The 144,179-nt window shown below is 38.5% G+C and overlaps 1 protein-coding gene across 1 annotated transcript; it reads right to left on the bottom strand.

Moving 5' to 3' along the window:
- Nucleotides 1–44,246: 44,246 nt before the first annotated feature.
- On the bottom strand, nt 44,247–120,239 carry LOC122555119 (uncharacterized). The gene is made up of 4 exons (XM_087992563.1): nt 120,149–120,239; nt 96,365–96,449; nt 95,365–95,444; nt 44,247–44,491 (listed from the first exon to the last, which is right to left on the bottom strand). The coding sequence occupies exons 1-4, from the start codon at nt 120,237–120,239 to the stop codon at nt 44,277–44,279; spliced, it is 471 nt and encodes a 156-aa protein (XP_087848689.1). The 3' UTR covers nt 44,247–44,276.
- Between the last annotated feature and the right edge of the window lie 23,940 nt (nt 120,240–144,179).

The raw sequence follows: 144,179 nt of genomic DNA, 5'->3' as shown, positions 1-144,179 counted from the left end.
TGATATAGGTGTAAATGTTATAGGTGTAAGTGTTATTGGTGTTAATGTTATAGGTGCAAGTGTTATTGGTGTAAATGTTATAAGTGTAAATATTATAGGTGTAAATGTTTTTGGAGTAAATATTATAAGTGTAAAGGTTATAGGAGTAAATGTTATTGGTGTAACTGTTATCGGCGTAAATGTTATAGGTGTAAGTGTTATAGGTGTAAATTTAATGGTGCAAATGTTATTGGTCTAAACATTATACGTGTAAATGTTATTTGTGAAAATGTTATAGGTGTAAATGTTAATGGCGTAAGTGTTATTGGTGTAAACATTATAGGTGTAAATGTTATAGGTGTAAATATTATAGGCGTAAACCTTATGGGTGAAATTGTTATTGGTGTAAATATTCTAGGTGTAAATGTCCGAGGTGTAAATGTTATTGGTGTAAATGTTATTGGTGTAAATGTTACAGGTATAAATATTATAGGGGTAAATTTTATACCTGTAAATATTATAGCTGTAAATGTTTTAGGTGTAAGTGTTATAGGTGGAAGTGTTTTAGGTGCAAATGTTATAGGTGTAAATGTTTTGGAGTAAATGTTATAGATGTAAATATTATAGGTGTTAATGTTATAGGTGTAAGTGTTATTGGTGTAAATATTATAGGTGTAAATGTTATAGGCGCAAGTGTTATTGGTGTAAGTGTTATAGGGGAATTTTTTTTCATGTAAATGTTTTCGGAGTAAACGTTATAGGTGTAAACGTTATAGGTGTAAATATTATAGTTGTAAATATTATAGGTTTAAATGTTATTGGTGTAAATGTTATCGGTGTAAATGTTATCGGTGTAAGTGTTATAGGTGTAAATTTTATGGTGTAAATGTTATTGGTCTAAACATTATAGGGGTAAATGTTATAAGTATAAATTTTATACGTGTAAATGTTATTGGTGTAAATGATATTGTTGTAAATATTCTAGATGTAAATGTTTTGATGTAAATGTTATGGGTGGAAATGTTATTGTGTCTATGTTATTGGCTTAAATATTATAGGTGTAAATATTACAGGTGTAAATGTTATGGTTGTAAATATTATTGGTGTAAATATTATCAGTGTAAGTGTTATAGGTGTAAATGTTACTGCTGTAAATGTTATTGGTGTAAATATTATAGGTGTAAATGTTTTTGTTGTAAATGTTATTGGTGTAAATGTTATAGCTGTAAATGTTATTGGTGTAAATGTTATTGGTGTCAATGTTACAGGTGTATGTGCTATTGGTGTAAATGTTATAGGTGTAAGTGTTATAGGTGTAAATATTATACGTGTAAGTGTTAGAGGTGAAATTGTGATAGGTGTAAATGTTATACGTGTAAATATTATTGGTGTAAATGCTATTGGTTTAAGTGTTGTAGGTGTAAATGTTAAAGGTGTCAGTGTTATAGGTGTAAATGTTACAGGTGTAAATGTTAATGGTTCAAGTGTTATAGGTGTAAATATTATACGTGTAAATATAATAGGTGTAAATGTTATTGGTGTAAATGTTCTAGGTGTAAGTATTATAGGTGGAAATATTATTGGTGTAAATGTTATAGGTGTAAGTGTTATAGGGGTAAATGTTATAGATGTAAATGTTATAGGTGTCAGTGTTACAGGTGTAAATGTGATAGGTGTAAATGTTATTGGTGTAAATGTTATTGGTGTAAATGTTATAAGTGTAAGTGTTATAGGTATAAATGGAATAGGTGTTAATGTTGTTGGTGTAAAGGTTATTGCTGTAAATGTTATAGGTGTAAGTGTTATAGGTGTAAATGTAACAAGTGTTAATGTTATTGCTGTAAAGGTTATTGGTGTAAATATTAGATGTGTAAGTCTTATAGGTGTAAATGTTATGGGTGTAAATGTTATTGGTGAAAATATTATAGTTGTAAGTGTTATAGATGTAAATATTATGGGTGTAAATGTTATAGGTGTAAGTGTTATAGGTGTAAATGTAACAGGTGTTAATGTTATTGCTGTAAAGGTTATTGGTGTAAAGCTAATATGTGTAATTGTTATGGATGTAAATGTTATAGGTGTAAGAGTTATAATTGTAAATGTATTAGGTGTAAATATTATTGGTGTAAATATTATACGTATAAGTGTTATAGGTGAAAATGTTATAGGTGTAAATGTTATTGGTGTAAATGTTATAGGTAAAGGGTAATAGGTGTAAATGTAATAGGTGTTGATGTTATTGGTGTAAAGGTTATTGTTGTAAATGTTATAAGTTGTAAGTGTTATAGGTGTAAGTGTTATAGGTGTAAATGTAATAGGTGTTAGTGTTATTGGTGTAAATGTTATAGGTGGAAGTGTTATAGGTGTAAATATTATATGTGTAAGTCTTATAGGTGTAAATGTTATGGGTGCAAATGTTATAGGTTTAAGAGTTATACATGTAAATGTTATAGGTGTAAATATTATACATGTAAGTTTTATAGGTTAAAATGTTACAGGTGTACATTTTATAGGTGTAAATGTTATTGGTGTAAATGTTATAGGTGTAAGAGTAATACATGTAAATGTTATAGCTGTAAATATTATAGATGTAAGTATTATAGGTTAAAATGTTATAGGTGTAAATTTTATAGGTGTAAATGTTATTGGTGTAAATGTTATTGTTTTAAATATTCTAGGTGTAAATGTTATAGGTGTAAATGTTATAGGTGTAAATGTTAATGGTTCAAGTGTTATAGGTGTAAATATTATACGTGTAAATATAATAGGTGTAAATGTTATTGGTGTAAATGTTCTAGGTGTAAGTATTATAGGTGGAAATATTATTGGTGTAAATGTTATAGGTGTAAGTGTTATAGGGGTAAATGTTATAGATGTAAATGTTATAGGTGTCAGTGTTACAGGTGTAAATGTGATAGGTGTAAATGTTATTGGTGTAAATGTTATTGGTGTAAATGTTATTGGTGTAAATGTTATAAGTGTAAGTGTTATAGGTATAAATGGAATAGGTGTTAATGTTATTGGTGTAAAGGTTATTGCTGTAAATGTTATAGGTGTAAGTGTTATAGGTGTAAATGTAACAAGTGTTAATGTTATTGCTGTAAAGGTTATTGGTGTAAATATTAGATGTGTAAGTCTTATAGGTGTAAATGTTATGGGTGTAAATGTTATTGGTGAAAATATTATAGTTGTAAGTGTTATAGATGTAAATATTATGGGTGTAAATGTTATAGGTGTAAATGTTATACGTGTAAATGTTATAGGTGTAAGTGTTATAGGTGTAAATGTAACAGGTGTTAATGTTATTGCTGTAAAGGTTATTGGTGTAAAGCTAATATGTGTAATTGTTATGGGTGTAAATGTTATAGGTGTAAGAGTTATAATTGTAAATGTATTAGGTGTAAATATTATTGGTGTAAATATTATACGTATAAGTGTTATAGGTGAAAATGTTATAGGTGTAAATGTTATTGGTGTAAATGTTATAGGTAAAGGGTAATAGGTGTAAATGTAATAGGTGTTGATGTTATTGGTGTAAAGGTTATTGTTGTAAATGTTATAAGTTGTAAGTGTTATAGGTGTAAGTGTTATAGGTGTAAATGTAATAGATGTTAGTGTTATTGGTGTAAATGTTATAGGTGGAAGTGTTATAGGTGTAAATATTATATGTGTAAGTCTTATAGGTGTAAATGTTATGGGTGCAAATGTTATAGGTTTAAGAGTTATACATGTAAATGTTATAGGTGTAAATATTATACATGTAAGTATTATAGGTTAAAATGTTACAGGTGTACATTTTATAGGTGTAAATGTTATTGGTGTAAATGTTATAGGTGTAAGAGTTATACATGTAAATGTTATAGCTGTAAATATTATAGATGTAAGTATTATAGGTTAAAATGTTATAGGTGTAAATTTTATAGGTGTAAATGTTATTGGTGTAAATGTTATTGTTTTAAATATTCTAGGTGTAAATGTTATAGGTGTAAATGTTATAGGTGTAAATACTATTGGTGAAAATGTTATTGGTGTAAATATTATAGGTGTAAATGTTATTAGTGTAAATTTTATTCGTGTAAATGTTATAGGTGTAAAAGTTATAGCTGTAAATGTTATTGGTGTAAATGTTATTGGTGTCAATGTTATAGGTATAAATGTTATTGGTGTAAATGTTGTAGGTGTAAGTGTTATATGTGTAAATGTTATTGGTGTAAATGTTCTAGGTGTAAGTATTATAGGTGGAAATATTATTTGTGTAAATGATATAGATGTAAATGTTATAGGTGTAAGTGTTACAGGTGTAAATGTGATAGGTGTAAATGTTATTGGTGTAAATGTTATAAGTGTAAGTGTTATAGGTATAAATGGAATAGGTGTTAATGTTATTGGTGTAAAGGTTATTGGTGTAAATGTTACAGGTATTAGTGTTATAGGTGTAAATGTTATAGGTGTAAATATTATATGTGTAAGTCTCATAGGTGTAAATGTTATGGGTGTAAATGTTATTGGTGTAAATGTTATAGTTGTAAGTGTTATAGATGTAAATATTATGGGTGTAAATGTTATAGGTGTAAATGTTATACGTGTAAATGTTATAGGTGTAAGTGTTACATTTACACCAGGTGTTAATGTTATTGCTGTAAAGGTTACTGGTGTAAAGCTTATAGGTGTAATTGTTATCGGTGTAAATGTTATAGGTGTAAATGTTATAGGTGTAAGAGTTATAATTGTAAATGTATTAGGTGTAAATATTATTGGTGTAAATATTATACGTGTAAGTGTTACAGGTGAAAATGTTATAGGTGTAAATGTTATTGGTGTAAATGTTATAGGAGAAGGGTAATAGGTGTAAATGTAATAGGTGTTGATGTTATTGGTGTAAAGGTTATTGGTGTAAATGTTATAGGTTGTAAGTGTTATAGGTGTAAATGTAATAGGTGTTAGTGTTATTGGCGTAAATGTTATAGGTGGAAGTGTTATAGGTGTAAATATTATATGTGTAAGTCTTATAGGTGTAAATGTTATGGGTGCAAATGTTATAGGTGTAAGAGTTATACATGTAAATGTTATAGGTGTAAATATTATAGATGTAAGTATTATTGGTTAAAATGTTACAGGTGTACATTTTATAGGTGTAAATGTTATTGGTGTAAATGTTATAGGTGTAAGAGTTACACATGTAAATGTTATAGCTGTAAATATTATAGATGTAAGTATTATAGGTTAAAATGTTATAGGTGTAAATTTTATAGGTGTAAATGTTATTGTTTTAAATATTCTAGGTGTAAATGTTATGGGTGTAAATGTTATCGGTGTAAATGTTATAGGTGTAAATATTATTGGTGAAAATGTTATTGGTGTAAATATTATAGGTGTAAATATTATTAGTGTAAATTTTATTCGTGTAAATGTTATAGGTGTAAAAGTTATAGCTGTAAATGTTATTGGTGTAAATGTTATTGGTGTCAATGTTGTAGGCATAAATGTTATTGATGTAAATGTTATCGGTGTAAGTGTTATATGTGTAAATGTTATTGGTGTAAATATTATTGGTGAAAATGTTATTGATGTAAATGATAAAGGTGTAATTGTTATTGGTGGAATTTTATTGGTGTAAATGTTATAGGTGTAAGTGTTAGAGATGTAAATGTTATTGCTGTAAATGTTATTGGTGAAAATATTATAGATCTAAATGTTATAGTTATAAATGTTATTGGTGGAAATGTTATAGGTGTAAATGTTATAGGTGTAAGTGTTATAGGTGTAAGTGTTAAAAGTGTAAATATTATAGATGTAAATGTTATTGGTGTAAATGTTTTCGGAGTAAATGTTATAGGTGTATCTGTTATAGGAGTAAATGTTATTGGTGTAAATGTTATAGGTGTTAATGTTATTGGCGTAAATATTATAGGTGTAAATGTTTTTGTTGTAAATGATATAGGAGTAAATGTTATAGGTTTAAAAGTTATAGCTGTAAATGTTATTGGTGTAAATTTTATTGTTGTTAATGTTATGGGTGTAAGTGTAATTGAAGTAAATGTTATAGGTGTAAATGTTATAGGTGTAAATTTTATTGGTGCAAATGTTATTGGTGTAAATGGTATAGGTGTAAATGTTGTAGGTGTAAGTGTTAAAGGTGTAAGTGTATTGGTGTAAATGGTATAGGTGTAAATGTTATAGGTGTAAGTGTTATAGGTGTAAGTGTATTGGTGCAAATATTATTGGTGTAAATGTTATAGGTGTAAATTTTATTAGTGAAAATGTTCTAGGTGTAAGTCTTATAGGTGTAAATGTTATTGGTGTAAATGTTATTGGTGTAAATATTGTAGGTGAAAATGTTATTGGTGTAAATGTTATTGGTGTCAACGTTATAGGTGTAAGTGTTATTGGTGAAAATGTTATAGGTGTAAATGTTATTGGTGTCAATGTTATAGGTGTAAGTGTTATTGATGTAAATGTTATTGGTGTAAATGTTATAGGGGTAAGTGGTATTGGTGTAAATGTTATAGGTGTTAATGTTATAGGCGTAAATATTATAGGTGTAAATGTTTTTGTTGTAAATGATATAGGAGTAAATGTTATAGGTTTAAAAGTTATAGCTGTAAATGTTATTGGTGTAAATTTTATTGTTGTTAATGTTATGGGTGTAAGTGTAATTGAAGTAAATGTTATAGGTGTAAATGTTATAGGTGTAAATTTTATTGGTGCAAATGTTATTGGTGTAAATGGTATAGGTGTAAATGTTGTAGGTGTAAGTGTTAAAGGTGTAAGTGTATTGGTGTAAATGGTATAGGTGTAAATGTTATAGGTGTAAGTGTTATAGGTGTAAGTGTATTGTTGCAAATATTATTGGTGTAAATGTTATAGGTGTAAATATTATAGGTGAAAATGTTATTGGTGTAAATGTTATTGGTGTCAACGTTATAGGTGTAAGTGTTATTGGTGAAAATGTTATTGGTGTAAATGTTATTGGTGTCAATGTTATAGGTGTAAGTGTTATTGATGTAAATGTTATTGGTGTAAATGTTATAGGTGTAAATGTTATTGGTGTAAGTGTCATAGGTGTAAATGTTAACGGTGAAAGTGTAATAGTTGTAAGTGTTATATGTGCAAATGATATTGGTGTAAATGTTATCGGGATAAGAGTTATAGGTGTAAATATTATGGGTGTAAATGTTATTGGTGGAAATGTTATAGTTGTAAGTGTTATAGATGTAAATATTATAGGTGTAAATGTTATACGTGTAAATGTTATAGGTGTAAGTGTTATAGGTGTAAATGTAACAGGTGTTAATGTTATTGCTGTAAAGGTTACTGGTGTAAAGCTTATAGGTGTAATTGTTATCGGTGTAAATGTTATAGGTGTAAATGTTATAGGTGTAAGAGTTATAATTGTAAATGTATTAGGTGTAAATATTATTGGTGTAAATATTATACGTGTAAATTTTATTAGTGAAAATGTTATTGGTGTAAATGTTATTGGTGTAAATATTGTAGGTGAAAATGTTATTGGTGTAAATGTTATTGGTGTCAACGTTATAGGTGTAAGTGTTATTGGTGAAAATGTTATAGGTGTAAATGTTATTGGTGTCAATGTTATAGGTGTAAGTGTTATTGATGTAAATGTTATTGGTGTAAATGTTATAGGGGTAAGTGGTATTGGTGTAAATGTTATAGGTGTTAATGTTATAGGCGTAAATATTATAGGTGTAAATGTTTTTGTTGTAAATGATATAGGAGTAAATGTTATAGGTTTAAAAGTTATAGCTGTAAATGTTATTGGTGTAAATTTTATTGTTGTTAATGTTATGGGTGTAAGTGTAATTGAAGTAAATGTTATAGGTGTAAATGTTATAGGTGTAAATTTTATTGGTGCAAATGTTATTGGTGTAAATGGTATAGGTGTAAATGTTGTAGGTGTAAGTGTTAAAGGTGTAAGTGTATTGGTGTAAATGGTATAGGTGTAAATGTTATAGGTGTAAGTGTTATAGGTGTAAGTGTATTGTTGCAAATATTATTGGTGTAAATGTTATAGGTGTAAATATTATAGGTGAAAATGTTATTGGTGTAAATGTTATTGGTGTCAACGTTATAGGTGTAAGTGTTATTGGTGAAAATGTTATTGGTGTAAAAGTTATTGGTGTCAATGTTATAGGTGTAAGTGTTATTGATGTAAATGTTATTGGTGTAAATGTTATAGGTGTAAATGTTATTGGTGTAAGTGTCATAGGTGTAAATGTTAACGGTGAAAGTGTAATAGTTGTAAGTGTTATATGTGCAAATGATATTGGTGTAAATGTTATCGGGATAAGAGTTATAGGTGTAAATATTATGGGTGTAAATGTTATTGGTGGAAATGTTATAGTTGTAAGTGTTATAGATGTAAATATTATAGGTGTAAATGTTATACGTGTAAATGTTATAGGTGTAAGTGTTATAGGTGTAAATGTAACAGGTGTTAATGTTATTGCTGTAAAGGTTACTGGTGTAAAGCTTATAGGTGTAATTGTTATCGGTGTAAATGTTATAGGTGTAAACGTTATAGGTGTAAGAGTTATAATTGTAAATGTATTAGGTGTAAATATTATTGGTGTAAATATTATACGTGTAAGTGTTACAGGTGAAAATGTTATAGGTGTAAATGTTATTGGTGTAAATGTTATAGGTGAAGGGTAATAGGTGTAAATGTAATAGGTGTTGATGTTATTGGTGTAAAGGTTATTGGTGTAAATGTTATAGGTTGTAAGTGTTATAGGTGTAAATGTAATAGGTGTTAGTGTTATTGGTGTAAATATTATAGGTGGAAGTGTTATTGGTGTAAATATTATATGTGTAAGTCTTATAGGTGTAAATGTTATGGGTGCAAATGTTATAGGTGTAAGAGTTATACATGTAAATGTTAAAGGTGTAAATATTATAGATATAAATATTACAGGTTAAAATGTTATAGGTGTAAATTTTATAGGTGTAAATGTTATTGGTGCAAATGTTATAGGTATAAGAGTTATACATGTAAATGTTATAGGTGTAAATATTATAGATATAAGTATTATACGTTAAAATGTTATAGGTTTAAATTTTATAGGTGTAAATGTTATGGGTGTAAATGTTATAGGTGTAAGTGTTATTGGTGTAAATGTTATGGGTGTAAATGTTCTAGGTGGTAAGTATTATAGGTGGAAATATTATTTGTGTAAATGTTATAGATGCAAATGTTATAGGTGTAAGTGTTACAGGTGTAAATGTGATAGGTGTAAATGTTATTGGTGTAAATGTTATTGGTGTAAATGTTATAAGTGTAAGTGTTGTAGGTGTAAAAGTTATAGCTGTAAATGTTATTGGTGTAAATGTTATAGGCATAAATGTTATTGGTGTAAATGTTATAGGTGTAAGTGTTATAGGTGTAAATGTTATCGGTGTAAATGTTATTGGTGTAAATGTTATAGGTGGAAGTCTTATTGGTGTAAATGTTATTGGTGTAAATATTATTGGTGAAAATATTATTGATGTAAATGATATAGGGGTAATTGTTTTTGGTGGAAATATTATTGGTGTAAATGTTATAGGTGTAAGTGTTAGAGGTGTAAATGTTATTGCTGTAAATGTTATTGGTGAATATATTATAGATCTAAATGTTATAGTTATAAATGTTATTGGTGGAAATGTTATAGGTGTAAGTGTTATAGGTGTAAGTGTTATAGGTGTAAATGTTATAGGTGTAAATATTATAGATGTAAATGTTATTGGTGTAAATGTTATAGGGGTAAATGTTATTGGTGTAAATGTTATAGGGGTAAGTGGTATTGGTGTAAATGTTATTGGTGTTAATGTTATTGGTGTAAATATTCTAGGTGTAAATGTTTTTGTTGTAAATGATATAGGAGTAAATGTTATAGGTTTAAAAGTTATAGCTGTAAATGTTATAGGTGCAAATTTTATTGCTGCAAATATTATTGGTGTAAATGTTATAGGTGTAAATTTTATTAGTGAAAATGTTATAGGTGTAAGTCTTATAGGTGTAAATGTTATTGGTGTAAATATTATAGGTGCAAATGTTATTGGTGTAAATGTTATTGGTGTCAATGTTATAGGCGTAAGTGTTATTGGTGTAAATGTTATTGGTGTAAATGATATAGGTGTAAATGTTATAGGGATAAGAGTTATAGGTGTACATGTTATAGGTGTAAATATTATAGATGTAACTGTTAAAAGTGTAAATATTATAGGTGTAAATGTTATTGGCGTAAATGTTATAGGTGTAAATGTGAAAGGTGTAAGTGATATAGGTATAAATGTTATTGGTGTAAATGTTATTGGTGTACATGTTTTAGGTGTAAGTGTGATAGGTGTAAATGTTATAGGTGTAAATATTATACGTGTAAGTCTTATAGGTGTAAATGTTTTAGGTGTAAATGCTATAGGTGTAAATATTATAGATGTAAGTGTTATACGTGTAAATGTTATAGGTTTAAATGTAATTGGCGTAAATGTTATAGGTGAAAATGTGAAAGGTGTAAGTGTTATAAGCATAAATGTTATTGGTGCAAATGTTATAGGTGTAAATATTATTGGTGTACATGTTATAGGTGTAAATGTTATAGGTGTAAATATTATACGTGTAAGTCTTATAGGTGTAAATGTTTTAGGTGAAATTGTTATTGGAGTAAATGTTAGAGGTGTAAGTGTTACAGGTGTAAATGTGATACGTGCAAATGTTATAGTTGTAAATGTTGTAGGTGTCAGTGTTATAGGTGTAAGTGTTATTGGTGTAAGTGTTATTGGTGTAATTGTTATAGGTGTAAATGTTATTGGGGCAAATAATATTGGTGTAAGTGTTATAGGTGTAAATGTTACTCGTTTAAATTTTATTGGTGTAAATATTATTGGTATAAATGATATAGGTGTAATTGTTATAGGTGTAAATGTTATAGGTGAAAATATTATAGGTGTAAATTTTATTGGTGTAAATGTTATTGGTGTAAATGTTATAGGTGCAAATGTTATAGGTGTAAGCGTATTGGTGTAAATGTTATTAGTGTAAATGTAGCTGGTGTCAATGTTATAGGTGTAAGTGTTATTGGTGTAAATGTTATTGGTGTAAATGTTATTGGTGAAAATATTATAGGTGCAAATGATATAGGTGTAACTGTTATAGGTGTAAGTGTTATAGGTGTAAATGTTATAGGTGTAAATGTTATAGGTGTAAATATTATACGTGTAAGTCTTATAGGTGAAAATGTTATTGGTGTAAATGTTATAGGTGTAGTGTTACAGGTTTAAATATTATACGTGTCAATGTTATAGGTGTAAATGTTATGGGATAAGTGTTATAGGTGGAAGTGTTATTGGTGTAAATGTTGTTGGTATAATTGTTATACATGTAAATGTTATAGGGGAAAATAGTATAGGTGTAAATGTTATTGGTGTGAAGGTTATAGGTGTAAATGTTATAGGTGTAAGTGTTATAGATGTAAATGTTATTGGTTTAAATGTTATAGGTGTAAATATTATACGTGTAAATGTTATTGGTGCAAATATTATTGGTGTATGTGTTGTAGGTGTAAATGTTATAGGTGTAAATATTATACATGTATGTCTTATAGGTGTAAATGTTATAGGTGTAAGTGTTATTGGTGTAAGTGTTATTGGTGTAATTGTTATAGGTGTAAATGTTATTGGTGCAAATATTATTGGTGTACGTGTTATAGGTGTAAATGTTACTCGTTTAAATTTTAATGGTGTAAATATTATTGGTGTAAATGATATAGGTGTAATTGTTATAGGTGTAAATATTATTGGTGTAAAGGTTATAGGTGAAAATATTATAGTTGTAAATTTTATTGTTGTAAATGTTATAAGTGTAAGTGTTATAGGTGTAAATGTAATAGGTGTTAATGTTATTGGTGTAAAGGTTATTGGTGTAAATGTTATAGGTGTAAGTAATAAAGGTGTAAATGTTATTGGTGTAAATATTATATGTGTAAGTCTTATAGGTGTAAATGTTATGGGTGTAAATGTTATTGGTGTAAATGTTATAGTTGTAAGTGTTATAGATGTAAATATTATACGTGTAAACGTTATAGGTGTAAGTGTTATAGGTGTAAATGTAACAGGTGTTAATGTTATTGGTGTAAAGGTTATTGGTGTAAAGGTTAGACCATAAGACCATAAGACCATAAGACATAGTAGTGGAAGTAAGGCCATTCGGCCCATCGAGTCCTCTCCGCCATTCAATCATGGCTGATGCGCATTTCAGCTCCACTTACCAGCGTTCTCCCCGTAGCCCTTAATTCCTCTAGACAACAAGAATCTATCAATCTCGGCCTTGAAGACATTTAGCGTCCCGGCTTCCACTGCACTCCGTGGCAATGGATTCCACAGGCCCACCACTCTCTGGCTGAAGAAATGTCTCCGCATTTCTGTTCTGAAATGACCCCCTCTAATTCTAAGGCTGTGTCCACGGGTCCTAGTCTCCTCGTCTAACTGAAACAATTTCCTAGCATCCACCTTTTCCAAGCCATGTATTATTTTGTACGTCTCTATTAAGTCTCCTCTTAATCTTCTAAACTCCAACGAATACAATCCCAGTATCCTCAGCCTTTCCTCATATGTTAGACCTCATAGGTTATAGGTGTAATTGTTATCGGTGTAAATGTTATAGGTGCAAATGTTATAGGTGTATGAGTTATAATTGTAAATGTTATAGATGTAAATATTATTGGTGTAAATATTATACGTGTAAGTGTTATAGGTGAAAATGTTATAGGTGTAAATGTTATAGGTGAAGGGTAATAGGGGTAAATGTAATAGGTGTTGATGTTATTGGTGTAAAGGTTATTGGTGTAAATGTTAAAGGTTGTAAATGTTATAGGTGTAAATTTTATTAGTGAAAATGTTATAGGTGTAAGTCTTATAGGTGTAAATGTTATTGGTGTAAATACTAGAGGTGCAAATGTTATTGGTGTAAATGTTATTGGTGTAAATATTATAGATGTAAGTGTTAAAAGTGTAAATGTTATAGGTTTAAATGTTATTGGCGTAAATGTTATACGTGTAAATGTGAAAGGTGTAAGTGATATAGGTATAAATGTTATTGGTGTAAATGTTATTGGTGTACATGTTTTAGGTGTAAGTGTGACAGGTGTAAATGTTATAGGTGTAAATATTATACGTGTATGTCTTATAGGTGTTAATGTTATAGGTGTAAGTGTTATTGGTGTAAGTGTTATTAGTGTAATTGTTATAGGTGTAAATGTTATTAACTTAAATTTTAATGGTGTAAATATTATTGGTGTAAATTATATAGGTGTAATTGTTATAGGTGTAAATATTATTGGTGTAAAGGTTATAGATGAAAATATTATAGTTGTAAATTTTATTGGTGTAAATGTTATTGGTGTAAATGTTATAGGTGTAAATGTTATAGGTGTAAGCGTATTGGTGTAAATGTTATTGGTGTAAATGTTATAGGCGGAAATATTATTGGTGCAAATGTTATTGGTGTAAGTGTTATTGGTGTAAATGTTATTGGTGTAAATGTTATTAGTGTAAATGTTACTGGTGCCAATGTTATAGGTGTAAGTGTTATTGGTGTAAATGCTATTGGTGTAAATGATATAGGTATAAGTGTTATAGGTGTAAATATTATAGGTGTAAATGTTATAGGTGTAAATGTTATTGGTGAAAATATTATTGGTGTAAGTGTTATATGTGTAAATGTTATTGGTGTAAATGTAATTGGTGAAAATATTATTGGTGTAAATGATATAGGTGTAAATATAATAGGTGTAAATGTTATAGGTGTAAATGTTATAGGTGTAAGAGTTATAGGTGTAAGTGTTTTTGGTGTAAATGTTATAGGTTTTAATGTTATTGGTGCAAATATTATTGGAGTAAAGTGTAAGTGTTATAGGTGCAAATGTTATATCTGTAAATATTATATGTGTATGTCTTATAGGTGTAAATGTTTTAGGTGGAAATGTTATAGGTGTAAGTGTTATAGGTGCAAATGTTATACGTGTAAATGTTATAAGTGTAAAAGTTATCGGTGTAAGTGTTATAGGTGTAAGTGTTATTGGTGTAAATGTAATTGGTGTAATTGTTATCGGTGTAAATGTTATAGGTGAAAATATTATAGGTGTAATTTTTATTGATGTAAATGTTATTGGTGTAAATGTTATAGGTGTAAATATTATTGCTGTAAATCTGATAGGTGTAAGTGTTATAGGTGTAAATATTGTTGGTATCAATGTTATTGGTGTAAATATTACAGGTGTAAATGTTATTAGTGTAAATGTTATTGGTGTCAATGTTATAGGTGCAAGTATTATTGGTGTAAATGTTATAGGCGTAAATATTATTGGTGCAAATGTTATTGGTGTAAGTGTTATAGGTGTAAATGTTATTGGTGTAAATGTTATTAGTGTAAATGTTACTGGTGCCAATGTTATAGGTGTAAGTGTTATTGGTGTAAATGCTATTAGTGTAAATAATATAGGTATAAGTGTTATAGGTGTAAGTGTTATAGGTGTAAATGTTTTCGGTGTAAACATTATACGTGTAAGTCTTATTGGTGTAAATGTTTTAGGTGTAAATGTTATTGGTGTAAATGTTATAAGTTTAAGTGTTATAAGTGTAAATGTTATAGGTGCAAATGTTATAGTTGCAAATGTTATACGTGTAAGTGTTACAGGTGTAAGTGTTATTGATGTAAGTGATATTGGTGAAATTGTTATCGGTGTAAATGTTATAGGTGAAAATATTATATGCGTAAATTTTATTGGTGTAAATGTTATTGGTGTAAATGTTATAGTTGCAAATGTTATAGGTGAAAATGTTATAGGTGTAAGTGTTACAGGTATGAGTGTTATTGGCGTAAGTGATATTGGTGAAATTGTTATCGGTGTAAATGTTATAGGTGAAAATATTATATGCGTAAATTTTATTGGTGTAAATGTTATTGGTGTAAATGTTATCGTTGCAAATGTTATAGGTGAAAATGTTATAGGTGTAAGTGTTATAGGTGTAAGTGTATTAGTGTTAATGTTATTGGTGTAAATGTTATTGGTGTAAATATTATAGGTGTAAGTGTTATAGGTGTAAATGTTATTGGTGTAAATGTTATCAGTGTAAATGTTATTGGTTTTATGATAATAGGTGTAAATTCTTTTGTTGTAAATTTTATAGTTGTAAATCTTATAGGTGTAAAAGTTATAGGTGTAAATGTTATTGGTGTAAATGTTATAGGTGTAAAAGTTAAAGCTGTAAATGTTATTTACAGCTTTAACAATTTCACCAATATCACTTACACCAATAACACTCATACCTGTAACACTTACACCTATAACATTTTCACATATAACATTTGCAACTATAACATTGACACCAATAACATTTAAAGCTTTAACTTTTACACCTATAAGATTTACAACTATAAAATTTACAACAAAAGAATTTACACCTATTATCATAAAACCAATAACATTTACACTGATAACATTTACACCAATTGCATTTACACCTATAACATTTACACCAACACCACTTACACCTATAACTTTTACACCTATAACATTTACACCTATAAAATTTACAACAAAAGAATTTACACCTATTATCATAAAACCAATAACATTTACACTGATAACATTTACACCAATAACATTTACACCTATAACACTTACACCTATAAGATTTACACCAATAATATTTACACCAATAACATTAACACTAATACACTTACACCTATAATATTTTCACCTATAACATTTACACCGATAACAATTTCACCAATATCACTTACACCAATAACACTCATACCTGTAACACTTACACCTATAACATTTTCACCTATAACATTTGCAACTATAACATTTACACCAATAACATTTACACCAATAAAATTTACGCATATAATATAATGTTATTGGTGTAAATGTTATTGGTGTAAATATTTTAGGTGTAATTGTTATAGGTGTAAATATTATTGGTGTAATGTTATAGGTGTAAATGATATAGGTGTAAGTGTTATTGGTGTTAATGTTACAGGTAAAAATGTTATTGGTGTAAATGTTATAGATGTAAGTGTTATAGCTGTAACTGTTATAGGTGTAAATGTTACAGGTGCAAATTTTATTGGTGTAAATATTATTGGTGTAAGTGTTATAGGTGTAAATGTTACTGGTCAAAATATTATTGGAGAAAATGATATAGGTGTAAGTGTTGTTGGTGTCAATGTTATAGGTGCAAATGTTATTGGCGTAAATGTTATAGGTGTAAGTGTTATAGGTGTAAATGTTATAGGTGTAAATATTATACATGTAAGTCTTATTGGTGTAAATGTTTTAGGTGTAAATGTTATTGGTGTAAATGTTATAAGTTTAAGTGTTATAAGTGTAAATGTTATAGGTGCAAATGTTATAGGTGCAAATGTTACAGGTGTAAGTGTTACAGGTGTAAGTGTTATTGATGTAAGTGATATTGGTGAAATTGTTATCGGTGTAAATGTTATAGCTGAAAATATTATATGCGTAAATTTTATTGGTGTAAATGTTATTGGTGTAAATGTTATCGTTGCAAATGTTATAGGTGAAAATGTTATAGGTGTAAGTGTTATAGGTGTAAGTGTATTGGTGTTAATGTTATTGGTGTAAATGTTATTGGTGTAAATGTTATAGGTGTAAGTGTTATAGGTGCAAATGTTATAGGTGTAAACATTATACGTGTAAGTCTTATTGGTGTAAATGTTTTAGGTGTAAATGTTATTGGTGTAAATGTTATAAGTTTAAGTGTTATAAGTGTAAAGGTTATAGGTGTAAATGTTATAGGTGTAAGTGTTACAGGTGTAAGTGTTATTGATGAAAGTGATATTGGTGAAATTGTTATCGGTGTAAATGTTATAGGTCAAAATATTATATGCGTAAATTTTATTGGTGTAAATGTTATTGGTGTAAATGTTATCGTTGCAAATGTTATAGGTGAAAATGTTATTGGTGTAAATATTATAGATGTAAGTGTTAAAAGTGTAAATGTTATAGGTTTAAATGTTATTGGCGTAAATGTTATACGTGTAAATGTGAAAGGTGTAAGTGATATAGGTATAAATGTTATTGGTGTAAATGTTATTGGTGTACATGTTTTAGGTGTAAGTGTGACAGGTGTAAATGTTATAGGTGTAAATATTATACGTGTATGTCTTATAGGTGTTAATGTTATAGGTGTAAGTGTTATTGGTGTAAGTGTTATTAGTGTAATTGTTATAGGTGTAAATGTTATTGGTGTGAAGGTTATAGGTGTAAATGTTATAGGTGTAAGTGTTATAGATGTAAATGTTATTGGTTTAAATGTTATAGGTGTAAATATTATACGTGTAAATGTTATTGGTGCAAATATTATTGGTGTATGTGTTGTAGGTGTAAATGTTATAGGTGTAAATATTATACATGTATGTCTTATAGGTGTAAATGTTATAGGTGTAAGTGTTATTGGTGTAAGTGTTATTGGTGTAATTGTTATAGGTGTAAATGTTATTGGTGCAAATATTATTGGTGTACGTGTTATAGGTGTAAATGTTACTCGTTTAAATTTTAATGGTGTAAATATTATTGGTGTAAATGATATAGGTGTAATTGTTATAGGTGTAAATATTATTGGTGTAAAGGTTATAGGTGAAAATATTATAGTTGTAAATTTTATTGTTGTAAATGTTATAAGTGTAAGTGTTATAGGTGTAAATGTAATAGGTGTTAATGTTATTGGTGTAAAGGTTATTGGTGTAAATGTTATAGGTGTAAGTAATAAAGGTGTAAATGTTATTGGTGTAAATATTATATGTGTAAGTCTTATAGGTGTAAATGTTATGGGTGTAAATGTTATTGGTGTAAATGTTATAGTTGTAAGTGTTATAGATGTAAATATTATACGTGTAAACGTTATAGGTGTAAGTGTTATAGGTGTAAATGTAACAGGTGTTAATGTTATTGGTGTAAAGGTTATTGGTGTAAAGGTTAGACCATAAGACCATAAGACCATAAGACATAGTAGTGGAAGTAAGGCCATTCGGCCCATCGAGTCCTCTCCGCCATTCAATCATGGCTGATGCGCATTTCAGCTCCACTTACCAGCGTTCTCCCCGTAGCCCTTAATTCCTCTAGACAACAAGAATCTATCAATCTCGGCCTTGAAGACATTTAGCGTCCCGGCTTCCACTGCACTCCGTGGCAATGGATTCCACAGGCCCACCACTCTCTGGCTGAAGAAATGTCTCCGCATTTCTGTTCTGAAATGACCCCCTCTAATTCTAAGGCTGTGTCCACGGGTCCTAGTCTCCTCGTCTAACTGAAACAATTTCCTAGCATCCACCTTTTCCAAGCCATGTATTATTTTGTACGTCTCTATTAAGTCTCCTCTTAATCTTCTAAACTCCAACGAATACAATCCCAGTATCCTCAGCCTTTCCTCATATGTTAGACCTCATAGGTTATAGGTGTAATTGTTATCGGTGTAAATGTTATAGGTGCAAATGTTATAGGTGTATGAGTTATAATTGTAAATGTTATAGATGTAAATATTATTGGTGTAAATATTATACGTGTAAGTGTTATAGGTGAAAATGTTATAGGTGTAAATGTTATAGGTGAAGGGTAATAGGGGTAAATGTAATAGGTGTTGATGTTATTGGTGTAAAGGTTATTGGTGTAAATGTTAAAGGTTGTAAATGTTATAGGTGTAAATTTTATTAGTGAAAATGTTATAGGTGTAAGTCTTATAGGTGTAAATGTTATTGGTGTAAATACTAGAGGTGCAAATGTTATTGGTGTAAATGTTATTGGTGTAAATATTATAGATGTAAGTGTTAAAAGTGTAAATGTTATAGGTTTAAATGTTATTGGCGTAAATGTTATACGTGTAAATGTGAAAGGTGTAAGTGATATAGGTATAAATGTTATTGGTGTAAATGTTATTGGTGTACATGTTTTAGGTGTAAGTGTGACAGGTGTAAATGTTATAGGTGTAAATATTATACGTGTATGTCTTATAGGTGTTAATGTTATAGGTGTAAGTGTTATTGGTGTAAGTGTTATTAGTGTAATTGTTATAGGTGTAAATGTTATTAACTTAAATTTTAATGGTGTAAATATTATTGGTGTAAATTATATAGGTGTAATTGTTATAGGTGTAAATATTATTGGTGTAAAGGTTATAGATGAAAATATTATAGTTGTAAATTTTATTGGTGTAAATGTTATTGGTGTAAATGTTATAGGTGTAAATGTTATAGGTGTAAGCGTATTGGTGTAAATGTTATTGGTGTAAATGTTATAGGCGGAAATATTATTGGTGCAAATGTTATTGGTGTAAGTGTTATTGGTGTAAATGTTATTGGTGTAAATGTTATTAGTGTAAATGTTACTGGTGCCAATGTTATAGGTGTAAGTGTTATTGGTGTAAATGCTATTGGTGTAAATGATATAGGTATAAGTGTTATAGGTGTAAATATTATAGGTGTAAATGTTATAGGTGTAAATGTTATTGGTGAAAATATTATTGGTGTAAGTGTTATATGTGTAAATGTTATTGGTGTAAATGTAATTGGTGAAAATATTATTGGTGTAAATGATATAGGTGTAAATATAATAGGTGTAAATGTTATAGGTGTAAATGTTATAGGTGTAAGAGTTATAGGTGTAAGTGTTTTTGGTGTAAATGTTATAGGTTTTAATGTTATTGGTGCAAATATTATTGGAGTAAAGTGTAAGTGTTATAGGTGCAAATGTTATATCTGTAAATATTATATGTGTATGTCTTATAGGTGTAAATGTTTTAGGTGGAAATGTTATAGGTGTAAGTGTTATAGGTGCAAATGTTATACGTGTAAATGTTATAAGTGTAAAAGTTATCGGTGTAAGTGTTATAGGTGTAAGTGTTATTGGTGTAAATGTAATTGGTGTAATTGTTATCGGTGTAAATGTTATAGGTGAAAATATTATAGGTGTAATTTTTATTGATGTAAATGTTATTGGTGTAAATGTTATAGGTGTAAATATTATTGCTGTAAATCTGATAGGTGTAAGTGTTATAGGTGTAAATATTGTTGGTATCAATGTTATTGGTGTAAATATTACAGGTGTAAATGTTATTAGTGTAAATGTTATTGGTGTCAATGTTATAGGTGCAAGTATTATTGGTGTAAATGTTATAGGCGTAAATATTATTGGTGCAAATGTTATTGGTGTAAGTGTTATAGGTGTAAATGTTATTGGTGTAAATGTTATTAGTGTAAATGTTACTGGTGCCAATGTTATAGGTGTAAGTGTTATTGGTGTAAATGCTATTAGTGTAAATAATATAGGTATAAGTGTTATAGGTGTAAGTGTTATAGGTGTAAATGTTTTCGGTGTAAACATTATACGTGTAAGTCTTATTGGTGTAAATGTTTTAGGTGTAAATGTTATTGGTGTAAATGTTATAAGTTTAAGTGTTATAAGTGTAAATGTTATAGGTGCAAATGTTATAGTTGCAAATGTTATACGTGTAAGTGTTACAGGTGTAAGTGTTATTGATGTAAGTGATATTGGTGAAATTGTTATCGGTGTAAATGTTATAGGTGAAAATATTATATGCGTAAATTTTATTGGTGTAAATGTTATTGGTGTAAATGTTATAGTTGCAAATGTTATAGGTGAAAATGTTATAGGTGTAAGTGTTACAGGTATGAGTGTTATTGGCGTAAGTGATATTGGTGAAATTGTTATCGGTGTAAATGTTATAGGTGAAAATATTATATGCGTAAATTTTATTGGTGTAAATGTTATTGGTGTAAATGTTATCGTTGCAAATGTTATAGGTGAAAATGTTATAGGTGTAAGTGTTATAGGTGTAAGTGTATTAGTGTTAATGTTATTGGTGTAAATGTTATTGGTGTAAATATTATAGGTGTAAGTGTTATAGGTGTAAATGTTATTGGTGTAAATGTTATCAGTGTAAATGTTATTGGTTTTATGATAATAGGTGTAAATTCTTTTGTTGTAAATTTTATAGTTGTAAATCTTATAGGTGTAAAAGTTATAGGTGTAAATGTTATTGGTGTAAATGTTATAGGTGTAAAAGTTAAAGCTGTAAATGTTATTTACAGCTTTAACAATTTCACCAATATCACTTACACCAATAACACTCATACCTGTAACACTTACACCTATAACATTTTCACATATAACATTTGCAACTATAACATTGACACCAATAACATTTAAAGCTTTAACTTTTACACCTATAAGATTTACAACTATAAAATTTACAACAAAAGAATTTACACCTATTATCATAAAACCAATAACATTTACACTGATAACATTTACACCAATTGCATTTACACCTATAACATTTACACCAACACCACTTACACCTATAACTTTTACACCTATAACATTTACACCTATAAAATTTACAACAAAAGAATTTACACCTATTATCATAAAACCAATAACATTTACACTGATAACATTTACACCAATAACATTTACACCTATAACACTTACACCTATAAGATTTACACCAATAATATTTACACCAATAACATTAACACTAATACACTTACACCTATAATATTTTCACCTATAACATTTACACCGATAACAATTTCACCAATATCACTTACACCAATAACACTCATACCTGTAACACTTACACCTATAACATTTTCACCTATAACATTTGCAACTATAACATTTACACCAATAACATTTACACCAATAAAATTTACGCATATAATATAATGTTATTGGTGTAAATGTTATTGGTGTAAATATTTTAGGTGTAATTGTTATAGGTGTAAATATTATTGGTGTAATGTTATAGGTGTAAATGATATAGGTGTAAGTGTTATTGGTGTTAATGTTACAGGTAAAAATGTTATTGGTGTAAATGTTATAGATGTAAGTGTTATAGCTGTAACTGTTATAGGTGTAAATGTTACAGGTGCAAATTTTATTGGTGTAAATATTATTGGTGTAAGTGTTATAGGTGTAAATGTTACTGGTCAAAATATTATTGGAGAAAATGATATAGGTGTAAGTGTTGTTGGTGTCAATGTTATAGGTGCAAATGTTATTGGCGTAAATGTTATAGGTGTAAGTGTTATAGGTGTAAATGTTATAGGTGTAAATATTATACATGTAAGTCTTATTGGTGTAAATGTTTTAGGTGTAAATGTTATTGGTGTAAATGTTATAAGTTTAAGTGTTATAAGTGTAAATGTTATAGGTGCAAATGTTATAGGTGCAAATGTTACAGGTGTAAGTGTTACAGGTGTAAGTGTTATTGATGTAAGTGATATTGGTGAAATTGTTATCGGTGTAAATGTTATAGCTGAAAATATTATATGCGTAAATTTTATTGGTGTAAATGTTATTGGTGTAAATGTTATCGTTGCAAATGTTATAGGTGAAAATGTTATAGGTGTAAGTGTTATAGGTGTAAGTGTATTGGTGTTAATGTTATTGGTGTAAATGTTATTGGTGTAAATGTTATAGGTGTAAGTGTTATAGGTGCAAATGTTATAGGTGTAAACATTATACGTGTAAGTCTTATTGGTGTAAATGTTTTAGGTGTAAATGTTATTGGTGTAAATGTTATAAGTTTAAGTGTTATAAGTGTAAAGGTTATAGGTGTAAATGTTATAGGTGTAAGTGTTACAGGTGTAAGTGTTATTGATGAAAGTGATATTGGTGAAATTGTTATCGGTGTAAATGTTATAGGTCAAAATATTATATGCGTAAATTTTATTGGTGTAAATGTTATTGGTGTAAATGTTATCGTTGCAAATGTTATAGGTGAAAATGTTATAGGTGTAAGTGTTATAGGTGTAAGTGTATTGGTGTTAATGTTATTGGTGTAAATGTTAATGGTGTAAATGTTATAGGTGTCAGTGTTATAGGTGTAAATGTTATAGGTGTAAACATTATACGTGTAAGTCTTATTGGTGTAAATGTTTTAGGTGTAAATGTTATTGGTGTAAATGTTAAAAGTTTAAGTGTTATAAGTGTAAATGTTATAGGTGCAAATGTTATAGGTGCAAATGTTATAGGTGTGTGTTACAGGTGTAAGTGTTATTGATGTAAGTGATATTGGTGAAATTGTTATCGGTGTAAATGTTATAGGTGAAAATATTATATGCGTAAATTTTATTGGTGTAAATGTTATTGGTGTAAATGTTATTGGTGTAAATGTTATAGTTGTAAATGTTATAGGTGAAAATGTTATAGGTGTAAGTGTTACAGGTATGAGTGTTATTGGTGTAAGTGATATTGGTGAAATTGTTATCGGTGTAAATGTTATAGGTGAAAATATTATATGCGTAAATTTTATTGGTGTAAATGTTATTGGTGTAAATGTTATCATTGCAAATGTTATAGATGAAAATGTTATAGGTGTAAGTGTTATAGGAGTAAGTGTATTAGTGTTAATGTTATTGGTGTAAATGTTATTGGTGTAAATGTTATTGGTGTAAATATTATAGGTGTAAGTGTTATAGGTGTAAATGTTATTGATGTAAATGTTATCAGTGTAAATGTTATTGGTTTTATGATAATAGGTGTAAATCCTTTTGTTGTAAATTTTATAGTTGTAAATCTTATAGGTGTAAAAGTTAAAGTTGTAATTTTTATTGGTGTAAATGTTATTGGTGTAAATGTTATAGTTGCAAATGTTATAGGTGAAAATGTTATAGGTGTAAGTGTTATAGGTGTAAGTGTATTGGTGTTAATGTTATAGGTGTAAGTGTTATAGGTGTAAATGTTAAAGGTGTAAACATTATACGTGTAAGTCTTATTGGTGTAAATGTTTTAGGTGTAAATGTTATTGGTGTAAATGTTATAAGTTTAAGTGTTATAAGTGTAAATGTTATAGGTGCAAATGTTATAGGTGCAAATGTTATAGGTGTAAGTGTTACAGGTGTAAGTGTTATTGATGTAAGAGATATTGGTGAAATTGTTATCGGTGTAAATGTTATAGGTGAAAATATTATATGCGTAAATTTTATTGGTGTAAATGTTATTGGTGTAAATGTTATAGTTGCAAATGTTATAGGTGAAAATGTTATAGGTGTAAGTGTTATAGGTGTAAGTGTATTGGTGTTAATGTTATTGGTGTAAATGTTATTGGTGTAAATGTTATAGGTGTAAGTGTTATAGGTGTAAGTGTTATAGGTGTAAATGTTATTGGTGTAAATGTTATCATTGCAAATGTTATAGGTGAAAATGTTATAGGTGTAAGTGTTATAGGTGTAAGTGTATTAGTGTTAATGTTATTGGTGTAAATGTTATTGGTGTAAATATTATAGGTGTAAGTGTTATAGGTGTAAATGTTATTGGTGTAAATTTTATCAGTGTAAATGTTATTGGTTTTATGATAATAGGTGTAAATTCTTTTGTTGTAAATTTTATAGGTGTAAATGTTATAGGTGTAAATGTTATAGGTGTAAGTGTTATAGGTGTAAGTGTATTGGTGTTAATGTTATTGGTGTAAATGTTAATGGTGTAAATGTTATAGGTGTAAGTGTTATAGGTGTAAATGTTATAGGTGTAAACATTATATGTGTAAGTCTTATAGGTGTAAATGTTTTAGGTGTAAATGTTATTGGTGTAAATGTTATAAGTTTAAGTGTTATAAGTGTAAATGTTATAGGTGCAAATGTTATAGGTGCAAATGTTATAGGTGTAAGTGTTACAGGTGTAAGTGTTATTGATGTAAGTGATATTGGTGAAATTGTTATCAGTGTAAATGTTATAGGTGAAAATATTATATGTGTAAATTTATTGGTGTAATTGTTATTGGTGTAAATGTTATCGTTGCAAATGTTATAGGTGAAAATGTTATAGGTGTAAGTGTTATAGGTGTAAGTGTATTAGTGTTAATGTTATTGGTGTAAATGTTATTGGTGTAAATATTATAGGTGTAAGTGTTATAGGTGTAAATGTTATTGGTGTAAATGTTATCAGTGTAAATGTTATTGGTTTTATGATAATAGGTGTAAATTCTTTTGTTGTAAATTTTATAGGTGTAAATGTTATAGGTGTAAAAGTTATAGGTGTAAGTGGTGTTGGTGTAAATGTTATAGGTGTAAATGCAATTGGTGTAAATGTTATCAGTGTAAATGTTATTGGTTTTATGATAATAGGTGTAAATTCTTTTGTTGTAAATTTTATAGTTGTAAATCTTATAGGTGTAAAAGTTAAAGCTTTAAATGTTATTGGTGCAAATGTTATTGGTGTCAATGTTATAGTTGCAAATGTTATAGGTGAAAATGTTATAGGTGTAAGTGTTATAGGTGTAAGTGTATTGGTGTTAATGTTATTGGTGTAAATGTTATAGGTGTAAGTGTTATAGGTGTAAATGTTATAGGTGAAAATATTATATGTGTAAATTTTATTGGTGTAAATGTTATAGGTGTAAAAGTTATAGCTGTAAATGTTATTGGTGTCAATGTTATAGATGTAAGTGTAATTGGTGTAAATGTTATAGGTGTAAGTGTTATAGGTGTAAATATTATATGTGTAAGGGTTATAGGTGAAATTGTAATTATTATAGTTGAAAGTGTTATAGGTGTAAATATTATAGGTGTAAATGTTATAGGTGTAAGTGTTATTGATGGAAGTGTTATTGGTGTAAATGTTATAGTTGCAAATGTTATAGGTGAAAATGTTATAGGTATAAGTGTATTGGTGTTAATGTTATTGGTGTAAATGTTATTGGTTTAAAGATTATAGGTGTAAATGTTTTTTTGTAAATTTTATAGGTGTAAATGTTATAGGGGTAAAAGTTATAGCTGTAAATGTTATTGGTCTAAATGTTATTGGTGTCAATGTTATAGATGTAAGTGTAATTGGTGTAAATGTTATAGGTCTATGTGTGATAAATGTAAATGTTATAGGTGTAAACGTTATAGGTGTAAATGTTATTGGTGTAAATGTTATAGGTGTAAGTGTTGTTGGTGTAAATGTTATAGGTGTAAATGCTATTGGCGTAAATGTGATAGGTATAAATGTTATAGGTGCAAATGTTACAGGTGTAAATGTTATAGGCTCAAGTGTTATAGGTGTAAGTGTTATTAGTGCAAATGCTATAGGTGTAGATTTTATAGGTGTAAGTGTTATTGGCGTAAAACTTATAGGTGTAAGTGTTATTGGTGTAAATGTTATTGTTTTAACTATTATAGGTGTAAATGTTATAGGTGTAAATATTATCGGACTAAGTGTTATAGGTGTAAATATTGTGGTGTAAATGCTATAGGTGTAAGTGTTATAGGTGAAAATGCTATAGGTGTTAATGTTATTGGTGTAAATGTTATCGGTGTCAGTGTTATTAGTGTAAATATTGTTGGTGTAAATGCTATAGGTGTAAGTGTTATAGGTGTAAATGTTATTGGTGTAAATGTTACAGGTGTAATGGTTATAGGTGTAAGTGTTATAGGTGTAAATGTTATAGGTGCAAACCTTATTGGTGTAAATGTTATTGGTGTAAATCTTATTGGTATAAATGTTAGAGGTGTAAGTGTTATAGGTGTAAATGCTGAAGGTGTTAATGTTATCGGTGCAAATCCTAATGGTGTAAATGTTATAGGTGCAAGAGTTATAGGTGCAAATGTTGTCGGTGTAAATATTATACGTGTAAATATTGTAGGTGTAAGTGTTATAGGTGTAAATGTTATTGGTGTAAATGTTATTGGTGTAAATGTTATCGTTGTAAACGACATAGGTGTAAACGTTATAGGTTTAAGTGTTATAGGTGTAAATGTTATTGGTGTAATGGTATAGGTGTAAATGTTATTGGTGTAAATGTTATAGGTGGAAATGTTATAGGTGTAATTGTTATGGGTGTAAATGTTGTGGGTGTAAATGTTATTGGTGTCAATGTTATAGGTGTAAATGTTATAGGTGTAAGTGTTATAGGTGTAAATATTATAGGTGTAAATATTTTAGGTGTAAGTGTTATAGGTGTAAATGTTATAGGTGAAAATATTATAGGTGTTAATGTTATAGGTGTAAGTGGTGTTGTTGTAAATGTTATAGGTGTAAATGCAATTGGTGTTAATTTTATCGGTGTAAGTGTTATTGGTGTAAATGTTATAGGTGTAAATGTTACAGGCGTAAGTGTTATAGGTGTAAATGTTATCGGTGTAAGTCTGATAGGTGTAAATGTTGTTAGTGTAAATGTTATAGGCGTAAGTGTTATTTGTGTAAATGTTATAGGTGTAAATGTTACAGGTGTAAGTGTTATTGGTGTAAATGTTATAGGTGTAATGTTATTTGTGTAAATGTTATTGTTGTAAATATTATATGTGTAAATGTTATAGGTGTAAATATTATCGGTGTAAGTGATATAGGTGTAAATATTGTCGGTGTAAATACTAAAGGTGTTAGTGTTATAGGTTTCAATGTTATTGGTGTAAATGTTATTGGTGTAAATGTTGTTGGTGTAAATGTTATAACTGTAAATGTTATTGGTGAAAATGTTATTGGTGTAAATGTTATAGGTGTAAGTGTTATCGGTGTAAATGTTTTGGTGTAAATATTATAGGTGTAAATGTTATTGGTGTAAGTGTTATAGGTGTTAATGTTATTGGTGTAATGTTACAGGTGTAAATGTTATTGGTGCAAATATTATAGGTGCAAGTGTTATAGGTGTAAATGTGTTAAATGTAAATATTAAAGGTGTAAATGATATAGCTGTAAGTGTTATAGGTGTAAATATTATTGGTGTAAATATTATAGGTTTTAATATTATAGGTGTAAATGTTAGAGGTGTAAATATTATAGGTGTAAACGGTATTAGTGTAAATGTTATAGGTGAAAATGTTATAGGTGTAATTGTTATGGGTGTAAATGTTGTGGGTGTAAATGTTAATGGTGTCAATGTTATAGGTGTAAATGTTATTGGTGTAAATGGTATTGGTGTAAATCTTGTTGGTGTAAATGTTAGAGGTGTAAGTGTTATAGGTGAAAATGCTGTAAGTGTTAATGTTATTGGTGTAAATGTTAGAGGTGTAAATGTTATAGGTGCAAGTGTTACATGTGTAAATGTTATAGGTGTAAATATTGTAGGTGTAAGTGTTATAGATGTAAATGTTATTGGTGTAAATGTTATTGGTGTAAATATTATAGGTGAAAATGTCATTGGTTTAAATGATATTGGTGTAATATTATTGGTGTAAATGTGATAGGTGTAAATGTTATTTGTGTAAATGTTATTGGTGTAAATGTTATACGTGTAAGTGTTATAGGTGTAAATGCTATAGGTGTTAATGTTATTGGTGTAAATGTTATTGGTGTAAATGTTATAGGTGCAAGTGTTATAGGTGTAAATGTTATAGTTGTAAATATTATAGGTGTAAATGTTATCGGTTTAAGTGTTATAGGTGTAAATATTATTGGTGTAAATGTTATTGGTGTAAATATTACAGGTGTAAATGTTAAAAGTGTAAATGTTATCGGTATAAGTGGTATAGGTGTAAATATTGTTGGTGTAAATGTTATAGGTGCAAATGTTATTGGTGTAAATGTTATAGGTGCAAGTGGTGTTGGTGTAAATGTTATAGGTGTAAATGCAATTGGGGTAAATGTTATCGGCGTAAGTGTTATTGGTGCAAATGTTACAGGCGTAAGTGTTACAGGCGTAAGTGTTATAGGTGTAAATGTTATCGTTGTAAGTCTTATAGGTGTAAATGTTGTTAGTGCAAATGTTATTGGCGTAAGTGTTATTTGTGTAAATGTTATAGGTGTAAATGTTGTTGATGTAAATGTTATAGGTGTAAATGTTATAGGTGTAAAAGTTATAGGTGTAAGTGTTTTCGGAGTAAATGTTATAGGTGTAAGTGTTATCGGTGTAAGTGTTTTGGTGTAAATGTTATTGGTGTAATGTTACAGGTGTAAATGTTATTGGTGTAAATGTTATTGGTGCAAATATTATAAGTGTAAGTGTTATAGGTCTAAATGTGTTAGATGTAAATATTAAAGGAGTAAATGTTATAGCTGTAAGTGTTATAGGTGTAAATATTATTGGTGTAAATATTATAGGTGTAAATATTATAGGTGTAAATATTAATATTGTAGGTGTAAATGTTACAGGTGTAAATGATATTGGCGTAAATCTTATTGGTGTAAATATTATTGTTGTAAATGTTATAGGTGTAAATGTTATTGGTATAAATATTATAGGTGTAAATATTATAGTTGTAAATGTTATTGGCGGAAATGTTATAGGTGTAAATGTTATAGGTGTAAGTGTTATAGGTGTAAGTGTTATAGAATTAAATGTTATTGGTGTAAATATTAAAGGTACAAATGTTACAAGTGGAAATATTAAGGGTCTATATGTTATAGGTGTAAGTGTTATAGATGTAAATGTTTTTGTTGTAAATGCTATTGGTGTAAATGTTATAGGTGTAAACGTTATAGGTGTAAATGTTATTGGTGCAAATGGTATAGGTTTAAGTGTTATACATGTGAATGTTATAAGTGTAAGTGTTATAGGTGTAAATAGTATAGGTGTAAATGTTATAGGTGTAAATGTTATTGGTGTAAGTGTTATTGTTGTAAATGTTATAGGTGTAAATGTTATAGGTGTAAGTGTTATAGCTGTAAGTATTTTGGTGTAAATGTTATTGGTGTAAATGCTATAGGTTTAAGTGTTATACGTATTAAGGGTGTATATGTTATAGGTGTCAGTGTTATAGGCGTAAATGATATTGATGTAAATGTTATTGGTGTAAATGTTATAAGTGAAAATATTATATGTGTAAGTGTTATAGGTGTAAATGTTATAGGTATAAATGTTATTGGTGTAAATGTTATTGGTGTAAATGTTATAGGTGTAAGTGTTATAGGTGTAAATATTATAGGTGTAAATGTTATAGATGTAAGTGTTATAGGTGTAAATGTTATTGGTGTAAATGTTACATGTGTAAATATTATAGGTGTAAATTTTATAGGTATAAATGTTATATGTGTAAGTGTTATAGGTGTAAACGTTATTGATTTAAATGTTATTGGTGTAAATGTTATTGGTGTAAATATTATAGGTGTACATGTTATAGGTGTAAATGTTATTCATGTAAATATTATAGGTGTAAATGTTATAGTTGTAAATAATATTGGTGTAAATGTTATTGGTGTAAATATTAAAGGTGTAAATGTTATAGGTGTAAATGTTATAAGTGTATATGTTATTGGTGTAACTGTCATAGGTGTAAGTGTTGTACGTGTAAATGTTATTGTTGTAAATTTTCTTGATGTAAATGTTACAGGTGTAAGTGTTCCCGGTGTAAGTGTTATAGGTGTAAATGTTATAGGTGTTAATGTTTTTGGTGTAAATGTCATTGGTGTAAATGTTATAGGTCTATGTGTTATAGGTATAAATGTTATGGGTGTAAATGTTATTGGTGAAAATATTATAGTTGTAAGTGTTATAGGTGTAAATGTTAAAGGTGTAAATGTTATTGGTGTAAATGTTAGTGGTGTAATTATTATAGGTGTAAGTTTTACAGATGTAAATATTATAGGTGTAAATGTTAGTGGTGTAAATATTTTAGGTGTAAATGTTATAGGTGTAAATGTTAATGGTGTAAAACTTATTGGTGTAAATGTTGTAGGTGTAAATATTACAGGTGTAAATCTTATTGTTGTAAATATTATAGGTGTAAGTGTTATAGGAGTAAATATTAAGGGTGTAAAAGTTATAGGTTTAAATGTTATTTGTGTAAATGTTATTGGTGTAAATGTTATAGGTGTAAATGTTATAGGCATAACTGTTATTGGTGTAAATGTTATTGGTGTAAATGTTATAGGTCTATGTGTTATAGGTATAAATGTTATGGGTGTAAATGTTATTGGTGAAAATATTATAGTTGTAAGTGTTATAGGTGTAAATGTTAAAGGTGTAAATGTTATTGGTGTAAATGTTAGTGGTGTAATTATTATAGGTGTAAGTTTTACAGATGTAAATATTATAGGTGTAAATGTTAGTGGTGTAAATATTTTAGGTGTAAATGTTATAGGTGTAAATGTTAATGGTGTAAAACTTATTGGTGTAAATGTTGTAGGTGTAAATATTACAGGTGTAAATCTTATTGTTGTAAATATTATAGGTGTAAGTGTTATAGGAGTAAATATTAAGGGTGTAAAAGTTATAGGTTTAAATGTTATTTGTGTAAATGTTATTGGTGTAAATGTTATAGGTGTAAATGTTATAGGCATAACTGTTATTGGTGTAAATGTTATTGGTGTAAATATTAAAGGTCTAAGTGTTATAGGAGTAAGTGTTATAGGTGTAAATATTATAGGTGTAAATAGTATAGGTGTAAATGTTATTGGTGTAAGTGTTATTGTTGTATATGTTATAGGTGTAAATGTTATTGGTGTAAATGTTATAGGTGTAAGTGTTATAGCTGTAAGTATTATAGGTGTAAATGTTATTGGTGTAAATGCTATAGGTTTAAGTGTTACACGTGTAAATGTTATAAGTGTAAGTGTTATAGGTGTAAATAATATAGGAGTAAATGTTATTGGTGTAAATATTGTAGGTGTAAATGTTACTGGTGTATATTTTATAGGTGTAAGTGTTATAGGTGTAAATGATATTGGTGTAAATGTTTTTGTGTAAATATTATTGTTGTAAATGTTATAGTAGTAATTTGTTATTGGTGTCAATGTTATAGGTATAAGTGTTATAGTTGTAAATGTTATTGGTGGAAATGTTATAGGTGTAAGTGTTATAGGTGTAAGTGTTAAAGGTGTAAATGTAATAGGTGTAAATATTATACGTGTAACTGTTATTGGTGTAAATGTTATAGTTGTAAGTGTTATAGGTATAAGTGTTAGAGTTGTAAATGTTATTGGTGTAAATGTTATAGGTGTTAATGTTATTGGTGTAAATGTTATTGGTGTAAATGTTATAAGTGAAAATATTATATGTGTAAGTGTTATAGGTGTAAATGTTATAGGTGTAAATGTTATCGGTGTAAGTGTTATAGGTGTAAATGTTATGGGTGTAAATGTTATTGGCGTAAGTGTTATAGGTGTAAATGTTATAGGCGTAAATGTTATTGGTGTAAATGTTATTGGTGTAATTGTTATAGGTGTAAATATTATTGTTGTAAATGTTATAGGTGTAAATGTTATAGGTGTAAAAGTTATAGGTGTAAATGTTATTGGTGTCAATGTTATAGGTGTTAATGTTATTGGTATAAATGTTATTGGTGTAAATGTTATAAGTGAAAATATTATATGTGTAAGTGTTATAGATGTGAATGTTATGGGTGTAAATGTTATTGGTGTAAATGTTATAGGTGTAAATGTTATGGGTGTAATTGTTACAGGTGTAAAAGTTATAGGTGTAAATGTTATATGTGGAAATATTAAGGGTGTATATGTTATAGGTGTAAGTGTTATAGGTGTAAAAGTTATAGATGTAAAAGTTGTAGGTGTAAATGTTATTGGTGTTAATGATATTGGTGTAAATGTTATTGGTGTAAATGTTATAAGTGAAAATATTATATGTGTAAGTGTTATAGGTATAAATGTTATAGGTATAAATGTTATTGGTGTAAATGTTATTGGTGTAAATGTTATAGGTGTAAGTGTTTTAGGTGTAAATGTTTTGGTGTAAATGTTATTGGTGTAATGTTATAGGTGTAAGTGTTATAGGTGGAAATGTTTTAGGTGTAAATGTTATAGGTGTAAGCATTATAGGTTTAAGTGTTATAGGTGTTAATGTTTTGGTGTAAATGTTATAGGCCTATGTGTTATAGGTATAAATGTTATGGGTGTAAATATTATAGATGTAAGTGTTATAGGTGTAAATATTATAGGTGTAAGTGTTATCAGTGTAAATGTTATTGGTGTAAACGTTATAGTGGTAAATATTATAGGTGTAAGTGTTATAGGTGTAAATATTATAGGTGTGAATGTTACAGGTGTAAATGTTATTGGTGTAAATGTTATTGGTGTAAATGTTATAGGTATAAATGTTATGGGTGTAAATGTTATTGGTGAAAATATTATAGTTGTAAGTGTTATAGGTGTAAATGTTAAAGGTGTAAATGTTATTGGTGTAAATGTTAGTGGTGTAATTATTATAGGTGTAAGTTTTACAGATGTAAATATTATAGGTGTAAATGTTAGTGGTGTAAATATTTTAGGTGTAAATGTTATAGGTGTAAATGTTAATGGTGTAAAACTTATTGGTGTAAATGTTGTAGGTGTAAATATTACAGGTGTAAATCTTATTGTTGTAAATATTATAGGTGTAAGTGTTATAGGAGTAAATATTAGAGGTGTAAAAGTTATAGGTTTAAATGTTATTTGTGTAAATGTTATTGGTGTAAATGTTATAGGTGTAAATGTTATAGGCATAACTGTTATTGGTGTAAATGTTATTGGTGTAAATATTAAAGGTCTAAGTGTTATAGGTGTAAATATTATAGGTGTAAATAGTATAGGTGTAAATGTTATTGGTGTAAGTGTTATTGTTGTATATGTTATAGGTGTAAATGTTATTGGTGTAAATGTTATAGGTGTAAGTGTTATAGCTGTAAGTATTATAGGTGTAAATGTTATTGGTGTAAATGCTATAGGTTTAAGTGTTATAGGTGTAAATAATATAGGAGTAAATGTTATTGGTGTAAATATTGTAGGTGTAAATGTTACTGGTGTATATTTTATAGGTGTAAGTGTTATAGGTGTAAATGATATTGGTGTAAATGTTTTTGTGTAAATATTATTGTTGTAAATGTTATAGTAGTAATTTGTTATTGGTGTCAATGTTATAGGTATAAGTGTTATAGTTGTAAATGTTATTGGTGGAAATGTTATAGGTGTAAGTGTTATAGGTGTAAGTGTTAAAGGTGTAAATGTAATAGGTGTAAATATTATACGTGTAACTGTTATTGGTGTAAATGTTATAGTTGTAAGTGTTATAGGTGTAAGTGTTAGAGTTGTAAATGTTATTGGTGTAAATGTTATAGGTGTTAATGTTATTGGTGTAAATGTTATTGGTGTAAATGTTATAAGTGAAAATATTATATGTGTAAGTGTTATAGGTGTAAATGTTATAGGTGTAAATGTTATCGGTGTAAGTGTTATAGGTGTAAATGTTATGGGTGTAAATGTTATTGGCGTAAGTGTTATAGGTGTAAATGTTATAGGCGTAAATGTTATTGGTGTAAATGTTATTGGTGTAATTGTTATAGGTGTAAATATTATTGTTGTAAATGTTATAGGTGTAAATGTTATAGGTGTAAAAGTTATAGGTGTAAATGTTATTGGTGTCAATGTTATAGGTGTTAATGTTATTGGTATAAATGTTATTGGTGTAAATGTTATAAGTGAAAATATTATATGTGTAAGTGTTATAGATGTGAATGTTATGGGTGTAAATGTTATTGGTGTAAATGTTATAGGTGTAAATGTTATGGGTGTAATTGTTACAGGTGTAAAAGTTATAGGTGTAAATGTTATATGTGGAAATATTAAGGGTGTATATGTTATAGGTGTAAGTGTTATAGGTGTAAAAGTTATAGATGTAAAAGTTGTAGGTGTAAATGTTATTGGTGTTAATGATATTGGTGTAAATGTTATTGGTGTAAACGTTATAAGTGAAAATATTATATGTGTAAGTGTTATAGGTATAAATGTTATAGGTATAAATGTTATTGGTGTAAATGTTATTGGTGTAAATGTTATAGGTGTAAGTGTTTTAGGTGTAAATGTTTTGGTGTAAATGTTATTGGTGTAATGTTATAGGTGTAAGTGTTATAGGTGGAAATGTTTTAGGTGTAAATGTTATAGGTGTAAGCATTATAGGTTTAAGTGTTATAGGTGTTAATGTTTTGGTGTAAATGTTATAGGCCTATGTGTTATAGGTATAAATGTTATGGGTGTAAATATTATAGATGTAAGTGTTATAGGTGTAAATATTATAGGTGTAAGTGTTATCAGTGTAAATGTTATTGGTGTAAACGTTATAGTGGTAAATATTATAGGTGTAAGTGTTATAGGTGTAAATATTATAGGTGTGAATGTTACAGGTGTAAATGTTATTGGTGTAAATGTTATTGGTGTAAATGTTATAGGTATAAATGTTATTGGTGTAAATTTTGTAGGTGCAAATATTATAGGTGTAAGTGTTATATGTGTAAATGTTATAGGTGTAAATGTTATTGGTGTAAATGTTATAGGTGTAAATATTTTAGGTGTAAATATTATAGGTGTAAATGTTATAGGTGTAAGTTTTCTCGGTGTAAATATTATAGGTGTAAATGTTATAGGTGTAAATGTTATTGGTGTAAATGTTAAATGTGTAAATGTCATTTGGTGTAAATGTTATAGGTGTAAATATTATAGGTGTAAATGTTATTGGTGTAAATGTTATTGGTGTCAATGTTATAGGTGTAAATATTATAGGTGTAAATGTTATAGGTGTAACTGTTATTTGTGTAAATGTTATATGTGTAAATGTTATTGGTGTAAATATTATAGGTGTAAATGTTAATGGTGTAAATGTTATTGGTGTAAATGTTCTAGGCGTAAATGTTATAGGTGTTAGTGTTATTGGTATAAATGTTATTGGTGTAAATGTTATAGGTCTAAATATTATAGTTGTAAGTGTTATAGGTGTAAATGTTATAGTTGTAAATGATATAGGTGTTAATGTTTTTGGTGTAAATATTATAGGTGTAAATATTATAGGTTTAAATGTTATTGGTGCAAATATTATAGGTGTTAATGTTATTGATGTTAATGTTATAGATGTAAATGTTATTGGTGTAAATATTATAGGTGTAAATGTTGTAGGTGTAAGTATAAATGTTATAGGTGTAAGTGTTATAGGTGTAAATATTATGGGATGCTTAGCTATAGAAGCTGGAAAGATCTATTTCCTTTTGCAGAGAAGTCAATTAGCAAAGTGAACAGTTGGAGGGAAATTGAGAATAAGTGGTTTCACTCAAATGATGGGGGATCTGGAACATATCTCCTGCAAGATAGCTGAGGCAGAACTATTCAACGCATTAATAAATATGTAGACATTCATTCTGAAGTTACAAGTTTGGAGTTGGCAAGTGGGATGTGGTGGTATCGCTCTTTTACAGCTTTACGATCATGATGGGCTGAATGATCTCCTTTTGTGGCATAAACTTCCATAAGTTTATGATTTTGTGACTGGTCTAGATAAGCTTCTGATCAATGACGGGCTCCCAAGTTGAAGGGAAAGTTCTAATGTAGTTCAGCTAGACGACAGAGGAGAGAGTTGGGTTTTCTCTTGTTAAAGATGGTCATTGCCTGGCTATTATGTGGCATGAACCTTTTGTGACATTTGATGGCATAAGATTGGTATAAGTTGGCATTGTGATATTTCATTAATATAGGAATAAAGACTGACACTGTTGAATCAAAAGGGAGTAGCCTAACTTCTAAACTTCACACAGGAAGAAAGGTTAAGAATTTAAGATTATTGGGAAAAGGACATTTTTACACAATCGCCTATTGCTGTACGTTGTGGCTACAATGATGAGCCACCAAAACATTGGACATCATCTTTACAATCAGTAAGCTAACAGGCTAAAATGTTTTCCCTTTTGACTCCCACTGGCCTCTATTTCGGTTTTGTTTTTGCTGTTCTTCAGTGTAATGTTGCCTTCATTAAATATCATATGTGAAGCCCTTTCCTTTTTCTTTTGGAAGTGCAATTAGTCCTGAAACCACCTTGTTGTTTTGTTCTTCCCTGAAAGGAGCTAACTGTCCAAGGAAACTGGGTTCTGGTCAGGCTCATATGCCAATAGCATTGCCATCTGCCCTACTGAGTATAACTGGAGTGAGGCACATAAAAAAGACTATGTAAAACCTGTAACGTTAACAGAAGTCAAAGCAATAGGAAGTGACAGTGAAGCCAACAAATCCATGGTGATATTTTACAAAACTCTCAAATGTCTACTTTATTCAAACAACCGAATAAATGCTTGATTGCTAGCCAAGCCGATGGAGGAGATACATGATAACTTCTGTCGAGATGTCTTTTCCAGACAGCTGTTTACACTTGGGTTTTCTCCGGGTGCTCCGGTTTCCTCCCACAGTCCAAAGACGTGCAGGTCATGTGACTTGGCCACGCTAAATTGCCCACAGTGTTCAGGGATATGTAGGTTAGGTGCATTAGTCAGGGGTAAGTACAGGGTAATAGGGAAGGGGAATGGGTCTGGGTGGATACCCTTCGGAGGGTATGTGTAGACTTGTTGGGCCAAAGGGCCTGTTTCCACACTGTACGGATTTTACGAAATTTTAGGTTCACTCTTACCTTCTGAAACACTCTATGGGGAAAATTCAAGTACAGTAGCGCCTCGACATACGAGCGACCCCGTTCACGAACAAATCGGTTTACGAACAGGATTGTACGGAAAATTTTGCTTCAGCGTACGTGCAAAATTCAAGGTACGAACGCAAAAAGCCCATTTGCAATCACGTGGTTTCATTGTTCTGCTTTGCTACGCGCTTTGAACGCAAAAGCTCTCAGGCCCCGCATGATCTCATTCAGTTCGTCTTTGGCGTGCACGCGCTGTGAACGTCGTCCGTTGCTACGTCCAAGCATTCTTACACTTTTTTTTGTTTTTTTGCATTAAATTAGCCCTCATTATGGCTCCCAAGAAAGTGAAAAGTGGGAGTGATAGTGGTGTTAAGAAGCCTAAACGTATTACTGTAGAAACGAAGAAGGAAATAATAGCTAAGCTCGAGAATGGTGCTCGCGTATCTGATCTCGCTAAGCAGTACAACATGGTGAAATAACGTTAAAAAAGTACGTTTTTGGGGCTGGGGAATGGATCAATTGGAATTACATTAATTCAAATGGGAAAAATTGATTCAGTTCACAAACTTTTCAGTTCGCGAACCGGGTCCCGAAACGGATTAAGTTCGTAAGTCAAGGCGCTACTGTATGTCCAAGAACAGTTTGATTGACTTAAGTAAAATTTGATATTTCAAAAAGCATTAATATGGCAAAGTAAAGAAAAAGCAGTGACTACCTTGACTCCATCCTCTCTCCACATGCCTGGACCGTACACACCTATGTCCGTGATTCCTCTGACACCCTCCTCCATGTGAACAATTTCCAGTTCCCTGGCCATAGCTGCCACCATTCCCCACCAGGACAGTCTGAGAGCTCTTGGCTTCTTCCTCAAACAGAGGCCTGGACACTCTCCATTCACCACCTCTCTCTCCCACTTGGCTGGAGTTATTCGCTCACTGAATAACTGCTCCTTTAATTCATCTCACTTCTTCCGAGTCAGAGGAGAGGCTCTTCCCATCTGTGTGGGTGGTAATTATGCCTGCCTCTTTATAGGGTTTGTTTAACAATCCTTGTTCCAGTCCGACACTGGCCTCCTCCCACAACTCTACTTTGCTACATCGACCACTGCTTCAGGGCAGCTTCATGCCCCTGCCAGGGCCTTGAAAAATGTGTTCGTTTTGCCTCCAATTTCCTGAAGAAGGGCTCATGCCTGAAACGTCGATTCTCCTGTTCCTTGGATGCTGCCTGACCTGCTGCGCTTTTCCAGCAACACATTTTCAGCTCCAATTTCCACCACTGTAACTCCCACATCATCCATTTCTGACAGTTCCCTTCCTTTCCTTGACCTCCGTGACTGTCTCCCACAGCTCCCTTCACTACAGCTCATCACGCCCCATGTCCTGCAAGGACTCCATCCCATTCTCCCATTCCTTCGCCTATGTCACATCTGTTCGGATGGTGCCACCTTCCAAACACAGTGCTGCTGACATGGCTTACTCTTTCCATGACTGTGGTTTCCCATTTACTACAGAGCAGTAAGGCCCACAACTACAGAGGAACCCCAATTACCCGAAGGACACGGGCAGGGAGTATTTCATTCAGTGAGTTGAATTCCAGATAATCGAATGTCAGATAACATAATTTAGGCAAGCATCGGGACCTTGCCATCTGACCGGATAATCCGGTATTTGGATAATCGATATGCTGGATAATCGAGGTTCCTCTGTACATCCATCCTATCACCCGTGCTTCCACCCTTGCCCCTTCCCATCACTCTCAGCAGCGGGATCGGGTCCCCCTTGTCCTCACTTTTCATCCCACCAGCCTCCGCATTCAAAGAATCATTCTCCCCCATTTTGAGACAGCGCCAGCAGAATGCTGCAACCAAACACATCTTCCCCTCACCGACCCCCCCCCCCCCCCCCCCCCCCCCCCCCGCCGTCTCCATTTTACAGGCATCATTTCCTTTGGGACATCCTAGTCCATTCCACAACCACCAACACCACCATCACCCATTTCCACAGCATCTTCCCATGTAACCGCAAAAGGTGCATTACCTGCCCCGTCACCTCCTCCCTACTCACCATCCAATGGCATAAACAGTCTTTCCAGCATTTCTTTTGTACTTCCACCAAACCAGTGTATTGTATTCGCTGCACCCAATGTGGTCTACTCTATACAGAGGAACCTCGATTATCCGAATAACGATTATCCAAATATTGGATTATCTGAAGGAGATCTCAAGGTTCCGATTGAAACATTACATCAAAGACATGTTTCCAATACCGATCGCATCTTTTGTTTACAGTGATTAAAAGTGAACTCGGCTTATTGAAATGCTGCTGAGAACAGTCCTAGACATCAATGGGAGCTCAGATACCATATCCAAATGACTGACCTCCCACCCTCTCTCTCTCCCCACACTTTCCCTGGAGTTCTACACAGGGTTAAACCCCTCTTCCCCAGATAATCTTTCCAAAATTGTCCTGTACAGGGTAAAGGTGGAGCCTGTTAAAAAGTTGCAGTAAAAATGTGTGTGTGTGTTTGTGTTTGTCTGAGTGAGGAGTTGTGTGTGTGTGTTTTTTTGTCTAAGTGAGGGGTTGTTTGTGTGTGTGTGTGTGTGTGTGTGAGAGAGGCTGTTTGTGAATGTGTGTATGTGTGTGTGAGAGAGAGAGGTTGTGTGTGTGTTGTATGTGTGTGTGTGAGAGTGAGGCTGTGTGTGTGTGAGAGAGAGAGGCTGTGTTTGTGTGTGAGAGAGAGGCTGTGTGTGTGTGTGAGAGAGAGAGGCTGTGTGTGTGAGAGAGAGAGGCTGTGTGTGTGTGTGTGTGAGAGAGAGAGGCTGTGTGTGTCTGTGAGAGAGAGAGAGAGGCTGTGTGTGTGCGTGTGTGTGAGAGAGGCTCTGTGTGTGTGTCAGTATGTGGGGCTGTGTGTCAGTGTGTGTGTGGGGCTGTGTGTGTGTCTGTGTGTGTCAGTGTGTGTGTGTGGGGCTGTGTGTGTATGTGTGTGTGTGTGTGTGTGTGGGGCTATGTGCGTGCGTGTGTGTCTGTGTGGGGGGGGCTATGCGTGTGTGTTTGTGTGTGTGTCAGTGTATCACCAAACTCCCAGATATCTTTCCCTGCAACCGGAAAAGATGCAAATACACCACCTCCTTCACCTCCATCCATGATCCCAAACTGTCCTTCCAGGTCAAACAGAGGTTCACCTGCCTCTCTTCCAACCTAGTTTACTGCATCAGGTGGTCTCAATGTGGTCTTCTCTACATCGGGGAGACTGAATGTAAACTGAGGGAATGGTTCACTGAGCATCTCAGCAGGGTTTGCAGAGGTTGACCATATCTCCCAGTCACCACCCATTTCAATTTCCCCAACCACCCTCTTTCCCACATGACCATCCTTGCCCTCCTTTATTGCCAAAACAAACCAGAGTTCCTATCGGAGGAACAACACCTTATCTTCCACCTGGGCATCCTACAGCCCGGAAGACTCAACATTGAGTTCTCCAATTTCAAATAACCTCCCACCCCATTCCCCGACTCCCTTCCCAGCCCCTCCTCCTTTCCACTCCTCCCTGCCACTAATCAGATTCATTCCTCCCATTGACCAACCAGGTTATACCCTCTGCCTGTCTTCACCTATCCCCACCTCACCACCCTGCTCCCTGCCTCCCCCTTTATCTGCAGCTCCCCCGACACCCACCCCCAGTCCAGAAGAAGGGTTATACACGAAACGTCAACTTCTCCACCTACTGATGCTGCCTGGCTTACTGTGTTCTTCCAGCCTCCTGCCCATCTACTTTGAATTCCAGCATCTGCAGTTTTTTCGTCTCTAACCAAGTCTGTTCTTTCAAGTCTGGCAGTTAAACACAGCATTGCTCTGCCATTCTCACAGTCCAATCACTTAATCTGAACGATCTCCATCTTTTCTGCACCAGCACCCTACATTTCACCACCCCCATACCACCCTCCAAATATAGCATAAAAGCTGTCCCTCCACATTTCACTTCAGCACTAATGAAGAGTCACCTGGATTTGAAACATTATCTTGCTCTCTCTCCCATGGATGCTGCCTGACCCACTGTGATCTCCTGCATTTGGTTGTTTTCAGTCAAAAATTAGTCTGTTTTGTGTTCTGTTCTGCACTTAAATAGAACTAATTTTCCTGGATTGTGAGCCTACATTTAACACCTTCAAAGTCCTTCCATTTGCATGGTATTAAAATTGAGCCCCATGTCCCTCTGGATCAGGAACCAGGCTGGCTTTCTGGATAAGTCACTGAAACTATTCTAACATGGTCCCCAACACTTCACATCAATGGGAAGACATTCTGTTCCAGCTACTGGACATTGTCAAACCTCGCAGGATGTCTTAGGTTGGAGTAGGTATCATAAACGATAAAAGTTCATATAATTTATAGTGAGCATATAATGGATACTCATAAAATAAATTGTTAATAAACTGCAGGTTGTTATGTTTTGAGCTGCTGAACTACATGACATTGAAAATATTCTCTATTAATTTAAAGATGGTAGGTATTGGGTCCAACCTTATCAAAAATCAGCTAATCATCAATTTTGGTGAGCTTCAGAATCACAAATGGCCACTTGGACAGCTGTTGTCAAATGTTAAGTACATAATGTAAGTATGAGATTAGGGTGTTGGAAGGGTAGGGAACCAAGTAGGTAGAGTGAGTAGGTAGAGGTAAGGTGCCATAGTACTAGGTATCAAGGTGCCAAGCAAGTGATGCAGTGTTTAGATGGTCAATCAGGGTAGATGGGAGAAATTGGATTCAGTGGAGGATTGGAGAATGTCATGGGTGTCAGGTGCAGGGAATGTCAAGGCAAATTAGTAATGAAGCAAGAAGGGGGTGTGGTGGCCAGGCCTGAAGTGGGGAAAGGTGAGCTGAGTCCAAACTGGGGCAAAGGTGCAGTGGGTCTGCTGCTGATAAAACAAGGTCAGCTCCTAAACAAGGGAAGGGGTTTAAGACCAGGTCAGGGCAGTAATTATAGGTCCCAGGGTGTGAGAGGGGGTTAGCATTTCAGAGTGTGGGTTGGGGGGGGAGGCGTAAGTGTCTGGGAGGTATAGTTAGGGGCATGTGGAATTAGTATAGGGTCAGTTGATGAGTTACTCATAAATTAGACTATGTAATTAATAACCTAACTTTTCCTTGGGAATTATTTGTTTAATTTCACTGAAATCAGTTTGCCCATTTGAATGGGTAATTTCAGGGGGCTTCAAGTACTGAGGAATTAGTGGAATCTTTAATTTTCCAAAATTTCCTTTGGAGTTTGCTAAGTGGTGGACTCCACAGGGTTCCGCATGTGCTACTCCCATCTACGCTGGAATAATGACTGTCTGGCCATTGGAAAACTGGGGCCATACTGTAACGTCTGATTGCAAAAGTACACTTCTTCATGTATTCTCTGGTCAAAGTCAGTTCTGCTCCATACTGCAACCTCTAATAGTGCAAGGAAATGGGTTCCATATCCACCCCAGCTGTGATGGGCATCGGTACCGTGCTGCTGGTATCAATTTGATCCACACTGGCCATCTAACCAACTGTGTCAACCAGCTCTCCCACAGTGGAGTCTGCGCGGCTGTGCAACATGCACTTTTAGATGTAGTCCAAAGCTATGAATAGAGATGGTAGAGGCTGCTATTTACTTGCCGTCACATGGCTGACCAGAAATTTCCTTTGGCTTTACTGTGTTGGAAGCATTAAAAAGTCGATATTTACCATATATACTCAAGTAATAGTCAATCTCATGTAAAAGTCGACCCCCTACTTTTGGCTAAATAACCTGGAACTTTCCATATATCTTGTGTAAAAGTTGATCCTAGTTGTTCACAGATAACAGATCAAGGTTTATGAGTCAGTGTGCTGGCTGTCATGTCCCACTCAAGATCCTCTAGTCCACCAGATATTCCGCACCACGCCCAGTCTTCCAGTCCTCTGGCTGTTGTCTTCCAGTCCTCTGGCTGTTGTGTTCCAGTCCTCTGGCTGTTGTGTTCCAGTCCTCTTGCTGTTGTGCTCCACTCCAGGTTTTCAGAAATACCTTTTTTTATCTTCATTCATTTAGAGATCAATTGGGCTTCTGCTGATGATACATTATGAATCTTGATGGGCATGAATTTCAGCCCCTCAAAAGTAGCATCCATGTAATAGTCAATCCCATAAATTTAACCTTAAAAAGTAGTCAAAAAAATTTGGCTAATACTCGAGTATATACAGTAACCGGTTTAGACAATGAAAACATATTCCTTGGCTATCAAGTCATGGAATGGGACTTAAACCTGGAGCAAATAAGTCAGAGGCAGGGACACTACCCACTGTGCCACAAGCTCTTGACCATAAACGCACATACAACTAGAAAGGACTTAACGCTCGACTTTCTCCAGAAATTAACAAATGTGAGTGGTGTGAGATTCTGTGTAAATATGAGGGAGTCCTATGGTGACCATACACAGTTGGATTTGCTGGGGACATATCTACCAAATGCACTTTTGCATCTATACCCCTCCTCCCTCAAACAGCAACATATTAACTGGAGGACTGAAGAAAGTAATTATATAAGACAATATCCTTAACGTAGGAAATAGATGAGATATTTAAATTTTCAGTTGTGGTGAGCACAAAAATGTGTGATTACATGGAATTACTTGATCGTTGCATGCTGTTGTAAATTTCTGTCCCTTAGGATACTATATACGTGGCATAAATTCAAAGATCTACAAATTATTTAATCCTTTGGAGGATGGAAATTACTATTGGAACTTTCATTATAGTAAAACAAAAGATGAACAGAGGAGATATCGTACAAATCTTCATCTGTAAATATAACGAAAGTAATTTCTGCTCAAACTTGTATTGAAAAAATCAAGTGATTCTCTCATGTTCTTATGCTTTCTGAAGCAAAACAGTCCAAGATAACAGTATATCAACTTTAATAAAAGTATGGCAAACATAGGAGCAGCTTTCTCATACCCTCTGGCCAATGGTATCCTTTTGGTGTAAGATGCAGTCCAGAGCTTTTTGGACATTGCTCTGTGGTGCTGACTTCTTCTTCCTTTTAGCTTTCAAAACCTTCTTTGCTGACCACGCTCTCTGGGAAGAATGACTCACCACTGCAACAGAGTAAGTTCCAGAGGATTCTTGAGTGACAAGGCCTCTCCAATCATGATAAACGTTTCTTCCTACAGAAAAAAAAGACAATGTCAATTAAATTATATTACAAGACAAAACACATCAGTTATTGTGCATCTCCTAAGCCTTTGTATTGCTTACATTTTCAATATCAAAAACATTGCCATTATATTTGGGGCAACATGGTGGCTCAGTAGTTAGCACTGCTGCCTCACAGCGCCAGAGACCCAGGTTTTATTCCAGCCTCGGGCGACTGTCTGTGAGGGTTTCGTCCGGGTGTCTGGTTGCCTCCCACAGTCCAAAGATGTGCAGGCCAGTTGAATTGGCCAAGCTAAATTGTCCATAGTGTGAGGTGTATTAGTCAGAGGGAAATGGGTCTGGGTGGGTTACTCTTCAGAGGGTCATTGTGGACTTGTTGGGCTGAGGGTCCTGTTTCCACACTGTAGGGAATCAAATCTATTTTATACCTGTGTTTTAGTTATGGACAAAATTCAATTCAACTGGGGGAATATGGCTGACACTACACCTTCAATTGTGTGCTTCTGGTTTTGTTGTGTGATAACATACCAGGCCAGAGGTGAATGGTAGGATTTAACACTCAGTGGCATGGGGAAATATGCAGCTTTCAATCTGAGTATCATTAACAATGGTAACATCAAGTAAAGGCAGTCACATTTCCTCATAAAGAATACTCAAAAACTAATCACTCACGAGATGCTAAGCAACTTGGCTTCAAAACCAGTAGGTTAAGCAGAGGCAGAATAAAACAAAAGAGAAAGAATGCACTACAGAAAAAGGAGGGAAACTTACTATGAAACATTCTACACGAAAACCTAAAAGAGATTCAGCTTTTTTTTTCCGGGAAGGTCATGCAGATCATTCATCTCCAGACCACTCAACATATCAAAAAAAACAAACACTTCACCACCTTGGTATGATTATTTGGGTGTGTTCCTAGCTGACAATGAGATTGACAATCATGAACTGATTGTCCCGATTTTCCTGACAAAATAACAGTGAGGATAACCAGGCACAATATTCACGTGTAATTGCACAGAAACGTCTGGTGAGTACAGATGTGTCAGTCAAATGCAAAATCTTCAAGATATTGTTCAGGATATGTTGCTCCACCTTAGTTTTGCAAAAAAAAGAGGCAACTCACTGTCACTGTCATCAATCATGTTCTTTGAATGGTATGAAACTCCTGAACTTGCAAGATCTATGTGAAACTAAATTTGGCTTGGTCATTTAATCTTTTTTAACAACTTGGCGACAAAGTTTACATGCTGCCAACAGTTTCTTTAGCATTAAAGCTTAATTATTACTGACATAGAGTCTCATTCCTTCCATGTTTAATTCTTACTATTTCAAAAATACATTTTAGTATATTTCTTTCCATTATATTTTCCTCTTGCTCTTATACCAACCTTCCTTTCCCTTTCTTTACTTGCATCTGCATCTGATTTAAAATTTAAATCACGTTTGTAACTTATGTTCTTAGTTCAAATTCTGTGCTGTTCATTTCATCAATCTGATTAAGATATCCCATTAAGGGCCCACGCCATTTCTAACTTCACACTTTTCAGCAGCTTCCAGTGGAAGGTCCTCAGAATTTAAATGGACAACAGTATCTTTAAGGAGGACTATTCATTGACTAGCTACTTGCAAATGCTAGGCCACTATGAAATATTTCACTGAACAAAGAACAATATGCTTACCCTATAACTTGAACAATACTTTACACCATATGCACCAAAATAAGCTTGTGACATGCAACTGGAAGGTTTGGGTTGTTAGAGCTTTCTTTTTGGCTTACAGTTGAATATCAGTATAATCCAGCCAAAACGGGTTGTATCAGCATAAAAGTTTGGGAACATTTAAACATGTGTTGCAGCCAAAACCACTTGTGTTGTATTTTCTGCACGATTTTCCCCTGCTGTTTTGGGTTCACTCAACTTTTAGAGCATAATTGAATCGACTATCATTAACAAAGTATTCTTTCATTATTCTCTGGTTTTCAACTCTCTGCAACAAACTTTGTTCCTTCAAATGTGATTCAGGCCTCATCAGGACTCATTTGGTGATTAATTTGAAAGCGGTCTTTTTCTTGTGCCAGGCAAAGCAGTATCTATTTTCAGTATGACTGTCTTGGAGAGCTTGTAAATTCATTACATGCAATAACAGCTGCCTTTGCTTTTCTGTCCAGATGTTAAACCCGACATCATATTTTCATAGGATGTGGGCTCCCAATACCAATGGCAATGAGTTCACATGGGCTTGTAACCAGGAAGAGTTCAGTACAACCTCAAACCATCCCTCATTTCAGAGCATTGTTTTACTTTAGTTTAAAAGAGATGATTTATAATATAACTATGAAATATAACGTAACTATAAAAATGCAGCAGATGTATACTAATACTGATGTATACCAATAAAAGTATTACCTTGAACCTATTATCTGTCTTTAACTAACCAAGTTTTGAATGCAGGGGGAATGAAGCTTTGTGAGAATTGTGTAGAAGTTTGGTTCGACTGCACATGGAGTACTTTGTGCAGTTTGGGTCTCTTTATCTCAGGAAGAACATTATTGCTATTGAGAAAGTGCAACAAAAGGTTATCAGACTTGTTCCCAGAATGGCGGGACAATCCTGTAAAGAGATATTTGGCAAACTAGCCTGTATTCTCTACAGTTTTGAAACTTTTTAAAGGGATTGACAGAGTGGATGAGGTAAGATGTTATTCATGGTAAGGGAGTCTAGAACCGGGGAGAACAATTTAAAAATGAGGGGTGCTATTTAAGAGAATATTTTTTACTGAGCGGGTTGTGAATTTTAAACTCCCCTATCCCAGAGAGCTATGGAAACTCGGTCTTTGAATTTTCTTAAAGTAGAGATTGCAGAGATTGGGGTGGCACGGTGGCTGAGTGGTTAGCACTACTGTCTCATATGCCCAGGGATCTGGGTTTGATCCACCCTCAAGCAACTGTCTGTGTGGAGTTTGCAAATTCTCCCCACATCTGCATAGGTTTCCACTAGGTGCTCTCGTTTCCTCCCACAGTCCAAAGATGTGCACGTAAGGTGGATCGGCCAGGCTGAAAAGCCCATAGTGTTCAGGAGTGTGCAAGTTAGGTGCATTAGCTATGGGAAATGTACAGTTACAGGGTAGGAGGAATGGATCTGGGTGGGAGGGTCTTGTTGGTATGAATGACCTGTTTCCACACAGCAGAGACTGTTTGAAAGTAAGATTTCTTATTACCAACAGCATAAAGGGTCATGGGAATACTTTGGGTAAAAGGCACTAAAGTGTAGAATACGTTGAGATCACATTAAATAGCAAAGGATTCTCCATGAGCTGAACAGCTTCCAATGTTTTTATAGTAACTTTCAGTGATTTTAAATCAGGTTGTACCCAGATGGAGGATTGAACGCTGGTATTAAAAAAAAACTTATTTTTGCTGATAAACCCATTTTCAGTTGTGTTAATAAAACTGCAATTTGCTACTCTTAAATTCATACTTATATGAGTAAGTAAAAGAAAACCATTTTCCATAATCTGGCGAGCTCATAGGAAGATTTCATATTTCAGATTTGGCAAGTGAATTCTAATGGGAACCTGAACTGTGGCAGAACTAGCACATTTTAGGAAATACATTTTGTGCACAGTTTCCCAATTGAGCACTAAACAGAAACTTCACTTCCTGATGGATAGTTACTAGATTTAAAGCAAGCCAAGGGGGTCTTGCCCTCTATTTACTTTTACATTCACTTCACCCTTTAGGTCCTGCGAGATTTTACTTGGCTGGTAGTAAACCAGTTGGCCAATTAAAACATATAAATTTCCTGTTAGGACTTATATTATAGCTATTCCTTTGGGTTTTCCAACCTGGATAGCAGGGAAATGATTTTTTTTTTTAACTATATATATAGGCAGAGATAGAGAGGAAAACATATCATATAACTTAACATTTATTTGATGTTAAGTTGCGAGAATAGGACAAGATGGTAAGAATACAGACTGATAAAAGGTGGGCAAATTACAGAAAGACCAGGAAAGTTAGTGGGAGGTGAAAACCCCAGGATCCTTTAGGCAACAATTGAATGCTGACACTGGGGCAAGTTAAAGGACTACCAGGAGACGAAATGGGCTGAATGATCTTCCTCATTCACAACTTACGACATCACATGCATGCAATGCATATACGTCTGTGATGCAACAGAGCTTTCTGATGTGGGTTTGTCACTTTATGTTAGACAAGCAAACAATGAACATCTGTCAATACCTTGCATTGGTACCCATTTAAAAAATATCATTAGCGTAAACTTCAATCAAAATGGGCATAGGTATCTTGTGCATACACAGAAATTTTGACATTGTGCTTGAGTGCTGTTTCAGACTTAATTTATTTTCAATGCTTCTTTGCAGCCTGGAACTGATGTTATTTTGCAAACTTGCCTCAGATTAGGGGGTTTGGAACCAACATATCATTCTTTGCCAAAATCACGTGAGTACCAGAAACCTATTTTTTTAAAGCACTTTTCCTTTCTCTTTTAATTTCTCATGGTGTGATAACTTAATATTACAGAATGGAACATTTTCTTTTCAAACAACTGGTATCTGCATTACCAGTTTCCGAATTAAAATCTCACAGAAATGATAGTGTCACGACTCCTCTAATGTTCAAAGGCATTGATTTTCCCAAACTTCCACCCAATTTTGGTTAGTTTCTGAGAGTGTGGATATAGCAAATACTATAACATTAACAATGGTGAAGAGGGATATTGACATAAGGCCAATGTTTCATTTGACTGTGGCCAACACTTCTGTGGATGGATAGATATACACACACTAATTTTATTATGTTTAAAAATAATGCAGAATTGGAGTGATTGTGAATATAATTAATGAAAATAATTATTTAGGTTCAGCATCATAACTAGGTATTCCCACAACTGAAGGTATTATACTGAAGCTTAGTACCTTCAGCTGGCAAGACCACCATACAATACGTGTGCGTCCATGCTGAGATCAACAGGATGGCTGCAATATAATCAGTACACTGCTCAGAAAGATCCCTTGAGAGTGGCTGACTTCCTCCTGCATGTTCAAGTATGTGTCTTTCAGTGTCATAACCAATTAGTAAATGGAAACGAGAAGGTTTGTTTTTGGCTCAAGGTGGTTGAATAATGTTCAAGCATCACTGAAAGTGAATGCTTGATTTCCCTTCTGAGGAATTATAGCAATTGATACTTGTCTTATGTTAATATCACTCATTTGTGACAACAAGAAATCATTTTCTATGTAGCAGGTACCAATGTGTGAATCATCCAATGCTTTGTACAGCAATAACAGGTAAATGCTGTTATCTTTGTGGGAGCAGCATTTGGTGGTCTGGTGTCCAAAGTTGACAGACTAGAAAACAGCCCGTCTTGTGCTTTCTTAATGATGGTAATTTGTGGTCACAAAGCATTCTGATATCCATCAGGGATCTTAGAATCTGATAGCTTTCATTAGACTAGCAATTCTGCAAGTTAGTGTGACGCAGATCCAGAATTCAGTGAAATAGTGATAAGTCTGCCCTCTTGACAACTGCTGCACTTCAGAACAACAGTCCATGCCTGACCTCCAACCTTCTCGCTAGAACTTCAGTTCTGAAGCAGAAGTCCTGTGCTGGAAATTGGTACACCAAGTGCTGCTCCTTACATGCTCTTCAACGTTCCCCATTAAACTAGGGGACGGTCATGGTAGAATAAAGGATACCCTTAGCTGTACGGTTACAGACTGAGAAGGAATATAATTCTTCTGTCATTGGCCAATAGTGTGTAATGGATTCCTGAGTTTTTTACATCAGTTTTGAATCTATCCCACTTAGGACAGTGGTACTGCCATGCACCATGTTGGAAGGACTATGTAGTGGTCATTTCTACCAATATTATCATGATGGACACATCTGGGACAACTAATTTGGTGAGTATAATGTCAAACAGATTTTTTTACTTGCATTGATTCTGTAAGCAGCTGCTGCAGGCACAGTCTGGCAAATATTTCCTTCAGGAGTTGGTCAGTTATGATGCTACAAAGTCACTCCTAAAGTTGGCTACTGCAAGATTACAAAGAAAAATCACAATCTGGGCTCTTAATAATCTGCAATCATTCTTCCAAATGATGTCCAAAATGATCTGTGAGCTAAAAATAATGCCAGGAGATGGTAAAGGGCAAGAAGTTTTCTTTCCCATACTTGACATGAGAGTTCGTGGGGGTGCAGAATCAATGTTGAGGACTTCCAGGGGTCTCTATGCCTTGGACCTAGAGCCAGAGTCCAAGACTGTATACCGCTGTGCCACAACCTCCAGCACAACTAGTGGGACAGGAGACAACAGCTCTATTGCTGGTAGAGAATTTAAGAAATTCACTGCAAACTCAGCAAAGTGCCTGGACATGGTCAGGTAGGTGAAGTTGGCAAAACTTGGAAAAATGGGATTACATTAACCCAATGGAGGCTGGGTGTAACTGTGCATTATTTGCTATTGGGACTGTATTTGCTAAACATTGAAATTCCAAAAGATTCCATTGTTCGATGGACAGTGTGATGAGTAATAAATAAATAAATGGAATGTCACTTTCTGCAGTTAGTACAAGCTGCCTTCAAAAAGAAAATGGCTTTACATCAATAATGTTTTATGAGCCATTTAATACAATGTTGAAACATGATATCTTGTCAGATCATTCTTTCAGCTAATAACTGGAAGTTCAAATCTCAAACATTATTGAACCCACAACCAACATATCAGTTCAAAGTTCTGGAGTCTTTTCATATCCAGGAGAAAGTGAGGACTGCAGATGCTGGAGACCAGAGTTGAAAAATGTGGTGCTGGAAAAGCACAGCAGACCAGGCAGCATCTGAGAAACAGGAGAATCGATGTTTCAGGCATAAGCCCTTCTTCAGGAAGGCAGGAGAATCAACGTTTCGGGCATAAGCCCTTCTGAAGAAGGGCTTATGCCCGAAACGTCGATACTCCTGCTCCTCGGATGCTGCCTGGCCTACTGTGTTTTTCCAGCACCACATTTTTCAACGTCTTCTCATATCCAGTCATGAGAGGTTGTGGACTATTCAACTAACAGGAGTAAGAGACTCCACGAGCAACCAAATTCTTAATGATGATGAAGTAACCCATCATTGCAAAAGACAAGGCTGATGTATTTGCAACAATCTTAGCAGAAAGGCTAAGAAAATTATCCATTTCAACATTCCTCTTCAGAATCCCACAGCACAGATGCCAATATTCAGACAATTTGATTCATTTATAATATCAAGAAATGGACAAGTATAGTGGATTAGGAAATGCTAAGGCCCCTGGTACAGGATGGTGCTGAACTCTCCAGCTCTAGAACTACCATGCCCTTGGCAGGCTGTTCTACGACAGGCCGTTCTGTTATAATGTGTGTTTCATCAACCCAAATTCATAGAATCATGGAATCCCTACAGTGTGGAAACAGGCCATTTGGCCCAATAAGTCCACAATGAACCTCCGAAGAATATCTCACCGAGACCCATTCCCTTACCCCTATTACTCTACATTTCCACTGACTAATACACCTTGCCCATCCATCCCTGAACAATATGGGCAATCTAGCATGGCCAGTTTACCTAAACTGCACATCTTTGGACTGTGGGAGAAAACTGGAGCACCCGGAGGGAACCCACACAGACACAGGGAGAATGTGCAAACACCACACATTTGCCTGAGGCTGGAATCAACCTGGGTGCCTGTTTCTAAAGTGTGATCTTTCTATAATGCAGGGCTGCATAAGAACACCACCATTGCATGATGGAAGAACTGACTGTACTGTAACAATACTGGCATCCGCTTGGCACGATGGAAAACCATCCCACGTACGTCCAGTCACAGTCCATTCTCCAATATGGCCATCAATCTACTTTATATTATCAAAATAATGGAGGGTGTCATTAATAGTGCTTTTAAGCAATATATACTCACCAATAACCTTCCCATCAATGTTAAAAATCTCACAACACCAGGTCATAATCCAACAGGTTTATTTGGAAGTACACGCTATTGGAGCACTGCTCCTTCATCAGGTTACTAGTGGGGCAGGCTCGTAGGACACAGAATTTATAGTAAAAGATCAAAGTGTCAGACAACTGATGTGATGTATTAAACAAACTTAGATTGCTATTAAGTCTTCAATCACTTAGAATGGGGATGCAGGTTTCGATTTATTAACATGCAAATCCCAGAACTTCTTTCAAGTCACATTCCCGAGATAAACATGGAGCTGGAAAGGATATTTCTTCTTGTGAGAGAATGTAAAACTAAAGGTCATCATAGGGGTCACTAGATTTAAGACAGGGAGGAGGCTTTTTTTATTTCAGAGGATTGAGCTTCTTTGGAACTCTTTTGCTCAAAAGGGGGTGGAGGCAGAGATTTCAAATATTTTAACACAGAGGCGGATAGATTATTTCCAAACGGGGTGGGGGGGGGGAGGGTGGGGGGGGGGGGGGGGGAGGCAAACAGAAAGTTATCAGAAGCAGACGAGAATATAGAATTAAGGTTACAATCAGATCAGCCAAATTCTTATTAAATGACAGAGCTGGCTTGACAGGCTACATGACCTATCCCATTCCAAAACTGCATGTTCATATGTACCATCTGCAAGTTCTCCTTGAAGTTTCATTACATCCCAATGTGGGAATAAATCACCTTTTCTTCTTCACCGCTCAGTAAAATTGCTGATACTCCCTGCCAAATAGCAGGACACGTACACAAACTGCAATAGTTGAAGAAGGTGGCTTATCATAACCTCGAGGGTAATTAGGGTTGGACAATAAATGCTGACCTTGCTGGTGTTGCCCATACCCCATGAATGAAGAAAGAAGTTGAATGGTCACATTAATTACTACAATTATGGTCTTCTGTGTCAACTACTGAACTGTCCATAATTAAAATGGGCACAATTCTGTTTTGTTTTTGCAAACAGTTCGCCAGGAGGCTCTAGATCCGTCTTTATGTGGAATGCACAGTAACTGGAAGATTTTGTAGCTTTTCAATGTCAACTGTGTTCTGACTTTGCAAAGTGCTTCAAGCTACATACTACCCCAGCAACCATTAGTCATGTAGCGTTTCAAATTAAGCCGCTACAGTAACATTGCTACATAATCTAAGGTAAGGAACTTGTGGGTATTAAGTGCCTAAAATCAAATTTATTGCTTGGTGTTTTCATGAGTTACTGGTACTAATAAGATGAGTGACAGCTATTTAATAATCTGTAATCATACTGAACATTTGTCTGATTTGAAGTGGCTAATATTATTCTGAAACTTCATGGGATGAGGTTCAGGCTGAGTAAGAATATAATTGTTGAACTGATGCAAGTTTATCACTTACTGCTTCACTTCAAGCTGACACATATAATCACCTTGAAGCTTTTCCAATACATTTGTGTTTTAAACGCATGCTTAAAATTACCTTTTCCTCTTTGTTAAAGGCAGTGAGTCAAAAGTACAGCTTTTTAATCCCCACTTTACAAGTAACATCCTGCATTGTTTTAATATTACACCAGAAATGGTATCAGTGGTTTCCCTAAACTGAAGAGCTCAAGTCCCAAGTTCTCAGGGGCTCAACCTTTAAACAAACTAGCAACACAGAATCCAGGCTAAATTTTGCAAGGTTCCTGCCTTTTCACCGAAACAGTCTGACTGGTGAGGGAATTTGCATTCCCAAAATCTTGATGGTTTCCCAACGCAATGAAATGTCAGTCAGCAGGCAGGAAACTCTGTAGTCCCAGCAGTACCAAACAGGCACAGTGTGACAGGCGGTCCCACAGGCTGTCCAAAGCACACTGAGGAACCCCTGGGGTTCGGTTGGTGTTAAGTCAGGTGGCAAAATCACAACGGCATGACATGCGAGGCCTGGACATACAACCTGATCGACTCCATGAGTCTGTCCTTGAACACATAGAGTCATAGAGATGTACAGGACGGAAACTCGTCCATGCCTACCAGATATCCCAACCCAATCTAGTTCCATTTGCCAGCACTTGTCCCACATCCCTTTAAACCCTTCCTATTCATATACTCATCCAGATGCCTCTTAAATGTTGTAATTGTACCAACCTTGACCAATTCCTCTGGCAGCTCATTCCAAACACACACTATCCTCTTCATGAAAAGGTTTGCCCTTAGGTCACTTTTATATCTTTCCCCTCTCACCCTAATCCTATGCCCTCTAGATCTGGACTCCCCGACCCCAGGGAAAAGACCTTGTCTATTTATCCTATCCATGCCCCTCATAATTTTATAAACCTCTATAAGGTCATCCGTCAGCCTCTGACACTCCAGGGAAAACAGCCCCAGCCTGTTCAGCCTCCCCATATAGCTCAAATCCTCCAACCCTGGCAACATCCTTGTAAATTTTTTCTGAACCCTTTCAAGTTTCACAACATCTTTCCAATAGGAAGGAGACCAGAATTGTATGCAATATTCCAAAAGTGGCTTAACCAATGTCCTGTACAGCCGCAACATGACCTCCCAACTCCCAAAGCATACCAAACACCTTCTTCATTATCCCATCCACCTGTGACTCTACTTTCAAGGAGCTATGAACCTGCACTCCAAGGTCTCTTTGTTCAGCAACATTCCCTAGGAACTTACCATTAAGTGTATAAGTCCTGCTAAGATTTGCTTTCCCAAAACACAGCACCTCACATTTATCTAAATTAAACTCCATCTGCCACTCCTCAGCCCATTGGCCCATCTGGTCAAGATCCTGTTGTAATCTGAAGTAACCTTCTTCGCTGTCCACTACACCTCCAATTTTGGTGTCATCTGCAAACTTACTAACTATACCTCCTATGTTCATATCCAACACATTTGTGTAAATGATGAAAAGTAATGAACCCAGCAGCATTCTTTGTGGCACTCCACTGGTCACAGTCCTCCAGTCTGAAAGGCAACTGTCCACCACTACCCCCTGTCTTCTACCTTTGAGCCAATTCTGTATCCAAATGGCTAGTTCTCCCTGTATTCCGTGAGTTCTAACCTTACCAACCATCTCCCATGGGGAACCTTGTCGAACGCCTTATAGATCATGTCCATAGCTCTGCCGTCATCAATCCTCTTTGTTACTTCTTCAAAAAACTCAATCAAGTTTGTGAGACATGATTTCCCACACACAAAGCCATGTTGACTATCCCTAATCAGTCCTTGCCTTCCGAAATACGTGTAAATCCTGTCCCTCAGGATTCACTCCAACAAATTGCCCACCACTGACGTCAGGCTCACTGGTCTATAGTTCCCTGGCTTGCCCTTACCATCCTTCTTAAATAACGGCACCACATTAGCCAACCTCCAGTCTTCTGGCACCTCACCTGTGACTATCGATGATACAAATATCTCAGCAAGGGGCCCAGCAATCACTTCTCTAGCTTCCCACAGAGTTCTAGGGTACACCTGATCAGGTCCTGGGAATTTATCCACCTTAATGCGTTTCAAGACATCCAGCACTTCCTCCTCTGTAACATGGACATTTTTCAAAATGTCACCATCTATTTCCCTACATTTTGTTTCTTCCATGTCCTTTTCCACAGTAAACACTGATGCAAAATACTTGTTTAGTATCTTCCCCATCTCTTGCAGCTCCACACAAAGGCTGCCTTGCTGATCTTTGAGGAGCCCTATTCGCTCCCTAGTTACCCTTTTGTCCTTAATGTATTTGTAAAAACCCTTTGGATTCTCCTTATCCTTAACATAGTGTCCTTGCTGCAGTGATCTTCTCACTCAGCAGCCAAATTAAGTGGGATTAGAATTTGATAAACACCTTGTTAATGGCCTAACTCACCTCATTAATGACCAGCTCCCTGTCATGTCAAACACACCATATAAACTAAACATCAAGAAATCTTAATGTGGAAGTCAGACCAGGTGCCAGATGTCTTGAGCTTGCTGTTTGCTCTGAAGGATCTCCATGTTTGACACCAAACACCAACACCTCAGGCAATGCTCCATGGGCACCGACCACATATACCCCACATCCATAGACATTACTATCAGATATGTGCCAGCCTCAAAGAATCTTCATGGTAGATCCCCAATTCACTCACAGTATGCTTCTGTACTTCAGTGCTGACTTAGTGTTACCCTAGCAACTCTCATTAAAAATACTGCAGCAAGGACACCGCGTGTTCAAGGACAGAGTCATGGAATGCATCAGGTTGTTATCATTCACTCTGACCCTCACATGCCATGCCTTTGTGGTTTTGGCCCTATATAACTGCTGCCTTGCCTCCCCATTTAGCACAAATACATAGGCAGGATATTTATCACGATTGTAAGGAGACTCAATTAAGTCAGCGAGGATAGCTTTCACTCAGGGGGTCCTGGCTCTGTAAGTCAAGGGCAGCCTGGAATATCAATCTAGCACTTTGCACAAGGTCAGTCAGCTGCTCAGGTGGTCAGAGTCAGGATCTTCTCCTCACAAGATGTGAGGGGCCAAATTCGAGTAGCCCACCACCCATCTTGAGTTTTTCTACCCAATGGGTGCCATTCACCTCGAATGAGAGAGAGAGAGAGAGAGAGAGAGAGAGAGAAAGATGGGAGATGAAAATGCATGGCACAGCTCTTATTTTCCATGCAAGTGTCTAGGTGTTGCAAATGTTGAGAGCTTCATTTTTTTTCTTTTTTGAATCATTTTTGGTTTGGAGCTATGAACCGAGAGCTGATGGTAACCTTCGAGCTGTGAGCAGCAGCTTCTTTTAAAAGAAAACAGGACAACAAACAAACTAATATTTGTTCATAAGGCCAGGTCTGGAAGCTAATTTCAGGTCAATTATTGTTTAAAGAACACTGTAGACATTTCAAGTCTGGAGATCCATTGGTGGCTCAGTGGTACGCACTGCTGCCTCACAGCGCCAGGGACCCGGGTTCAATTCCAACCTCGGGCGACCGTCTGTGTGGAGTTTGCACATTCTCCCCGTGTCTGCGTGGGTTTCCTCCGGGTGCTCCAGTTTCCTCCCACAGTCCAAAGATGTGCAGGTCAGGTGAATTGGCCACGCTAAATTGCCCGTAGTGATAGGTGCACTAGTTAGGGGTAAATAAGGGGAATGGGTCTGGGTGGGTTACTCTTCAGGGGGTTGGGTGTGGACTTGTTGGGCCGAAGGGCCTGTTTCCATACTGTAGGGAATCTAATCTAATCATAAACAATGGCAGATGTTTGAATGTTTACTGGGGCCTCACAAGGTGCTGGTAATCAACCAAAAGAGAAAGCAAGGTTTGAACTGAAATAGTACTGGGTTCTTGTCAGCAGAATTGTGGCTGCCAAAGCTGCAGGAAGGAGATCCGATTGCTCTCTGGTTATAATCCCATTATCAATTTATTGGAAGTTCGGAGTATAGAATCTCAGTATTATGTGAATGTTTCTCAGAGCGTACTGGAAGCTGTTTGAATTGTGTGGTGTCTTCAGAAACCAAGCAAGACCCATTCACAAGTGCCTGTAATATAATGGATCATGGAAACTGTTTAAGTGAACAAAACAGTTATATCACATTTCTTTTTTATTTATCCCCTAACTGTATCTTTTTTTGTGAAAATGGGAGCCAGAATCAAAGAAGATTCAGTTTAAATCATAGATATTAATTAATTCCCTTGTTGTTTAACTTTGCTCTGCTAAAGTCACTGTGTTAGTAATTGTTATTGTTTTGTTTATGCTATAAACTTGGGGTCTGGTTCCGGTTATTCAATAAGTCTGGTTTTGAACCACTGAGACAATTTTGAGAGTCATCAAATATTTTAATTTTTCTGTGTTGCAAATACAGGGATGGTCAGGCTAATTTTGATTTGGCTGTCTGAGTTCATGTCGTAACGCAAACACGTGAGTCGGCAGCGCAGGGTTCACGTGCGATTCATGGTACCATGGGTTCAGGGTGAGTGACAGCGAGTGAGCAAAGATGTTATGGGTAACAGTGACAGCAGTAGAGTATGGGTCTTTCTGGGAGGTGGGAACTGTAATCAACACAGAGTGAATGTGATGTATCAGAGACAAGATGGTGGCACTTACAGGGACAGAGTAAAGAGGACACTTTCTTCCAGGCAGCAACCTTGGACCATGATGGAATATCTGGTGCTGTGACCTTCATTGCTGGTCCTGGGGGAAGACGAAGTACCAGGGTAAGCACCCCACTGGGAACTCGGACACATACCTTTCATCAGCTCCAGCTCTTTCATCACATACAACCACCTCTCATTCACAAAACTCTCAATCATAACTTTCCCTTACCACGTGTTTCTTGCAAGCATCATGCAGGAACAATCCCAATTTATTGGATTATGTCTCTTAATGTCTCTCGCCTTGCAGAGAGAACACACAGAAATCAAGTGCTCACATTTGAAGACGAGGCTGTCAGGAAGCAAGGGGAGCAGGCGTGTGCAGAAATGGGGTTTTGATATCTGCAACCAAGTTCAAAATTCTCCAAACAGTTACTTCCGACTCCACATGAAGCACTAAAATCAAAGTAAAATCTTAAGTAAGAATGAACCTCATGGCTCTAGCAAATCTTTATGCTTTTCTCTGCTGTCTCTCACAATACTCCACTCACAATACCGGATCACTGAAGGATGAGATCCAGCCTCCAGATCCATCTCTCCCATCACCATAGAAACAGGAGGAGAACCACACAGGATCCTCGCAGGAAGCACTATCAAGGCATTCTACATCATCAACAACCAGCGCAGAGACATTCCCCAATGGTAGGTAATGTGTGTAGGGACACATTCTGGTTGGCCAGGTGAAGCAGAAATTAGTTGAAACTTTATTGCTGGAACAGCACAGCAGGTCAGGCAGCATCCAGGGAACAGGAGATTCGACGTTTCGGGCACAGGCCCTTCTTCAGGTCATTCCTGAAGAAGGGCCTGTGCCCGAAACGTCGAATCTCCTGTTCCCTGGATGCTGCCTGACCTGCTGTGCTGTTCCAGCAATAAAGTTTCAACTTTGATCTCCAGCATCTGCAGACCTCACTTTCTCCTCCAAGCAGAAATTAGTACCTGCGGGATATGCACTTGGTTCTTCATTCCGTCGCTGACAGAGGAGCGACAGAAGGCCACCCAAGATTGTCATCTCGAGACATTTGAGACGTTCCCTGCCACACCATCTCCTACCGCCAGAGACCCAAACGCCTCCATCAGGTCAGGCTGCGGGGGCTGCAAACCTCTCCCAGAACCCTCTGAGCCCTAAACTCAACAAGATGGCTACCAAACTCATCTGAGGCAAGCTGGCAAAGTAGTCAGAAGGTATTCACAAGCTCAAATGTAGTTGCTGATGTGACACCAAGTCATGAGGATTGATGAGGGCAGAGCGGTGAACATGATTTATAGGTGGACATGATCTATGTGGACTTCAGTAAGGCCTTCGACAAGGTTCCCCATGGGACACTAGTTAGCAAGGGTGGATCTCATGGAATACAGGGAGAACTAGCCATTTGGATACAGAATTGGCTCAAAGGTAGAAGACAGAGGGTGGTGGTAGAGAGTTGTTTTCCAGACTGGAGGACTGTGACCAGTGGAGTGCCACAAGGATCGGTGCTCGGTCCACTATTTTTCATCATTTATTTAAATGACTTGGATATGAGGTATAGTTAGTAGGAGGTATAATTAGTAAATTTGCAGATGACAACAAAATTGGAAGTGTAGTGTACAGCGAAGAAGGTTGCCTCAGATTACAACAGGATCTTGCTCAGATGGGCCATTGAGCTGAGGAGCGGCAAATGCAATGTTCCATTTTGGAAAAGCAACTTAGAGCAGGACTTAAACACTTAATGGTAAGGTCCTGGGGAGTGTTGCTGGACAAAGAGACCTTAGAGTGCAGGTTCACAGTTCCTTGAAAGTAGAGTCGCAGGTAGATAGGCTAGAAGGCATTTGGTATACTTTCCTTTATTGGTCAGAGTATTGAGTACAGGAGTTGGGAGGTCATGTTGCGACTGTACAGGACATTGGTTAGGCCACTTTTGGAATATTGCATGCAATTCTGGTCTCCTTCCTATCAGAAGGATGTTGTGAAACTTGAAAGGGTTCAGAAAAGATTGACAAGGATGTTGCCAGGGTTGAAGGGTTTGAGCTATAGCGAGAGGCTGAATAGGCTGGGGCTGTTTTCTCTGGAGTGTCGATGACTGACCTTATAGAGGGGCATGGATAGGATAAATAGACAAAGTCTTTTCCCTAGGTTGGGGGAGTCCAGAACTAGAAGGCATAGGTTCAGGGTGAGAGGGGAAAGATATAAAAGGGACCTAAGGGGCAACATTTTCTCGCAGTGGATGGTATGTGTATGGAATGAGCTGCCAGAGGAAGTGGTGGGGGCTGGTACAATTACAACATTTAAAAGGCATCTGGATGGGTATATGAATAGGAAGGGTTTGGAGGGATATGGGCCGGGTGCTGGCAGGTGGGACTAGATTAGGTTGGACTATCTGGTCAGCATGGACGGGTTGGACTGAAGGATCTATATCCATGCTGTACATCTCTATGACTCTGTGTTGGTGTCACTCACTAGCCTAGCAATGATTTTAGATTCCAAACAGCCTGGAGAAGGTGTTAGGGAGTTGCCATCTTGAACTGCTGCAGTCTAGATGGTGTAGATACAATCACAGTGCTATCAGAAGAGAGTTCCAGGATTTTGACCCAGCAATACTGAGTTAAAGGCTATATCATTTTAAGTCAGGATGATTGAGGAGAACTTGCAGGCTGGTACCCAGGTATCCCCTGTTCCTCGAGGTGGCAGGGGCCACTGGTTAGGAAGGTGTTGTCTAAGAAACCTTGGAGAGTTGCTGAGTCCTGTAGCTGATATACACTGGTGCAGCCAGTGGTGGAGGGAGTGCATGTTGAAGGTGGTGGATCAGGTGTCAGTCAAGTGGGCTGCTTTGTCCATTTCTGCTCACCAACTCTGTTAGTGTAAAGTATCGAAAAAGTAACATAGAGTGAAGTAAAATCCTGAACCTCATTATCAGCAACTCTAACAAGTTGTTTTGACTGAATATCAGAATACAAAAACTTAAGTTTGTTTGCCAGCATTCAGTGAGAGCATGGAGCATCTTTATCCCAATTCCATCAATGCAAATAGGTCCATGGTTAACATAAACAAAACGATCTCAGGTTTAAAATTAATGCTACTTCTAGCTATGCCACAAGCTAAATGAGAGCATTATGGAGAATTACTCCAGAATGGAACTTGAGCTGCTAGGTTTGAGTTGGGCAATTTTCCAAAAGTTCAGAGAAATCAAAATGAGTGTATAGTTTGAGGTACTTACTGACAACAAAACTTCCAAATATCTGCCAAACTGGGAGCAACAGACATGAAACAGGCTGTTGAACACAAACAGATTTGATTTCAGATCTTGCACAAGTCAGGCAAAAGGAATGGAAATACATCTGCCCTTAGTCACAAAGCTGCCCATAGCAGTGAACCCACACCTGCCTGGCTACAGGGGTCCATAGCTTATGCCATACCTAAATACCTGCCCCTAAATACCTAAATATAGCATTCCAACCCTAAGTCCCTATGACATTTGGACTATGGTTCAGCACAGTGTCACTGATGGACATCTAAAACAGGTTTGAGAGATTTTAAGAGAGGTGTGGTTCCACGTTTATCAACTGTAACAAAGGAGGTTGTCAGGGGGTATTAACTGTTTGATACAAACATCAGCAAATTGCACCATTACTAAGAGGTCTAACATCCATCAATCCAATGCCAAGTGATCAGAGAGGTCAAACCAGCACAGAAACCGCTGAGGTGCTGGAAGGTGGTCAGGGAGGTGAAGGATGGAGTCCTCCATCAGCTGATTCATGACAAGGAGAGAGAAGTGAAGCAACTCATCCTTCAAGTATCAAGTGTTAGTAGGCAGTTTGTGATCAAACAGGGTGCCAAGCAGTGGAAAAGTTGACTGCCCTGACCAGAGAGTGGAATATTTGGTTCAGGTTGTGTGCTGATATTGTGAGAGGTGTGCTTTGGTCAAACTTTATCGCAGCATGGATCCCTGGTCACCAAAAGATCGCTCAAGTTCTTTGCAATGGCTTTTTACTATCATCGACACTGCAGTAATTGGATTTAGCAGTTTCTCAAACTCTTCACCAAGTTCACCCAGGCCACTCAAATCATGACCAAAAGGTCTCAACTACAGTCAGAGTGGTAGTGCACGATTAGTTTGTCCATTCTGGTGCACAATGTCAGATTCAAAATAATCAGGGGCACATCTTTGCAAGCAAACTCTTACTGGAGCTTTGCAAGGTCTATGGCATTGTCAATGGCCACACCATCCCCCAGGAACCTGAGCTCAGGGAGGTGGGAATAGAAGGTGTGAATAATCCAACAGTGCACTGCACAGCTGTGTGAGCACCTTGTCTCCTGACAGTCAATGAGAATGGCCCAAGTACCTACTGCAGCTGTTTTATGCTTACACCACATCTGGTGGGTGAATATAAAAAACAGAAGTGCATTTCTTTCTTCAACAAGTACAAAATGTGATTGAAAAATATCAGACATGGATATTACATCATAACATCAATGGAACCATCCATGGGGAGCAGAGGAAAAGATTACTAACTTTTTTTTTCAATTCAAAACACACACTCATTCAAAATATTAGTCTTATTCTAATTAAGAACTTTACAATTGCCATTCAGAAATTATTTGAACAAATTTCCTTTCAGAAATACTTAACCCTCTAGCCTTATATTCATTGGATGCACAAAGTTAATTGACTATCATCACCTTTGCAGAGATCACAAAAGATGGGAAGTAGTGAGGGTAATACAAAATATCTACATAGGGATATAGTGAGTTGAAAAGCAATCTAGAATATAATCTGATAAAATGTGAGGTTTTCCCGTTGGCAGGAAGAATAGAATAGTTTAATATTACGTAAAAAAGGGCAAGACTGCAGAAAGTTGCCGCACAGGGAGATTTGGAGGTCCTTGTGCATAAACCACTAAAAGAAACAGCATGCAAGACCCAACAGCTAATAGGCTAGGCAAATGAACTGTCGGCCTTGGTTTCAAATGGAATGAAGTATAAAAATAGGGAATTTCAAATCTAGAATATTGTCTCCTGTTTTGGTCCCCTTATCTAAGGAAAAATATAGTGGCATTGGAGGCAGTCCAGGGAAGGTTCACTTGGATGATCCTGGGCATGGAGGGATTTTCTAATGAGCAGAGATTGAGTAGATAGGGCTTGTACTCCTTGGAGTTTTGGAGAATGAGAAGAGACCTTATTGAAACATAAACAATTCTTAAGGAGCTTGAAAAGGCAGATGCAGAAAGATTACTTCCCCTTGTGGGAGAATCTAGGACAAAAGGACACTGTCAGAGTAAAGAGTTGCCCATTTAAGACAGAGATGAGGAGGAATTTGTTTTCTCTTAGAGGATAGTGAATCTGTGAAATTGTTTACCACAGAGGGTCACCGAGACTAATCCAATATTCAAGGCTGAGACAGACAGACTTCCAATCAGTAAGGTCATCAAGTGGAGTTGAGAATGATCAGACTAGCCATGAAAGGTGCAGCAGACCCAATCTGCTCCAGTATTTTTTTAGATTCCCTACAGTGTGGAAACAGGCCCTTCGGCCCAACCAGTCCACACAGACCCTCCGAAGAGCAACCCACCCAGACCCATTTCCTCTCTGACTAATGCACCTAACACTACGGGCAATTTAGCATGGCCAATTCAACTGCCCTGCACATCTTTGGATTATGGGGGGAAACCAGAGCACCCGGAGGAAACCCAAGCAGACAAGGGGAGAATGTGCAAACACCACACAGACAGTCGCCCAGGGCTGGAATTGAACCCAGGTCTCTGATGCTGTGAGGCAGCAGTGCTAACCACTGAGCCACCGTGCTGATGGTCTAAATTCAAGTTCAGAGGAATGGGCCTGCACCTTGGCAGGAAAACAGGAGGCTTTGGCTCTTTAGGCCCAAATATCTGCAGAGACATCCAGAACAGTTCCCCAGGCCAACAAGGTCAACTACAGAGCTGGCTGCTTCCACCAAGCTCTGGACGTCAGGACTGCAAGATATGGTGGGAGGGAAAGGTTTGAGAAAAAGCTGAGGGCACATTGGTGGGATTCATGACATTTCACAATAACAAATCCTGCACTTCTGTCAATGTATATTCATTGACAATCTTGAATCGTTTGCTCTGGTGTCTTTGCAGATGTCAGATCTTGTAAAGTCGCATGTACTTGATGTAATGGTAATGTCTTCAGACATCCCAGGAATTAAATAAGTTGTAATAAACAAACATTTCTCATCTCTCACAAGCAACCAACTCCTTGATTGCAGATAGTATTAGATGTCACAGATCCTTGAGCCATCATGTAGATGACTGCATCCAAAACACTGCATTCCATTGTGGATAATACAGAAGCTTTGCACAGATTATCTACAGTAAAACCCACCCTTTGGGCAAGAGAACGGTATCAACACAACTCTGCAAGTAACACTACATCCTAACTTTATGAGGGAGCATACTTCTATTCAAAGTAAGGAGGTATACAATCTCCACTCTCGCTCATAGTTCAGAGGCCTGTTAAACAAGTTGCTCAAAGTGTTATCTCTCTCTGACTCAACACTGTCCTACAGGATGCTCAAGTACTTCAACACAATTTACCGATCACCATGAATTCTAAAACACTGAGGCTAAATGATGATGGAATTGTGAATCAGAGATGCCTCATGATTTCTCTCAAACTGCTGCTTATCATGAGAGGTTGCAATGCACAGATATTATGTGCCAACTAAAGCCTTAAAAATCACTTAATCTCAGCGTCATGCCTTATTACTGCCCTGTCTCACTGACTACTGCTGTTTCTAAATGATAAGGAGTTGTAAAGTGTAGATACATTAAGGTGGGATCAGCTGAAGATAGCACACATACATGCATCGATAATATTTATTTATACCTGTAAATAGAAAAGTTCAAGGAGAACAGAAATAAACAGTTCCACATGTACTGTGGACTGACAAGAGGCTAATTGAGTTACTTTTTGTTAGACCCTACAGCAATGAAAGGAAGTTCTAACCCAGCTTATTCCTCCTGTAAATGGGTCTCAGTGAGATTGTGTCAGACCTTTTGAGTTCAATCGTGCAGAGCACTATCATGGTCTCTTGAAGTCCCTCCAGGTCAATATCCTGGTCATCATCCTGATCCACAAAGAATTCTCCTGATATCCCATTTTTCTACACCCACAATATTACCCCTTTGTCAGCTCCAGTTATGAAGAGCACAGTCTGGCTTCTGGGTTATACTGCAAGGCACAACTGGATAGTCATGGCATTAAAACCTGTATTAAGGCAGGCAGTGATCTCGTCCACTGTAGCCCTGGTGGAAATGTGGACAGCAGTGTATTGCCATTCTGCATCAGTCTGAGATTTTATAAAGATGCCATCAGCTACATTTGGAGTTGGTAGCCCTCTTCCACCAGCAGCCATCCCTATTGGTCTGAGCTGTTTTGAAAGATATAAGATCTTTTGCCTTCTTCAGTAAGTAAACACCTTTGAAGTGTTGGGTCCCCGTATCATGTATGAAAAGTCACTCAGCATACGTCTGCGTGGGTTTGTGAATCTGACATGACAGGGGGCCAATTAATGCAACCGTTAAGGGCTGCTTGAGGCCATAACTGAGAATGTTTATGGTCACCAAAAGAATAGCTTTTCAACAGAATTCAATCTGCTGGCATAAAGGTGGCATTACAGAATTAATAGTTGCATGTTGAGGCTAGTGAGATTATAAAGAGTGTGAGATTGTAAACCTCCCTCCTATTCCACAGCTCCCCAGCCTTCCCTCATCTTTCAGAGATCTTACCCTTCTATCTTGAATTTCTTCCATTCACCTTCATCATTCAATCAGTGACCCAACCAAACAAACCGCAACCCTAGTCTTGAGCATCCCATTTTCCCCAAGAGTGCACAATTGGTTCCTGATGAGCCCTCATAAATGCCAAAACCCCCAAACTGACCATGGACTAACACACCATTTGTTTTGTGAGGACTGATGTACCTGAATACAGCCATGATGATGTGATGAGGCTGGTGGTTTGGTAATGTCATCTTGGTTGGAGGAAGAGGACAATGTCCATGGAGCATGCAGAGAAATGGTGGTGACAGTGAAGATCAATGAAGATCTGGAAAAGCAAGCGATGAGCTCTGATGTCAGCTAACTGTCCTGATTTTCACATCAGGAACTGTTGCTATCTAGTTTCTCAGGGAAGGAAAGGAAAATGTGGAGCTGCATAGAAATGAGGCACAAATGTGTTTAGAAATAAGGTAGTCACTACATTTTCATTAGTGAGAAATTTGTTCACAATGTCAGGAATCTGATTTTTCATTTTTGCCATACTTTGCCAATTTTCTCACCCAACCACTCATTGTTTTGAACTCCAAAAGATATAGCTTGTCAATCTTTCATGATTGGACAATCATCCCATCACACTCACACTGCATTCATTCTAAAACAGGTATACTTTTCCTTATGTCAGGAACACTGTACTGCACGTGAGTTGTCAACATGCCCCTAAATAAGTGGAACAAGATTTTCTTATTTTCATATTCCAATCTTTCAATAATAACAGTTTACCACATTATTTGCCTTTCCAATTCCTGCAGCACCTGCATGCTATCTTGATAGTTCATGTACAAGGACATTCAGGAATACAGTCCAGTCTCATTACCATTTAAAGACAATACTTCATTTTTATTATTTATAACCAAATTGGATAGCTTCATAATTCAGTACATTATATTCCACCTGTCACTTTCTTGCCAAATCACTTCACAAGTCTAAAAGCTTTTGTAGCCTCCTTCCAACCTCTTCACAGATTATTTTCCCATCTAGCTTCACACCATCAAATTTGGATATATTATACCCAGGAGAAAGTGAGGACTGCAGATGCTGGAGATCAGAGCTGAAAATGTTGACCTGCTGCGCTTTTCCAGCATCACATTTTCAGCATATATTATACCCAGTCTACTCATCAAATTCATCGACATAAATTGAAACTAGCTGAGACACAAGTACTGACCCTTGTGGTATGCCGCTAGTCACAGCCAGCCAATCCAAACTGGAAGTTTGGAACTGGGGTGAGGTGGGGGAGTATGATAGTCCACCTGGGAAATTCCATGTCATGGGTCATACATTCTGTGGGTCCTTCTGTTGCTGATAAGCCCAATCCTAGAATGGCACACCTGATCACACATTAGGCAGGTGTTTTGTGAAGGTAGAGTTGTTCATTGGTCTTGAGTTGACTGGCCTTGGTAGTTGGAACTCAGCCTATACTAATATTGTGGCCAGCCCAAAAGAGTCAGGTTCAGATGATCATGGCCTGATGCCGGTATTATAAGCTCCTTCAAGGAAACTGATGTTAGCATACCTGTTCTCCCAGGTGATGCAGAGAAGCAGCTTCTAACAGCATCCATGGGACTACTCGAGGGTCTTCAAGTGGTGTTGATACAGAATGCAAGTTTCGGAACGATAGAGAAGAGTCGTTCGGGTGATTGCCTTCGACACAAGCATTTTGGTAAGAATATGGATGTCATGGCTTTAAAGGCATGACATTGCATCACCACATACCTGTCAACCTTAGATAAGAAGTGGCTCCCCAGTGGCTCCAATACTTGGAGCCAGTTCCACATCTGTTCTCAGTGTGAAGCCAATCAGTGTAATTTAAATGCAGACGGAGAGTCATTCTGTTGCTGGAGGTAGGAATTTAACTTATGATTTCCTGCTGAAAACACATTGGTAATTAAAACTTAGACAATGGTCTATGCACCCCCCTCCCCCCCTCCTTCTGTAATGTTGCACAATATTGATAAATGTCATGAATTGCCTTAATTATTTGCTCTGAATAAATACTCTCCTCAGCACTCTGCTGTACCTATGAAAACCAATCTTTAAACATAGCAGCAATAATGATAAGCAATTTAATTTAATGACATCAATGCCTAACATAGTAATGCCATTTTTTCAAATGAATATAGGTAATTAGAAATACCACAGCAAGCAGGTCTAAATTACTATAGGTACGAAGGGCACTGTTTGCTCCAATTAGAATTTGAGTAAAATATTTATTTTTGCTTAAGTTCTGCCAGTTGTGTGAAAGAACTTCGTTTGCATATTAATACAACGCATTGGCCACACTCTTTTCAGAATTCATCGAAGAAACAGCAACAAAATCTCTGTGTGTACGTGAAATGTGATGTGTTTGCTTTGTGAATTTGAGTTGGCCTTCTCATTTATTACTGCATTGCAAGAGAGGTTAAGAAAAATGTTGAAGATTGGACCATGGAATGCTTTGCTTTGTTTTTGCACACCACTTAGAAAAGATGCGAAATGGCTTCCCTTTGCGCTGTAAATCTGCACTGCCCTAAAATTAAGAGCGAGTTTTCCCATGGATCCGCTAAAGAAACAGCATAAGTTATTTTCTCTCCCCAGTTCAAAAAATCTGTTTCTTACCATGCCTGCAGGAAGATATCAGACCATAACTCAATGCTTTCCAAAAGAAGCATAACTTTAATTAGTAACTCAGCTGGAAAGACATGGCTCAAGAAGGTTTAGTTAAACCACTCCACAGTGCAACATCTTGAGTTTATAGCATATTGTACCTTCATCCAGCTACTAATTTTAATTCCAAAACTTTTGCCATCTTGTTAAACCTGCTCCTTAGATAATTCCATTAATATTGTTTATAAGCTAAACAAATACACTTCACCACAATGTGAGTGCTACATACAACAGATGGTTGTGGATGGGTTTACAGTAGACCATTGCTACAACACTCCTTGTGGGAAGCAGTCAAGAATCATGTTGTAGTGAGAATTATTGCAAGAATTGTGAACTGTGCCAGAAAACTTTGTTAAAAGTTGCACCAAGTGCAAAAATCATCAAACAGGTGTGATCATAAATTTATAATGCAAATTTTGGCCCATAAATATCAGAGAAACTCTTATGTAATGACGCAAGCAGTTAATCAGCTCCTTACTTCAATTGCTTTAATTTAAAAGCCGTATGGGTTCTGGAAGTCTGCTGCAGTAGATCTGATGGGGGACCTGCATAACCCCTGAGGTAATGGTAAACTTCACACGTTAAAACGGACTTTTGTTCATTAACCAGATCGACAGTTATTGCCCATCACAACCGCCATCAAAAGGTGAAGGTGATACAAATTCTAGAATGCTGTAGCCCCCAGTGGAGCAGGTATGTCCAAAGCACCATGAGTAGGAACTCCATGATTTTTGAACCAGTGGCAGCCTTATTTAAACTTTGCTCATCCAATGTGGGTTGTCAACCTAACTAACTGTCCTCAAACTGAGTGGCTTTTTGGGCCATTCAGAACTTAGGTAGGAGTCAAATACATTACTGTGGGTCTGAGCTCACCTGTAGGCCTGACCAGGTAGGGACTGCAGATTTGCTTCAATAAAGGCACATTAGTAACTCAGAAGGACTTTTAAGACAAACAACAGTAGCTACATGGTCACAATTAGATTAAATGTTAATTCCAAATTTTTACTGAACTCAATTTTCACCATCTGCCACAATAGAATTCAAACCCATATCCTCATAACATTGGTATGGACTCTAGGTTACTAGTCCAGTGACACTACCCTGACACATCTCCTGTCAGGATTGGAATGAGGTCAGGCAGCTGGACCTCATAGAATATGAATTTCCTTGATTGAGACAGCTAATCTGGGCCAATCAGGGAGCCCTTGCTGACATATATAAATGGGGCATGTCTCCACCAACACCCTGGAGTTGTTCAGGGAGAGGTGGGCACCGCACTGCATTATTTCCCCCTCCAACTCTATTTTGATTTAATCCCTACCCTCCCCTTCACTGTTTGATCACACCTTTGATGTGAAGGGCAGTGTTTGTCACTGGCCACCCGGGTGTTTTCCTATCTTCCTGGTGGTGGAAATTGAATAAAGGTTGGTGCACTTTGTGTCTTTCACTGTGTCTCCCACCTGCACACACACAAAAAAATGAAAAAAAAAGAAAAAAAAAATAATGGCTTGCAAGGGCAGGTCTGAAGACCTCCTCGTGGGTCTGCTCCTGGGCCTGGCCAAACTGGCCATCAACAGGTCCAGGCAGAGGGCCGTGGAGGGGGTCGTTAGGGCCGACTGCCTGCCCCTCTTCCGCGGTTACGTTAGGGCCCGGGTGTCCTTGGAGAAGGAGCACGCGGTGTCCACCAACACCCTGGAGTTGTTCAGGGAGAGGTGGGTGCCACAGGGAGTGGAGTGCATCATTTCTCCCTCCAATTCTATTTTGATTTAGTCCCTACCCTCCCCCTCACTGTTTTGATCACACAGCACTGCCCTTTGATGTGAAGGGCAGTGTTTGTCACTGGCCACCCGGGTGTTTTCCTATCTTCCTGGTGGTGGAATTTGAATAAAGATTCGTGCACTTTGTGTCTTTCACTGTGTCTCACCCCTGCACACACATACACCATGGGTGCTGGGGATAAAATAAGCACTACCGCACTTAGGTGGTAGTAAAAAAAAAGAAAAAATAAATAAATAAATAAATGGGGCATGTCTCCACCAACACCCTGGAGTTGTTCAGGGAGAGGTGGGCACCGCACTGCATTATTTCCCCCTCCAACTCTATTTTGATTTAATCCCTACCCTCCCCTTCACTGTTTGATCACACCTTTGATGTGAAGGGCAGTGTTTGTCACTGGCCACCCGGGTGTTTTCCTATCTTCCTGGTGGTGGAATTTGAATAAAGATTCGTGCACTTTGTAACTTTCACTGTCTCACACGTATACACACACACCATGGGTGCTGGGGAAAAAAAATAAAAAAACCGAGAAGTAATTAATAAAAATAAATAAATAAATAAATGGGGCGTGTCTCCACCAACACCCTGGAGTTGTTCAGGGAGAGGTGGGCGCCGCACTGCATTATTTCCCCCTCCAACTCTATTTTGATTTAATCCCTACCCTCCCCTTCACTGTTTGATCACACAGCACTTCCCTTTGATGTGAAGGGCACTGCTTGTCACTGGCCACTCGGGTGTTTTCCTATCTTCCTGGTGGTGGAAATTTGAATAAAGATTCGTGCACTTTGTGTTTCTCACTGTGTCTCACACCTGCACACGCACAACATGGGCGCTGGGGGAAAATATAAGCACTACCGCGGTTAGGCGGTAGTGTGGGGGTTTATTAAGAAAATAATACACAGGAGTGTCAGAGGTTCTGTTCACTCTGACAGCTGGCTCTGAGGGAGCTGGATCAGTGTGTATGTAAATAAAGAAGAAACAAAGGGTTGTCACTCATGCAAGGCTATGCAATTTGCAGAGAACATTTGAAAATAGAATAGAGGAGCAGTTCAACCCTGCGTGTTTACAAGATCCTCAGGCAATTGCGTTGCTGCAGCACCTCCTCAGGTATGATGAAGTTCTATCCCAAATTTCGGAGGATCTCCAACCAAAACATCTTGTAAACTACCTGATAATGTTGAGCCGTCTTGCTTCTATAGCTCACCGGACTCTGCACGTCAAAGGCAGCTTATCTGAAGTAGCAACAGCAAAGTATCTACTTTTCAAGGGAACTGCTTCTGTCTCAGCCAATGGAATGAAGCTACTCGGTATAACTCCAGTGGAGAAGATGTGATGTAGTATCTGCTTTTATATTTTGACCAATTTAATGGCTCTACACAACATTTAAGTAAAGATGAGATTAGACCCAAAAAAAGGGGCGTGTCAGAGATACAGACACGGTGATGGCTGACTCTGAATGAGGCAGTACCAAAGTCAAGAAAAGGTGAAGGATACTGCCCTCTGTGGAGTTATTTCACCTCCCCTGCATGTTCTTTTTTTCAGGCAACCTCAGTTCCAACCTTCCAGCTCAGCACCGTCCCCATGACCTGTCCTACCTGCCAATCTCCCTTCCCACTTATCCGTTCCACCCTCCTCTCTGACCTATCACCTCCATCCCCATGTTCATCCACCTACTGTACTCTTTGCTACCCTCCCTCACCCTCCTCTCTGACCTATCGCCTCCATCCCTACCCCCATTCACCTATTGTACTCTTTGCTACCCTCCCCCACCCTCCCCTCTGACCTATCACCTCCATCCCCACCCCCAATCACCTACTGTACTTTTTGCTATCTTCTCCTTGACCCCCCCTCACCCCCCTCCCCCATTTATCTCTCCACCCTGGAAGCTCCCTGCCTCCATTCCTGATGAAGGGCTTTTGCCCAAAACGTCGATTTTCCTGCTCCTTGGATGCTGCCTGACCTGCTGTGCTTTTCCAGAACCACTCTAACCAAAACTCTGTATTTTTTTCAGTTATGAGCGGAAAATCGGCTGCAGGTTCTGGGCATCAATCTGCTTCGAGATTCTGCATGCAACCAGCTGCGTTTCCAGAGAAATTCCAATCTGAGACTTCTTATATTTAAATACAGGATATACCGTGTTAATGAATGAATCCCATTGATATCCAGCTTCATTCTGACAATTTTTTTGAAAAAGGGTAACCATGTCAGCCATTCTGACTGTCATATTTTTGTGCAGTCAGCAAGACTCTATAAACTGTCAGAAAATGGTAAGGTGGATCCAGAGATGGCCCGGAGGGTCTGCCTTCCTTTGTAACTGTTACTTTGTTTCCTGTACTGACAAAGAAGAGGAGGATGGGTGGGACACAATTCACACAGAGCGGAATCCTGAACTTACCAGAGCCATTTGAACTTATTTCAACAGACTCAATTTTGGCTGTTGCATGGGACTTAATTTGCAGTATGGGGGTCAAAAATATATGGAGTGGATGTGAATGCATTTGAAGGGGGAATAACATCTAAGTTTTTAAAATATTCTCCTGCTGTTTAAACTGCAACACGAAATAACAATTATGTTAATAAAGCTTTGCTGGGCTGTTTGATTGACAGGCCAGCTGATGTAACACCTCAATATAGCTCTCCATTGGCATAGTCTGAAAGGCTCCTCATTATGAGTGCTCAGCTGAGTTACAAAATCTACAATTGCCTCAGTGAAGATGTCTGAGCTCAGTTTGATTTGCAGATGAAAGAAGCTGTCAAAGGATTAGTTGAATGAACAGAAGGTAGTTTGTTTTCTATAAGAGGCTAAACTCTGAGGAGATTTTAAATCTTTGTACTTTCCCGAATTCGAGGATATTTCCGCCAAAGTCTATACAGTGAGAACTGCATTAGATTTTCACAAATGTAATTTTTGTATTTCCATGTTTGACCTGAGTGAGTTGGCATTGAGGCATGAAGTGATCATGGATTGGTTGAGAGCCAAGAAATATTAATAATTTTTCATGGGGAGGTCTTTGAGGGATAGTGGGGGTTGGTAGGGTGTGTTACAGGGATCTGAGGACTGGAGGGACTAACTTCTCCTCAAGACACTGGTACCAAAATTGAGAGAACGGAGGCAGGCCTTCTAATGAGACCACTGAGGAACACACCCACCCTTTGTCCTCCTCGCACCCACTTATGGGGTCAGTGGGCCTGTCTTCATTCTGCACAAATCATCTCCCCCTTTTCCCAGACCTAATGCAAAATGTTTATAGTTTTGGACAGTTTTCTCTGAAGCAGAAGCTATGTGCCTCAGTTGTCAAATCTGCTTTCTCCCCAATACAGCCTTTGAATATAAGCCCTAATTTTAACCGTACATGCATGACAGGGTAGAGGCATACAGATGATATATATATATATATATAGTGGCATTCACCCCTCCACCTCTCCCAACCTCACTATCCTAATAGCACATGTTTCTAAAGATCCAGCATGGACAGACACAGTCAAAAATTAAAACTCTATTTAATGTTTAATGTAACACAATTAGGACATCCTAAAAATGGTAGACAGAAGTTGTACAGAAAATTAATTAACCATTATTTTTGTGCTACTATTAATTAAATTGGATCAAAAATGCAAATGGTATAGCAGTTACCACAGGTGAAAAGTAAAAACAAAATGTTCTTGCAGTTTTCTGACAACGCTCTTGAAAAGAATTTCTTTAACACTTAAGATCCCTGCAGTCCGAAAAGAACATTTTCAACGAACAGCTATAGGAAAAGATGATAACATGGCAGCATTTCCTGGAATCTGAAGAATGGATGTAAATCTAATAGTCAGAGCCCATTTATTTTGAAAATGTGAAGCAGAGCAGTTATCACAACAAAATGCCGTTGGAAAATTGCACATAATTGGGCATAAAAAGGAAAAAAAAAATGAAGTGGTGTAATATTCCCTGCTCAAATATCCACAATATTTACATTGGCTTTCAGGCAAACCAATCAGAAAACTTATTTCTGATCCAGAGCATGCCAGAGGGTCAAACTACATTTACAAATGATATGACCTTGGTTTTATGAATAAAAGATCACAAAGGGTGTGATTCAGACCTAGGCAAATTGTCAGAACTTTCCACAGCCTTTGGCAGTTAGCTGAGACAGGGGAGACTGGTATAACAAGAGACATCTATGAACCACAGGAGCTAGGGGGTATAATGGATGGCAGTTATAGGGGGGGAGAAAAGCTGCAGATACACTCACACAGATGGGTTAACTCCAGGAAAGTAGGAGAGGTAGGCAGGTAGTACAGGAGTCCTCAGTGGTTATCCCCATTTCAAACAGGTATGCTGTTTTGGAAAATGTATGGGGTGATGGACTTTCAGGATAATGTAGCACGAACAGCCAAGTTTCTGGTATTGAGACGGGCTGTAATGTAATGGGGGGTATGTCGGGTTCCAAGCGATCGATTGTGTTAGGGGACTCATTGGTCGGGGTTCAGACTGATGTTTCTGTGGCCAGCACAAAATCAGAATGATGTCCTGTCTCCCTGGTGCCAGGATCAAGGATGTCTCAGAGAGGCTACAGAATGTTCTCACGGGGGAGAGGGACCAGCAGGAGGTCATTGTCCACATTGGAACCAATGACATAGGAAAGGAAAAGGATGAGATTCTGAAGGGAGAATATGGAAAGTTAGGCAGGAATTTGAAAAGGAGGTCCTTTTTAGTAGTAATATCTGGAATACTCCCGGTGCTACGAGCTAGTGAGGGAAGGAGAGAGCAGATGCTGAGGAGCTCGTGCAGCGGAGAAGGATTCACATTTTTGGATCATTGGAATCTCTTCTGGAGTAGAAGTGACCTGTACAAGAAGGACGGATTGCACCTAAATTGGAAGGGGAGTAATGTACTGGCAGGGAAATTTGCTAGAGCTGCTTGGGAGGATTTAAGCTAGTAAGGTGGGGGGGTGGGACCCAGGGAAACAGTGAGGAAAGATATCAAGCTGAGACTGGTACAGTTGAGAAAAGAAGCAAGTCAAACAGTCAGGGCAGACAGGGACAAGGTAGGACTAATAAATTAAACTGCATTTATTTCAAAGCAGAGGGACCTAACAGGGAAGGCAGATGAACTCAGGGCATGGTTAGGAACATGGGACTGGGATATCATAGCAATTACAGAAACATTGCTCAGGGATGAGCAGGACTGGCAGTTTAATGTCCCAGGATAAAAAAGCTACAGGAAGGATAGAAAGGGAGGCAAGAGAGGAGGGGGAGTGGCATTTTTGATAAGGGATAGCATTACAGCTGTGCTGAGGGAGGATATTCCCAGAAATACATCCAGGGAAGTTATTTGGGTGGAACTGAGAAATAAGAAAGGGATGATCGCCTTATTGGGATTGTATTGTAGACCCCCTAATAGTCAGAGGGAAATTGAGAAACAAATTTGTAAGGAAATTTCAGTTATCAGTTATCAGAGGTGTCAGTGGGAAGCACTTTGGGGCCAGTGACCATAATTCTATTAGTTTTAAAATAGTGATGGGAAAAGGATAGACCAGGTCTAACAGTTGAAGTTCTAAATTGGAGAAAGGCTAATTTTGACGATATTAGCTAAAACTTTCAAAAGCTGATTGGGGACAGATGTTAGCAGGTAAAGGGACGGCTGGAAAATGGGAAGCCTTCAGAAATGAGATAACAAGAATCCAGAGAAAGTATATTCCTGTGAAAGGGAAGGCTGGTAGGTATAGGGAATACTGGATGACTAAAGGAATTGAGGGTTTGGTTAAGAAAAAGAAGGAACCGTATGTCAGGTATAGACAGGATAGATCGAGTGAATCCTTAGAAGAATATAAAGGCAGTAGCAGTATTCTTAAGAGGGAAATCAAGACGGCAGAAAGGGGACATGAGATTGCATTTGCAAATAGGGTTAAGGAGAATCCAATGGGGTTTTTACAAATACATTAAAGATAAAAGAGTAACTAGGGAGCGAATAAGGCCCTTCAAAGATCAGCAAGGCAGCCTTTGTGTGGAGCCACAGATGGGGGAGATACTAAACAAGTACTTTGCATCAGTGTTTACTGTTGAAAAGCACATGGAAGATATAAAATGTGGGGAAATGGATGGTGACATCAAGTAAAATGTCCATATTACAGAGGAGAAAGTACTGGATGCCTTGAAACACAAAGGCGGATATATCCCCAGGACCTGATCAGGTGTACCCCAAAACTCTGTGGGAAGCTAGGGAAGTGATTGCTGGGCCTCTTGCTGAGATATTTGTATCATCGATAGTCACAGGTGAGGTGCCGGAAGACTGGAGGTTGGCTAACGTGGTGCCACTGTTTAGAAAGGGCGGTAAAGACAAGCCAGGGAACTATAGACCGGTGAGCCTGACCTCAGTGGCAGGCAAGTTGTTGGAGGGAATCTTGAGGAACAGGATGTACATGTACTTGGAAAGGCAAGGACTGATTAGGGATAGTCAACATGGCTTTGTGTGTGGGAAATCATGTCTCACAAATTTGATTGAGTTTTTTGAAAAACTAACAAAGAGGATTGATGAGGACAGAGCGGTGGAGCTGATCCAAATGGACTTTAGTAAGGCATTCGACAAGGTTCCCCACAGGAGATTGGTTAGCAAGGTTAGATCTCATGGAATACAGGGAAAACTCACCATTTTGATACAGAACTGGCTCAAAGGTAGAAGACAGAGGATGGTGGTGGAGGGTTGTTTTTCAGACTGGAGGCCTGTGACCAGTGGAGTGCCACAAAGATCGGTACTGGGTCCTCTACTTTCTTAATTTACATAAATGATTTGGATGCGAGCATAAGAGGTACAGTTAGTAAGTTTGCAGATGACACCAAAATTGGAGGTGCAGTGGACGGCGAAGAGGGTTACCTCAGATTACAACAGGATCTGGACCAGATGGGTCAATGGGCTGAGAAGTGGCAGATGGAGTTTAATTCAGATAAATGCAAGGTGCCGCATTTAGGGAAAGCAAATCTTAGCAGGACTTATACACTTAATGGTAAGGTCCTGGGGAGTCTTGCTGTACAAAGAGACCTTGGAGTGCAGGTTCATAGCTCCTTGAAAGTAGAGTCACAGGTAGATAGGATAGTGAAGAAGGCGTTTGGTATGATTTCCTTTTTTGGTCAGAGCATTGAGCATAGAAGTTGGGAGGTCATGTTGCGGCTGTTCGGGACATTGGTTAGGCACCTTTTGGAATATTGTTTGCAATTCTGTTCTCCTTCCCATTGGAAGGATGTTGTGAAACTTGAAAGGGTTCAGAAAAGATTTCCAAGGATGTTGCCAGGGTTGGACACTTTGAGTTATAGGGAGAGGCTGAACAGGCTGGGGCTGTTTTACCTGCAGCGTCGGAGGCTGAGGGGTGACCTTATAGAGGTTTATAAAATCTTGAGGGACATGGATAGGGTAAATAGACAAAGTCTTTTCCGTGGGGTCAGTGAGTCCAGAACTAGAGGGCATAGGTTTAGTGTGAGAGTGGAAAGATTTAAAAGAGACCTTAGGGGCAACGTTTTCACACAGAGGGTGGCACATGTATTGAATGAGCTGCCAGAGGAAGTGGTGGAGGCTGGTACAATTACAACATTTAAGAGGCATTTGGATGGGTATATGAATAGGAAGGGTTTGGATGGAAATGGGCCGGGTGCTGGCAGGTGGGACTAGATTGGGTTGGGATATCTGGTCAGCATGGACAGGTTGGACCGAAGGGTCTGTTTCCATGCTGTACATCTCTATGACTGGAGTAGACATGCCAGAACAACTGGTAATATCATGATCTGAGAATTTGAATTGGGAAACACGAGAAATATTCCACGTGGGGACATAGTGAGCATATTTCTGAACACGCAATGTCCAGAGCCATGCTTTTGGACCATGCTCCTCATTATAATCTCTGAAACAGCTCTGATAAAAAACAAAAGATAGTGAGCAGTCTTGACATTACAGTCAGGTTTACATTTTGTATTATAGCATTTTCTATTTCTACCTCATCCGTACAGAAATGATACCCTGTGCTTATTCAGATTCACATCGAGATCTCAACATAACATACACTTACGATTTTTGACAAAACCAGAGTGCTTTGTTGGTCCCTAAAGAATTCTTAAGATTGTCCAATCTGTCTTTTTCTTTTCGGTTGAAGTTGGAAAATTAAAATATTTATCATATCAAATAAAGATGCTGACCATGTATGGAATTAAAGACAAAGACCACTCTTAGAGTTCAATAAATTCCACCAAATGGATGTGCGACATAACTCATTTGTCACTTTATTGCAAAATATATTTATGTGATGCAATCATTCACAGAAAGCAAACAGCAGAATTTCTGAAGAAAATGACTTAAATAGTTTTGAAAATAAAGTGCTGACATAATAAAGCTTGAATCACCAGCTGAGTATCTCTGGAATTTGATACATTGCCATAGGAACAGAGGGGTCTGGCAGGACAAATTCAACTCAGCTTGATAAACCCATTTTTAAAATAGTATAAGACTCCTAGCCTTATGGATAGAGGTATATGACATAGACAAAAAGCATGTTGAGGGGCTTTTGTTCTGTACATCTTGGGGAGTTACGTTAAATGCAAGAGAACTACCCAGGTGCTGATATCTGCCACAGTCCATTGCAGTTGAAATTACTCCACGCACCCTGTAACAAATAGACTTGTAGGCCTTGTGATTGTGAAGATAACAATGCAAATGAAGATATTCAGAGGCTCTGCATAACTGCAAGGTTGATGACAATGTCAAATATCCAGCACAGTGTGACAATTGTTTAGCCCATCAAACCATTTATGTGGACAACGGGAACACTGATGTTGCAGTCACATGGCAGAAACAAGGAAAGCTCAGTGCAGTCCGTCTGAGATATAAGAGGTCCATGGAGAGAAGGAAATGAAGAACCTGCCATATTACTGTTAATGGTATAGTAATGAATTGCTTGTTCAGGATTAATTAACTCTGATTTGATTTATTTACAACAGTAAATCCGTCTATGTTAAGAAATGGACATTACAGCAAACCAAATGACTGACGTCTGAGCATCTTGCACACACCAGAATAATTTCCAGGCAGTCACAATATTTAAAACAGACAACACATGGTATGCTTAATTATGAGCTCCCTCAAAAAGGAATTGGCACACCAGTAGATGCATTGCCGTGGAAAATGTAATTAATGATCATTGACATTTAACAATTGGACTTTGACTAAATTTTAAACCAAGCAAATTGACTCTGACTGGTTAGGGCATGGCCCTAAGAAATGTACTAAGTTGGACCAGGTGGCAGTGGGTGTGCATGTCCTTTCTGTTTGAAACTGCATTTTGAAACTGGTGATTCAAGCTTTATTATGTCAGCACTTTATTTTCAAAACTATTTAAGTCATTTTCTTCAGAAATTCTGCTGTTTGCTTTCTGTGAATGATTGCATCACATAAATATATTTTGCAATAAAATGCAGTGGCACACTTCAAGCCTGACTGACAATCCTTAATTAGTTGTCAATATAATGCTTCGCTTACTTATAATCCAAGAGAAATTTCAGCATCATTGTCGTTCCTCAAAAAGAAATCACAGAAATATTAAGCGATGCCCCTGGGAGTCAGATTCATATCCACAATTCACAACAAAACAAGTTTCCAGTCTCACCCAATCATCAGAGAGAAGCCATTCGTTGTGTTTACTTTAAGGTACGACTTCCCAAGAGATACAGGAGAAAGGCTGGTGAACATTGTTTCTCTGCTCAGTTGAGGGATGGTGTATGATAGAAAAAAAAGTTTCCTGCATTCAGCAAACAGAAATTTTTGATGAATAACTTATCTAAGCGAAACCTAAATGGTTGGTTGGTCTAGGTAACTGAATGCAGGCCTAGACCCAGATTGTGAATGGGCTCCGTTCTGGAGTCCATTTGCAAGTCAATTCTTCCCCAAGTCAGAACGCACTGCAGGACAATATAAAGCAGCTGTTTGTAAGTACAGAAAATGTTCATGCATCAAGCATTTAAAATTCCACTCCTCTGTGAGAATGTGTTCACCAGTTGGACATTTCCAAATCAGGGATCCCCTGTACATGTTTGTCCCTCCTGTTATGTACTGCAGTTAACTCACAAGTATTGATTTATAAATGACTGTCTCTGGAAGGAGCTGTTCAGTTTGTTGTTAGTTGTTCATCTGTTCTACAGTGTACAACCATGTAACATAGACGGAGCTATCAACTCTTAGGAGATAGCAATGTCTCTACCTAATGTTAATGCAATTAACCAGTATTAATTACTATTACACAATAAACTATTTTTTGCTTTCAACTAAATACCTTTTCTTCTGAAGACTTATTAGTAGTTAACCCTGAACCGCTTCACTTAATACTAGTAAGTCCCACTGACTTGTATTATAAGAAGGGTTGGTATCCAAAGAAGATCTTGTTTCAAGCCAGTTGTGGACATATTTTACAATATGGAGAAAGTGAGGACTGCAGATGCTAGAGATCAGAGCTGAAAAATGTGTTGCTGGAAACGCGCAGCAGGTCAGTCAGTATCCAAGGAGCAGGAGAATCAACGTTTCGGGCATAAGCCCTTCAATATAGCAAGATAACCAGGTGCAGTCTTCTATGCGTAGGGAGTAAAACTCTCCATCGGTGAAAATAATCCAGAGCAATCCAAATAGGAGAGAAGAAAGAAAGATTGTACAAAAAAGTTACGATTTGGAGATGCTGGTGATGGGCTGGGGTGTACAAAAAGTTAAAAATCACACAACACCAGGTTATAGTCCAACAGGTTTAATTGGAAACACTAACTTTCGGAGCACCGCTCCCCTGATGAAGGAGCAGCGCTCCGAAAGCTAGTGCTTCCAATTAAACCTGTTGGACTATAACCTGGTGTTGTGTGATTTTTAACAAAAATGTTAAGTACTGCAATTGTTGAGAAGCTCTTTTTTATTTAAGCAAAAATATTCAAAATCACAGAAGTGTCATAATGCCATTTTCTTAATTAGAAAGGGTGTAAATGGGTTAGGAAGGAAGTTGAAATGACATAAATTGCTCAGTTTGTTGAAAAAATTGGCAAAGTCGAGAAAAAGAAGAATGTGAAACCTCTATCTCTGCCCTTAATCATAAAATTTTAATTCTTCAATTTGTCATAAATCTGAAGTATTTTGAGAACCTTTCAAATGGTTCAAAATTAATTTAAGGCAATTCAAGGAAGAAATGTAAAATATTGTTGTAAAAAGCTTTTACAATTTAAAAACAAAACATCAAATATGATTTGAAGAAAAATAGCTATAAAAACATAAAAACTAATTAATTAAAAACTTTAGTACAAAGTTATCATTTATTTAATATTTTAAATTTAATTACAACTTCAAATTTTCTTTAAGTTGAAATCGCTGACAAGCTTTAGAGAAACTGAATTGAAACTACAATTCGAGTTTTAAGAATAAAAGCTGAAGGGACAATAGAATGTAAACAGTTTTTCTTGAGAAGTTTTCAGATTTAAAATGGACAATTAATTGGGATAAAGAAACGCAGACAGCGTTTGCATCAACAGGCAGATTCAAAGCGACAGATTCTTCCAATAGAGAATCAAATCAAATGGTCAGGATGCAAGAAGCAATTGATAAGAAACAGAATTGTTTCAGGTCCACATGCAATATTACAAGATGCAAGTTAACATGTTACTTTATTCAGTGGGATAATTGACAGACCATATTACCAATGAATAAAAAGAAGGTTCTGATACCTTTGATAATTTCTTAACACCATTTATCAAACTAAAATAACCTGGTTCATTATGTATCCTTCCCTTTCCAGGAGCCCGGGTATGTACAGCCATTTTTTCCAGAACTTCACAATATCACCCATCAAAGTAAAAACTGAAACCAACTGCCTCTTTATGTATAAAGTATAAAGTGTACTTTATAAAATATAAAGTACCCATAAAGTATGGGTGTTTCCGTTAAACATAAAACAAACAAGCTCCAGAAATCTCTAACAAATATAATTTACCACCAGATCACAAATCATCCTAAAATAAGCAATAAACCATTATTGGTGCACAACATTCATTCACTCGAAAGCCAACCCTCAAAGGATTTTAAAATAAATCACCATGTCTGCAGAAACACTTAAGTTAATTATTAAATTCAGATACACAAAGAAAAGCCACTGGTTGCTAACCTAAAGGCCAGAAACTCAAACTTACAACATGTAATATACATGTAAATCCCACAGTTTATATTACAATAGTTATACACAAAGAACCATATCTAACAGACAATTTCCCAAATGCCAACATCACTGTCCCACTAGCAAGGCAAATATATCAGAGGTGGCAGTACTGTGGTACACAGTCAAAAAAGAAACGCTTGGGAGTTATCAATGTAGACTCTGAATTCCATGAAATCTAATAGCATCGGGTCAAGCAATGGCAAGGAAACCTGCTCCTGATTACCACATACACCCCTCTTCGGTTGATGAATCAGTACTCCATGTTGAACACCACTAGAAAGCACTAAAGGTGAAAAGGGAACAGAATGTATTGTGCATGGAGAACTTCAATGTCCTTCACCAAGAATGGTTTTGTAGCAATACTACTGACTCAGGGGGCTGAGTCCTTAATGACATAGCTGCTAGACTGGCTCTGCAGCAGGTGGTGAGGGAACAAACAAGCAGACAAAAATCTACATGACTTTGAACTCACCAATTTACCTGTCACAGAAACATCCTCTGTGTCAGCACTGGCACAGTCCTTGTGGAGACACAGCTCAGCTTCACTTTGAGGATAGCCTTCATTAGGATGTGGCACTACCACTGCGCTAAATGGTACAAACTTTAAACAATCTAGAAACTCAAAAAGGGGCCCATCCGGAGGGCACTCTGGGGCATCAGCAGCAGAACTGTACTAAACTACAAGATGTAACCTCATGGGTTATCCCACACTCTGCCATTATCATCACATCAGGAGATCAACCCTCTTTCAATGAAGAGCAAAGGAGGTCAGGCTAGCCAGGCATATCTGGAAATGAGGCATCAGCTTGGTGAAGATGCAACACAAGATTACTTACATACCAACAGGAGAAGCAGCATGCAATGTGGAGCACTAAGTGGAACCACAATCAACAGATCAGATTAAATTTTGAAATTCTGTCATATCCAGTTGTGAATACTGGTGGACAATTAAAAAAAAACCTGATGGTCATAATTCCATGGCAGAAAACATCTGAACAACTTTTCCCCGAGGTAGTTAAAGGAGAGTTTGAGGACAGATGTTATACACTGAATGCAACTGTTTACTATTGCCATTAATTAAGTATCATACTTATGTACTTGTGTTGTAAAACTTGCACAAATACACATACATACCCAATATGGTTTATAGCTAATCTGAACTAAACATCTTTCTGTTATTTATATCAGTGATTTGGATTGAACATAGGGGGTACAGTTAGTAAGTTTGCAGATGACTCCAAAATTGGAGGTGTGGTGGACAGAGAAGATGGTTACCTCAGATTACAATGAGATTTTGACCATATGGGCCAATCAACTGAGGAGTGGCAAATGGAGTTTAATTTAAATAAATGAGAGGTGCTGCATTTTGGGAAAGCAAATGAGGACAGGACTTATACATTTAATGGTAAGGTCTGAGGGAGTGTTGCTGTACAAAGAGACCTTGGAGTGCAGGTCCATAGCTCCTTGAAAGTGGAGTCGCAGGTAGATAGGATAGTGAAGAAGGCGTTTCGCATGCTTTCCTTTATTGGTCAGAGTATTGAGTACCGGAGTTGAGAGGTCATGTTGCAGCTGTACAGGACATTGGTTAGGCCACTTTTGGAATATTGCATGCAATTCTGGTCTCCTTCCTATTGGAAGGATGTTGTGGAACTTGAAAGGGTTCAGAAAAGATTCACAAGGATGTTGCCAGGGTTGGAGGACTGGAGCTATAGGGAGAGGTTGAGTAGGCTAAGACTGTTTTACCTGGATCATCAGAGACTGACGGGTGGCCTGATAGAGATGTATAAAATCATGGGGAGCATGGCTAGGATAAACAGACAAGGTCTTTTCCCTGGGATAGGGGAGTCCAGAACTAGAGGGTGCAGGTTGAGAGGGCAAAGATATAAAAGGGACCTAAGGGGCAACTTTTTCACACAGAGGGTGATACATGTATGGAATGAGCTGCCAATGGGTGGAGGCTGGTACAATTACAACATTTAAAAGGCATCTGGATGGGTATATGAATAGGAAGGGTTTACAGGGATATGGGCCAGGTGCTGGCAAATGGGACTAGATTAGGTCAGGATATCTGGTTGGCACGGACGAGTTGGACCGAAGGGTCTGTTTCCATGCTTTATATCGCTATGACTCTATGATAGCTCTTCCCACTCCAAATCTAACTATAAGTGACTGAAGACTTACAACTAAAAGTAATATGAACCCAAGATCTTAAATCTTAAAGGATAGACATAGGCTGGGAAATGGCCATTGACTGTCAAACCTACTCCCCACGCAAAGAAAAACTCCCAAAATGGCACACCTTTTCCTTGACAGCTCCTCCATCCAGAAAGTCTAGTAGCAGCCATGGACTTCTCCAAGGCACTGCCAGCCATGCTCTGGAGCTGCCAGACTCTGATTGGTCAGCAGCTCCTGGGAGCTGGAACCTCCACCTTACCACAGGCCTCCAATCTGGAATATGATTGCTGGAGGATCCAGTGAACCATTGCATTTTGAATGGCATTGGCTTCTCTCCTCAAACCTCTCCTGGGAAAATATTGCACATTGAGTGTAGATGACATACTAAAACCATGAAGATGACATTCAGGGTACTCATATGTCAGATATCGCTTTTGTTTAATCATCTTATGTAAAGGATTTTACAAAATAAACTGCAAGTGCATTCTATATGCTGGCTATTTATAAAGTCTTCTACGCTGAAAATGTACTATGACTGAGTTTTCCATTTATAGGAGCAAAGGTCAAGACATTGATGGATTGCTACATCTGTGGCAAGTGCCATGAATTGTATTGTTTTTTACGTCACACGTAATAAAGCGATATATTTATATTGTATGTTTTTGGACATGTGAGTCAATAACAGTGCAGCAATGCCAACAGGGCACTTAGGACCCCATAAATATGCCATACACGACAGACAAATTGCATTTCAGGATAAAGGATCTATGAGTATGAAGAAGGAATTAAGGTGAAATAGAGTGAAATTAGGGATGAAAAAAAATAAGGAGCAGTAAAGAGTGAAAGGAAAATTAAGATTTTCTTTTAAAAGCCTCTAAAAATATGTACTAGTGGAAGGAGTAAATAAATCTCATGATTTCATAGTTCTCTTTTTGGAATTCCAAGGTTTCACAGTATGTTAGAATCAGAAATCTCATCACTAATTATGTTCTCATGACATTAAATACCAAGCCTAAATAGCAATGATGAAACTAATTCATACTAATACTGGAATTGCTCTTTTAGTTTCCAAGGGGGTACTCTTTTAGTTTCAGCTAGGCTAATAGCACAGCAGCACAGATTTTCCAGGAATTTGTGGAGAATCAGAACTTACTTGCCACAAATGGTCGGGGTGTTTTACGTACCAATAATGGGGGATTGCAGGAACCCACAATCACGCTTCCTGCAACTTATGGACTGATGTGTCTTAACTGATGAGTCACATCAGAACCTTCAAAGAGTCCAGAACTAAAGGTAAACTCCTTCAGAAAGGCAATGAAACAAGTTTGATCTTTCGATTTTTTTAATATTTCTCATTGTAAACCAATTCATTGTTGCCCACAACACATTGGTGAAGTTGAGGCTGAAGACATAATAAGCACAATGACATTGCAGAATCTGGATCACTTCAGCCAAGCATCTTAGTGCCTTGTATCCTCATTCCATTTACATTCTCCGGACATTGGGGTAAGCCTGCTACTTCATCAGGTTTTCTCTCTGAGAGAGTCCATGCTATTGTGACATTATTCATTCGTGATAATTTAAAAATAAAATTAAATGAGGAAATGAGATACTTAACAGACACAAGTTTATATGGTTTAACATTTCCAGTCACTGTAACAATGTTCAAAACTTTCTGCAGAATCTCAAAATGTCTGTTGCTTCACAACTTGCATTTGCCCAACACCTTAACTGTAGAAAGTCATCCCAAAATGCTTTACAGAAATGCAATGGTCAAAGCTGATCCGAAGAAGGTCATATTAGAAAGGATGACTGAAAGCTTTGTTAACTGCCTGAATTGAAATGAGGCTGGAAATTTTAAAGTACATGGTCTAGGGTAACAAAGGTGGATAATAATAGGGCACAGGATGCAAGTTGCACAAATGGCCAGATTGGAAGAGTACAGAGATTTTGCAAGACGGTGAGTGGCAAGGAGGGGAATTTGCAGGTGCGTGTTTTTCCATGTATCTGCTGCCCTTGTCTTTCTAGATGGAGGTGGACTTGGGAGGTGCTGCCTAAGGAACCTTGGTGAATTTCTGCAGTGCATCCTTTAGACATAAGCAAGTATGAGGATGTCCAAAAATGATAGTTCAGAGTACTTTATAGATACTATGATGTGAACCGGTTTGAGGGTTCAGCTGCATAAATCTTTAAAATGGCACAAGCAGGTACAGAAAATAATCACGAAGGCTAATTGATTGCTGGCCTTAATATCCAGTATACTTAGTTGCCACTGAACATTGATGATGGATGGAGTGAGTGTTTCTGGATGTGCTGCCAGTTAAGTTGGCTGCTTTGTCCTGAAAGGTAACATGTTCTTGATTATTGCTGGAGCTGCACGTCATTCCAGTACGTAGGGAGTATTCCATCACATTTCTGCCTGTGCCGTGTCCTCAATATTGGGGAGACAGGCCGCCTACTTGCGGAACGTTTCAGAGAACACCTCTGGGACACTCGGACCAACCAACCCAACCACCCCATGGCTCAACACTTCAACTCCCCTCCCACTCCACCAAGGACATGCAGGTCCTTGGCCTCCTCCATCGCCAGACCATGGCAACATGACGCCTAGAGGAAGAGCGCCTCATCTTCCGCCTAGGAACCCTCCAACCACAAGGGATGAACTCAGATTTCTCCAGTTTCCTCATTTCCCCTCCCCCCACCTTGTCTCAGTCAAATCCCTCGAACTCAGCACCACCTTCCTAACCTGCAATCTTCTTCCTGACCTCTCTGCCCCCACCCCCACTCCGGCCTATCACCCTCACCTTACCACCTTCACCTTAACCTCCTTCCACCTATCGCATTTCCAATGCCCCTCCCCCAAGTCCTTCCTCCCTACCTTTTATCTTAGCCTGCTGGGCACACTTTCCTCATTCCTGAAGAAGGGCTCATGCCCGAAACGTCGATTCTCCTGTTCCTTGGATGCTGCCTGACCTGCTGTGCTTTTCCAGCAACACATTTTCAGCTCTGATCTCCAGCATCTGCAGTCCTCACTTTCTCCTTGGATATTTTACATGCCATTTGGATATGGACGTTTTCAGGATTAGTCTGCTTTGGGACCACAACTATTCATACTATACATTAACAATCTGGACGAAGTAATTGAGGATGTTGTTGCTAAGTTTGCAGATGTCACAAAGTTAAATGTAGGGACACGAAGTATTTAGGAAGTGTAAAGCCGCTGAAGGATGTGGACGGGCTAGGAGAGTTGGCAAAGAAATAGCAGATGGAATGCAATGTGGGTAAGTGTGAGGTTATACACTCTGGTAGAAAGAATAGAGGTACTTTTCAAATGGGAAAAGGCTTTGGAAATCTAAAGCCCAAAGGACTTGGGAGCCCGAGTTCAAGGTTAACATGCAAGTTCCATTGACAGTTAGGAAAGCCAATGTAATATTAGCATTCATTTCAAGAGGGCTAGAATTCAAGAGCAGAGATTTACTGCGGAGGCTCTATAAGTCTCTGGTAGGACCTTAGTTGGAATATTGTGAGCAATTTTGGGTCTCATATCTGAGAAGGATGTGCTGCCTTTGGAGGGAGTCCAGAGAAGGTTTACAAGAATGATCCCAGGGATGAAGTGGCTTCTCATAAGAGGAGTGGTTGAGGATTCTGGGTCTGTACTTGCAGTTTAAAAGGATGAGGGGGAGGGGATCCGATTTAAACTTACAAAATACTGAGAGGCCTGGATAGAGTGGACATGGAGATGACGTAGTAGGAGAGGCTAGGATCTGAGGTCATAGTGTCAGAGGGAAGATACAGTGGCAGTTTGGTGGCTCAGTGGTTAGCACTGCTGCCTCATAGCACCAGGGTCCTAGGTTCGATTCCAGCCTTGGGTAACTGTCTGTGTGGAGTTTGCACATTCACCCCGTGTCTGCGTGGGTCTCCTCCAGGTGCTCCGGTTTCCTCCCACAATCCGAAGATGTACAGGTCAGGTGAATTGCCCATAGTGTTAGGGGTGAATATAGGGTAGGGGAATGGGTCTGGGTGAGTTGCTCTTCGGAGGGTCGGTGTGGACTTGTTGGGCCGAAGGGCCTGTTTCCATACTGTAGGGAATCTAATCTAATCTAATCATACAAACCTTCAGAACTGATATAAGGAGGAATTTCTTCAGCCAGAGGGTACTTAATCTGTAGAATTCATTGCCACAGAAGGCTGTGGAGAGCAAATTATTGAATGTATTTAAGACAAAGATAGGTAGGTTCTTGATTGGTAAGGGGGTCAAGGGTTATGGGGAGAAGGTTGGAGAATATGGCTGAGAAACATATCAGCCATGATCGAATAGCAGAGCAGACTCAAGGGGCTGGGTGCCTAATTCTGCTCCTATGTCTCATGGTCTTAAGACATTTGTGGTGTTCACCAGAAATCAATATGGTGCTTGATGTCAAATAAGATACAAACCATTGCTGGATACCCTGAGTTTATGGAACATGGGGGACAGTGGAGCTCAGGGTGTGTGGAGGCCAAAGTATTATAGGTGCATAGGAATAGTGCAGGCCATTTAACTCCTCAAAGCTGAAAATGTGTTGCTGGAAAAGCGCAGCAGGTCAGGCAGCATCCAAGGAACAGGAGAATCGATGTTTCGGGCATAAGCCCTTCTTCAGGAATGAGGAAAGTGTGTCCAGCAGGCTAAGATAAAAGGTAGGGAGGAAGGACTTGGGGGAGGGGCGTTGGAAATGCGATAGGTGGCGGGAGGTCAAGGTGAGGGTGATAGGCCAGAGTGGGGGTGGGGGCGGAGAGGTCAGGAAGAAGATTGCAGGTTAGGAAGGCGGTGCTGAGTTCTTAGCCTGCTGGACATACTTTCCTCATTCCTGAAGAAAGGCTTATGCCCGAAACATCGATTCTTCTGTTCCTTGGATGCTGCCTGACCTGCTGCGCTTTTCCAGCAACACATTTTCAGCTCTGATCTCCAGCATCTGCAGCCCTCACTTTCTCCTCGAAGATTCAACTCCTCAAGCCTGTTCTACCATTCCATGGGATCATGGTTGATCTGTGGTCTAACTCCATATACCTCCTTTGGCCCATATTCCTTAATACCTTTGCTTATTAAAAACTTGGCTCAGCTTTAAAATCAACAACTGATCTAGAATCAACTGCTGTTTGCAGAAGAGAATTCTAACCTCCATCAAACTTTCAGCTTCCTAACATATTGCCTGAATTGTCTGGCCCTAATTCTCAGAATGTGCCTCCTGGTTCTAGAATCTCCAACCAGTGGAAATAGTTTATCTTTATCTACTCTGTTTTTTCCTGTTAATATCTTGATAACTTCAATCAAATTGCCCCTTAACCTTCTAAGTTACAGGGAAAACAGGTCTAATTTTATAAGGTCTCCTCATAACTTAACCCCTTAAATCAACATATCATTCCTGCAAGGACAATATATCCTTCCTAGGGTGCGGTGGCTAGATCTATTCACAGTACTCCCAAACAGGTCCAACCAGTGTTTTATATAGTTGCAGCATCATTTCAGAGTCCCTTATGCTTCAGTGTTCTTGATACAAAGGCCCGCATTCAATTAGCCTTTTTGATTATTTTCTGTACCTGCTTGTGCCAGTTTAAAGATCTGTGCAGCTGAATCCCCAAGTCGTCTTGGACATTCACATCATACTATCGAAAAAGTACCCCGAACTTTACTTGAATAACCTCATTCTTGCTTGCATTGAAGTCCATGTCACAGTTTGGCCATTCAACTACCAATCTATCAATATCCCCTTCTAATTTTAATGCTACATCTACACAGTCTACACACTAAAGAAACGAGAAAAAGCAGGACAGATAACAAGAACGAACGTCCAAATATGAAGCCCAAAGATTCAAACACTCCCCACTTTTATGGAGTCCCCAAAGTGCCCAAACCAGATGTCCTGCTCAGACCCACAGTCTCCCCTCTGGGCACATCAACACACAGGCAGACCTGCCAAGGAGCTACACCAAAGACCGAAACATCTCATCACAAGTTCAACACAGTCTATCCGCTCAGCACAGGAATTCCTCAACAACATTAGAGATACATAAACCAGTGAGGATGAAATGATGGTCTCAATCAACTTTGCAGCGCTGTTCACCTCTATCAATATAACACTGGCAAAGGGAACTTCTAGACACTGGCTGCACTTCTAGACAAATAACAACACAGACCAACAATGAAACTATCAGCAAAGATAATATGCTGAAATTACTGGCCTGACCACACACTTTGTTTCCAGTGAACAAATATATGAACAAACTAATGGGACATCCATGGACTCACCAATCACAGGGCTCATTGCTGAAGCAGTAATGCAAAAGCTAGAAAGCCCTTCCTGAGATCCTGCCCAAACTATGGATCAGGTAAATGGGCGATAGCTTTGTTAGAAAACACACACCACCTTATTAACAGCATATTCACCGGGATCAAGTTCAGCAGAGAAGAAGAGAAAGACAACAAACTCCTGTTCTTAGACGTACTGGTAGAATGAACGAATCAATAATGGTGTATAGAAAGGCTACTCATACAGACCAGATTCTCAACTACAACAGCAACCACCCCAACATTCACAAACAGAGCTGTGTCAAGACTCTGTTCAAATGAGCTGTAACACTCTAGAGCACTGCAAACAGAAGACAAACACCTCTATAAAGTCTTTGCTAATAATGGGACCCTTAACAGCTTCATCCGCCATCGCCTGCTGTATAAACAACACCAAGAAGACACAGACCAGTGTGTCTCAACACTCTGACCACCTTACCCTATATTAGAAATGACTACTAGATCCCTCGTCCTCTGGGGATAATGACAACACACACTTCGCCAGCTACTGTCCAAGAACAAAGACCCCATACCCACAACATGCAGGACGAATGTGATACACAAAATACCATGCAGCAACTGTGAGAAACATTACATAGGACAAACGTTCAGGAAACTCATCACCAGAAAACATGAGCATCAGCTTGAAACAAAATGTCACGAGCAGGTCTCCCTCATGCCAGTACACACGGACAACAAAGGACACCAATTCAACTGGGACAACGTCAATGTAACATGCAAAACAAAGATAAGCTCAGGAATTCCTGGAGACCTGATATTCATCCACTGGTTCCATAAAGAAACATGTCGAAATGAATCCCATCTACAGACCACTACATCACAAAACCAGACACAGAACCACCCGCCTTGACAGATGGAACTGATAAATTCAGGCAGATCACAATGACAGTGCTTCATCCAGAGGCTACACAGCACTGAAGATATCACACAGTCAGGAGACAAAATGTTTGCAGAAAAATCAACTGGCTCAGTGAACCGACCAACAACTTCAACCACAACCCGAGCTATAGATTTTCATAGAAACCTTAAACAGTCTACAATGTCGTCCAACTTTGTGCTATGAGAAAATTTGGATATATGACTTTCTTCGCCACTATCCAAGTCATGAGTAAATAATGTGAATAACTGAGACTCTAATGGGACACCACTGGTCACACCCTGCCAATTTGAGTAACCTATCAACTATCACTACTTTCTGTCGGCTGCCACGCTTCCAATTTCCTAGGCATGTCTTCTCAAATGCCTTCTGGAAATCTATCTAGACAATATTCATAGACATTCCCACCTCCACAACTTTAATCATCTCTTCAAAACATTTAATGTGTTTTGTCAGACATGACCTACCAGTCATGAATTCATGTTGGCTCCCCTTGATTAACTGATGGTCTGCGGGGTTCAGTTACCCCGTCCTTGATTATAAACTCTCAATAACTTTCCCACCACAGAGGAGACGCTAACTGCTCTGTAATTGCCCAGTTTTTCTCTCTCTCTCACCTTTCTCAAAAAACAGAGTGACATGTGTATTGACCAGTATTTTGGCAAAAAATGATCGGATACTCCGTTCAATGTCCAATCAGATACAGGATTCTCAATTTGTTTGCTCTGTTCTCATGCTGTAAAATTCCAAATCTCTTGTAGCAAAACACAATTATATTTTTTGTGTTAAAATTCTCTTTGGACTGTTCCTGTTCATCATGTTAATGATGCTGCTCCAACCCAGCGGCACAGAAAATGCTGGCTTCTACATAGAACATAGAACACAGAACAGTACAGCACAGAACAGGCCCTTCAGCCCACGATGTTGTGCCGACCACTGATCCTCATGTATGCACCCTCAAATTTCTGTGACCATATGCATGTCCATTAGTCTCTTAAATGTCCCTAAATCACCTTGCTTCCACAACTGCTGGCAATGCATTCCATGCTCTCACAACTCTCTGTGTAAAGAACCCGCCTCTGACATCCCCTCTATACTTTCCTCCAACCAGCTTAAAACTATGACCCCTCTTGTTAGTCATTTCTCTTGCTCATCCAACTCCAAGTTCTATACACGTTAGCTCCACATTGTTTTCAGCACATCGACTAATCACAATTCTTTGTTGGTTTATCAATTTAAAAACTTTATTTTCCCTGTGATCTGCAATACTTTTCAACAAACATTCAGGAATGGAGACTATCTTAAGGTTTATATGATTCCTTTCCAAATTCCTCACAAAATGCTCAGATTAATGTTTATTCCTGAGAGAGAAGGGCAATCCTTGTCAAGATTAGAATGGTGCTGGAAAAGCAAAATCGATTTTCTGATGAAGGGCTTTTGCCTGAAACGTCGATTTTCCTGCTCCTCAGGTGCTGCCTGAACTGCTGTGCTTTCCCAGCACCACCTCTAATATTGACTCTGATCTCCAGGATCTGCAGTACTCATTTTCACCTAGACAATCCTTGTCAGTTGACCTGCCAGGTGGAGCCAACCAGTGGGTGTGATCAATCAGGTCTACTTCTGATACCCTCAGTCAGGAAAATTACTAACCTTCCAAAAAAGGCTGCTGATGAAGAATGCATGAAAATAGGTATGGGAGGGCAAGCTGGGCCCTTGTAACTACAACACATTTTGACTCAACACTTTTGAAACTATCAGGAGTGAAAACCAGGACAGTGGGGAAAATTAAACAGTGCAGATATTTCAAGTTAGCCTTTGCAAATTGTTTTAGTCCAGTTGATAGTAATGTTAATCTCAATAGTTTCCTAATGTTGTCTTGTTTTGCTGTTTCTCCTTCTATAAGCAAAGACTCTCAGTTTGAGGCCAACATCTCTTTGTGCCCTTGCAGCAACTATCTGTTTGCTTGACCCTTCTACATTTGATGCAAATAACAAAAATAGAACAAAAAGCTACATATCTGAAATGGACCCAACGTAAACATGTTCAAATGGCGCCATTGATGACGAATTTCAAAGTCCCTGGCTGACAGTCAGACAGACCTTTAGCAACGGCAGCAGATGGAGAGTGGGAAGGAGGTTCGGGAGATCAGGAAAGTAGGAACAGAGGGATTTTCAAAGCATGGAGCTTGAGACTATAAATGGAGTAGAGAGGTAGAGGTAGGGTGAGACAGGTTATGGTAGAGGGAAAGAGGTAGAGAGAGAGGGGGGATAAAGCGAGGAGGGGTGCAGTAGAGAGAGGAGGATGAGAGAGAGGTAGAGAGAGAGAGATAGATAAAGAGTGAGAGAAAGAGAAAGTGTGAGAAAGAAAGAGATACAAAAATTTAAGATCACAGAGGCCATAAAAAGTAGTCATTGGAATAATTAGTTGCCAACAAGTGAGATGTATTAGTTCTGGGTTGAGGAGAAAGGGTAGAGATTGGAAACATCATGAAGGAGATTGGAAGCGACCACAGGGTGAGTGTCTGATTGTAGGGATTACTGAGGCAGTACATGCATGCAGGATTTATCTCTTGATTTCAGGATGCCTCACCTCCCTTTAGCTACTAGGTTTCCAAAGATTTCAAGTTGGAATAGTGCTGAAAAATGAGGGAAATTGACTTTGTAGGTATTATCGAGAGTCTATCAATTGCCCGTGAGAAAGTTGGTTGTCTGCACCATGTCGCATCTCTATGTCAAAGGCTAATTTGCAACTGACTGTAGGATGTTGCTCATGGAGAGCAAACCACGTGGATGTCCGAGTTGAATAATCAGGCTAAAACCCTTGGAAGAATTAGCAGATAATTAGATGCTGTGCTTTACTTTTTATGCCTGAAAGTTCTTCCTTAGTTGCATTTTTTTTATTCTTGTGAAGTGTAACTATGTTGCAGTCCAAATCCCCCATTCCTATTTGTAACAATCGTTTTGGAATTGACTATATACATTGAAATCTATTTCCCTTACCTTTGGCAGAATATGGTCCAGCTTTTCGCAGACTTTGTTCATGAACTTTTGACACAGCTCGAGACTGATAAGGAGATACACTTAAAACATAAAAATACAAAATTTAAATTCAAGAACTCTTTGCATTTATTCTTCATTTATCTATTCTCATCTTAAAATCGGTGACAAAGTATCAAATCTATGGCACATTATATTTATGTAGCAGATAAACGATTTATATCGTAACTTTGAGTATTAGAATATGAAGGGATAAAGATTGAAATGTGATCTGCTTGGTACTGTGAAGAACTTAGTCTTTCTTTTCATAAGTCGAGAGCGTGACACTGGAAAAGCACAGCAGGTCAAGTAGCATCCGAGGAGCAGGAGAATCGACTTTTTGGGCATAAGCCCTTCATCAGGAATGAGACTGGTGGGTTGGGGCTGAGAGATAAATGGGAGGGGAGCGGGATTGGGGGAGGTAGCTGGGAATGTGATGGGTGGATGAAGGCGAGGGAGAAGGTGATAGGTCAGAGGGGGCAGTGATGGATGGGCCTGGAGGGCGGAGCCAAGTTGGAGGCTTGGGACTGGGATAATGTGAGGGGAGGAGAAATGACGAAGCTGTTCAAATGCACATTTATTCCGTGTGGTTGCAGGGTCCCGAGGCAGAATATGAGGCGTTCCTCCTCCAGGCATCGGGTGGTAATGGTTTGGCAGTGGCGGAAGCCCAGGACCTACATGTCCTTGACGTAATGGGAGGGGGAATTGAAGTGATCTCCCCCTAACCCCACCTCCCATTTATCTCTCCACCCCCTCGGCTCACAAGCCTCACTCCTGACGAAGGGCTTATGCCCGAAACGTTGACTCTCCTGCTCGTCGGATGCTGCCTGACCTGCTGCGCGTTTCCAGCACCACACTCTCAACTCTGATCTCCAGCATGTGCAGTCCTCACTTTCTCCTCCTTTCTTTTCATAAACTTGTCTCAGAGTTTGAAATAAACATTGAAGTGGCTTTTACCATTTACCTCTGTGCTCTTTTCATTTTCATTAGTTCAATTTGCTTACTGACGGCATTGGCTGCACTTAAAACATCACGTAAATTTAGAGCACCTGCAAAAAATCAATATTAAGTTCAAGAAAATATTGAATAATTGTTATTACAATTTATCTTTGAATATTAATTAATGTATGTTTTTGGCAACACTAACAATGTAGATATGCAAACACATATGGACTGGTTAACAGAATGTCAATCAGAGTGCAGATCATGTCTAATATAACTAACTGTGAGTTTATTCATTTTGATTGTAGTAATAGAAACCACATCTTTAAAGGTGTGAAATTTGTAATGTTGATATTCAGGAGAATTTGTGTGTACTCATGTAAGCTAACATGCAGTAATCGGTTAGCAAGTAATTAGGAAAGCAAATGCTGTTAGCCTTTATTGCAAAGGTATTGGAATACATGAATAAATAAGTCTTGCTAACAATTATGTTGAGCTTCGATGAGACACCCAGAATACGGTGTTCAGCTTTGGCCTCCAGACTTTAGGAAGGATATATTTGCATTTGAAGCAGGGCTGCAAATATTCACAACATAGGCCCCTGGGATGAGGGTTGAGATATTGGTTAAGTAAAACCAATTAACCAAACATTTTGTAAATTGAACCCATGTTCTCTGGAGTTGCAAAGAAGAAGTGATTTGCATAAATTGAGCCCTGCTATTCTCAGAGTCATACTAAACATTAAAGCTTTTTAAGGTATGTACAGACTCCCGATTTACTTGACTTTCAGACCAAAGTTGATGGAAAGCATGAGATAGGTTTCTGCACTGAACAAGAATTATTATTGACCAAACGTAATTAGACTACAGCTATAAGTAAACTGGCATAAACCACTGGCAGATGCTACTAATGCAAACTTCAGTCCAGTCCAGTCCACCTACGCACACAGACAGGGAAAACAGTTTAACGGCAACAGCAGAGAAAAATTGTAAAGTCATTCAGTGGTCTTTGCTTTCCGATTCTGATTCTGATGTTGAGATGGTCCCACTTCAGCTAGCCGAGCTCTCAATTGTACTCAGTTTTCTTTCTCTAGAACTTTTCATGGTTTGCAAGTAAAGGGTGACAGATTGATTTGGAAAAGGTCTCTGCTTTTTCAACACAAAAGTCACAGTAACTGCCACCCAAAGGTTCTTCTTCAGTTTAAAACAGTTTTTTTTTAACTGCAAAGAAGAGGCAGTTCCTGTTTGAGAGATAAGCAGCACACCCTTCCAAGTCTTTCTTTCTCTGTGACTGTGTTTCTGTAGCTTCCTTCCAGTTCCAACCTGCTCACGGAGAACCAATCACTTGTAAACCAAACCTTGGCTCCCAATCTTCTGCACTTTACAAGAACTCAAAGCCACGCAAAAAAAAACCCAGAATTTGTGATTGATATTGAATTTCTTGGTATCAAGTTATGCGGCCGTGCTGGTAAATCTGTGTTTTTAAAAACAATTTTTTCTCCAGCAATCCAGTTTTTAAAGACACAAAAATAACAAGACATGTTTCTTATGTGGCTCTATCCTTAAGAAAAATTAAACACTATAATCAAAAATATGTTTCATTATAAACTTCTATTCCACAAAAATAAAACAAAAATTGCATCCATTCATTTTCTTCTTTCCCACTTTCTACACAAACTTACAAATATTTAAAATTTCTGAAATTTTAATCTATTTTAATATTTTGCCTTTAGGATAATGTATCTGCAATTATATTATTTTTTGCCAGCTTATAAACTTTCTTTGACATAAAATAGTTGCAATAAAAGGTTCCACTTAAATAATCTTACACGTTGATTTTTTTTTACTTTTCAGTGAAGGCTAGTGGATTACGTTCAGTGTAAATCAAGATTGCCTGTCTCTATGTCTGTTCAAAGTGCTGAAGAGCTAATAACAATGCCAAACTCTCTTTTTCCACAGTAAAATGTTTCTTTAGACACTGGGTAAGCTTCTTAGAGAAGTACCCTACTGATTTAGAGTCATAGAGTCATAGAGATGTACAGCATGGAAATGGACCCTTCGGTCCAACCCGTCCATGCCGACCAGATATCCCAACCCAATCTAGTCCCACCTGCCAGCGCCCGGCCCATATCCCTCCAAACCCTTCCTATTCATATACCCATCCAAACGCCTCTTAAATGTTGCAATTATACCAGCCTCCGCCAATCCAACATTGAGGATTTGTCTTTGTTGTTCAAGAACTGCCCCCTAATCTTTTGTAATCAAAATTTCATCTCATGACTATAAATCCTATTTGAAAGGAGAAAATCCAGTAAGTTTTTCTGGAGAATCTCTGGTTGCAAACAGTAGAAGATGACAATTGTTTGGGTATCCATGACAGTATGCCTTATTCATGGTTTTGAAAGTCTGACGGTGCCCTCTAAAGCTCCCTGTATTTGTGGATGAGGCACAGTTGACTTTAGTTGTTTTAGCCCACATTGCTAATGAATTACTGAAATATTGTAGACACAAAGTTAGAACCTGATCAGACTTGCACCTCAGTTGGTAGTCCATAACGAGCTAACTGAGTAAACTTTTCCATTACTTTCCCTAATTGTAATTGTCCTTAAAGGAACAGGCTCTGGGTATTGAGTTGTCATAACTGTGAAGAAATACTGATGTCCTTATTTTGTTTTGTGGTGATGATTCTACACAATTTACTCTCATTTGACTAAAAACTGGCATTGGTATCAAAGATGCTGATCGAAATTGATGTTAAGATTTTCCTACCACCTGACAAGGATGGCATGTTTTACAGAATTGCACGTCTTTGTGAAGTCTTGGTCATGTAAAATATCTGTTTATTGATGCCTGCATTTTCTGTATTCTTACATATCTTTTCATTGGAACTTGATTAGCTACCTGTAATATCTCCTTACAATATCTGGGCAGTACCACAACTTAATTAATGAAAGTCCATTCTCTGTTTACAGGTAAGTAAGAATGTCTGCACTTCCTTATCAAAAGTCCATTGTTGATATAATAGTACACTGGAACCCTTTCAGCCACAGCTTCTGTGTGAACTATCTGCATTAACTTACTTAATTCTGGATCTGATTCCTGAACCTTAATGTATGAAGATATCTCAAGTACACTTTTGGAATAATGTCCATTCTTAAGTAGAATTTTAGCTCTCTAACATCTGTTTGTGGTATTCCTCCAACCTTTAGGAATGGACTTTGGTATGACATCATCAGGTTGTAGGTTTAACTACCACTAAGGGACTGGACAGAGCAACTGCTGTGGGTGTAGAAATAGTGTAAAATGCTTAATGGAAAAAAAAGCTGGAACCTGGTCCTTCCACTGTTCTATCTCTCGAATCTCTATCAGACTTTCAATGATTAGAGAGAAAGTATAACATTCCCCACTAAATCATTCCCAAAGAGTAAATCAAACCCAACCACTGGTTATTTCTTAAATACGCCAATTTCTGCTAGTCCAGACCACAAAGCACACTCCTATTGGCCCATGTACAATAGAAATGAGATATACTCTCCACCTATGCCATTTTCTAACACTTTCAGCTTTCAAAACTAAATCCTTCTCCAGCAAGAGAATTGGAATAGCCCCTGTATCTCTTAGAACAGTTATTGGCGTAGATTCTTCTATTGAAGAAATTTGATTTTTTTTTTGATAAAAGCCTTTTCTATCTCTCATCTACCAGAGAAAGATAAATGGAGTAGTCTATTCGACCCCTCAAACCTGCTCCACCCTCATTATAATTATGGCTGATCATCAAGCTCAATACCCTAATTTCACCCAAATCTATGTTCTATGTTCTATGTTCTATGTTCTATGTTCTATGTAATCCCTTTAGCTTCAAGATGTCTATCTGCATCCTTCTTGAAAACACTATATTTTGGCCTCAACCACTTCCTGCAGTAGTGAATTCCACAGGCTCACCACTCTCTGGGTGAAGAAATTTACCCCATTTCAGTCCTGAAAGATTTACCCTTTATATTTAAACTATGATGCCTGGATACCCTGACCATTGGGAATATCATACCTACATCTAACCTGTCTAGTCTTGTCATAATTTTATAGATTTCTGTGAGATTTCCAGCATTCTGAATAAATTTATCCCAATTTGTCACAATGGAATCACCCAATTTCAGATTTTTACCTCTACCCTCACTACTTTCATATAGTCATAGAGGTCCACAGCCATAGAGGTCCACAGCACAGTAAAAGGCCCTTCAGAGTCTGTGCTGGTCATAAACAAGTACCTATTCAAATCCCATTTGTTAGCACTTGCTCCATAGCCTTGTATGCCTTGACATTGCAAATGCACATCTAAATACTTCTTAAATACTTTGAAGGTTTTGCCTCTGCCACCCATACAGGCAGTGACTTCATGATTCCTACCACCCTTTGGACGAAAACATCTTGCTTCACATCCTCTCTAAATTCCTGCTCTTACCTTAAATCCCTCTTTGAACTCAGAAGGAGACCTTGGGGCATTCCCAACTATTCATTCCTTACTTGGCTATGTGCCTTCCTTGCATTCTCCAACCTTCTATTCCTTTCCAATTTATGAGGCTGACAGTAAAAAGGTTTAATTTTATGGAGGAACTCAATGGCCAGCCATTGTTGCTGGCTGTCTAGCAGTTGCAATCCTTTAGTACTCAGCATGATTTCTTATTTCAGAAGACAGGGAATTTTTAAATTTCTCTAAGAAAGTAACTTCTCTCAGAGCTTCATATGTGGTTCCAACTTCTAACACTCTTATCCATCTGTCAAAACTTCCTTGCTTAACTCTTATGAAGTCAACATAAGTTAACCCAGCTAGCTTCCTTAAATTCTGGAAACTTTCCTGAATGCCCCATATGATGCACTAACTCATGTGAAACCAACATCGTCTTCTTCACTGCATCATAATCTTGAGAAATCTCCTCCGACTAGAAGCATAAATTTCCTTTGCTTTACCTGTCAACCTGCTCTGCATGAGCACCGTACAGTCCTCCTGTCTCCTATTCATTTGCCTCACCATTTTCTAAAATGACATGAAGAATGCCTCCATATCCTTTTCCTCAAGTATCAACAGGGCCTCTGCCAACTTAAACATTTCTTTTGTGGCTGTCAAATTATAACTCGGACTCACCCCGCGAGAGCTTGCATTAGCATCTGACATCTCCTGTTTCAACTGTACCATTTCTGGGTTAGCTTCATGTTCCCTTCTCTGGCCCTTTCTCATTTCCATTTCCTGCTTTCTGAATTTCATCACACCTTTCCTTATCTTTTTTCTGCCATCTCTAATTTCTTCATTCTCTCCTCATTTGCCAGTCATTCAACCATAATTGGATATTACCGATTCTACCGTTACACAACCTGAAATATTCAGCACCTTTTTCCTTTCCTCTCATCCAGAGTACTATGTTCATACTTCAATTATCTCTGCCCTTTTAGCTCCATAAGGCAATGCTAGCTTTGTCTACCTTTACCTTGAAATTTCATTTAAGGCTGCCAGCAACAACATTGTCACAAACAGGAAATTATTTCCAATTCAATATTTTAAGTGCAGAACCTGGTGATTTTCTTCATGTTGATTACCAAGTTTAACCAAAATCCCCAATGCCTCTGTCTCCATTTCAATCCAATTCAAATGCCAAGCAAGCCATCAAACTTTGTTTCAGACTTACATTTGACTTTCAGACCAAGGTTCATGGGAAGCATGGGCCAGGTTTCTGTACGCAACAGAAACTGTTACTCATTATAGACTGTAATTACAAGTAAACAGATATAAACCACACACACACACCTGAAATTAGATTTTCAGAAGGAGAGAGAAAATGTAAACTCAGATCAGTGGTGACATAATCCTACTTCAGCTAACATGGTGTTACAGCTGCCTTTCTCTGGAAGCTTCTACTGGTTTGTAAGAAGGACAGATCAACTGATTCACTTCAAAAATCTGATTTATCAATTCAAAACTCACATTTCACAGAAACTGCTGCAGGAACAGTAATTGGTTTTCTTCAAGTTGAAACTGAGTTTTTTTTTTATATTGTGAGGAAGGCACCTTCTGCTGGGGAGATCAATAGCAAACCCTTTTGTGTCTTTCCCACTCTGTCTGTGTTTCTGTAACTTGTTTCCAGTTCCAATCTGCTCAGTTGGCTGAGAACCAATCAGCTTCACTTCAAAACAGATCCTTAGCTCCTGATCATTTGCATACTGCAGAAATCCATAGCCACAAAAAAACAGTTCACAAAAGGTATCAAATTCCTGGCTGTGAAATTATGCAGCCATCCTGGTAAATCCTTGTGTTTTTTTCAAATAGTTCTTTCTCCTTGTACTCTACAGTTTTTAAGGGCACAAAAATAAAAAATATATGGTTCTCACACTGTCGGTGATATATAGAACACAAGGACACAGTCTCGAGATAAGGAGAAGAATCACTCAAAAATTGAGTCTTTTGAATTCTCAATCACAAAAGATGGTGAACAATCTATCATTGAATAGACTTAAGGTAGAGGTAGATATATATTTGGGCTCTGAAGGAATCAAGAAATATGAGGAACAGGTAGAAAAGTGCAGCCGAAGTCAATGACCAACCATAATAGTATTGGATGATGGAAACATTCAACAGGCCTTATTGATCTACTCTTGTTCCTATGTTCTCTTGTTAATATGTCGAATTGATTAAGTAAGTTGGAAAGCTTTATCTGTAGTCACCATAAGAGACAATAAGAATTAGGCCATTCAGCCTGTCAAGTCTGCTCCACCATTCGATCATGGCTGATGTATTTCTCATGGCTGATATATTACTGTAATTGTACCAGCCTCCCATTCTTTGCTTTCACCCTGTAACCTTTGACTCCCTTTACTATTAAGAACCTATCTATCTCTGTTTTGAACATTCCAGTGGCCTCCACAGCCTTCTGTGGTAATAAATTCCACAGATTCATCACCCTTCAGCCAGAGAAAGTCCTCCTCACCCGTTAGTCACTATATGCCTGTAGCCTCAGGTCCTAGCCTCTTCTACTAATGGAAACATCATCTCCAATGTTCACTCTATTGAGGCCTCTCAGTATTCTATAAATTTCAATCCTCTCCCATCCTTCTAAGCACCATCAAGTATAGACCCAGAGTCTTCAACTACTCCTCATGTGACAAGTTCTCCATCCATGCGATCATTCCTATAAACCTCCTCTGAACCTCCTCCTCGGCCGCAAATTCTTCCTTCAATACCGGGTTTGGGGTGGTGGTGGTGGTGGGGGGGGGGGGGGGGAGGTGTAGACAAACCTGCACAACTACATCTGAAACCTCAGTACTGGTAATGGTTTATGCTAAGCCAAAGAGCAATTAAACCATACAGAGCATAATGGCCAAGGTCCACAGGGGAACAGCATTCTCATTTCTGATCACTGTTGAGCAATCTTAGTTTGAAGTACACATGGCTAGACATTCCATGAGGCTAGACACAGGACATGAAAGTCATGGCCAACATCCAGTCACAGGCCACTAGATTGTTGATATATTTCATATACCTTTGTTGGAAAGGTTCTGGCATCAATTCTCGGGCTACCACAAAAGTATGATGGAAAACTTTAAGTCATGATATGCTGAATTATAAATTTGATGAATTTGATTCTTCAAGCTAGTAACGTATGCAGCAGAAGTAAACAAACAAGCAAATAGAGTCATAGAGTCATAGAGATGTACAGCACAGAAACAGACCCTTCGGTCCAACTCGTCCATGCCAACCAGATATCCTAACCTAATCTAGTCCCATTTACCAGCACTTGACTCATATCACTCTAAATCCTTCCCATTCATATACCCATCCAAATGCTTTTTTAATGCTGTAACTATACCAGCTTCCACCACTTCCTCTGGCAGTTCATTCCATACACATACCACCCTCTGTGTGAAAAAGTTGACCCTTAGGTCCCTTTTAAATCTTTCCCCTCTCACCCTAAACCTATGCCCTCTACCTCTGCACTCCCTCACCCCAGAGAAAAGACCTTGTCTATTTATCTCATCCATGCCCCTCATGATTTTATAGACCTCTATCAGGTTACCCCTCAGCCTCCGACGCTCCAGTGAAAACAGCCCTAGCCTGTTCAGCCTCTCCCTACAGCTCAAATCCTCCAACCCTGGCAACATCCTTATAAGTCTTTTCTGAACCCTTTCAAGTTTCACAATGTCCTTCCGATAGGAAGGAGACCAGAATTGCATGCAATATTCCAACAGTGGCCTAACCTATGTCCTGTACAGCCGCAACATGACCTCCCAATTCAATACTCTGACCAATATAGGTTCCAAATGCCTTCTTCACTATCCTATCTACCTGCGACTCTACTTTCCAAAGTCTCTTTGTTCAGTAACACTTCCCAGGACCTTACCATTAAGTGTATAAGTCCTGCTAAGATTTGCTTTCCCAAAATGCAGCACCTCACATTTGTCTACATTAAACTCCATCTGCCACTTCTCAGCCCATTGGCTCATCTGCTCAAGATCCCATTGTAATCTGAGATAACCTTCTTCGCTGTCCACTACACCTCCAATTTTGGTGTCATCTGCAAACTTACTAACTATACCTTCTATGTTCACATCCAAATAATTTATATAAATGGCAAAAAGCAGTGGACCCAACACTGATCCTTGTGGCACTCCAATCAACCAATAATCAATTTTCTTTGTAAGCACTTTAGAATGCTGAGTTTTGGAATTAAAGTTGGACTAATGATAGTCGAACAGTAACACAATCAAGTGAGCACCTTCCCTCATTATTGAAAGGTTCTGTTGTAAACTCTGAAGCCCTTCTCGCATGGATCAAAATTGTTATGACAATAGAAAATCCCACATTTTCAAGCTTTGTTTGGCAGAGAAGCATTAATTCTCCATTTACTAAAAACCTTCAATCAATTTTTAGCCATTAGATTTAATTGTGTAACAAGAACGTATTACAGTAAGGCTACAATGAAGCTTTCACAACAGCCTTGACTCATAACAGCCTATATGAAAGAGAAAGACAGGAAAAGCAATGATAAAGAGACATATGTAGAAGACACATATGAATAAATCTCTCTTAGCTTGCCTGATACACTTGCAGCAGTTGTTGAATCACTGCCCTTTTTCCACCAAAAAAGAATCATAATGCAGTATCTTCTTTGAGGCATTCTGTCTGTATTTGTTTACTTTTGGAGGAAGAAGATGAGAACTAACAGTGGAATGCCAGACTAGGCTACAACAGGAGCTTTCTACGCCTACGCACCATCACTTAAAACTCTAGAAAGAGGCGCATTTATCTTGTTTTGACTATCCATCAGACCACACAGAAGCTGGTCCTTGGGTAGAGTACTACCTGAGCTAAAGTGTTTGCATGTGAGCCTCCAAACAGGGAATCAACATAATTGTGAGCAGGAAGGTCTGCAGAGCCACTTAGTGTGTTACAAATTAATTTATATCTACTATAATTTGAGCCGCAGTACTACCTTATAGCCAACTAAACTGGCTCAGAATGCATTACTAAAATCTAGTGTTGCTATGCTCAGTCCTACTAATTTATGCCTTATGGAATATAATATTGCCTGTAATTAATCTGAGAACAACCAAAGGGAATATTACTAAACATGGAACAGTTAATTCATTCATCCTTTGAGAAATGCATTTATTTTATCTCTTTCAAACATGGGCAGTTGGAAAAAAAAGGTAAAATTGATCAAGACTTTTTTGGAGTTCTGGAAGTGCCTGTAGCCAATGGCAACATTGTAGACTGTCTCCTATCAACACAAATAGTCAGCCAGCTGAAAAAGTGCAAAGGAAAAACCTACTCACATGAATATAATCTCCCTCCCTAAACACCACGCTCGTTCACAAATCCCCTTGATTTCAGGCATGCGCCCAAATTGATAAATTTCTAGACCTCTTTCTCTCGATTATCTCTCTCTTTGTTTAGTATCTTATGGCTTTTTATATAGTAAAACGTGTCAACTAAACTCAAGTTGGGGCTGTGCGTTCTAGATAATGAGTGATTACAATGCTACAAGTCTGCAGGAAATTTCAAACACAAACCATCCCTCAGCAATTTGGTCGAGTTGATCAAAATTGGGAAGCCAAGCCCGTTTCTTTAAGCTCACCAGTCCAGGACACCAAGATCATTCATAATGCTAAAACTGTCATCTCTGAGATCAGCCAACAGCTCAGAGCAAACAAGTATCACCCCACGTACTAAAGATACCTTAAGGAACATTTTATTTGGCTCAAGAAAGTGGGCTGTGCAACAAAGTGGTACTTCATTCACATAATTCTCCTCAAAAGGTTGATTGCAGCAACTCGCTGGGTGGCACAGTGCAGTTCCAAACCCACATCCATATTTGTGCATAGTGCTGCAGCCAGTGTCACTCCATTGATATACTTGATGCAATATACTTATGAAAACAAATAGATCCTTCAGCATTTTATTATGTAAGAAAGCAATATTTCAAAACAAGATTGAACGCGTGCATTGAAAAAATTTCAGGGCATCAAATATACAGCTCACCTTTTCTTTCAAAAATGGGATTCTGTGGACATTTTTCCTGTGAAATCTCTTGGAGCTGTAGGTTCCTCTCACAGAATGATCGAAAGCTCTCTGAGGGTTGGCGGGCAACAGGCCTGTACAGTTTTCTGAGCTGATAAAATGCAAAGACTGTATGTTTTCTAAAGAAATGAATTTCATCCTCCTGTAAATTCTAACATTCTACTGCAGAATAACGTTTGCTCTTTACCTACCTTGCATTCTTGTTTTAATAGGATATTCAGCAGTATCAATTTCATGGTATTAAGTCAACCTATTCGCTAGCCTGTATCAATTAAACTACACACTAATAAATAAGAATGTTTACGACATTAAATGATTTGTGTATGACATCCATTTCTTGTCAAAGTAATGGGAGGAATTTTCCTCTGCTTGGTCCTACAATGCAGAAAAAGCATTCAATTGTGCCCAGTGATTGTCCCTAATCATTTAAGTTCAATAGCTTTACTGTAACAAGGATCTCAAAATGCAGAATGTTCCCATTTGGCAATGACAATCCGCAGCAAGTATTGGAAAACAGCAGATAGTTAGTGCCACGTCCTCACACAGAAACGTTAGTCTGCAAATACATGAGCTGTGATGTGGAAAGGAAATTTGAGTTTATTTTTATATCTACTCATGGGATGTGGATGTTTCGAGCTAAAGAAGCATTAACTGCCCATCCCTAATTGCCCTGGAAAATATTGTTCTGAGGTGGTATCTTGAACTGATGTCATTGGGGTGCAGGAACACCCAAAGCCCTGTGAGGTGCTGAGTTCCAGGATTTATTTACATTAAGAAGTTAAGATGATGTGCAAGTGGAAGGGGAATATTCAGATGATGGTATTTCCAGTCATCTGCTGCTCTTTCCATCTAGGTGATCGAGGCCATGGGTTTGGAAGATACATTAAAAGAGAGCTTGGTGAGTTACCACAGTGCACCAGTAAAAGGAATGAATGTTGAAGGTGGTGAATGGTGTGCCCATCAAGCAAACTGCTTTATCCAACCTTCTCAAACTTGGCCTTTGCCTGAGGCATACCGACCACCAATGGTCTCTCCTTAACAAGAGAGCAGTTTATGATCTTTTTGGACTGTGGCAACTTTCATTTTCATCCGAGATGCGCAAAGTTAAAAATGACACGACACCAAGTTACAGCCTAACGGGTTTATTTAAAAGGTCAAGCTTCTGCAGTGCTGCTGCTTTGTCAGCTCGCTAATGGGACAGGATGCGTAGGGTACAGAATTTATAAGTAAAAGACCATAGTGCCATACAACTGTAGCAATGTATTAGATAAACCTCAATGGCTGTTAAGTCTGTAATCACTTAGAATGAGGATGCAGGTTTCAATTGATTGCCCCTTAGGTCCCTTTTATACCTTTCCCCTCTCACCCTAAACCTACGCCCTCTAGTTCTGGACTCACCCACCCCAGGGAAAGGACCTTGTCTATTTACCCTATCCATGCCCCTCATAATTTTGCAGATCTCTATCAGGTCACCCCTCAGCTTCCAATGCTCAGCAGCCCTAGCCTAAAAGCTTTTAAATGAACTGGCTGCTGGGATAAGGGAAACATTGATCAAAATATTCCATAACTCTCTGGATTTTGAAAGTTTCCAGTACATTGGAAAACCACCAATGTGAGGCTTCTGTTCAAGAAAGGAAAGATAAGGCAGGAAACAGCAGGGCATTTGGGCCTAGCATCTGATGTTGGGAAAATGCTAGAGTCCATTATTAAGGAAGAAATAACAGGATATTTAGTAAAGCTTAATGAATTAAACTGAATCAACACGCAAACAAAAAAAGTCACAAAACTGCTAATGCTGGAAATCAGAAGTGAAAACAGAAATTGTTGGAAAAACTCAGCACGACTGGCAGCATATGTAGAGACAGAGCAGACTGAATGTTTCAGGTCCAGTGACCCTTCTTCAGAATCCTTCTCCTCCTTCTGTTCTGAATACTGCTTCATTGTGAGGGGCCTTGAAAAGACAGGAGAGACGTGCTGAATGGGTAAGAGTTAGATATTCCATGATTGCCTGGGAAGTTGTGTTGGAGAGTGGGAAGGTGTTAGGAGTGATGGAGAGTGGACCAGGCTGTGGTGGTGGGAAGAGTCCCTAAGGAGTGTTGACAGAAGAGGGCAGAGGAAGATGTGTTTGGTGGTGATATCCTGCTGGAGGTAACAGAAATGGCAGAGGACGATCCTTTGAAGGAAGGGGCAGCACTACGAAAGCTTGTGATTTTGGATAAATCTGTTGGACTATAACCTGGGGTCATGTGACCTCTGACACTATTCTGGGAGGGAGGAGAAAAAGTGAAAGCTGAAGCATGGGTGATCTGTCAGACACAGCTGAAGGCACTGTCAACATGTTGGGGGAAATCCTTGGCTGAGGACAATGTGGAAGATGACATAACCTTATGACATAACCAAGACCTGAGTGCTATTTTAGGGAGGGATTGGTCAAAGGTTTGTATGCTGCTTACTTCAACCAGTCAAATGCTTCAATTAGTTTTGTGGGCACAGTAGGTTCATACGTGTTTGTTCAAAGCTCACAAAAACCTGAGCTTCTGCCACCTTATTCTGTGATCGCTGTACACCCCCCACAGGGACTAGCGTCACTAGGTCAGTACAACAGAAAGATCCCACCTGTCAATGGTTTGTAATAAGTATTATTCAGTGGTGCCTGGAACCATTACGTTGCAATCAGAAAGCTATCTCAATGTCAAAGTGTCAACACAGAAATTTAACATTGTTATACACATTTCAGAGTTCAAATGAAGGTATTGCACCAGTTTCAGAGTCTACTTGTGAAATTCAGCAAAACAAAACAAAGTCAGCCGCAGCTTACTCTATGAAAAACAGACTAGTTTTGCTTTAAGATCCTCAGCCACATTATCAGTGCTTTTGGTCACACAAATGGCAATGCACTTCTGGTGTATTTCTGAACTGTGAAGCAAGGTTTGATAGAAATTGGGCCTCCTGCCCAGTGCATTAATTAGGCCAAGGTGCTGCTATCTACCGTATCTTCAATAAAATAAATACTATATAATTTGGATTTCTCCACCAAAATTGCTTCATAAGTCTATAATCAATGACATGAAATAGAAACTGAGAGGTCAATGTGGAAAACACACTCATGACTTACTGAAAGACGACTGATAAATGTACAATACAGGCAGAGCTCTGATTATGTGTATTCTTGAGGCCTGGAAAATCACGCCGGCCTGGGAGACAGTGAGAGATTAAAAGCACTGCCAATGCTGTGGAGCATTCAGGTTCCACATTTGCAATGAACTAAGATTTAAGATCCAGCTAAATGACCCCAGGACTGGAAAGAGGCAAAGGCAAGTCTCAGGTTCTGGAATGGAAAAGGTGCAGACAGTTCGACTGGAAGACAGAATGTTGTGTGTAAAAACAGAAAGAAAGAGTACAGCCATATGAATGCATGGCTGAGAAGTTAGTGCAGGGACGAAGGGTTTACATTTTTTGGATCACTGGAACCTCTTCTGCGTTAGAAATGACCTGTATAAGAAGGATGGATGGCATCTGAATTGGAAAAGGACTAATATACTGGCAGGGACAGTTGATAGAGCTGATAGGGAGGATTTAAACTAGTAAGGTGGTGGGGTGGGACGGGGGAGTGTTTGGGACCCAGGGAGATAGTGGTCCAGTTGGGAAAAGGAGCAAGTCAAACAGTCAGGAATAAAGCAGAGAATGAGGTAGGACTGATGAATTAAACTGCATTTATTTCAATGCTAGAGGCCTAACAGGGAAGGCAGATGAACTCAGGGCATGGTTAGAAACACGGGACTGGGATATCATAGCAATTATGGAAACATGGCTCAGGGATGGACTGGACTGGCAGCTTAATGTTCCAGCATACAAATGCTACAGGAAGGACAGAAAGGGAGGCAAGAGAGAAGGTGGAATGGTGTTTTTAATAAAGGATAGCATCATAGCTGTACTTAGGGAGATATTCCTGGGACTATGTCCCGTTAAGTTATTTGGGTGGGACTGAGAAAAAGAAAGGGATGATCACCTTATTGGGATTGTACTGCAAACCCCCCGAATAGTCAGTGGAAAATTGAGAAACAAATTTGTAAGGAGATCTCAGTTAACTGTAAGAATAATAGGGTAGTTATGGTAGGGGATTTTAATTTTCCAAATATAGGCTGGGACTGTCATAGTGTTAAGGGTTTAGATGGAGAGGAATTTGTTAAGTGTGTACAAGAAAATGTTCTGATTCAGTATGTGGATGTACCTACTAGAGAAGGTGCAAAACTTGACCTGCTCTTGGGAAATAGGTCAGGGCAGGTGACTGAGATGTCAGTGGGGGAGCACTTTGGGACCAGCGACCATCATTCTATTAGTTTTAAAATAATGATGGAAAAGGATAGACCGGATCTAAAAGATAAAGTTTTAAATTGGAGGAAGGCCAATTTTGATGGTATTAGGCAAGAACTTTCAAAAGTTGATTGGGGGCAGATATTCGCAGGTAAAGGGGTTGCTGGAAAATGGGAAGCCTTCAAAAATAAGATAACAAGAATCCAGAGACAGTATGTTCTTGTGAGAGTGAAAGGCAATCCTGGTAGGGAATGCTGGATGTCTAGAGAAATTGAGGGTTTGATCAAAGAAAAGAAGGAGGCATATGCCAGCTATAGACAGCAGAGATCACGTGAATCCTCAGAAGACTATAAAGGCAGTAGGTGTATACTTAAGAGGGAAGTCAGGAAGGAAAAAAGGGGACATGAGATAGCTTTGGCAAATAGAGTTAAGAAGAATCCAAAAGGACTTTATAAATACATTTGGACAAAAGTGTAACTAGGGAGACAATAGGACTCCTTAAAGATCAGCAGGGAGGAGATGAACATGTATTTGGAAAGGCAAGGACTGATTAGGGATAGTCAACATGACTTTGTGCGTGGGAAATTATGTCTCACTAACTTGATTGAGTTTTTTCAAGAAGTAACAAAGAGGATTAATGAGGGCAGAGTGGTGGATGTGATCTATATGGACTTCAGTAAAGCGTTCAATAAGGTTCCTCGTGGTAGACTGGTTAGCAAGGTTAGATCACATAGAATACAGGGAGAAGTAGTCATTTGGATATTGAACTGGCTCGAAGGTAGAAAACAGAGAGTGGTGGTGGAGGGCTTCTTTTCAGACGGAAAGCCTGTGACCTTGTGGAGTGCCACAACGATTGGTGCTGGGTTTACAGCTTTTTGTCATTTATATAAATGATTTGGATGGGCACATAGGAGAAAAAGTTAGTAAGTTTGCAGATGACACCAAAATTGGAGGTGTAGGGGACAGCGAAGAAGATTACTTCAGAGTGCAACAGAATCTTCATCAGATGGGCCAATCGGCCGAGGAGTGATAGATGGAGTTTAATTTGGATAAATGTGAGATTCTGCATTTTGGAAAGGCAAATTAAGGCAGGATGTATATACTTAATGATAAGGTCCTAGGGAATGTTGCTGAACAAAGAGATCTTGGACTGCAGGTTCATAGTTCCTTGAAAGTTGAGTTGTAGATAGATATGATAGTGAAGAAAGTGTTTGGTATGCTTTGTTTTATTTGTCAGAGCACTGAGTATAGGAGTTGGAAGGTCATTGTGCAGCTGTGCAGGACATTGGTTCAGCCATTTTTGGAATACTGCATGCAATTCTAGTCTCCTTCCTACAGGAAGGATGTTGTGAATGCCGTAAGATTCATAAAAGGATGTTGCCAGAGTTGGAGGGCTTGAGCTACAGGGAGAGGCTGAATAGGCTGGAGCTGTTTTCCCTGGACCCTCGGAGGCTAAGGGGTGACCTTATAAAGGTTTGTAAAATCATGAGGGGCATGGACAGGGTAAATTCTTTTTCCAGGGTTGGGGGAGTCCAGAAACGGAGGGCATAGGTTTGGGGTAAGAGGAGAAAGGTTTAAAAGGGACCTAAGGGACAACCTTTTCATGCAAAGGGTGGCGCGTGTATGGAATGAGCTGCCAGAGGAAGTGGTGGAGACTGGTACAATTACAACATTTAAGAGGCATTTGGATGGGCATATGAATAGGAAGGGTTTAGAGGGATATGAGCCAAGTGGTGGCAAATAGGACTAGATTGGGTTGGGATATCTGGTCGGAATGGAAGAGTTGGTTTGCAGGGTCTGTTTCCATGCTGTACATCTCTATGACTCTAACTGCAGATGCTATAAATCAGAAACCAAACCAGAAATTGCCAGAAAAGCTCAGTCAGTCTGGCAGCACCTGAGCAGAGATCAGAACTGAGGAAGGGTCATTTGACCAGAAACATTAACTCTGATTTGTCTCCATAGTTGTTGCCAGACCTGCTGAACTTACCCAGCAATTTCTGATTGTGTTTGAGAATGTTGTGTGCTCACTCTCATGCATTAGTGCTATTGTTTTGAACTTGTTTTAAATTTTGTTTTAAATTTTATTTTAGGGGAGCACAGGATATGATTTCACATTTGTCAGGACTCTTTTGGAATATTATCCAAGGATGAAATATCCACAAGGAAGTCTTACAAGTGCATTGATTTTGCTGGCTGTTTAACCACCATTGAGATCCATGGCCTTATCTGATCCTGTCTTTATCTATCAAACAAACTAACATATTTCCAACCAGACGGCATACAGATAAACTGGTGGATTTCACCAGTTTCCTCATTTCCCCTCCCCCCACCTTACCCCAGTTCCAACCTTCCAGCTCAGCACTGTCCCCATGACCTGTCCTACCTGCCAATCTCCCTTCTTACCTATCCGCTCCTCCCTCCTCTCTGACCTATCACCTCCATCCCCACCCCCATTCACCTATTGTACTCTTTGCTACCTTTCCCCACCCTCCTCTCTGACCTATCACTTCCATCCCCACCCCCATTCACCTACTGTACTCTTTGCTACCCTCCCCCACCCTCCTCTCTGACCTATCACCTCCATCCCCACCCCCATTCACCTATTGTACTCTTTGCTACCTTCCTCCACCCTCCTCTCTGACCTATCACCTCCATCCCCACCCCCATTCACCTATTGTATTCTTTGCTACCTTCTCCCCAGCCCCACCCCCTCCCCCTCCCATTTATTTCTCCACCCTGGAGTCTCCCTGCCTCTATTCCTGATGAAACGTCGATTTTCCTGCTCCTCGGATGCTGCCTGACCTACTGTGCTTTTCCAGCACCACTCTGATCTAAACTCTGGTTCCCAGCATCTGCAGTCCTCACTTTTGCCCGGCATACAGATAAAGAACAGTAATTTTTGTTTGCTACTACAGCAATGCACAGGCTGCTTACAATCATTTACTATAATTCCTGCTGAAATCATAGAACAGGAGTGAACCCTGGGTCATCCTGGACATTGCGATTCAGTTGCACAGTTTAAATGAGGCATCTTATTTGTGGTCAATTGCCTATCATTTGCAACAATCCTATCATTTAGGAGGTCTTGAGTGGTCCCTTTAAATTTGTTCTGCCAGTATCAAGTATCAGTATCAAGGGGAATCTGCTAAGAGCATAATATACCTGGCATATGTTAATGTTTCATGTAGGTGAATGTGTGCGTGTTTGGGAGGAAGGACTATTTGCAGTGCGATAGTTAAAGCAGGTTTCATTAGCTGTAACCATCTGTATCTATTCTGGCAAATTTTAGGAGGAAAAACATGTTGGTGTTACAGCACACTAACAAACTTGATTATCATCACGCAGACTGGCAAAGTGCTGTCCTGACATAGAAAGCATGCAGATATGTTCTATTTTCATGCTGTCGTCAAAGTACAGTTTTGAAGTATTTTGGCATTGATTCCCTTAGATTTAAACTTTGTATATATTGGGTTTTACCAACTCACATTTCCATCACCATGAATTATCTCCAATCCACTAAAGTTAATTTTCAGAGGCTACATAGCATGCAAATCACATACTGTGATAACTTTCAGCACACATACCCAAATAATAATGGACATAACGTGCAAGAGTATTAATATAAAAAAGAAATCTGGAATTGAGAATCAACTGATGACCATGAAACCATTGTTGATTGTCAGAAAAATCTAAGTGGTTACAATTAGATTAGATTCTCTACAGTGTGGAAGCAGCCCTTCGGCCCAACAAGTCCACACCGCCCCTCCGAAGAGAAACCCACTCCCCTATCCTATATTTACCCCTGACTAATGCACCTAACACTATGGGCAATTTAGCATGGCCAATTCACCAGACCTGCACATCTTTGGATGGTGGGAGGGAACCAGAGCACCTGGAGGAAACCCACGCAGACACGGGGAGAATGTGCAAACTCCACACAGACAGGCGGGAATCGAACCCAGAGGCAGCAGTGCTAACCACTGAGCCACCATGCCGCCCTTAGCATTATGCTCTTAACAGATTCCCCTTGATTCTGATAATGACCAACATGGCAGAATAAATTTAAAGGGACCACTCAAAACCTCCTAGATGATGGGATTGTTGCAAATTGTTGTGGGTATGTTCACCGAGCTGAGAAGTTGGTTTGCAAATGCTCCATCCCGTTCTAGGTGGCCACCTCAGTGCTTTGGAACCTCCTGTGAAGCACTACTGTACTGTGTCGGTTGGAATTTACTCGGTTCCATTCCTGCTGCTTCCAGTTGCCAGCTCCAGTTGTTCGTTGCAGTGGTCGGTATATCGGGTCTAGGTCAATATGTTTACTGATGAAGCTCATGAAAGAGTACTATGTTTCTAGAAATTCTCTGGCTGTCCTCTGTTTGGCTTGTCCTATAATTGATGGGTGTCCCAGTCGAATTTCTGGTATTTGTCATCTGTGTATACAGCTACTCGGGAAACTGGTCATGGTGCTGAGTGACTAGTTGATGTTCATGAATGCGGAACACTAGTTGTCTGCCTGTTTGTCCTACATAGTGTTTCGTGCAATCCCCACAGGGAATCTTGTGCATCATGTGTGTCCTGCATGTGATGGGTATTGGATCTTTTGGAACTGACAGCCAGACTTCTCCGAACAATCGGATTCATGACAACACATAAACCAACAGCCACGCTCAGCCAACAACTCACCAGAACAAAGGACCCAATACCTATCATTGCAGGACAAACGTGGTGTACAGGATTCCATGCAGGGACTGCACAAAACACTATATAGGACCAACAAGCAGACAACCAGCAATCCACATTCATGAACATCAACTAGCCACTAAACGCCATGACCAGCTGTCCCTAGTAGCTATACACACAGATGACAAGGACAACAAATTCACCTCAGACAACACATCAATAATAAGACAAGCCAAAAAGAGGACAGCCAGAGAATTTCTAAAAACATGGCACTCATCCACGGACTCCATGAATAAACACGTTGACCTAGACACGATATACTGACCACTGCAATGAACAACTGGAACCAGCAACCGGAAGCAGCTGGAATGAAACCTAAATAAATAAATTCCAACCAACACAGTACAGCAGCGCTTCACAAGAGCTTCTACAGCACTGAGGATCTCACATAGAAAGGGGACAAAACATCTGCAAACCAACTTCCCAGCTCAGCGAACATACGCACAACAACTGCCCCGGCACCCGAGCAACAAATCTTTACACAAACCTTGTAAATCTAAGTGGTTCTCTAAGGTTCTTCAAGGAAGGAAACCTATCATCCTCACCTGGTCTGACTCCAGACTGACTCTCAACTACCCTCTGAAATAATCTAGCAACCCATTCAGTTGTATCAATCACTGTAAATTATCAAGGAAATAACACTGGATGGATCACCTGGCATCGATCTAGACACCGAAAAAGACAACGCCAAAAACAGCCCTGTCAACTCTGCAAAGTCCTCCTTACTAACATCTGTGAGGTCGCGCCAAAATTGGGAGAGCTGTCTCACATATTAGTCAAGCAAAAGACTGACACAGCCATATTCATGGAATCATTCCTTACAGACAATGACCAGACACCGCCATCACCATCCCTGGACATGTTCTGAATCACCAGAAGGACAGACCCAGCAGAGGTGGCAGTACGTTGTTATACAGTTGCCCTAGGAATCCTCAACATTGAAGTCTCACGGCTTCAGGCTAAACATAGGCAAGGAAACCTTTTGCTGATTATCATATACCACCCTTCCTCAGTTGATGAATCAGTATTCCTCCATGTTGAACAACACTTGGAGGAAGCATGGAGGGTGGCAAAGGGGGCAAAATATCCTCTGGGTAGGGGATTTCAATGATCACCACTAAGAGTGTCTTGGCAGCAACACTACTGATCAGCAAATTGGAGCCTAAAGGACATAACGGCTGGATTGGGTCTGCAGATAGTGGTGATGGAACCAACATTATCATCCTAAGGACCTCATGCATAATGTATCGGCTGCAGATGCATCTATCCATGGCAGTATCGGTAACATTGACCAGCGCACAATCCTTATGGATCCAAAGTCCCACGTCCACATTGAGAATAGTCTCCATTATGTTTTTTTAAATTATTAATTCACGGGAAGTCAGTGTTGCTGACTATGCATGCATTTTGTGACCATCCTTAGTTACCCAGAGGATAGTTAAGTGTCAACCACATTAAGGTGGGTCTGGAGTCACGTGTAGTCAGAGGGAAGGATGGCATTTTCTTTCTCGAGAGGACATCAGTGAACGAGATGGGTTTTTCTGATAGTCAGCAATGGTCATCGCTGAACTCTTAATTCCAGACTTTTATTGAATTCAAATTCCACCATCTGCCATGGCAGGATTTGAACCGGGGTCTCTGGATTAACAGTCTAGCAACAACAGCACTATGCTATCATCTCCCTGTGGTACTATCACCATGCTAATTGGTACCAACTCTGAACTGATCTCGCAAACCAAGACTGGGCATCCATGAGGCATTGTGGTCATCAGCAGCAGCAGAATTGTACTCTAGCATGATGTGTAACCTCATAGCCCAGCACATTCCCGCACTCAAACATGGCCATCAAGCCAGGGGATCAATCTGGTTCAACGGAGAGTGTAGGAGGGCAGGCCAGGAACAGCATACCTGAAAATTAGCTGTCAACCTGGTGAAGCTACCATACAGGATAACCTATATGCCAAACAGCATGAGCAGCAAGTGATAGACAGAGCTAAGTGTCCCCACAAACAATGGACCGTATCTAAGCTCTGCGGTCCTGCCACATCCAGTTGTGAATGGTGGTGAACAATTAAACAACTCATTGGAGGAGGAGGTGCCACATATATCCACATCCGCAATGATGGAAGAGGCCAGCACATCAGTGCAAAAGACAAGGCTGAAGCATTTGCAGCAGTCTTCAGCCAAACTGCCGAGTGGGTGATCCATCATGGCCTCCTCCAGTGGTCCCCAGCATCACAGATGCCAGTCATCAGCCAAGTCATTTCATTCCACGTGATCTCAAGAATGGTTGCAGATGCAGCAAAGGCTGTGGGCCATGACAACATTCCAGCACAGGTACTGAAGACTTGTGCTCCCGAACTTGCCCACATCCTGAGACAAGCTGTTCCAGTACAATTACAACACTGGCATCTGCCCAACAATATAGAAAGCTGCCCAAGTATGTTCTGTACATAAAAAGCAGGATGAATCCAATGCAGCCAATTTATACCCCATCAGTCTACTCTCAATCACTAGTAAAGAAATGGAAGGTGACATTAACAGTGCTATCAAGCAGCACCTGCTCAATGATGCTCAGTATGTGTTCCGCCAGGGCCATCCAGCTCGTGACATCATCTCAGCCCTGGTTTAAACATGGACAAAAGAGCTGATTTCCAGCGATGAGGTGAGAGTGACAGCCCTTGACATCAAGGCTGCATTTCACTGAATGTGGCATCAAGGAGCCCTGGCAAAACTGGAATCATCAGTTATCAGGGGGCAAACTCTCTATTGATTAGATTAGAGTACTTACACTGTGGAAACAGGCCCTTCGGCCCAACAAGTCCACATCGACCCGCCGAAGCGGCGCCCACCCATTCCCGTACATTTACCCCTTTACCTAACACTATGGGCAATTTAGCATGGCCAATTCACCTGACATTGGACTGTGGGAGGAAACCGGAGCACCCGGAGGAAACCTACGCAGACACGGGGAGAATGTGCAAACTCCACACAGTCAGTCGCCTGAGTCGGGAATTGAACGCGGGTCTCTGGCGCTGTGAGACAGCAGTGCTAACCACGATATACTGAATCGTACCTGGTACATAGGAAAATGGTTGTGGTTTTTCGAGGTGAGTCACCTCAGAGTAGTATCCTAGGCCCAACCATCTTCAGCTGTTTCATCAATGACCTTCCCTTCATCATAAGGTCAGAAATGGGGATGTTCACTGAAGATTGCACAATGTTCAGCACCATTCGCGACTCCACAGATACTGAAGCAGTATATATCCAAACGGAACAAGATCTGGACAGTGACAAACAACATTCACACCACACAAATGCCAAGCTATGACAATCACCAATAAGAGACAATCTAACCACCACCCCTTGATATTCAATGGTATTACCATCATTGAATCCCCCATTATCAACATCCTGGCCACAAAAATACAGCGGGTGGAAGGGTAGGCCAGAGGCTAAGAATATTGTGGTGGCTAACTCACCTCCTGACTTCCCAAAGCTTGTCCATCATCTAGACGGAACAAGTCAGGAGTGTGGAATATTTTCCACTTGCATGGATGGGTGCAGCTTACACAATACAGAAGAAGATTGACGTTATCCAGGATTAAGCAGTTTGCTTGATAGGTACCACATCCACAAGCATCCACTCCTTCCACCACCAATCTACAAAATACACTGCAGAAATTCATCAAAGATCCTCAGCCAGTACCTTCCAAAATCATGATCACTTCCATTGAGAAGGACAAGGGCAGCAGATACATGGGAACACCATCACCTTCAGGTGCCCCTCCAAGACATTCACCATCCTGACACGGAAATATATCGGTGTTCCTTTCCTGTCACTTGGTCAAAATCCTTACATGGATATGCTCAGCATGTGGTCACGCATCATCTTGACATTGAGAGAGTGTACTGTCTTCTGGTTTTAGTATGTTTTCAAGTTAGCATTAGCACAAATAAAATAACGTTTGTGAACTTAATTGCACCCTAAACAACGAGGAAGCATTAATCATCATAAAATAGTGTCTTTGCTTATTTTCCATTCAAAGCTGCAATGACCTCTCTTATTTTCCATAGAAAGCTTCAAAAACCTCTCTTACTCAACAGTTCGTGCTGAATTGGGCAATGTTGCAAGTGTTACCTCTTCAAGCCTGGAAGAAACCAAGTGCATAAAAGACACAGTTACCTTCAGAGTCACTGACAATGCCATCATCAGCCTTCTCTGAATTAGCACGTAGCTGTGACATGGGGCAAATTTCATTGTGGATATCCGTCATGATGCAGGCACATCTGACATACCAATGCTTGATGAGGTTTCAGTAGAATTGCTCCCTGAACTGCCCAGGCTGAGGTACATGGCCCTCTGTTTACACCATTTCTCCCCATTGCTCTTCTAACAGTTTATCTTCCTCTGTGTCGCCCATGCTGACTCTCACTGCCATGTTCATCAAAATGCAATCCACCGATTAGCAACAATAGTATGCAAAGCATGTATTTACCCCTGATACCTTCCATAAATAAACACAGCATTTATTGCACCTGTAAAATGGATGCTTATACAACAACTTTGCAAAATTTCCCAAATGTGTATATTTGCATATTAGGAATTACGTGCATGCCCACTTGTTTTATATTTTTACATATTTGTTAAGTTAAACATTCCATTTTGTGGAATAGAATAGGGCTTGGTTCAAAGAAGTATTTTGTTGGTTCAGTTGTTTCCTACTGATTATCGTTGCAGAATTTAACTTCTGCTTCTTGAAAATTAAGCTTGAGCCAAATATGTGAAAATGTCACACAAGGATTTGCATATATCCACATAACAGCAACAGTAGGAAGGCTGAACATTGTTGGATATAATGTACACCAAACACAGTACTATTATAATCTAATTAGCACACCTCTCTCACTGTCTCTCCAACTCAGATGCACTCAGCTTTAAATATGCTGCTATCCAATTTAGCTGTCAACCACAGCTCTCCCCTCTAAGATAGGGGCTGTAATTTTCACACTCTCACCAGCAAAATGGAACCATTTTCCAGGCTGGCAATTCAGATTTGAGGGAGTGCTGTTCGGTCATAAGTGTCACCCTTTAGTTGGGACATTAAACCAAGATCTTGTCTGACTTCTCAAGAGGTTATAAAACACCTTTCAGGACTATTTCAAAGTAAGTAGTTACTCTCAGTGTCCTATCAATATTTACTCCTCAATCAACATCGCAAAAGAAGATTATCCAAAACCAGTTACTTGATTATTGTTTGTGTGATATTTCTGTGTGCAAGTTGGCTCCCACATTTCCTGCATTACATCAGTAACTTTTTTTTCACAAGTACACAATTGGCTGTGAAAACATTTGACTTATCTGGGGTCATGTAAGCTGTTCAAGTTCTTTTGTTGCCATTTTAAAATTAAGTGCTACAGGAATTCCTGCGATAATGCTCATAGGGAGCTGACAACACAGTTCTATACCAACTATTGCATAAAATATTATTTTACTTGTAAGGTACAACTGTAGCATTAAATAATATAGCATAGAAGGAGGCCATTCAACTCATCACACTTGTGATATGTCCTTGAAAATTCATTCCAAATTTCTAACTGCACTGTAAATGTTTCACCATTGGGTATATATCCATTTAAAAGTTACAACTAAGTCCCCTTCCCCCCACTATTTCTGGGAGTACATTCCATATCATAACAAATAAGCCACATAAAGGTAAGCTCCTCAGGTCTCCTCTGATTCTTTTGCTAACTACATTAAATCAGTGTCGTCTGCTGATGAACCTTTAACCACTGGAAACAGTTTCCCCTTTCTTAATTTCCGAAAAGCTTCACAATTATGAACTGTTCTATTAAACCTTCACTTAATCATTTCTTCTCTAAGGACCACAGATTCTCTAGATTCCCCACATAACTGAGATGAAGTCTTTCAACCCTTTAACATTATAAAATCTTACAAAACAAAGAGATGGTTAGGCCATGCGGATTTTAATTGTTATTTGGTCAGGGCACTTTGAAAATTGGAATATGCTTATCAGTTTTAATTTCTGCACGGAATGTATTTTTAAAGACACCTGTAATAAAGTCTGTAGTTTGTATTACATCAGCCTTACATCTGTTGTTAGGTGAGCAAGGAGCTCTGATAAGGTGTTGCTCATGGAATGTCAGAGGGGATATTGTTTTGTCCATCTATCCAGAATTTTTGGTATTAAACCTTCTTCCTTTTAAATTTATTTTGTACAAGCAATCTGTGATGTTCTAATCCTCTATTAGCAAGTTTTGAGAAGATCTATCAACAAACACATTGAGTTAGATCCCATCTACCGCCCCCTGAGAAAAGGAGCAGGAAATGACATCACCATATGAAATGACGTCACCACAGGAAATGACTTCACCAGCCCAAAGAAACCCAAACATATAAATAGAAAGCAGGAATTATCAGCAGTGCTTTGCACAGAGGCCCACTAAAGATATTACCTAGTATGGTGACGAATCATCTGGAAATGAACCTTCCAGCTCAGCGAGCAAATCTACATCTAATCCTCTGTTCTGGTTTCTCCTAAACCATTTGTATGTGAGTGGGTTGGTCACAGGCTAGGAGTGTCCAGGAAATACTGAGCACCAGCAGGAGGAAACTATACTGCCAGTAACTTTCACAAATATGAGTAGGGCAACTAATGAAGAGTAGCTGGTGAATCCACAAGAAGCAGGCATCTTCAATGGGAGGATATACAGCACAGAACAAAAATAATGTATGGACCCAAATGATGGGAGAGAAGTGAATCATGTAACCAGATCCAGAAAATTAACAACTTAAATTAGGCAGCACCTCCCAAGCCCTACTCAGTTTGGAGATTCAAGAGGAGGAGTACATCCCACAATTTATATCCGCCTTTGTATTCAATGCTAAAATTTAATGGGAACAATAAAGGTATGATGGAGATAGACCATAGGGCAACAAAGCAATCTTATGACAGACGAAGTGTAAGAAATAGGAAGTGTTAAATCAGCACAAAATTTCTGAATGTATTAAAAGTGAAATGATGGATATATAGATAGATAATTACAGTTCTTGATTCCGGAGAGGTTTTTGGCCTTGTAGAGCTTGCAGATATTATAGATGTTTTCTTCTGATACGACTCCATGGCTGCAAAACATAGCAATAAGGAAAAGGTTAAAAGGAATTCCTTCTGCTCTCTACGTTTTTTTTGTTGTTGTCACAAGTGCTCGTAACGAATACGAATGTTCCATAAATGACACAACTTGTTCAAAATAAAAACAAAATTGGCAGCTGAAAGTTAATGTCTTTGGTTCAATTCTCTCAAACACACATTTACTCACTCAGCTGAATGCATGCACTCACTGTCTACATTACACAATGTAAATTAAATGTACTTGTTCAGAATAATATTTAGACAGCATAAAACAATGCAACATATAAGTTAGTTTGACACAACCTTTAAAATATATATACAAGCTTTCCACTGACAGTGACACATGTGCAATGTTGCAATGCTGGAGGTTTGAAGTTTGATCCCAACGCTGTGGCAAATTAGGTGATTCTCGCCAAGTAGAGACGACAAATGGACTCAGCAGGTTCAAATGAATCAAAGAATCAGAGAAATGGAAGAAGCCATTCAGTTCCTGCAATCTATGCCAGTCACACCTCAGTTTATCCTCCATAATCATGCAACTTAATTCTCTTCAAACACATCCAATTTCTTTTTCATAATCTTCATGGAATCTTCTTCTCCCACCTTTTCAGGCAGTGCTCTCCCCAGCTGAACAGCATTTATTCAAAAAAAATTTCCTATGTTCCTTCTAAATCTTCTGCCTATTGTTTTAAAACTAACACACCTGTATAACGAGAGATTTAAACACATGGATGGCCTAAGGAACATGAAGCATGACATCTTTGCTCCACTGACATTAGATTTTAACAAATATGAAGGGAAATTAAACTTGAATTAGTAAAGCAAATTATTTGCATGGAATCAAATCTGCACTTCACATCGAGCTGATAAAATCCTTTGTTTTCAACTCCTTCTTTCTAAGAAGTCCCATTCTGACAAAAATAGCAATAAAGCTATTTGATTGCTCAAACCTTCTTGCTTAATGCCCTCCTGCACTGCCATCACCTACCATTGGAGACCCCACAATATACTTCCTTACTGGAGACTTGCCATCCTGACAATTACACATAACACAAAGTGACCACATACTAAGCAGTTGTATAATCCACAGAGAGAAAATACTGGAAAATCTCAGCAGGTCTGGCAGCATCTGTAAGGACAGAAAAGAGCTGACATTTCCAGTCTAACTGACCCTTTGTCAAAGCTCAGGTTTGATTATGATACAGATCCAGAACAGTGAGTTTCACACTATCCCATTGACGGAAGTTGAGCTAACTAACCGACAGTTACCAGTTTTCTGTCTCTCTCTTTTTCTTGAATGAGCGAGTTACAACAGCAGTTTCCCAATCCCACACAAGTAACACCACACGCTGGTCAGCACAACCATCTTTTCTGTCATTTGGTGGATCAGGAACTACCAACAACACTTGAGATTGTTGGGAAGAATGGGTTACTTCACATCTCTCTGATTGTCATAAACCAGCCAATACACAACTCCAGTCTCCTCCTCAATCCTCATCCCCCACACCAAATCAGCTTTCATACCTCTTTTATACCTCATTAGCTGATAATGGGTTGGTGGATGCTCAGCCTTTCAATAGTGGTGCAATCTATTGTATTCAAATTAATCAGTTGCGGCTGTATGACATTCTATTTTGAGATAGGTAACAAAGGTTAAACTACATCTGGCTCTGCCTGTCTGGAACTGATTTGGACCTCATGTATAAGTGAAACAGTGCCACTTCACTAAAGCTTAGTCCAAATGTCAAAGGGAATCAGGGTCAAATGACGTGGGACATGGCACTATGTCAGCCACAGCTCTAACCAGATAGTGGTGGGATCGCTCCCATGGTCAATCTAAGGGGACTGGTATCTGCATTACTGTTCCCTGACCCCTGTGCTGGGTATTGAGGCAATATTCACATGTTCAGCTGCCTATTGGGTTATTGTTGCTCCAGACTTGGCAATCATTTGAAAGTAGCTGAGTGGGTTGTTGTCTGTAAACACTTCAAAGTCTGCACGGATCAATTTTCTGAGCTTTCGGAGAATAGCTCAGCTCAAAGTTAGCCATTTGAGTTTCATTCTCGAACAATTCTACACGTTTCTCTGGTTCAATCACCTTGTTCCCATAAAGGTGAAGGTTGGGATCAATAACTCCATAGAACCCTGGATATCAAGGTACGTGCACGATTTGATAAAGAAAAAAAATGGGATGGGGTTATGGCAGATCCGAGGGGGTCAGAATAATGGATGACCCACAGGAGGATAGAACGTTTAAGAGTTTCCTTTAAAAAAATGGAGTGAAGAGGGGACATGAAAAACACTGGCAGGTAATATTAAGCAAAATCCAAAGGTGTTTTATGTGTATATTAGAGGAGAGGGAATAACCAGGGAAAAGAATACAGCCCATTATGGATCAAAGTGGCGATGTGTGTGTGTGTAGAGCCAGAAGACATCGCTGAGGTTTTAAATCAGTAATTTGCATATGTGTTCACAATATAGGACGTACAGGACATTGTAGGTATAGAAATCAGGAAGGGGGGACTGTTAAATACTTGAACAAGTTAGCCGTGAAAGGGAGGAGGTATTAATGGTATTAGCAGGCTTGAAAGCGGATTAATCCTCAGGCCAAGATGAATTGTGTCCCTGTCTCCTGTGGGAGACAAGGAAGGAGGTTGCAGGTGCTCTGATATTAATTTTCAAATCCTCTCTGGTCACAGGAGGGCAGATAATGTAGCACCATTATTCAAGAGTGTAGAAACCAGAGAACTACATGCCAGTTCGTAGTCAGAAAACTATTGGGAAAAATTCTGAGGGACAGAATTAATCCCCACTTGGAGAGGCATGTCTTTGCAAGGGGAAGGTGACTAGCTGTCTAGGTGAAGGTAGTGCAGTTGGTATAGACAATATGAATTTCAGTAAGGCTTTTGACAAGATTGCATATGGCTCACTGTTTAAGAAGCTGAAAGCACATGGGATCAAGGGCAATTTCACAAATCGGTTCCATGGCAGAAAGCAGGAGGAGACAATCAAAAGGTGATTTTTGTGACTGGAAGCTTTTGTTTAGTGGCATAGCGCAAGGTTCGGTGCTGGGTCCCTTATTGTTTTGAGGGGAATTAAGGAAATTTATTTTCACTCAGAGGGTGATATGTATCTGGAACTCACTGCCTAAAAAGTGGTAAACCCTGGGAACTCCTAAGACAAGTAGTATTCAGATGTGCACTTAAAATAACAGAGCATTCATGCTACCAACCAAGTGCTATAAATGGAATTAGGACAGACTGATACTTGATTATCTGCACGGACACATTAGGCCAAAGAGCCTTTTTCCATGTGAAGGTTCACTTCTGGGCAATGGCCTCAAAAAGTGTCCTTGGCACCAACACATCTTGGTGATCTACCATGACAAGCACATTCAAAGCCTGGGCACTGTTCTTTCCATGTTCACTATATTAAATGCTCAGAACATGATTTGGTTTTCCCATGGCATCACCCTATCTATCGCTGTATTAAATACACTCAATTACTTTCCTTGCAATGAATTCCACAGATTCCTCACCCTCTGAAGAAATCCTTCCGCATCTCAGTTCTAAAGACTCATCCCTTCACTCTCAGGGCGTGCCCTTGGGTCCTAATCAAAGAATCATTGAGATGTACAGCATCAAAACAGACCCTTCAGTCCAATTTGTCCATGCTTAACAGATATCATAAAATAATCTAGTCCCATTTGCCAGCACCTGGCCCATATCCCTCCAAACCCTTCCTATTCATATATCCATCCAAATGCCTCTTAAATGTTGCAATTGTACCAGCCTCCACCACTTCCTCTGGCAGCTTATTCCATACACACACCACCCTCTGCGTGAAAAAGTTGCCCTTTAGGTTCCTTTTATATCTTTCCTGTCTTACCCCCAACCTATGCTCTCTAATTCTGGACACCCCCCACTCCAGGGAAAAGACCTTGTCTATTCACCCTATCCATACCCTTCATGATTTTGCAAACCCCTATAAGGTCACCCCTCATAGCTGTCTCTTGTACTAATGGAAACATCTTCTCCACGTCCAGTCCTCTCAGTATTCTGCAAGTTTCATTGAGATCCCATTGCTTATTCTAAATTCCATCCTGCACAGACCCAAAGTCCTCAACTGCTCCTCATATAACATGCCCTTCAGCCCAGGATCACTCTTGTAAACCTACTTTGGACCTCATCTGACACCAGCATAAACTTCCTTAGATACAGGGCCCAAATCTAAGGTCTGACCACAGCCCTATATAGCCTCAGAAGTACATTCTCTGCTCTTGTATTTTAGCTCTCTTGAAATGAATGCTAACATTGCATTTGCCTTTCTAACTGTCAACTAAACCAGCATGTCAACTTTAAGAGAATCCTAAACTACAACATTAAGCTCCTTTTCAGATTTCCAAAGACTTTTCCCTTTTAGAAAATGTTCTTTTCTTCAATTATCCCCACAAAAATGCATAACCTTATAGTTTCCAACATTGTATTCCATCTGCCACTTCGTTGCCCATTCTTCTGGCTTGTCCAACTCCTGTAGCCTCTCTGCTTCCTCAACACCACCTGTCCCGCCACCTATCTTTATGTCACCTGCAAACTTTGCAAAAATGCCCTCAATCCTTCATCCAGATTGTTAATGTATAATCTGAATAGCTGCGATCCCAACACGGAGTCCTGTGGAACTCTACCACTCACCAGCTGCCATCCTGAAAAAGACCCCTTTATTCCCATTCTCTGCCATTTGCCAGACAGCCAATCCTCAATCCATGCCAGTATCATGCCCCTAACACCATGGTCTTGTATGTCATTTAACAGCCTCCCATGCAGCACCTTGTCAAAAGCCTGCTTGAAATCCAAATAGATCACATCCACTGGATCACTTTTGTGTAACTTGCTCATTACATCCTCAAAAAATTCTATCAGATTTGTCAGGAATGACCTCCCCTTGATAAACTCAGCCCTACTTTACCATGAACTTCCACATCTCGTCCTTCATAACTGATTCTAAACTTTGATCAATGACCAAGGTCAGGCTAACCAGTCAATAATTTCCTGTTTTCTCCTTGCTCCATTCTTAATCAGGGAGTGTTACATTTTCCAGTTCTGTGGGATCCTCCCTAACTCCAGTGATTCCAGAAAGATCACTACTATTGCCTCCACTAATCTCCTCAGCTATCTCCTTCCGAACTCTGGGATGTAGTCCATCAGGTCCAGGTGATTTATCCACCTTGAATCTTTCAGTTTCTGCAGCATTTATTCCTTAGTGATGTACCACAGCACTCACCTCTGCCTCCGACCTTCTTGAAGTTCTGGGATGTTGCTGGTGTCTCCTACTGTGAAGACCGAAGCAAAGTACCTGTTTCATTCCCCCACCATTTCTTCCTTCCCCATTGCTACTTCTCCAGCCTTATTTTCCAGTAGCCCAATGTCCAGTTTTGCCTCTTTCAGATATCTTTTAAAAAAAACTCTTGCAATCTTCATTTACATTACAAGCTAGCTTACCTTGGTATTTCGTCATCTCCCACCTTATTGCATTTTTAGTTATCCTCTGCTGGTTTTTAAAAGCTTCTCAAACTTCTGGCTTCTCACTAATCTTCACCACATCGTATGCATTTCTTTCTTTTGCTTTTATATTGTCCTTGACTTCCTTCATCCTCCCATTAGTATGTTTTATGTTCCTTGGGATGAATTTCTGCTGTGGATTCCAAATTAACCCCAGAAGATCCTACCATTGTTGCACCACCATCTTCCCTGTTTGGCTCCCCTTCCAAATAACTCTGGCCAGCTCCTCCCTCATGTCTTTGCAGTTACCTTTCCTCAATTTAAACACCATTATGTCTGATTCCAGCCTCTTCCACTTAAACTGCAAAGTAAAATTCGAGCATATCATGGTCACTACCCCCTCAGGATTCGTTCATTTTAATCTCCCTAATCAAGTCTGCTTCTTCAGAACAGCAGATCCAGAATTGCCTGTTCACTAGTGGGCTCTACTACAAAAAGCACTCATGTAGGCATTTCATAAATTCCTTTCTTGGGATCCGCTAACAACCTGATTTTCCCAGTCCATCTGCATTGTGAAGTTGACCGCAATTTTTCTAATGGTGCCTTTCTTACAGCCTTTTCTATCTGCTAACTTATTTTCTGTCCCATATCCTGACTATTGCTAGGAGGCCTGTACATAACTCTGCGCTCTGTTTAACCTAGCTCTAGGATGGGTGAGAATTTATAAGAGTGGAGAAGGAATATGATGGAAATGCTGAGGATAATGAGGATGCCAAGGAAGCCAGGACAGTTCTGAGATGAGGAAGACTTGGCTGAAGGTATCCTGATAGCTGCTAGATTGGAGAGTAAATGACTCTGTCATGAAATATATGGACAATCAGAAATATAAGCACGTTTTGCCCGAAAGGTGTTCCAGTTTGAAAGGAATACTTGCCTGATACCTTTAAAATGTTAAGATACTTTGTTTGCCATTCATTGCAAGTTAATTTGCTCCCTTTGCATCAATAAAATTCTGTTCGGTTTCCTGGCCAGAGCATTGCTATGAAATTATGCAGGATTTGCGCTTATATTGCTCAAATGTCAATTTGCAAGAGGCAGTCATCTATTACAGGGGGTAAGCTATCTGACTGATTCTGGAAACACAAGTGTCTAGCTTAGATTCCACTTTTCCTCCCACAAGGCAGGAGATAATGACAACTTCAATGCTCTTTATGTACGAAAGTTGCAGTGATCACTATCCATCTTGACAATCAGCAAGGAAAACCTATACCATCAGAAGTTTTAACAGATTGAAAAAGACATCACCAGTAGTCATACAAAGAGCTATATCCAAGATGGCAGAGGAGTAGAAGCTGCTCCCCTCCAGTCGGCTTTCTTTCTCTTTTTTTATCTTTTAATCTTTTTCTTTTTTTCATTTTGCTTTGTTTTCTTTTCTTTTAAGACTGTAGAGTGGCAGGTGAAGGAAGAGGACCCAGATAGCAGCTGCAGCAACACCAGGACAAATTGAACATGGCTCTATGCCAGCCCAGGGCCTCCCAACAAGTGAGAACCAGATCCTGGACTGACTCCCCAGGCCCGAGCACACAGACTAGGCCAAGACTCCAGGTCTGCGGCTCGGCCTGGGCGCCTGGAGGAGAAGTGGGGGTCTTAGCACAGCATGCCAATCTCCTGGTGAGACAGTCTTGTCCCAGTATAACGTCTTGTCTTCGTGTGGAGGTCCTCTTTGTCTTCTGCTTCCAGGTGTTCCAGTGGCTTGGTATGCGGCCTCATCCAGGAGTGACAGTCTCAGCCCTGCATGGCACTCTTCTTCAGTGGAGGTTCCCCGGCTGGGTCTTCAGAGTGTTCCATTGTTCCTTAATCAGCTCTTCCTGAGCCCAGGGCCATTTACTGAACTATGATGAACGTTGTCCTAATTTTACTTCTTTATTATTATGCATAATTTCTGGCATCGGTGTGGTGCTGTGGGTGGGCAGGAGGCAGCTTATAAAACTTTTCACTGTATTTTTCAAGTAAAAATACATGTGGCAATAAATTTCTATTCTATTCCATATTTGTATGAAGTGGTAGGTTGTACAGAAGATTGATCATCATGCACCTCAAGTGACTTGAATGTTAGTTAGTCTTTCTTTTCCTGCAACTACACCTTGGCAATGACCTTGGCTGACACAGCCAAACTTGAGGAAGTCTGCTGAACACTTTGATGCCTTGCCTCAAAAGACTTTGGTGACCATACTCTGGCATTCTAGGGCCTAAAGGACTCTGGCCTATTGAGGATTCCTGTACGAGTGCAAGTGCAGTCTCTTTGGTCTGACCTGATTGTAACATTTGGTTCCCTGGCAGAGGAAGATGATGTAGAAGGACAACTCTGGAGTGTCCTGAGTCAGCAATCTTGGATAGAGGTTCATCACTCCTCTTTGCTGCTGGTGCAGAATTATAGGTCCCTCGTTCCTTGAGGGAATAAGGAACCTGGAAAGAGGTTCCTTGGGCCCCTCTTGTCTAGCCAATGAATGAAAATACCCATGGCTTCAGTGCTGGTCTCCATGAAGAGCTGGCAGATGCTGGTTGTTTTGGCGGACCTAGCTCTCAGACAGACCCTGGGCAAATGCCTCAGCCCTATATTCAAATCTGTGCATGATTTCTGCAGATGTTCCACTGCTCATCTATGCATCTCTGTCATTTTAAGATGGCCTAGTCCAGACACTTATCATCTGTAATGGACTCAACAGATGTCCTTGTCTAGCACTGAGCCTGTGTCATGTCCCCAGGCCTAGCACAGATAGTGGTACATACCCTGGCAGGTTACAGCTGATCTTCATCCTCTTGCAGCACTTGAAGTCACGTTCTCTTGAACCCCCCCCCCCCCCCCCCCCCCCCATGGATTTTGACCGATGTAGTCACCTCTATCTAGGCTGCCTTTGCTCGTTGGGATAGTCGTCTGCTGCCCTCCCTGGAGAAAATAACTTCCCTTCTTTCCTGGACAGAGTTCAGGAGAACATCTTGGGAGGCACTGCTGTTTTGCTTAGCGTCTGACATCTCCAGAAGTAGTTTGGTTATTGAGAAGAAGTTGAGTGCTGCTTCTGGGTTGCAAACGAAGTCCCCTTTAAACATGGCCCAAAATTTGGAGCACAGAAGGTTCCAACAGGAGGTCAGAACAGGGCGAAAGTGAGGACTGCAGATGCTGGAGATCAGAGTCTAGATCAGAGTGGTGCTGGAAAAGCACAGCAGGTCAGGCAGCATCCGAGGAGCAGGAAAATTGATCTTTCGGGCAAAAGCCCTTCATCAGGAATCATCAGGAGGTCAGAACATCCTACCCGCAACCATAAACTTAGCATATTTTACATGCATGCATTGAACTAAGAAGAATGAAATAGCAAAAGTACTTCTTGCCTTTAGGCTAGCATCCACACAAGATGGTCTAAATTGGTCTAAAATAAAGATTCTCCCTTTGTCTACTTAAAATAAAACTTACTCATCTCTAGCAAGGTCACAATATAACTTTGGCAGTCTGGTCTGGAATTATAAGAGGTTGAATGCTAGAATCTGTTCTAAAGGATATGTTAAATGGGCACTTCGATAGCAATAATTTCACTAGGTATAGTCAGCATTGATTTAGAGTCATACAGCATGGAAACGGACTCTTCAGTCTAACCAGTCCATGCTGACTGTAATCCCAAACTAAACTCCACCCACCTGCCTGCTCCTGGCTCATATCCCTCCAAACCTTTCCTGTTCATGTACCTATCCAAATATCTTTTAAACATTGTAATTGTACCCACATCCACCACTTCCTCAGGAAGTTCATTCCACACACAAACCACCATCTGTGTAAAAAAATTTGCCCCAATGTCTTTTTTAAATCTCTCTCCTTTCATCTTAACAATGTGCCCCTCAGTATTGAAATCCCCCATCCTAGGGAAAAGCCAATTCCCATTAACCCTATCTATATCCCTCATTGTCTTATAAAGTTCTATCAAGTCACCTCTCAGCCTCATCCCAGCCTATCCAGCCTTCCTTTGTAACACAAACCTTTCATACCCAGCAACATCCTGATAAATCTCTTCTGAACCCTCTCCAGCTTAATAATATCCTTCCTATAACTGGGTGACTTGTGACTGGGAAATCATGTTTGACAAACATGTTAGAAGTTTTTTGACAATATTTCTAACAGATGTGATAAAGGGGAGATGGTGGACATAATTTTGGATTTGGAAATTGAATTTTCAGAAGGCTTTTAAATAAACTTTATTAGCAAAATTAAAGCATGTTGGGATAGAAGGCATGGATTAAAGATTGGTTTACAAGCAGAATGAATAAATTGGTCATTTTCTTGTGGGCAGGCTGGGATGAGTGGAGTACGACAAGGATCAGAACTTGTGCCCCAGCTGTTCATAATATATTCAGTGATTCGAATGCGTGGATCCAATATAACATTGCCACGTTTGCGAATGACACCAAGCTACATTGAAATGTGAGCCATGTAGAAGATAATAAGAGAACTGAACAAACCCAGTGAGTGGGAAATAACATAGCAGGTACAATGTAATGTGGAAAATGTGAGGTTTTCTATTTTATAGGAAGGTCAGATGTACAATGCATTTTTTAAAAGGTAAGAGATCAGACTGTCTCAGTGTACAAAAGGACCTGGGCATCCTCTTCAATAAATCACTGAAAGATAACATGCAGGTGCAGTAAGCAATTAGGGTAGCTAAAGAAATACCAGCCTTTATCACAAGAGGATTTGAGTACAGGAGTAATGACGTTTTCCTTCAATTATCCAGAACCTCGGTTAGACCACACCTGGAATACACTTAATAGTTTTCGTCTCCTACCATTAGGAGGGACATTACTGCCATAGAGGAAATGCAATGGAGCTTCACCTGACCTGTCCCTGGGATGGTGGGACTGGCCTATGAGGAAGGAAAACTGGGCCTGAGCTCTCCAGAGTTTTGAAGAAAGAGAGACAATCACACTGTAATCTACACAATTCTTAAAGGGAGAGACATAACAGAGGCAGACAAGATGTTTTCGCTAGGTAAAAGCAATGACTGCAGATGCTGGAAACCAGATTCTGGATTAGAGTGGTGCTGGAAAAGCACAGCAGTTCAGGCCAGCATCTGAGGAGCAGGGAAATCGACGTTTCGGGCAAAAGTCCTTCATCAGGAATACAGCCTGTATTCCTGATGAACGGCTTTTGCCCGAAACGTTGATTTTACTGCTCCTTGGATGCTGCCTGAACTGCTGTGCTTTTCCAGCACCGCTAATCTAGAAGATGTTTTAGCTGGTTGGAAAATCTAGAAAAGGGAACACAATTTCAAAATAAGCGTGAGGCCACTTAGGACCAAGAGGAGGAAATTGTTTCTTTACTCAGAGGGCTCTGAATCTTTGAAATTCTCTCCCGGAGGTCAGTGGGAGCTTAGTCTTCGAATATGCTTGAAGAGTAGATTGATAGATTTTTAAATACCAAAAATGGAACGGGGCTAAGAGGATAGTGTGAGAACAAGGCACTGAAATGGACGGTCAGCCATGACTGTATTGAACAATAGAGCAGGCTGGATGACTTGGGTGATATTCTCCTGCCCCTCTGTTCCCAGCTTAAGTGGATTCTTAAAAGCAGCAATTGGCCTGTCAGTGGGAAGGCCACTTTAAGTCTTCTCAGCGTGATCTAAATTGAAGAAAGGGGTAAGACAGTGGGTCCTAGCTGTTCAGGGAGAGGTGGGCACCGCAGGGAGTGGAGTGTATTATTTCCCCCTCCAACTCTATTTGATTTAAGCCCTGCCCTGCCCTTCACTGTTTGATCGTATAGCATTGCCCTTTGACGAGAAGGGCATTGCTTGTCACTGGCCACTCAGTTGTTTCCTTTCTTTCTGGTGGTGGAATATAAATAAAGATTTACACACTTGTTGTTCTTCACTGTGTTGGACCCCTACACACACATGACATGAGTGCTGGGGAAAAATAAGCAAAAAATAAACAGGAGTACCAGAGTTTCTTTTCACTCTGAGAGCTGGCTCTGAGGGAGCTGGGTCAGTGTCTAGGTCTCTCCCTGTGTAAATAAAGTGTGACGGTGACAGGACACAGGCATCTGTGAAGTTAAATAAAAAGAAATAACAGTGGGTCCTCCTTCCCACCTGGTCACACAAGTTCCCCCCGCCCCCCCTCCCCCCCGCCCCTCCTCTCCTCCCCCCCCCCCCTCCCCCTCTCCCCCCCCCCCCCCCCCCTTCCATCCACCAAAGCCTTCAAACCTGCTTCCAAGTGGTTGGAGATGCAGATCAAAATCCACCCTCCATTTTTTTAAAAAGGTGTGAAACTTGTAAATGTTGATGTTCAGAAAGACTTGGGTGTGCTCACAGAAGGAAGACAAAATGTTAGTACACAGATACAGCAAGCAATTGGAAAGGTAAAACAGCCTTCTTTACAAGGAAATTTGAATGCAGGAATAAAATCTTGGTGGAAAAGTACAGGGTACTGGTGAGAACACATGTGGAATACTATGTGCACACAATCTCCGTATTTAAGGAAGGAAATACATGCACTGCAGGGGGTGCAACGTAGGTCCACTAGACTGCTCCCTGGGATGACAGGCTGAGCAAGCCGAGTCTCTCTGAAATTTGGAAGATTCAGAGTTGATCTCATTGAAACTGTGTATTGTGAATGCTTCAATGCATTTAAGGCTGAAACAGGCAAATAATTGGACTCTCACATAATCAAAGGATATTGAAATGAGCAGAAAAGTCGAGTTGAAGCCTGAGATTAGTCATGATGGTGATGCTCTACATGCTAAATTGATCAGTTCTGCTCCTATTCCCTGAGTTTTTGTAAGTGCCTTTGAATGAGAGATCAGGAGGGAGCCCGCACCCCCCAAAAAAACCCCTGCACAGGCTTGTTGTGTTTCCTACAATGAGCCCCGCCAGCCACCAGTTGGGGAGAATGCGACCCTTAAATGGGGATTGATTAGGGGCGGTTTAGGACCCCGATCGGGGGCACTGCCATAAGCCTTTCCTGTTGCAGACCTAACCAGGGTGGAAACAGGAAGGTGGCGCAGTCTACACCCGCTCCCTGCCACCCCTGATTAATGTCCTCCCACTAGCAAACCCACTACAGGGTAGGACACAAGGTTCTGCCTTTGTCCTGGATCAATAAACCCTCACTTCTTTCTTCCCTCTATCCCCTGTTCATTCTGAAAACTGATCAATAACCTCACTATTTGGTATTTTAAAATGCCTATTTGCCCCTTAGTTAAGGATGGAATCAGTGCTCACTGGCATTATCATGATGATGCAACAGCCTACTGGCTTTCATGGTCCACACTGCCACATTAACAATGTGTTCCTGATCAAGATACAGGAGGAGCCATATCTTCCTTGTATCGCAGCACACCAAGAGTCAGCACCAAATAAGGAGCAACGACATTCAAAGGAAAAGCAAAATGACATTTGGCTCTCAAGGCACCAAGAAAATACTTGTTGTTTTGAGTATCACTGATAAAGTGATACATTTTGCCAAAGCTTTTTGTACTGCACGCATCGGGACATATGGCAAGAATATTAATTCGAGGGGAGAACTAATATTTACATTGCATGAGGAGATGGCGCTGACTGGTTGGCAGATGAACTCTTCACTGCCATACAGAATGCATTCATTAACAGTGAATGAAAGTCCGCAGCCAGGCTTTATGTAAATTTTAAACCAAACAGGTTGAATTTGAATGCTCAGGGAATTGCCCTGAGAAATTAATGAGCAAGTGTCTTTCACTACTTTGTTGCAGCGAAAGTGTGTGTACATGTCTGTCTGCAAAGGGGTCCTGTGTAGAAATATAGGTAGCTTCCAGGAGGCCACTCTGGAGAGCCAACATTGATTAAATACAGAAGCTAATTTGCTCAGATATTTTGGCCTGGATTAAGTTTACATTTTCTTCCAGAGAATTCAAAGGTTCTGATGAAATTTAGATAATTATTCAAGAGAAGTCAGACGATTAAATACGTAGACTAACTCCTGGGTAATGATCCTGGGTAACAATCCAACAGACCTTACACTTACCACACACACAATAAATACAGATTTCCTAAACCCATTGCCACCCAGAATTTTCTTCCTATCCAAACCGTTCCAGACCTGACACCATCTTTTTGTGTATACAAGACCTTCGTTACTTAACTTAAAACATAGAGCAAAGACTCTGATTTCTTCATTGAAAAGAAACATTGAAAAGCAGGGTATGTCTAGAATTAATTTATTCAGTTATATCTTCAAAAAATGTGAAGTAATTAAAAAACCGATACAATGCTTCCATTTGGTGAAAGTTTATAAATTACTGGTTAACTGAAGTGCCTTTTTCAAATTATTTAATATCACCTTGGAAAGTAATTTTCAAATGTATTAGTGTCGTGCAAAATGTTCTAAGAGTGATAAATGAAGTATTCAGCGCTGCTTCCCGTTCCATATAAAAGTGTGGCAAAAATGTATTTGAAGTTATTTGCACCCAAATTTCACAAAACCAGCTGATCTGTTTTATCCAAAATGTATGCATGATTTTATTCTTCTGCTCTCGTAACTGCATGATGACCCAAATGCTGTGAGGGGTAAATTTGGACATCCTATTTTCTAATATAGGCTAAGCTAGTAAATCCATGGAATCTTGAACCAGAAAACTGCCACACTCAAAAGCTGTACACTGGGAAAGATGGAGGAATTGACCACCAGCACAGCAAATGAAAAACCTGAAAATTTAAACCATACTTACTGAAAGAAAATTATTTGCTCCAACCACATTATGGATGGCAAGGTGGCACCGTTGCCTCACAGCGCCAGAGACCTGGGTTCAATTCCCACCTCAGGCGACTGTGTGGAGTTTGCACATTCTCCCCGTGTCTGCATGGGTTTCCTCCCACAATCCAAAAATGTGCAGGTTAGGTGAATTGGCCATGCTAAATTGCCCGCAGTGTTAGGTGAAGGGGTAAAATGTAGGGGAATGGGTTTGGGTGGGTTGCGGGTCGGTGTGGACTTGTTGGGCCGAAGGGCCTGTTTCCACTCTGTAAGTAATCTAATCTAATCATTTCTATCTGTGAAATGCAAAGTACTAGCATAACCATATAAGCCAGGGATTCTAGAAAGTAAAATAACTCTTTGTAATTATACTTACTTTATTAGTCTATTTGACATGACATTAAGATGGAAATCTTCATATAAATCACGTTTAACAATAGGGATCACTGGTTTTCAGAAGATTAAAAGATGGAGATAATAGTGAAAAAGGAATTGGCCTCTCAAACATTTGAAAAGCCTATGAGGTTCACTTAGTGAACTGATGCAGGTTGGACACTAAGTTACTGGTTTTAACTGAATGAAAAATATTTATATCAGGAAACAGAAGGAAGCAATTGAACTTGGAAAAGGATTGTGTTATTGTTTACTGACATGGAAAATTGTAATTTGTCCTCAGCAGATAAAACATTTATATCAATCATGCACATGAGAAAGAAAGATAGGTTGGCATGGGCAGGACGAGGAGGAGATAATAATGTTTTAATAAGGAAACCTGATGTGATCATAATCACCAGTTATCAGAAATATGATTGCAGTTCATTTTAAGACAGGACTATTAATCTGAATCAATATGTCTCTTCTACAGAACTAATTGTGGACAGCTTCATCCCCTTCCCTGTTAATGCCAGTATCTTCTACTGAAAGAAGGATGTTTTACCCACATAAGTGATATAGAAGAAAAATGCTTATAATATGTACTCACATTTCTTTGCAGTAATTACAGAACAGTCTGCATTTTCATCAGTACAAATATGATCAAAAGTCTGTATCCTGTTAACTTCTCCAACTGCACTTGTATGGTCAGTTGCCCCACTCTTTAAAATGACAGGAACAAACAATTATCAACAAATCTATTCTTGCATGCGTGGAGACAGAGAACAAAACATGGATTGGTCAGGCTCAGAATAAAATTAAAATCACACCTATTATTTTAAGCAATTTTTCATGAAAACCTCATGGGGAAATAAATCATATTTTACAACATAAGGCCATAAGACATCAGAGCAGAAGTAAGCCAGTAAGCCCATTGAGTCTGGTCCACCATTCATCAAAGTCGTGGCTGATTTGATAATCTTCAACTCTACCTCCCAGCCTTATTCCCACAATCCCCGATACTCTAACTGATTAAAAAAACTATCTACCTCAGCCTTTAACATAATTAACAATCCTGCCCCTATTGCCCTCTGCAGTGAAGAATTCCAGAGATTCATTATTTTCTGAGAGAAAAAAGATCCTCCTTACCCTGATCCTCATTAGATGACTCCCTACACTGAGATTATGTATTCCAGATACGACACATATAGCACCTCATATACGTTTAGTACTCTAAACAACTATATCCTCCATTTTTTTGAAATAAAAGCCTACATTCCAATTGCCTTCCTTAGTACCTTTGGAACTTGCAGTTCTCACTCAGTCTGCTTTTTTTAATTGCGGGTGGGCAATTGGTGGCCGTGGGTGGTGGTTAAAATTGTGTCTGCTAAATTAATGGAATTTTAGGCAATCTTTTCCAAAAAAATTGTTAAATCTTTTAAGTTTTAAGTTTTAACCTTTAACCTTTCCTGAAAAATTGAAAACCTGTTTGATTTTCAAATTAAAATAATCCTATTGATCTTCATAATATCACTCAACATATACGATGGGCCATTATTATAGAGATCAGTTTTCAATTCTAATTCTAATTCTAATTGAGTCATACAGCTCAGAAACAGACCCTTCAGTCTAATTTTATGTTTGAGAAACTTGACAAGAGCTTTTGAAGGAGTGGCCAATCGGAGAGATAATGGGTATGTAGTTTATTGAGTTATTTGTGGAAGTTCAGCAGACATTCAATAATGCGAGACACAAAGAAGTGTTAGACAACTGAAGGCCATGGTACAAGAGGGAATGTAACAACATGAGCAAAAACGTTGAAAGAAAAACAGCAGATAAATTCCAATATCTTAGGGTTTATGAAAAGTTACATGCTTAACGAACTCAACATAGACTTGCACAAATCCATTCCATACATAATCTTCGAACACAATGTGTGATATGACCCACTTCAATATAGAAATAAGACAACATATGACATTAATAATGGAGAACTAATGTTGTGACCCTTTGTGCTTAAAGGATTTTTCCCATTAGTGAATAAAAGGCTAGAGCAAGGGAGGAAGTGAAAGGGCAGGTGGACCAGCCATGGGTAGGCAGCACAGGTCATCGGTAAGTAAGTCACCTCCTGATTCCTCAAACTTGTCTAGCATCCACAAACCACAAGTAAGAGGTGTGATGAAATATTCTTCACCTGCTTGGATATATCAGCTCTAAAAATTCTTTAGAAGCTTAACATGATCCAAGGCAAAACAGCCTACGTGATCAGTACCCAATCCACTCACCTTAAACAGTGAGTCCTTACACCACCGATGCTCAGTGCGTGCCATTAACGTGAGACACTGCAACAACTCATTAAATTTCTTATGACTGCACTGCCCAAGCCCATGATATCTACCAGCTAGAAGGACAAGGCCAGCAAATATATGTGACACCACCACTTGCAAGTTACATCCAAGCCACATACCATCTGGATTTGAAACAATATGAATGTGCCTTCACTGTTACTGGGTGAAACTCCTCAGACTCCCTCCATTATCCACTAACAATGTATTGCAGTGGATCAAGACAATGACCAACCACCACTTTCTCAAAGGCAGTTATGGATGGCCAATCAATGCTGGCCCAAGTTATTGACACCCACATTGATGGAATGAATAAGAAAAATTGGAGCTGTCAAACTGACTGAAGCCAGAATTGATGAAGGAATGGTCTCTTCAGAATGTTGGCAAGGGCAACACAGGAAACATGCTTAGCGGCTGTATTACACTGGAGGTTGCAGAAATGGTGGAGGACAATCCTTAGACTGTTGTAGCCAGGGGGAGGGGAGATGACAACAATGGTTCAGGGGTGGTAAAGAAATTGATAACACAGGTGCAGTAAATGAAACAGACAACATGGAACTTGTCAAACTTGCTAAGGGGAATCCCGTGCTAAAGGGAAAGGACTATGTATTGAAAGCACTGCTGTGGAACCTGGCTGCAGTAAAGGAGCAAAAGGGACAATGAAGTGAAGTCATTCCAGAAATGTAGTCAAGATATCGATGGGAGTCAGTGTGCCTGGGTTTTGCTGAATGTCCTATTTAGAGTCATAGAGTCATAGAGATGTACAGAATGGAAACAGACCCTTAGATCCAACCCGTCCATGCCAACCAGATATCCCAACCCAATCTAGTCCCATCTGCCAGCGCCTGGCCCATATCCCTCCAAACCCTTCCTATTCATTTACCAATCCAAATGCCTCTTAAATGTTGCAATTGTACCAGCCTCCACCACATCCTCTGGCAGCTCATTCCATGCACGTACCACCCTCTGCGTGAAAAAGTTGCCCCTTAGGTTTCTTTGATATCTTTCCCCTCTCACCCGAAACCTATGCCCTCAGGTTCTGGACTCCCCGAACCCAGGGAAAAGACTTTGTCTATTTATCTTATCCATGCCACTCATAATTATGTAAACCTCTATAAGGTCTCCCCTCAGCCTCCGACACTCCAGGGAAAACAGCCCCAAACTGTTCAGCCTCTCCCTATAGCTCAGATCCTCCAACCCTGGCAACATCCTTGTCAATCTTTTCTGAACCCTTTCAAGTTTCACAACATCTTTCTGATAGGAAGGAGACCAGAATCGCATGCAATATTCCAACAGTGGCCTAACCAATGTCCTATATAGCCGCAACATGACCTCCCAACTCCTGTACTCAATACTCTGACCAATAAAGGAAAGCATACCAAATGCCTTCTTCACTATCCTATCTACCTGCAACTCCACTTTCAAGGAGCTATGAACCTGCACTCCAAGGTCTCTTTGTTCAGCAACACTCCCTAGGACCTAACCATTAAGTGTATAAGTCCTGCTAATATTTGCTTTCCCAAAATACAGCACCTCGCATTTATCTGAATTAAACTCCATCTGCCACTTCTCACCCATTGGCCCATCTGGTCCAGATCCTGTTGTCACTGTCCACTACACCTCAAATTTTGGTGTCATCTGCAAACTTACTAACCATACCTCTTATGCTCACATCCAAATCATTTACATAAATGACAAAAAGTAGAGGGCCCAGCACCGATCCTTGTGGCACTCCACTGGTCACAGGCTTCCAGTCTGAAAAACAACCCTCCACCACCACCCTCTGTCTTCTACCTTTGAGCCAGTTCTGTATCCAAATGGCTAGTTCTCCCTGTATTCCATGAGATCTAACCTTGCTAATCAGTCTCCCATGGGGAACCTTGTTGAACACCTTACTGAAGTCCGTATAGATCACATCTACTGCTCTGCCCTCATCAATCTTCTTTGTTACTTCCTCAAAAAACTCAATCAAGTTTGTGAGACATGATTTCCTACGCACAAAGCCATGTTGACTATCCCGAATCAGTCCTTGCCTTTCCAAATACACGTACATCCCCTCCCTCAGGATTCCCTCCAACAACTTGCCCACCACCGAGGTCAGGCTCACTGGTCTATTGTTCCCTGGCTTGTCTTTACCACCCTTCTTAAACAGTGACACCACATTTGCCAACCTCCAGTCTTCCGGCACCTCACCTGTGACTATCGATGATACAAATATCTCAGCAAGAGGCCCAGCAATCACTTCTCTAGCTTCCCACAGAGTTCTCGGGTACACCTGATCAGGTCCTGGGGATTTATCCACCTTTAACTGTTTCAAGACATCCAGCACTTCCTCCTCTGTAATACGGATATCTTGCAACGTGTCACCATCTATTTCCCTACAGTCTATATCTTCCATATCCTTTTCCACAGTAAATACTGATGCAAAATATTCATTTAGTAACTCCCCCATTTTCTGTGGCTCCACACAAAGGCCGCCTTGCAGATCTTTGAGTAGCCCTATTCTCTTCCTAGTTACCCTTTTGTCCTTAATGTATTTGTAAAAACTCTTTGGATTCCCCTTAATTCTATTTGCCAAAGCTATCTCATGTCCCCTTTTTGCCCTCCTGATTTCCCTCTTAAGTATACTCCTGCTGCCTTTATACTCTTCTAAGGATTCACTCGATCTATCCTGTCTATACTTGACATATGCTTCCTTCTTTTTCTTAACCAAACCCTCAATTTCTTTAGTCATCCAGCATTCCCTATACCTACCAGCCTTCCCTTTCACCCTGAAAGGAATATACTTTCTCTGGATTCTTATTATCTCATTTCTGAAGGCTTCCCATTTTCCAGCCATCCTTTTACCTGCGAACATCTGCCCCCAATCAGCTTTCGAAAGTTCTTGCCTAATAAATGCAGTTTAATTTATTAGTCCTACTTCTCAGAAATAGAGGCCGAGAAGTTTAAGAAGAGAGAGAAAGCATCAGAGAAGGTTCATGTGAAGATGAGAGAAAGAGAGATATTAGAAACAAAAGGATGTCAGCTATAGACGCTGCTCCTGTTATGTTTTAAAATCCCTCCTTGACAAGCCCATCGATGTTACCATTTCACTTATGCTCTCATCATTTCTTCACCACCTCCCTCGATAATAGTCTGACATGATCTTCTATACCACCCGCTATGATAGTCAAAGGACCTCCTTCCACCATTTCTGCAATCTCCAGTGTTATGCTACTGCTAAAGATATTGTTTAAAAATTATTCTACAACCTCGCCTGGCAGCACATTACAGGCACCCACACACTCTGGATAGAAAAAACTTGCCTCGCACATCTCCCTTAAACTAGGACCCCCTCATCTAAAAACTGATGTCCCATAGTATTTGACAATTCCATCCTGGGCAAAAGACTCTGACTATCCATCCTATCCAAGCCTCTCATAATTTTGTACACTTTTAACAGGTTACCCCTCAGCTTCCAGTAAAAATAATCCAAGTTTGTCCAACCTCTCCTTATAGCCAATACTCTCCACTCCAGGTAATATCCTGGTAAACTTCCTTTGCACCCTCTCCAAAGTCTCCACATCCTTCCTATAATGGGGGGACCAGAACTGCACATAATACTCCAAATGTCGCCTAATAAAAGTTTTATATATGATTGCCAACTTCCATCGCAAAGCCCTGACCAATGAAGTTAAGCATGCCATACACCTTCTTTACCACTTTATCCACTTGTATTGCCGCTTTCAGGGAGCTATGGACTTACACCCTCTGTACATCAATGTTCCTAATCATCCTGCCATTTACTGTATACTTTCCTCTTACATTTGACCACCCAAAATCCATCACCTCAAAGCTGGCCAGATTAAACTCCATCTATCATTGCTCTGATCAGCTTTCCAACTGATCCATATCATGATGTATTTGACCACCTTCCTCACTATCCACAACTCCACCAATCTTCATGCCATCTGCAAACTTACTAATCAGACAGACCACCTATATTTTCATCCAAATCATCTATATATATTACAAATAATGGAGATCACTCACACTGATCCTTGTGGAACACCACTGGACAGAGATCTCCAGTAAGAAAAATACCG

The sequence above is a fragment of the Chiloscyllium plagiosum genome, unplaced genomic scaffold (genome assembly GCF_037043375.1).
Source record: "Chiloscyllium plagiosum isolate Xiang-an unplaced genomic scaffold, Cpla_swu_hap1 HiC_scaffold_1, whole genome shotgun sequence".
Taxonomy (NCBI): domain Eukaryota; kingdom Metazoa; phylum Chordata; class Chondrichthyes; order Orectolobiformes; family Hemiscylliidae; genus Chiloscyllium; species Chiloscyllium plagiosum.
Note: the sequence above shows the minus strand (reverse complement) of the source record. Positions and strands in the feature narration are given on the sequence as shown.

Coding starts and splice junctions, on each gene's coding strand:
- LOC122555119 (XM_087992563.1), bottom strand. CDS start 120,239: ATGACGGATATCCACAATGAAATTTGCCCCATGTCACAGCTACGTGCT. Junction 95,445..96,364: donor AAAATGAAAAGAGCACAGAG/GTAAATGGTAAA, acceptor TTATGTTTTAAG/TGTATCTCCTTATCAGTCTC. Junction 44,492..95,364: donor TGGACCATATTCTGCCAAAG/GTAAGGGAAATA, acceptor TTTTTTCTGTAG/GAAGAAACGTTTATCATGAT.